Raw genomic sequence first — 118,664 nt, forward strand, 5'->3', positions numbered from 1 at the left:
GACGAACCGTTCGTGCGATCGTCCTTTTACGGCGGGTTTCTCACGCCAACGTGATTGTCGGTACACTCGAGCCACCGAAACAAGGACACTCGCACAAACACACACACACCAAAGGCGCCGAGTGCTGGTTCAAGTGCCCAAAAACCCGTTCACAGAAAACACCACCGGTAGCATGCGATCCTTCACGTCCTTTCGCTTAAGGTTGGGTAACGGATTGAGGATTTCATCAACCCCTTAGGTTACAAGGAGCGTACTCGCATCAGGCAACCACTTACCGATCGGGATCCTACTTTGAGGTTGCGGCCCGTTTTTCCTTCCCTTTCATTTGGCTCGTTTCTCCCTTCGCGAAAACGCTCTCGAAGCAGTGAAATCCCAAACGCCCGGTTCTCTAATTTTCTCCCCGAAGAAGCCGAACTTGACCTAAGCACCTTTTTCTAAGCCGCAAGAATGCCCATGCCGGCAGCCAGCCGGCTGGATATTATTGCCGGGTTTTGCGTCGTCCCAGGGTCCCGTTTTGTTCACTGTTCTCTGCTTATGCCTTGTTTTCCACCCCGTTTCTAAAAAAAGGGGTAATCCAATAATAAAACACGTCCGTTGTTTTTTGGATAGTTTTCTCCGTGCGCCCGTTCTCATTGCGGCCCTTCTCAAGACGAACGTTCCGGGCGTTGTGTCTTGTTTTTGTAAGTGTTCCTGGTCCGTTATAGCGGCCTGCCTATTTTGCATGCCGCGAAGGAGTGAACGAGGGAGTTTTTTTTTTGTTAAACTCCCTCCCTCAAACGAGACGTCCCTAGATGAAAAGCCCACCTACATACAACACACACTAAGCGCTAAGAACATCCAAAATGGAGTGGAAACGATGGCGAACAATGGCACACACACCCAAATCTCCCGCCCAGCGGGAAAGATAAATTACCTTTTTGTCGAATCTCTCAAAACCCCCAAAATGCCGGCCGCGTTGCGTCTTCGTTTTCGAGCGGCAAAAACTCGCTAATGGTCGGTGATCGCGATTCGATCGCACGATTAGCGATGCGCGCCCTCAGCTTCCGCGATCCTCCGTAGAATCCGTACGATTGTGTGTGTATGTGTTGTGTGTTTGTCTGCACGCCACCCCGCTGGTGGGGCACGTGTTTACGATTAGAAATATTTCACACGCCCGCTGGCGACCACTTCGCGGTAAACATTTGCTTCCCGCTGCCGGGGTTTGCTAGCAAAGAAGGGCTACAACGATTCGCCTAATCAACGCCTTTAACACGCGGCCACACATACACACAAACACTCTGGGTTGGGTTGGGATTCTGCGTCGCAATAAAAATCGGTTGAAGCACCGGTTCGCGCCACTTCAGCCACTTCTGACACTCGAAAGAAGAACCAGGCTTCCGTGGGTCGTGTTTGTGTTTCTGCAGGACAGAAGATCGTTTGGGATTTGCCACGAACAATCTTTTCCAAAGCCCGGCTCAAGGCTTCACTTGGCGATTCTTCTTCACACGACTGGGCTGATGGTTTGACATTGAACTGAACGAACCCTTCTCAGGGCTTCACTTCTGCACGGATCGCTTCGCGAAGGACAGCACGCTAAAAAGGATCACCGTTTGCACTCGCTGCTCGTCCTCGAACTGCCCGAAGGATGGTGGAAATGCTTCACGCGAGCTTTCACACACATGCATTGGAAGGAATTTTTTGGGAAAAGTGATGCTCGGGGACACTCGCTTGATTGGTTGGTTCACGATCTGCTGGCGCTTGGTTTAACCGCTTTTTTCCGATGGAATCGTCACGCACACGCTAACGCCGTTACCTACGCAACCGTGGATCTCTGGAAAACTGTTGGGTGCATGGCGTGTTAGAGTTGTTCAGACCGTGTTTCAGCTGCAGAAGCCGTACAACTCTCGCTCTCTGTGTCTCTCTGCGGTTCTCTTTGCTTATGCTCTCGAGCGGGCTATGCTGGAGGAGTATGATTGCAGGGTTCGTCGTCGGAAAATGTACGATATGAAGTGATCGGAAAAGATGTTTGCTGTTGTTTGAGTAATTTACATCGAGAAAATAGCAAAATTCATCGAAAAATAAAACATTATCATTATAAAAATCAAGATGTACAAAATCTTGATCATCAAATACGATCTTCTAACTTATATAATCACTAATTTCCATTATATATCACGATCAAACGATCAATAATCGCTGATTTTTACAACATTTCATACGCATTTTACTAAAAATATCACAAAATCTACGAAATACTTGCCTGAATTTTTTGTATTTGATCCTCTCTCAAATAAGCTACGAACCCTGCACTCGCTCCGTGTCTCTCTTCAACACTTCAAGCTCACTCGACGATCACTCTCTTCTCATGCCCGTTTTATTTTTTCGCCTCTCTTCCATTCCATTTCGCGCCCGTCACGTTGCGACGTTTTTCAGCTTTTCTCGGGGGAATTTTCTAGCGAAGGGCGCATTTTTTTCCCTGTCTGTTTTCATCGTGGGCTCGTCAAGTGGTTAAGAGCTGGCCTTCTTTGCCCTTCCCGAAACACGGCATCTGAACTGATAACTCCAGCCCGTTCCAAAACGGGTCGCAGCAACCCGAAGCCGGCTCGTTCCGCATGGCATGCTGTGGCGCGAGTAACGACATCACAACGAAGCCACAGCTCATGGGAATGCATCCCATGACCAGCACGTGGAAGCCTTAGCAAATTGCGTAATTTCCACGAGTGCCCCCAAAAAAGCTGTAGCAGGGGGTGGTTCGAAACATTTCCCTGCCAAGGTTACTCGCTCCAGCTCGGTACTTCCGCAAGCTCAGCGCGTTCGTTTTACGCTTGCGAGTTAGGCAAACTTTCAGCTGCACAAAACAACCCGCAAAGTGGCGCAAAAAAAAAACCACAAACACAGGCCCGGTTTTTCCCGGCGACTTGCGAATCTCCCAGGAGAGCTCATTTGTGGCGTTTGCCAGCTGGAAACGCATCATCACCCGCCGCACGTTGGTAAGCAAACCCTTCGAAAGGCTCCAGAGCTCTGGAATGCCACAAAGCAAGAGACAACCGCCTCGAACGGCTCTGGAGGCTTTCCGTTGGACCTGGTAGGGCAGCGGGAACGTCAGACCAAAGGCCCTTTTTCAGGGAGCGATCGACCTACCGTAGATGGGGTTGCGCCCGATGCCAACTTGACCGGGATGCATTTTCTGCACCACACGAATGTCAAGCGGCCCCCTGGTGGATAAGACGGCCAAGTAGGTGAGTGTGAGTGTTGTCGTTTTTTTTCTCTCTCTCTCTCTCTCTTCTGTTTGATTTTCTTATTCGTTTTTCGCTCCGTTTTTCCTTACACAGTGGCAAAAAAAACGAGGAACCAACCAAAACCCCCGGTGATGGCTCTTGGCGATCGCATGGTCGAGATATTCCATTGAGCAAACTCATCGTACGCGATTCGCCGCCAGATCGTTCTTTAGCCCGCTGCTCAGCTTCTTCGAGACATTGTGGCTTTGCGCTCGCTTTTGGTGGAAATGCTGCGACTTAGAAGATTTCTTGGCCGCGCATTCAGCCTCCGGGATGGCTGTCAGACGTGCGATCTCTTTCGCTCACTCGCCTTCGACTTCGCTGTTCGCCTGCTCTGGCTTTCCCACGAAGCGAGATGATTCCGTGACGTACGAACCGTCCTCGGTGGAACCCCTGCCACGCATTCCTGACCTTCTTCCTGGGATCCTTTTGTTGCCCTAATGCCGTGTCCTGTCGTGCGCTCGAGACGCTTTCCTGTCTCTCGTCCCAGCCAGGATCCTTGCGTCCCAGTGGCGGCGCACCTTACCCACTTACCGTGCGAGCTTTCTCTTTCTTTAGGTCTGTTTGGGTTGTTTCTTTTTCGCCCGCCGCAATTCGTGTGCGCTTTTGCACCGACGGGAAGGATTTCGTTCGGTTTTCTTCCCCGTGCGGCCACCACTGCTTGGAAGGAGGCTGACCGTCTTCGTTCCCCGGGGGTTTCTGCTGTTTTCGCACCCATACACCGTTCCCAAGAACAGGTCCCTGGCAGGATGATGCTGGGATGTGCTGGAAATGGAATCCTTCAAATTCCCGGCAGGCACCCTTGCTGTACGCTGGGAAGCAACACACAACCGGATAGAGCCCGTAAATCTCGATCCTTTAGCAATTGAGACACAAACTAATTAAAGTTCGTTCGGAACAACACCGCCATTGCTCTTCGGTGGTAGGCATTAGCTGGAGTTGGTTGAGCTGAAGGGATATTGCCTGTGAAGAAACGCATGAGAGAATACGTAATCCTCGCAAACATTTGACAATGGTTATGTAATCGTTGTTGTTTGACGATGTGAAACATAAATGAATGGCAGATCCTTCGATTTTGTGCGATTATTCTTCTCTCTTTAAAAGCCATACCATCACAAGAGTTTTCTTTAACATCATAGATCATGAACAAAAAGGTATTACGCTTTGTTTAATAAGGATGCATGTTTCATATGAGATAATGACTGAAGTACTCATACAAAACTCAATTTTATTTGCTCCAGAATCCATGTAGGAAATATGGTGATATTATCAGTTTGCGATGCACACAAAATATTATTTAAAAACCATGCTTTGCCTCAACACAATCATTTATTCCAATTTGAATGCATTCCATTGCATCACATTGCTTTTGTTGGTGAAACTGGGTGGAAAATTCATCATCCAATAAAAGCGGTTTCTTGATGCTTTAAAATGCAATGTGCCCATTATTCAGCGGTTGGTTTGTGTTTTCAAAACATCTTAAGAGACACTTTTCAAACAGCTCGCTTGATGGCGGTACCGGCTTTTCACTGGCTTTCATAAAATTCCAACATCTAAATCACTCATCATTCGCCAGCGATCGAACCCTCATTCGGCCTCCCGCCAAGCACGGGCCCTTCAAACAGGCGACCCATTGGCATCCACCAAATTAGGCGAGCGTTACCAGCAAACCGACATCCCGCGCAATTTACAGCACGCAGCTGGCCCCAACCATTCCTAGATGGAAAAGCCATCTAGGAAGGTGATCTACTGAGGCCGACTTTTCCCCCACAAACACGACCACATTTGCTGGCCACGTAACGAGCTGCTATCGCGATCCGGCGTCTCGGGGACGCTTTGCGCTGAGTAATTTATTTTCCGTCACCAAAAATTTCCCTCCCAAAGCGGTGGCCCACCCCTCGCTAGGGCCATGTTTACAAACATAATAAATCCGATTGCAAGGGGCTGCACGGGCTGCCGTTTGTGGGAAATTTGTTCCCATTTTCCGCAGCAACGCCACAGATTTGTGTCGTTGTCAAGGGGAAGTTTAGTTGCCAACCGCTCCAAGTAAGCGCTGGCCATTTGCGATCCAGAGCAGGCTTTGGTTTATTGATTTTTCTCCGGCGTAAACAAGCCACCCGCTTGCCGCAACGCCAGTTACTAGCAACTCATCAACCTTCTGGTCCGTTAGCAATGCAAGTTTGCTTGCAGTCTGGCGAAATCATTGCACGAGAAAGCCAGAAGAGAAAAAGAGAGTGTGAGAGAGAGCGAGAGAGCGCAAGAGTGATGCTGCGAGCAAGAGGAAAGAAACAATTTACATCGCACTGATTCCATCGCCCACGGATCGACCTCCGACGACGATCACGCAACCGATCATGCGCGAAATCCCTTTTCTGGCCCCGGAATGTTCTGCTCCCATAACTTACGCGCCGTCGCTTCTTCGGCCCGGTCGCCCTGGTCGGTCGGGCGGTTTCCGGGCGGTTTTTTTTTGCTCGATTTTCCGACCTCCCCGGGCATGGGCGGCTGAATAAAGCACGCCAAACCGAAACAAAGAGCATTATGTTCGCCAACCCTGCGGCAAATAAATTCCGCGTTCGGTTCTCGTCTCCTGGTGCTTCTTGGGGGTATTTTGTTTCTTACTGTTGCTGAATTTGAGCTTTTGAAGAGGAAAAAAAAACAAATAGCCCAACACAAGCGAAACAATCAAGCCACTCTCACAGCGGTTTTGCTCCACCGAAACCCGGCGGCATCCCGTGCTCCAGCTCTTTCTCGCTTTTTCCACCATTTTTCGAGCGCGCCTCTTTGCAAAATCCCCCCATGAAACCATCGCGGGAGTTGCCGTCCCGAGCGTGGCTGGTTGGGGCAAGAAAACGTATGATCTTGGCCTTGGCTCGGTAGCTCATTGTTCTATTCGCGCAACCAACATAACTCTTGCGCGAGGACACAAACCCCGGGTCAGGGTGCCCCACGACAACCGTTTGCTGAAAAGTGAATTTATTAGAAACCCTAATCCGCCTCAAGGCAGCCGTTGGTCAACATGGTCGCTTCTGCCACGGGTGCTTCAGCTTGTAAAGTCCTTTTTTGGGGGAAGACGATACGCGGCGGCCGTGGTAAAACGTTGGTGGATTGATTCCCGCGTGCTTCGTTGTGAGATCATTTTTCAACCCATCGTACCATTCCGACAGAAGCAGCTCCAGCTAGAAAGCGGTTTCCTGCCTCATGAAACACATTTGTGACACCACGATGGATATCTCCACCATCGAGGCGCAAGCCACGGACATATGTCCGTGTTGTTCACGAGACGGACACCACACTACGATGGCTTCCTTTCCGTTGGACACCCACCCATATAGGGGATGCTCATAGACGATGTGTGACAGACAAGATACCGATCTGAATGCGATAGAGAAACATATGGTGCGAATTGCGCCACACTGCCGCTGCTTAGTGCTACTCACCGCTAGGGGGCGCTCTACAATCGGTTTCCATCGCTAGCTGCTAACGGAACGCCTCATAGGTGGATCGAAACGGCACAACTCTTGGATGCCTCCAGTCAAATGCAACTAGAGCACAAACGCAAACGGGTCTCCAAATGGACCACCTCCACGGGCGGACAGATGCGCTTTATCTGGCTGCCGGTTGTAAGCTGGTCCGCGAGTAAGCGTACTCCACTTTTCCCCGTGCCAGATCACGCCAGATTATGCTGACCAGTGCCGGTTTGGTTCGCTCGGGTGCTTTGATATGTTTATGACGTTGATAATCGACTCACTTGCCACCGCACCTTTTCGGCTGGCGGTTGACCTCTCGTAGGCTCGAACACACCCGGGAGTATGGGAGCAAACTGCTCGTGCTTCATAATAAGTGATTTATCTGAGGCCAGATTTGTACGTTCGCTTCCTCCGTGAGCCGGATGGAGTTGTTTCTTGTGATGTAAAACGTTGGCTTCAACCCACGGAGGACACGGGGACAATCACGTGGGAGACTAAGACTTATAAGACACTGCGGTGCTTGATTGGCCTCCTCATTGTTGCGCCCACTATTACACCCTTTATTGTCCCCACACACGCTCGTACACACACACACACACACCGGTTCGATGTCACTCGACAATCCGATCGCTCATTTCCTCAGTCGGCGGAGAAATCGATACCAACGAGCCCGGTTGTGATTGATTTCGCTTTCGCTTCCAGCGCTTCAGTTAGGGTACGATTTCCATCCGATCAACGGAAAAATCGCACCCCCGCAAAGGCAAAACACCCACGGTTCGCGATCGTATGATCGCGAAGTGTGGTTTCCATCAGTTCGCTGTTTACATCGTTCCAGCCAGAGAGAGAGAGAGAGAGAGAGAGAGAGAGAGAAAGAGAACGGATTTACATCCGCCATTCGAGCTGTTGCTGATACTTGAGCACCTTTTGCAGCTCCAGAACGCTGGTTTTTCCTCACAACACGAGTAAGGGTGGCAAATTTCGGCTGATTTCGCTTTCTGGTTCATTGCTACGAATGAAATGTGAGCGGATTCCCGTGTGCTTCGGTTACCGCGATCAGCAAAAATCGATCCCCTGATCGGTTGCTGGATCACTAGCGTGTTCAAGCGGAAGGTTTTCCTACTGAAAATGTCAGTTTAAAGTCCTCCCATCCTAGCAAACAGACCTGGTTTAATCGCTAGAAACACTCCGGCTGGCTAGCACGCTCCGGTATTTCGCTACCACGGCACGTCGACTCGCCTCGCTGGAATGCATATAAATAATTTATAAGGACAATCCCACGGGATCGAGCGAGGAGCGTGCTCGCGAATCACCAGCATCCAAACAGCACCGGGTGGATCCTAACCCGACCGAGGTCGTCGTCATCGTGAGACCTTGGATTCGTTACTCCCGCATCCGACCACCGAGATCGAGAAACCATCCACAGTGCCGTTTGAGCGATGCCGAGTGGTTTTGAACTGACTGACAACGGACTGCAGCAGATGAGACATCAAGTAAACATCCTAACCCCGGAGCGCGTCGAGTGCAACCACAACCGTGAGCCTGTTGATCGTGCACTCTCGAACCGGCACGACTTCCGTCAAGTGCCCATCCGGCAGACATCTGACATCTGACTTCTGCTTTGTGTCTCGATTGCGCGCGAGTGCGTAATCTGAAACCGGTACCGGATTTTCCGACCCCAGGGCCGGATGTCCCGACGGGTGTTGTTGGGGCGTGCCTTTAGCTCACGGCACGAATTCTTCTGACTTTCATGCGGAAGTCCAGGCGGACGGAACTCTCGCGACCGACATTCGCGCTTTTGTTTGCGGACGGAAGCTTTGCTTTTTTTTTTTCGTTTGGGCATTTTACGTGTTGTTTGGTGAAATTTCGCTCCCTCGTTGGCCTCGTAGGTGAGTCATTTCCGACCCGACCGGGAATGTGTCGCTTTGCCACCGGAATAATGCGTGGCATTATTTTCTTCGCTCATATTTACCTACCAGTCGCGGAATGGCGTTTCACTTCCCGTTCGCGGACGGTATCGCACGGCGCATCGGCGTTTGGCGTGAGGGGTTTTTGTTTTTTCTTTCGTACTCGAATGTTTGCACAAAAACCCCGTAAAAGGAAGCTGCGTGGGAGCCAGCTGGTCTACCGGTTCCAGCCGGATGATGGATGACGATTTAATCGGTCGTTCCAAATCTCGCGCGGCAGCAAATCGCCCGCAGCTGAATCAATTTTTGGGTTTTGTGTGCGCGCGCGCCACACGTTTTCAGTGGTAGAGAAGCACAAGAAAATTGTGCCGAATGATCCCGAAAGTAGCAGACGAGGAAAGAGCTCCTTTTTTAGGGGGAGGGAAAGTGCCGTATGCCAGCCACTGTATTTGTGTTATATCCTGTAAATTGGGCGTAAGTTACATATGGCATGGACCCTATAAAAATGTCATAATTTTCCCAAATGATGTTTCATACAGTATCTTAGATTTTTGTGTTTCATTTAGCAAAACATCAGCAAAAAGTTAGTATTCTTTAACCAATATAACACATGGTAGAAAACAATAACCTAACGGTGGTATAATAAACATGTAAATCGTAAATGATAAAATTAGACGACAACAAACTCATTGACAGTGATCGTTGGATTGATTAGATATTTTATTAATTAGAGAAATTACTTGCTTTGATCAAGTGCTCTTATTACCTTATAAATCATGCACGTCCACGTCTTTGCATATACTTTTAACCCTTCATAATACATCCGTCTTAAATTTAAAACAACCTTTTTCACTTCATTTTCTGCTTACCTTCCAAACTCCGTACACAATCCGCTTGTTTGCTCCCGCGGCTCGCACAACAAATTAACTACAAACTGCTGACCACTCGGTCGAGCATTTCATGCGCAATTTCATCGATTAATGGCCGGGCCGGCTCGGGCCCAACCGTGCTCGAACACCGTAGAAAAGCCGGCACGTCCGTCATGGTCAGTCACAAATCTCTCCCCGTTGAAGAAACCGACCCAAAGGTTCTTCGATCGGCTATGTACCAAAGAACAACAACCACTCGAGTGTCACTTCAGGGCCTTTGTCTTTCTCTGGCTCTCGTCGTCGGATTCTTACGCCACAAAATGGAACCACTCCCTAGCCAGAAGTAGCTCCAAATTCGTACCGCTCTACGGCCAATATGGAACTCCACGAGGCAGCGAGGCTCGATTTTGTTGGCGACAAACCACCCTCGATGGTCGCAAAGGACGGTCCTCGAAGAGTCGCGGTCGCGGTATGATTTATGAAACGTGACACCTCGAATGTGACTCACGGCCAGAGGACACGCTCGGTGACGGACGGTTTCGTTGACACCGATCGATGGGGTGGAAATTGGAGGGAAAAAGTAGACCGCTCGCTAGCAAGCGCCACCAGCGTGCCGACGATCATTCGATCCCTTTGACCCTTTCGCTGACACGGCGGCGGTGGCGGTTGTAATTCGATAACCAAGCGGCCACACGCTCGACAGTAGCCGGTTGGGATGTTTTTCCGTTCAATAATGAACCGGTTAATGTCGGCTTGGAGAAGGGATTTTCCCGTAGGAATAGGCAAAGGGACCGAGAAAAGTGATCTAATAATCTAGCGAGAACGCGGATTACGTTCCGTTTTTTGGGGTGAGAATTCCCATGTAGTTGGAATTCGTTTTTTTTTTTCTATTTCCGCCCAACGATCGTAAGCCCAAAATGGTGTCCAGAAAACTGATTCCAATTCGGCTGGCCACAAAACCATTACTCATTCGAATTGACGGTATAAAACCAACAAATTTGTCGTGCCCAAAGACCTTGAAACGGACGCAACGATATTAAATGCTCTTTTAACACCACCGCTATTAATTAACACCTCGGCGAATGGGCAAACGAATAATCGTTCCAGCTCAATAGCAACGCTGACGCTGATCTCGCCCCATCTCGGTAATAAACCCAAAACCGAAGACCCTTTTCTTCGGTTTACTCCGCGGCAATTCATCGTCAAACGACGGGCTGACCGTTTGAATGCCATTTTCATTTCCGTCCCCCTGGTGAAGGTTTTTCTTTTCTTCGAGCCCTCTCTCTCTCTCTTCCTGCGAATGCATTCCCTCGCTTTTGAATGTACGTTTTCACCATGGGCGCGATCCATTGTGGCCACGATCCTTCCGGTGGTGGCGCATTTTGGTACCTCCACCCGGAAAGGCATCCACAAGGGCGGAAGAAAGCGTTAAAGATGAAATTGACCTCCCCCGGGGCGTGCTCGAAAAAACGTTTTGCGCCAATTGGCTGACAGTTAGCAGTGGCTGGGGCGCATGAAAAATGGAGCCCTCGCGCAAGCTTTTCCGTCACTCGAAAAAAAAATAACAGTCTAGAGTATTGTTCGTTACCGGTTGTTCGGTTTTTCTATTTTGCTTCTTCTTCTTTCAACCATTTAAATAAATCCACGCACGCACCATAACAAGCGAACCGGGCTGAAGATGGCTGAAGGAAGTAAGGTATTAGGGCACAAAACGCACAAAGGCGCCGAATGGCCAAAAGAAAACGCACCTGAACGCTTGCTGTAAAAGGGGCATGATGCAATTGTAATGGAACCTCGGAACTCACAAACAGTTGGGCGATGAATGGGAAATTGGGAAACCTGGCACCGTGTCACTAACAATCGTAATTGAATTCGAAACGAAAACGTGGTATTTTCGGTCGATCCAAGCGTGCTTCGAAAAGGCGTTACTTCGTGCGAACCGTGGCTTAGAGAAAACCTTGAGCGAACAGCCGACAAATGTCGTGCGGTAGAGACTAATCTTATCATCCCTAAATGGAACCGCGGCTCTACTAAACGCGACGAATCCGTCCCAAATGTCGGTGCACGGGCTGGGTTCTAAGTTTGCTTTCGTAAGCCCACGTGAGACCGCTTGGTCCCGGCCTGTTCACTCTCCAAATCCATCAGCATGGTACCAGGTGGGAGGCTCCAGCTTGAAATCACGGTTCTCGAACTCGCGCAACACCGCCACGGAAAGACGCTCCACGTACATTCGCCATTTGCGCATTATGGAAATCGTTTCCAAACCGCCCCAGCATTCGCTGGCAACGAACTCCGTGCGGTCGACCTCTCCGGCGGCCCTACCGCTCAACGTTTCCGACGACAAAAGGTAATTGTTTCTGCACGTTCCTCGGTTCGCGGATGGGTTCTTGTGCCGCTGCCAGCGCTCTGCCATTTACTCTGCCAATAGAACGCGACCGCCGACGGATGAAAACCAGCGATGGATGAGCTGGCATGGGCTAGATTTATTCTGCTCCATCGACCGTTCACCGGTCTGGCCTGGCGGGGGCACGAAAATGCGATCGCGCTGGGGTTCATCAACATCGATTTTCTCGCCCGTGGCTCGGGCTGCGCGGGTTGGCGTGCCATTGCAAATTCCACGATCGCGAACGCGTGTGTCCTTTTGGGTGGCGTGGATTGGCGCGGAGTACGCGCGAAGGGCGTGAAAACGGTGCAGCGATCACACGACGGCGAGGTGTGAGTTATGGCCGATCTATGCTAATTGCTGCGCGTGTGCTACGTGGTGTGGCAACGCGATGCGAACACGTGCGTAGGATCCGGTCGGATCCGGGGTGATTTTTTGGAAATCATAACAACCGACGGAATCAACGTGTAGACGAGTTCGCCAGGTTCGTGGGAGGAAGTGGAATTCGCCAACATGTGTGACGGGTGTTTTATGATGATGAATCGGAGTGAAATACACGCGTAGGACAAAGTGGTATAAAACTCGGGACGCTTTCGCAACTGCTTTTGATGTACGCCTGAATGTATGCAATGTGCATGCCTTTTCACGTGGTTCGTTTGATACTGATAGGCATAAAATGTTAAATCGTCTCGGTGGATACGAATATTGGCAGTAAATAAATGATAAATTTAGTATCAACATATATCTCATTGCACATAGCATAATGAATATTTTCACAATCAGAAAAAAAGCTTTAGCGCAGCAAAGCTTTGTTAAATACTTTCCAAAAACTCTCACTTGTAATTTAAGAGTGACAAATTAGTCATATATTAAAACCCATTGAGCTTCTGTTATTTCTTCCATTCTTTCATCAAAAATGTAAAGTAAAGGGGTTTTGTCTTTTATCATCTCATATATGTTCAAATCATATAAATGCACGATTGATTGTTGCTATTATGCCGAACGAGTGTATAATTTATATTAAACGATTTATAGCACTTTTTGGGACACAATCATTACGCCAAAATGTATGCAATGCACAAAACAGTTCATTAGCGATCAACCAAGTACAAAAAATACATACTACTCACGAAATCATTGAGTACAGCAACTATTTGATTGCTTTCAATTACTATAGTTAAATTTTATATTTTATTTTCTTTCTGATACTTGGCATGAATGCCTTACTTCATTGATTGTTCATGCCGACCATTCTTAGGGAAGCTCCAAAGCTATCCATCGCATTCTGACGGTATCACCTTTGCTCACCTTTGCCATCATTTTGGGGTGGTTTTTTTTATTTCTAGCATACCATTTTAAGAAAGATTCGAATCAAGTAGTAACTCCTGTGAGGAAATTAGTGAATCGCTTTGTATGACATAGAATGCCGCCACTACGGTCTAACATCCGCATAACGTATATGCCGGTTCGTCGCTTACCCTTGCACTCAAGTCTTAAGATTTTTCACGCCACCTCAGCCACCATCCGGATTCATTTCATGGTAAAAAGTAATTGAAATCATTTCATTTTCATTTGCATATTTTATTTGATCATTTCATTTAACGCTAGGTTTGGGAACATTATTTTAGTCGCACATTAGTATGTACAGAGCAAAGAGTTTGCTTGCTGTTTGCTATAGAATTTCTTTGTTCGTAACACTTCACATACGTCAGCCCCCGGGGAAGGGGGCTAGACCTAGCCATCTCTTTCCTCTCCTGCTGCTCCTTCTTCTACTCCACCGATCGCTCAACCCCTAAAATGTTCTTTACGTACGTGTATTCATTATGTACCCACCACATCGTCGAACAACGCACTGAACGGAATATATGCCAAAATTGAAGTGAGAAACTGGATGGAGAGTGAAATTTTACTTCTGCCCTTCGCAATACACTAGCTTTGCTTGACAAACACGACCTCACTCCTACTAGAGTCGGCCGCACATCTTTCCGCACATCTGCCTGTCTGTCGTACTATGTTTAGTCTACATGCGCTTAAGGAATAATTTTATCGTGACTCTTTTGGTATTTAGATCGCCTATCGCTAGTGTCTTCCTGCCGCCGTTCGCTTGAGCTCGCACGCTTCGGTGCAAACCTTACATTTCCATGCATCTCTATGAGCAGACCACGCCGGTCCGGCACCGATTCAGTGCGCCGTGAAATCATCATCCCTACGACCATTCCATAAGCCTACTTCTTTCCAGGTCCTGTTCGCTTACGTTCGATTTCACACCATCTTCCCCCAAGGCAGAGACTAATTGGCAACGATCACTGACTTTTTTTAAGGTTGAAGTTTCGATTCAACTCCAGGGATACGACCCACACACTCGCTCCTTCACCAGATGAGTCCTTCTAGACGGGCCGCGAGGGAGCCTTCCGATTTGGTGGTGGCGGCGGTGGAGCTCTCATACGGGACGATGCGGACGAGGAAAGTGTCGTCGAAGAGGATCCTCCCGAATCATTTGTTCCACCACCGGGCGTTAGGTTGCCACCTCCGGCCGCTCCCGCGATACTGCTTGCCGACGACTGCAGCTGATGGTGAGCTGAAAGCAGAAGATGCTGGTGCTGCTGGAGGAAAGCATGCTGCTGTTGCTGTTGTTGCTGCTGGAGATGGTTGATGCGATTGCTGTTGTTAGTAGTGGACGAATCGTCCTCGTCGAGATCGTCATCCGAGGACACGGAGTTGGCGTCCGAGTTGGACGGGGATGGTGAGGGCGGTGAAAGCGTTTCCTGCTCCTGCAGCATCGTGCGGAACTCTTGGATGGATTCATTCAGGGCCCACAGCTGCGACAGCAACGACAGATCCAGTTGCCGGAGACCGTACTAAAATGAGAGGAGAAAAAAAAACACAGAAAACCATTAGTCGCTGGTCGCACCACAAATAGCAGGTGAACGATGATTCGAAGGTTCGTACGTGTGCGGGATCTTCTTATATGGATGCATTATTGCAGAAGTAAATTGCTACCCACGAATCAATGCCAAATCGATTTCGCCACTTCCAAATCGACCAAAAAAAAAAGGTCAAGCGAGGCTCCCAATTCTAAACTACCTAGTATTATCGCGTCTCGCTCTTCCAAAGCGACGCTGATTTTGGACTAATTTCACAGAAAATAAAACCCCTCACTCATCACCGCGTGCGTGCGGCCCTTAGTGTCTTAGTGTTGAGCTCCCGGTGTTCATTTGCGCACAAATGGGCGAAGCTTTTCATTCTTTCAGCGCCTCGGCCACGATATTTGAGGTCAGCCAATCCATTCATGGCTGGCATCTTTCGCCCGGGCCTGGATTAAATGCCCAATTGGGGCGTTTGGCGAAATTGCCGGCTTCGATGGTCGACCATTCCAAGCCTAAATATAACCGACCATTACCGGGCTATTACAGAAAAGGCGCCGCTGCTGCCGTGGTGTGAGTTGCTCACTGCGTACCAGAAGCACGATCGTACGATTTTATTATTTTTTACATTTCGTTTTGCACCCCCACGATCGTTGCTCAATCGTTGTACGATCGGGAAAAGGCTTCTGACACCTGCGCACCTGCACCTGCTGCAGAGAGCGTGGTTGCGCACGGACAGCAACCGCACTTGACAGCTACCGGCAGGCATAAATGTGATATCGCGATTCAAACTCCCTTCTCGGCGCTCGATCGTTCAATCCGCGGTTGCAAACCAACCAGTGCCCTCGGGTTTCCCGCCTCCATTTTCGTTCATCGAATGACGATCATCCCCCGATCTACTCCACTCTATTTCAATTGCGAGAGTGAATTTGATACGGGATTGCAATATTTCTCCGGCTGCGTATTATAATTACAGAACGCATGCAACGCGGAGGGCCACGAGCCTAGTGTTTTACGCCACCGGTGAAAGCCATATATTTCGGGCTACATGACGGTAACACCGATCGGCACTACCGCGCGTAACGGCGAGCTGAAAACGAAGAAGTTGAGAACGTTAAGCAAACCCATTTGCAACACAAATTACTGATCCCGTTTCAAAACCGACGTGCAGTAAATCAATCCCGCTGCTGATATTGATTTATGACATTTTTTGCTAAAATTGTTCCTACAAAATACACCATTTGCAATTCGTTGATAGGGCTTTGACACAATTAGATCACTACCGGATGCATCCAAGCCGCGGCGCAGTTTCAAACGGGTTCCTGAATCAAGCCACTTTTCTCCTAATCGATCTAAGGTTGAAATGATTTCATACGAATATGACACTTCCCTTCATCACTCGTTTACATAATCTTCCTGATAGGATGCCTGTTTATACACCGAAGGAAATACCACACGATTAGCAGCAAATGATCACGACACTCGACGGCTGCGATCAAGTTTGTTGAGACGCGTCGAACAGCAGCAACATAGCAGCTCGCAATAAAAATCAAGACTTTCGATTATCCCCAGGATGTGTTCGGTAATTCTACCGCCACCTTCACCACAACGTGGAGCTAATTTGTAAACAGTTACATTCTTCTAACGACGAGTGCATGTACCTTTCAATGATGGTCTTCTAGCTGCAGATAACGCTCACATGTGCTACTCTTCCTTTCGCCAACCAGCGCTCCTTCGAGTGGCGGCGAAGATAACTGTTTTAAAAACATTCCCGGCCAGCCCTTAATTGGACCTGCGCCAAACCGATCGGACGGCATTCTTTTAGCCCCGGGAGCGCCGATAATGGAGTGCCGGGAGAGAGCATAATTATGCAACCGTGGCGCAGCTCCCCCAAGGCCACGCAGCCACAAGCAAACGGCGCATCATTTGCACACTTTCGTTGCGATGTGCGATCGCGAGCGCGCGCACCCATCCACAGGACTCCCGTTTAGCATAATCGATCGCGATCGACATTCGCGTTTCCCGGGAAGCGCGGAAAATAAAGCGTTCGTTGACCTTGCACGCCGTTAAGGCATTGCGGTTCAGATTGCGCGAGCACGTACACGCAACAAATCAAGCACGGCCGGCGTGCTAACGGTATCGGTGGAACTCGCGGTTGCGCACCAGAACCACGAGATCGCATTAAGGGCTCGGCTCGGTGGGCCATTAAAACGGAATCGTCGCGACGGGAATGGCAATGGGCAATGGGCAATGGTGTGTGCTTTTGTCCTTTCGTTTTCCACGATCGGGGGGGGGGGGGGGGAAAAATGAACGATCTTATGGATGGAAAGCCCCCAAAGCCGCCCAGAACGAACGCGATCGTACGGTGATCTTGCGTAAGCTTCAAAATTAAACCCCGACGGCGTTTTCTCACACGCCTCGTCTTTCCACGCAACGAAAGTGTGGAATGTGTTTCCCGCGGGAGGAAAATGAAGCCGCGATTTTCCGACCAAGCTGATCTCATTGCTGTTTCGCGCTTCGAGGCGATCATCATTTGCCCGGGCGATCGGTTATTTTGGCCACATGACGGCCTGCTTACGTCGGCCGGTTCACTCTCGATTACGGTAATGTTTGCACCAACCAGCATCTTCCCCACGAGCCTGGCAAATTAATTTCATGGCCACGAAAAGAAAACACACACACACACACACACACATGGCACACGCTACACTTAATTTGTGTTGATGCCTTTTCGATGCCCCGTTCGCTTCGTCGTCCATTGCAGACGTGAATAAATAGCACCGCTACAACAGAGAGAAGAAACAAATAAAAAAAAGCACAATGCCGCCTAAAGAGAGCTTTTAGGCTTATTTGCTGGTGTCTTTGAAACGGAGCGGAGTGGATTGTCGGGGGCACTTAGAGAAATTTTAAAAATATCACCCGGTAAATATTACGATAGCCTCAAAAGCGCCGGATAACGATCAAGCTTTGCATCACGCTGTTTCTCGGCTCAGCGCCGCTGAAAAATTGCCAAACATGAGGTACTGGAAGGCGCTCGAGCAACCCAAGAGAGCTAACGGCTTCAAGGTCAATGCCGCGCAAATGAATCATTAATTTCGGTGTTTCGCAGCGGGACAAACCGCACGGGTGAATTGGAAACAAGCCGAGATGCCTCAACGAGATGGACTTCCTTTGCCATGCTCTCGAGGGTACTTCCGTTTTACGCACACGGTGACCTTCGGCAAAGAATGCACTTCCCTCCTTTTTCGATCGTACACCGTCGGTGAACACTTTTCACACCTGCCGGCAGCCGCTGGTTAATGTTGGTTGGGAAATTCAGCAGCATGAAAACCGATGGAAAAGTGCACGGTTGGGAGGCAGACAATAAATAATAAAGAGCCCGATGGCGCAACATGGCGGCTTCCAAGCGCGAAGGCTCGATTATTAGTGAGTAATTGTATCGTTTACTCGACGTGCCGATGGTACACCATCGTTTCCGTGACGTTGTGATTTTCCCCACATTTTGGGGTGCTTTTACGAGTGTAACCTCGAGCCAAAGAAAAGCACAACGCCGGCGGAAGCATTCGTGCGATGCCCTTTCGGATTTAACAAATCCAAAACAATATTTAAAAACTCCGCATTATTGAATGGTAATTTTGGATTCTTTTGAGCTACAAAAGAAGCGCTGTCTGTTACAATATTCATACGAAACGCCTTCCCTTGCGAAACGGATGGGACTGTATGGGAAAGATTCTGTTCAGCCGCACGCTTGCGACAATCAAGGAGTCAAGGAAACTTCTCGGTCAATCTGGGACGCAGACGAATGAAGTGGATCGTGTCTTTCGTAAAACGACAACAAAAAAGCAATTACTTACCCAACGCCATGGCCTCTCGTGGGAGTTTAGAGCTTGGAGCTGCCAGAACGATGGCAAAAAATAGGAAAATAATAATAAAGAGCGATCTTCGACAGCACTTTACGCAGAAACGCGAAAAAAAAATATCAAAAGCCCACGCCACTTTCAGATCGCCGAGAAGGACGCATCCACAGATCGAGGACATCGGCGGACCGGATCGTTAAGGTTGAGGTTATTATTATTTACCATTTAGCGCACTGGTGGTGGCTACCGAGATCTCGAGCCACAGAGCCGTGAACACTATTGGTCCTGAGTTCTTCGACCACTCTGGCTCGTAAAAAAAAATCGAACCGCAGAACCATCGCGCATCGCCACCCTCAACCAAAAAGGGGGTGTTCGCGTTAAATGGCGATTTGATCGGCAATTATACAGCGTTTTAGAGGGTTGTGGAAAGAGAGCGAGAGCACACAAAAAAAACGCACACTCTGCGACCTCCTCCGCAAAGAGACGTATTGTGCAGTCAACCACCGGATGGATGGACGACTCGACGTGAAGTGACCTAAGCCAACTCAAACGTTTACCAGAATTCAACGCATTTTTTTGTCATTATTAATTTCCATACCATTTTCTAACGGAGAGCGATCGTTACCGCCAAGGCAGAGGGTGTACGATTAGCGTAATAATAACGTTTGTCCGATCGGAAAGTGGCCAACCCCGAAAAAGAGCAGAAAAACAAAAAGGTCAATCCTTCCGTTCTGTTCACCTTTCAAAAGGCCCCTCGCCGCGTGGGCTGAAAAGCCATCTTCATTTTCCCGCGTTCAGGAAAGAACGACGAATGCCACGAAACAAAACGAATACGTCGCGAACTTTACGCAATACCGTGACTCATCGAAATAGCTGGCGGAAGAGTGCGAGAATAGCGACCCAGCGACGACGAAAAGCGGCATTTGATGAGAAATTTGCATCTGGTTTTCCCCCACCCAAAAATAGCACACCCATCCATCGGCTTTTCGTCGGTGGGTGCCACCAAAAGGGCTTGCTAAAAAGGGAAAATCGGTCTCGCCCCAGAATGCAACGAGAAAGTTCAACGTTCTGCATTTTGCGGCCACACCAGACGTATTCGTTCACGCTGATTCCGCCCCCGGGTGGGAAACAAGGGTGAACCCTGGTGGGTGGATGGGTGGTTTTTGTCACTATTTTCGGCAAAACGTTGAAGAGTTTGGTTCCGGCGCCGAATCGACGACGGCCCAATTTGCATTCACCTTCTGCCGCTTTAGCTGGTGAAAACGCTGCCCCGGGCTCGTACGTTCGAGCAAACTCGACCAAATAGGAAAAAGGTGTCACTTCGGGGACATTACCAGATTTACTAACCACAACTCGACGGCTTATGGCGGATGACAACGCGACATGGGCGCCACAACACTCTCTTGTGCTAGTTCAGGTCGCTTGAATCGGCGAAAAATGGCCAGGACCGGGTGACAGTTTTCGAGGCAGACCACCGGCGTGTTTTCGTAACAGATTTACACCGTTTGGCAAGCGAAAAATTTGGGCACCGAGACAAAGAATCAACAACCAGAAAAAAAAACCAAACCTCCAAACCAAGTCAATGGGGGAGAAAAATAATGAAACATCAAACATCGTCGTCACACGGTTTGCACCCCCAAACGAAGGTCCATTTGGTAATCGACGGTGGCTTCCATTTCGGAAAGCGGGCCTCTCCTAATTTGCCACCATTCACCGGTCAACCGATGAAATCCTTCATCGGTGATCGGTGATTAGCATCTCGACCAATTCGGGCTCAACCAACCCAAGGCAGGCTGCTCTCGAGCGATCGCGGACACCCGGGTGCCGAAACATTTGGACTCATTTCGGTCGGAGAGATTAATGCCTTAAATTAATTACGAGTCCCGCTCAAATCGATACACAACGGCCACGCTTACGTGTGATTAGAAATTTCAGCACCTCCACGTGCCGGCGTCGGGAAGAGTAATGGATATTTTGAGAATTTTCCTACGAGCAATTCTTCACGATTTCCGGGAGGTCGGTTTCTAAGCGCACGCGATCGTGTGCCAGTTTTATGACGTGATAAAAATTGCCCGTAAAATAAACGTCACTCGAAATCACGATCGTTCGTCGCCGTTCGAAAGCACAACATACGCGAGTAGAAAAAGGAACGCGCCCTGAAATCTCCTACTGAAGCATTGCCACCCCCGAAAACAACTCTCACTCGCACGCGCGCGCGCGCACACACCCACATTTGTGGATAAAAATAAACGATCGTTGTCCCGATCACAGACCGCGGTTCTTATGACTACGATTGGCTGGAAAAAGGGCGACCTGGCCGAACGATGCAGTGGAAAATCATAACACACGCGCGGATCTCGGGAACCGTGTCGAACAAATGTCGCCCGTAAGCTGGCGCCAAGCTAGACCAGACGAGCCGCGACTGACGCGGCAAGGAATTTTAGAATGGCGTTTGCCTTGCCGCACCTCTTTCTAATCGCGTAGGGCGGCGTGACTCGCGAGTGCAAAACGCTAGAAAATGGCGTATCGTATGAACACGTCGCGAAGCATGCGGACCCCAGGCTCAGGGCGAGTGCATTTATTTCTCTACCAACGCAAGGCGAGCAGACCGGTTGTGAAGCCAAACGGAACGGTAATTATAATGTTCCTCTTGAGCGTTGGGTTCTCTGGGGTTTGCGGACATGAAAAAAGGGCTAAGGCTCAGAAGGCAACCGACATGGGGCGAGGTTTAGTGAATTGAAAGTGACATCCGCAGGCAGGGGAAAAAAGGGAAAGTTCTAAATTGCCTTTCAAATGGGGCTAATTAGCCGGATTTGTGTGAAAACAAATCACAACAATTAGGTAATGATTTGCATGACTAGGTTGGATAAAATGGAACAATATACGTCATGAATAAGGTCATTCGAAGTGTAATAAAAATAGGTGAACAAATATAAACCAGTGCTCCAATCATCGGATTCCCCCAAGAGATCAAAAAATTAATTAGAAACAATTAAATGAATAACGAAAACACGCCACAAGCTGTTAGAATCACTTGCTAAACCTCGCCGACAATGGCGATAGGAAATTCCCCAAATATGACGCACCTCAACGGACAGCTCGTTCGAGCACGTTCGAGCTAATAGGAACGGAAAAACCCCCATCAATGGTTCGGCGGACCCGGATTCTTGTCACCATTCCAAATCACCCTTGAACTGAAATACTCAAGCGCATATCCGCTTCCCTTCAGGCGAAAGGGCCAGCACCCAAATGAATCGCCACCAGCAGCAACACCAGCGCCATTGACACCATTATTAATTTCTCCGAGCACGTACAGTGCAGCCGCATCTCATTGCAATGCCATGGCGATCGGACCCACGGAGAAGCCACCTCAAACACATAGCACATCCAAGCAAGTGCGCACTTTGCATCCGAATCAGACCCGCGAATAGCCGCTTCGAGCCACGGCCACAAATTGCCTACCGCTCGACGACGTCTCGATGGATCATTTGAAGCGCGGACGAATGAATGTCGAGCATGATTAGCATACATTTGAATGGATAATTTCCCATTCCCGGTTTGACCCCCTGCGGGCGGTGGTTCAATAGCGTGCTAATACCGTATCACGCGGCCAGTGCACATCAACTCGCGAGGTAGAACACGACAGGAAAGTTGTACTGAAAGGGTTCAACGTACCAGAAGGGGACACCGTTATGCGCGACTCCAGGGACCATCATACACTGTCAATTAGCGGCACTAAACGAACGCATCATCAATCAGACGTTGGAGACCTTTCGTTTCTTTTCAGACACCTCGATCACTACTTCTGTAGACGGGTTGATCCTCACGCAGCAGCATCGGCATGGCTGTATGTGGGGGGACTCGTTTACCGGCTGGCCTGTATTGATTCTGTTGACCACCCGTCGTCGCCTTTGGCATTAGAAAACTCACGCAAGAGATCAACGTTTAGGGGCAGCGGGAATAAGACATCGTCACGTGCTTCCCTTCAATCCAGAGCTACGGATGTGTGACCCCTTTTAACCGATCACTTTCTCTTCACGCTGATCGACGCGCAGTAGCCCTCGCAGCAGCTGATTGAAACATAATCCATACGGATCCTCGGCGAGACATATGGAAGCCATAAAGCAACTCCTCCTACGAGGTACCACGAGGAAGGTTTCTTTTACCGGCCCCAATCCGAAGCAAACTCCCTAAAATATGATCGTTTTCTCGGATAACTCCCACACAAAAACCCATCCGTTGAATGATTCAATTAAACAAAATTTAATTTCATTTTCGTTCTGGAAAACGCCCTCACTTCCCGGCGTTCCACACACTGGCTTTGTTTTGGGAAAACTGATCGCACACGAGCTGCTAAACTTTAGTGTGGGGATTATTCGTCGGCGTTAATTAACATGATGAACCGCACGACACTGAGGGACCGGTTCTCTGATTCCATCGCACCCCCACGCGCAGAACAAAGCGTAACATATCGGAAGAATGCCGAACCGAGCCCTTGAAGGTCCTCAGGCGCTCGGCTAATTGGCGACGGAATGCCCATCAAGCCTATTATGGTAAGGCTTCCTTCTCGCGTAGCCGACGCGTATGTCGCCGCTGATTATCGTGGGATTAAAACAAACGTCTAGACCGCGTATCAGTTCATCCGGGAAGATTGCGTGCCAACAGCTGCTACCGCCGGCGAGTCGCGCGTTCTGTCGTTTTACCGTCGGTTAATATATTTAATAGGAGCCGATTGCACGAAGCGCTCGAGCGATCTCATAAGCGGATGTGCTCCTACGGCTCAACGTCAGGAATTATGGCCCACCCCGAGAGCGATCATGTTCTTAACGCCCTCATCATATTCTCGAGGAGCAACAACGTGGACCGAGAGCTGGTGGGTCCTGTCTCGTTTGTCATCACAACCGACTGTGTCCACAGAACCTATCATCAATATGCTGTTCTCAGGAAAACTGCAACAGGCACTCGAACCGGAGCTAAAGTAATGGAAATTTGATTGGAGCTCGAGCAATCGGTATGTTGAGCAGCAAAGCAGCTGCTATCGGTGGACGTTAATGATGTACTATTAAACTGTGATTATTTTTAGTCCTCCCACAGATGAATGGCCTGTCGCCGGCGATGGCTTGGTTACTTCTTGTTAATGCCCAGGGGACAAATATCGGACGGAGGAAAAAATCTTGCCAAAACGATTCCGACAGTAATAACAATACGGAGATGGCTCGTTAGGCTATACTTAGCCTAACGGAAACCCGCTTTTATCTCCGCACTCATAATTGTTCCGATTATGATGCATGATTGAAGGGGGAGAAAAACACAAAAGCCGTCAATTTTTAAACCCTCACAACGGACATTTCCCACGCGCCTTTCGAGATCATGAACCCGCGCGATCGATCAACCATAAATCATTTTGTCGTCATTGGGGAGGAAAAAAACGCGATGCACCCGGAAACCCGCACGTTCCGCAAGTTCCAATAAATGCAAGCTCTCGCAAACAGCAATAAAACAGTTCATTGAGCTATTCCGAATTAACGGCTCCTCCTCGTCAACACACACACGTGTGCGTGGGGAGTATCAATCGCCCGCGGGCACTACACGTTTAAAGCTCGCTTTTTTTCCACATTACTAGCTTTTAGTGCAACGGCAGCCGGCCACCCTAACTAGTCCAAGACGAAGCGACGAAGCAAAACAACAACAGAAATGTGAGCCAAAACAATCGACCGCTCGGGGAAGGGCTTCGGTGCGTTACCGGGGCCGTACGCACTCCAACGAGTGGTGCGCATCACCTCTCCACCGAACAATGGCCACCACACCCCAGTGCCGGTAACCGAAACAAAAGGGAAAATGGCAGACACAAGCAGCACAATTTCTAAAGCATTACGCAACCTTATGCTCGAGGTCGATATGTGGCTGTTGCTTCTTTCAAACTCGTCGATATCACAACCGAGCCCTACCACGATGGTGCTCCCTCTTTTTTTTTCCTCATAATTTTCTTGCCGCTGTTCGGACGGGGGTTGGTTTGCGTGCTAAGCCTCGCGGAACGATGGTCGGGTGTCTTCACCCGTGCTCAAGCGCCACACATGCGCTAATGCGCGGTGCGAATGCGCGGCTTTACGATGGGTGACGGTTTTTGCGATCATAACACTTCATAAATTTTCCCCCCACTTGGCCATTGGCAACTGCTTTAATCGATTTATTTATAGGGATTTTTTTATGTTTATTTGAGCATGGGGTCACACGTGCCGATGGAGCATTATGTGAAATGCTAACATCCCTTCTTGAGGCATGATACTGATCTTCTACATTACAATGGAAGAAATTAACAAATTAGCTCATATCCGAGGGTTAGTGAATAAAATAACCCAACAAAAAGCCAAATCAAATAAAATTTCAACCTAATAAGCCGAATTGTTTGCCTCACAAAATCGGATGAATTCAAATAATCGAACGAACTTCACGTGAAAGCGATACGCGGGCATTCAAACTCCTATTTACCCAAGATCCGCCATTGAACCAGCAACCTCGAGGAACTTCGTTCTTCACCTCATACTGTATCTAACCGGCATCCAGCAAACAAGCGAAAAGGGTCACGAGCAAACAAACGAAAAAAAAAATCCCATCCAATGGCTAACGAAATAAGCGTTTTACCTTACTTCATATTGAATCTGTTCGACCCTGCTCTCTTCCACATTCAAAACCACGTCACCCGAGAGCACCGAGTGCAGCTCCGTGCGTTCGAACGGTTGGTGAATGTTTAATTAACGTAACGGTACACTCGCGGGTCGATTTTTTTCCCACCGATAGTGCCCGCGAGGATGCAAAGCCACCGAGAAGACACACAAGACCCGGACCACAACCGGAGCGAAATGAAACGGAACGAAGCGGAAACTAAATTAAACGCACCCCGGCTCCGCACGATGGACATCGTTTGTTTGCATAACAACGCTAAGCAAGCTGAAATTGAACCACGTTCGAACGGACGGGATCAGCCGGGATCGGGTTGAAGAAAAAGAACCAAAACTTCACCCTAATGCGCGTTCAAGCGTGGCGACCTTCGTGACGATTCGGTATGCTTTGTAACGCCCGTTCAGCTTAACTTCGCACAGGGTGGCCCTTTTTGATAGCTCTCGACTATCGCTTCCAGTGTCCTAAAAAACACACCAACCCAGACCCACGTTAGATAGGGTCGTCCTTACGATAAAACGTATCACTCATTGGTACCTTTTCGTACCGAAGCTTTCGTTTCTCATCGGCGCCATTTTAGCGGCCACACACGGCGCAGCCACGGACTCGGCGAAACGATTATAAATGCCCAAACTCATTAGCCTATTACAATTATCCCATAAGCGGTCCATAGACCCACGCTACACTCGCACGCCAAGCGGGTTATTTAAGCTGTAAAGTTTGTCCGCGGACCGTCCACAATCACTTCATCATCTTCGCACGCATACGAACCGGTGTCGGAACATCAGGCATTGGGTCAGCAGGTAATTTTCAACCGAAAAATTGGCCCACACACCAATCGAGACGCGGGCAGAAACAAAAACCCTCTAAATCCTTCGTTGAACGAATGCGCCATTATGACAAAAATAATGTAGCACCACGAAGAAGAAAAAAACCAACATAACCACATTCGTCTTTAATTTTCGCCCCACCGGTGGGAGGTCAAAATGCGTTGTTTTACTTCCCTCCACTCGATCGATAGCTCGATCGTTAGGGTTACATTCCGGTGCATAATTGTTCGCTCTGGGCTCTGGGGATACTAGAGAGTAAACGATCATCGATTAGGTAACCGTGCGTGCGAGCCTGATCGGTAATTGAGGTTCATATTTTGTTTAAACCATTTCAACCACTCGTACCGTTGTTTTTTTTTTGTTTTACATCCACCATATCGGGAGCAATCGACTGAACAACTGGCTTAGACCGGCTGCTCCGGTTGCGCATTATGATCACTTGAACGATTGCGAATCATATCGACGCCACAGGATGTAGTCTCCGCCACCACACGAGGCTTCGCTTGCCTGTTGGTTAGGTTAGGCCGAGGGTGCGCAACGTTATATCACTTTCGCCTTTCGGTGACCACGGAGCGCCATAAGAGACCAGCAGCCCTTCGAGCACCGAGCATGGTTTCTCGCGTTACATTACACCGGCACGATTACCCGCCCGGAGGCCGTGCCTAGCAGGGTGTAACATTTCCGCAAATCAACGCCTTTTTTGGGGGGCAAAGTTGCCTGCATCGGAGTTGCCTGCAGCTGCTTGAGATCGCTTCGGATGGATCACGAAACATTTCCAAAACCGTAACGGCTCGCACGGGTTCGGTGGCATCGTACGGGAACGGCTTATCGACACGTGAAATGAGCTGCGTTTTAACACGAATCTACCCTTCTTTGTTCGTTCGCTTATCCGTTGTTGAGTGCTCACGCCAGCACACTCGAGCTCGGCTCGTAACTCGTCACAGAGACACCGGCTAGTATCTTGAGTGTGCCGATTTCCTGCATCGGATTAAACACCTCTTCGGTTGGCCGACGTCATCCAGCTGGATCAACGTGCATTTCAATTGGTTTGACACACTTTTCCATCCCCCGACGCATATCCGATTACGTGCCGTTTTCCATCCGGTCAACTCAAATCACCTCCGGCTGCTTTAGATGTGTGCCGTCTCGTGTTGAGGCTCACGGTGCGGTTTTGCATCATGCATCCCTTAGAAGCGGTGAGTTTCCTTCACAATGCAGCTTTTCGATCACCTCTGGGTGGTGTCAATCATCGATATCTCGTGTAAAGCAACGTGGGGACTGGTTGGCTGGCTGCCAACAACTAACAACGCACATTTTGAGCAGCCATTTCTGCTCCAAGTGCTACACGCGGCTTAGTAGAGTGTATCATTTTTTCATTCGCAAATGCAACGCAATTCCACCAGTCGAGCCTCACCACAAACACTGCGGTTGGCAGAGAGTCCCATATATAATTATGAAAAATAAATAAACCGATACGCGAGCGACACCCTCCGATGCGGAATCCGCGTCGATTGAGGGCTCGCTAGAGAAAAGTGGGCAAAATAAAAACTAACTCGCGCTACTCCCGCCGCTACTCCACTTTCCCAGCACGTGTGCCCTCGGGTGATCCACCAATGGATGTGCAATAAAATGGCTACAGGACGTCGGAAAAGGCGGTACTCGGCACTAGTGAGCGATAAATCAGGCTCGACTACCAGGCTGGCTAGCTGTGGAGACACAACATCGCTCCGCCTCGACGAAAAGAAAAAACAACCACAGCTTCAACGATCGGTCACTTCCCTGATTTCGCAGAAGGAAAAGCCAACCCCGGCGCTTGATCGTACGCAGCGGAAACTGGTGCTGCCGGAAAATGCACTCACACACTCACGCCACGCCAAAGGCGGCAAAAACAATTAACCATGATTAATTGAGACAATTTGATTGCTATTTAGAGACCGACGAAACACGCAGGGAACGAGTTGGAACGGTGCGATCATACCGATTTATGGGACTCTCCCCTTCTCGGTTGGATTTCCCGGACCTTTGAGGGGGTGGGTTCCTCCCCGGTGGCTTTCGCTTGTCCACTGCTCCGGATCGTGGCGATAGGCGGGCGATCTATTTATATATCTCAGCGATCGATAAATTACGACCGCTTTAAGGACGGCTCCGGGTTTTGGCGTAGGCTCTCCAGGAAGAGCTTATGCAAAGCTGTCCCCCAAGCCGTTCGAAACTAGATTGCGATCATGCAGAAACCCCCCTGCGCCTTAGGGATCGCTAGAAGGCCTGCTACCGAATGCCGACACGATCAAACCCATGATCAGGTAGTACGCACAATCTGTCACTGTAAACGTAAATTTAATTAGAGATCGTAATATGACAACCACTGTGTGGCAGGCGGTTTGGGGACTTTTCATAACCGTCTTGCCCGCGGGTTGCTGCCATAGGGCGGAATCGTGCGAGGCCACAGAGCCAAAACCCACGGTAGCAGGGGCTCACTCTCATCGGAGTGCGCTAGATAAGCTCATTTGAAAGTTAACTCTCTCGACCGACGCGAACATGGACGGAGGCGACAGAAGCTACCGGAATTAGCGGCTGACGGAAACCGTGGGGTTATCAGATAAAGGAGTTTTAATTGAAGCTGACACTTGTCTGCACCTGTCCGGCATGGTCAGTACGTGGAGAGATCTCGGTCGGGTAAACGGACGAAGGAAAGTTCACTTTCGCGATCAGTGAAATGCAAAAAAAGTATGCCCCTATAGCAGTAGACCTAACACGTCCGATTTAGAGATAAAGCAAATTGTACTCTAAATTCAGAATAAAATTCAGAGCAGAGGAAGAAAATTCGATTTAAACCCTGAAAGGTTGCAAAACCTAGCAACATATACAAGAAAATTTATGTGTGCTTTTTTCGATATGAGAAAAATAGATAACTAAAATAATCGTTAACTTTTGAGCCTAAGCTTAGTACAAACACGATCTCAAATAGAATGCGATCTCGCCTTTATATTCCCGTTCAACACCAACAACCGATACAGTGGAATTAAAGTGATGCGAAATTGCAGCCCCAATTATGCGCGTCGTTTTCCCTATGATTTTATCACACCATTCTGCGCAATGCGCTCCGCAACCCATCCCGACTTATGCAAATTCCACCCAACGGGGTTTCTCCGCAGCTTGAAATTTTCACTCTCAGTGCAACGGAAAGGAAAACCGCAGCGAGAGCACAACATGAAAACCGGTGACAAACCGCCCGGTGTTTGTCGCGTCGAAGTCAATAAACTAATTAGCGTAATGGGGGCTCCGGAGCGGTAATCAGCTGGCTGCGTACGCAAATTCCGTCGATAAACCGGGTGTAGGCTGGTTTTTTACTTCTCCCCATAACGGCTGCTCATAAACACGCACGTTCCAGTGAATTAAGCAAACAGACAGCAAAGAAACGCATCGAACGAAACCCCGTAAACTGGACCCCATCATGACGACGTCGACGACGATGACGACGATGATGATGATGATGCTGATAATAATGTCCGCAATTAGTTTCCCGTACATCGTGCGATTAGCAACATTTCCAGTCTGCGCAGGAGATCACCTTACAACCGAGACTTGACCATAACACGCTTTTAGAGATATTAAACATAACCACCGGAGCACCGCTTCACTTGACCAGAGGGTCCGTATAGGGCACACTTGTCGTCGACACACCGAAGACACCTGTTTTCCACGGGAGAAAATGTGCGCGCAGGGAGGCAGAATCTTAATTACGCCCACGTTTAGGGTCACGACTCCAAACAATGCAGATCATAGTCAGTGATGAATGCGAGAAGCAGTGCATTTGAGACGCCAAAGCATTATGCGCACGCATACACAATGCAGGGTGAAGGAAAGGTGGCCGCCTATCTGACAAATAACCCTCATTTCCCTCTCCGTAAGTGAGGGAGTGGAAAAAGAAAGAGATGCTACCGCCGAAGAAAAGCGAAGGTAACGCAATACCTACGATTGCGCAACTCGAGGCATGGCAGAGACTAGCGGGTGAATAGCGAAAAAAAAAAGCCACAACAAGTTCAGACTGGCTGACCTCTTCAGCATGGTGTGGTACGCACTGAGACATAAGCCAAAGTTCGTGGAATTCGTCTTACAAAATCCGCACGCAAAACTCTCATGCACATCTCTGAGAGCTGCACCGGCAGCAACAACAACCGTACGGGAGACGGTGATGCATCAAAAGCATCAGCACACCGGTGACGGTTACGACTCTCTAATGAAGCAATAAAAGCCACACGCATTAGTGTTCTCGGCACATGCCCATTGTTGTGCTAGTGATGTGTGAGTGGGTTGAGTGTATGTGATGCAGTTGTCGCATTTACGCTCGGCACCCGTGATGCACTCCGAATCCGGGAAAAGGTTGATGCACGCATCGTTGCCATCATCAACCCACAGTGGTGCCGATCTTTCGTCAATAACAGAATATACGATCGTACTCTCAACAGTCAGTCAACTGTCATACGATCGATCGAAACCTCGACATGCGACCTCCTGGTTTCGCAACATCGTCTACCAATCGACGATGGCATCACTGACCGAAAGGTCAACCGACAGTACACAGCCAGGGCATGAGACGATGCGAGAAGGAAACATTTTGCATTATCCACCTGCCGTACCAAATCGGCAAAACCTGATCCGACGATGAGAGTGCATTTCGCTGCGCAGTTGCAACGCGGTGCCTCTCAATCAACGCGGTGCATCGATTGGAGGACCATCCGCGACAATTCGCAGCTCGTGCACAAACGCATTGAAATGCATCATGCCCCGGGATAAGTGTGCAAGTGTGCGGTATCGTGTTTACACAATTCTAGGTCGAACGATGTCCATCCAGTAGCTGCCGGTTGTGTGGTGCCAGGATGACATCATTCGCAAGCAGATTTATTATAATCACACACGAACAACACACTAGCATAGCCCATATCCAACGCTACGGGATACACACGTAAAGCCACCGATTTCTCAGCAACGAACAATCATGGGCCACCGGCATGGATTTGCGAAATCTAATGGCTCAATTTTTAATAGTGCACCACCCGGAAAGGTCACCAAGGTAATCAATTAACATTTCGTTGTTGTAAACGATCCTATCGCCACCGGGAAACGGAACGCAACGTCTCACACGGTTTGCTGATCCTGTGTGGCAGCTTAACTGCTAGCTATCTCTCCGCCCCGGCAGGCTCATCCATCATTCGGTATAATTTTCCGCTACATTTGCCAAATCCGAACCGGCGTCTCCACGTCGTCAGTGTCCTCCATTAATCTTACCATCCCGACGCGCAGCATCATGGTGAAGATGTGATCCGAGAGGCGGAACCACGGACCACGCGTGTTGCACATGCGCAATGCTCCAGAAAACCCGTCACCCAGCGAGTTGCTAGAGCGGATCACGATTGCTCTGACGGAGAAGATGCCGTCGTCACTGACGTGTTTGTTAGTTCGAAAGTTTCACGTTCGAATCACGCTTTTTTTTCTGGGTCATCTTGAAGGGATTCGTCTCCGGTGCACAGTCAAACTGACCCAAATCCTGGGCGCACGGAGTCATTTTTCATCGGCGTCCACCCGTCAACCCTCCTATTGCTGGTTATTTACAACCATTTGACTGACACAGCCACCTAAGCCACCGTTGGCTTCTCATGCAGTACACATCTCATTTAAGGGTTTTTAATGCAAACTGAAAACGAAAGCTACCCGAGCCTTCACCGCGGGACGATTAGGCCCACAGTCTGGCGCTGACCCGTGGGTGCGAAGCTGAAATCAATCAGCGTTTCACCCGCCGCAGCAAACACACACACACACAGGGCTAGTGTGGCCGGTGGCCTCTGCGTTTTTCAACCGAAATTGCGTACACCACCGGTTGAAACCGAACGCGGCGCAATTAACAGTTTTCCATCAATTACGACGGACTGAGCGCGCACACCGTCGTAACCGGGGGGCGCGTGTGTTACACCCTCCAACGCGATGGGGTAAGTTAATTACCGACGGCTTCTCCGGTGTAAGACGGATTTCCCTACCGACCGGGGGTGCTCCGTTTTCCCGCGCTCCGGGATGCTAATTGATACCGGCCGACTGATGGGCCAGCGATGACATAAAACAGCGGGTTGGTGCAACCGTGCCACGGTTCCAACTGTAGCCCAGGTCGTTAAGGGCGCACCAGATTTGCCGAGCGATATTGTCACCGCTTTTCACCTGCGTGTGGTGTCTCTCACAACGACTCCAGGCGACAGGTAGGAGATGCATAAAGCTCGACTCCCAACGCTAGCTATTACATCATCGGCGGGAGAAGAGGAAAAACTCGAGTAAGGCTTAGATTTAGAAACTCCATCTCCATGCTAACAAAATATAATTCAGCTCCATTTGTCCCCCATACTCCCTTGAGCGCAAACAAACAATCATCGTCCAATCGATCGACAAACGCTGACGCGATAATTCATCGCAACTCAGCAGCTCACAACCCAACTGGAAGAAAGAAACACGTTAGCAATTTGCATACGATGCATCAAGCCATCAGGTCATGAAGCAACAACCCTGAATCTGTGGCTTTTTCCCCCGGTTTCTGCGCGATCCCAAACACCCTTTTACTTTCCACCCAAGGGGACCGATTTCTTCCACCTGCCCATTGGAAAGCCACCGCACAACGTCAAGCGCAACAATGATCAGCGCAACATGCAGCAAAAGCATGCAGTTCCTTTCCCTTGAACTTTCTTACCGCAAAGCTGCCGGGCGAACCCCACCGGCGCAAGGGCTTTTAAGTTTTTCCCTGGGCGTCGCATCTGCATTTAAATAAAAACATCCGCCAAACATCAAGCGCTCGCGCGCGCGCCACTTGTTCGTGATGTTTCTAATCCGGTTGGGTTTATTATTTTGCACGCGCCAAACAATCGTGCGCCGTGTGCGCTGACATCATATCATTGTGCTGCAGGAGGCCACCCTCGGTTCGGTTGTGTCGGTTGTTTCATATCTCGCTCCTTCGATTCTATATCGCTTTTGTTTTTTCGCTATGCTTTCGCGGGCAGCCGGTGAAAGTGTGCAAGAGTATTTGCCGCCTTATCCTCGAGTGGGGTGGCCCCCATCGAAGGAGGTTGGGGTGGTGATGTACTCAACACCGCCACGGACAGATAGGGCGCGAGTAACGATGGCGTTTGGTTCGTTAGCGACAACAATCGAATCGTTTGCTGCGATGCATTTATACCGCGATACCGATCGTACGCCATAGCAGCAACCGTCAGCGATATTGCTGGCAATCGATTGAACATGGTAGAATTAAGACTCATAAACTAGTTTCGTGTTCGCAAACAAACGGCTTTCCGGTGGCGCAGGATGCCGTCTGGTGAGTTAATATTACAACATGGTTCGCTGGTTCGACATTATGAGTTGCTGCTGCTGCTGCTGGTTTGTAGCGTGGATCATAGGATAATGATTTTATTGTTTACCGAGCTTATCGCGATCGTGTATGCACTATCGCGTAGCAAACGCGGAAGAAAGACAATCGCCATTAGCCCGTTTGCTGCATTTCCGCGAGGAGGCGCTACTTTTTTTGCACTATTTCCATAATCGCATTCGGTGGTCGCAAGATCGGGACGTCGATAGTAAACCGAGGACAAACATTGGTGGCGCCAACCGAATGCGTTACTCGAATCAATTATGCAATCGGGGGATCTAGCTTCTGCTGGCATTGCTCGTTGAAAGCCACAGATGTATGTTTACAATCTCCCCTTGTGGCTACAGAATTATGCGTGAATGTTAAACTCGTGCAGGTAGGCTAGGGTTAGGTCGTCACAAAGACCATTATCTCGTCACAGAGTTCTAGCATCATCCTTGATTGCCTCATAATAAATCCTTCGATCACGTAACCGCATCGTCGAAATATCCCGACAAAAACAAACGTTCACCGGTACTTACCTGTAATTAAAAAAAAGAGAAAGAGAAAGAAATGAAACAAAATTACTTGATTATCCCACCAGGATGTACGAGATCTCGTAACAAAGTTGTGCGGATTTATTGGACCCGAATTCGACAACCGCCGTGTGACGACTGCAGAACCGATGGAAAGGGAAGGATAAAACCCGCCAGTGGGGACAATATTACCCTGCTGCACTGTCAGGAAGCATACTGGTCGATATTTTGATATCTTATCCACACACCAGACCAGAAGCGCGTGAGACTCTCCTTTCGAAAGTGCGCAAACGTGCGGTAGTGTCCACTTTCCCAAAAACAAAAAATCAATTTCACCCAAGTCGCGCAGAAACACCCACGTGGCGAAAGGCGACCCAACACGGCGGTGGTGATCTTAAGGCCCACATACGCACATCTGCAACTGCGTGACGCCCGCGTGCAAAATGTGGCGACATGATGAGACGCACCACATCGGCGAAAACAGCTGCAACCGGGTGGTCAAACCTTCGATAAAGAGCACCCAGACCCAGAGCTGGGGGTGCAATAAAATGCTCCCCAGTGGTGGTGGTTGTTGGTGAAGGTTTTGCACGGCTTTACAACAAACTTCGTTACCTTGTGCCCACGGCAGGACTGGGAGAACATATTATCGACAAGGAGCGCTTGGAGTCCGGTCCTTGTACGCTTAATCTCGTCCACACTCTGCTGGCGCTGGTGACCAACTTTTGCGCTGCTTGGTTAAACTAACCTGCGCCATTTCCGAGCGGTTGTGGTCCGAGATTTGTCTTCTCGTGACTACTGCACTCCGAGGGCGTAAACGAAAGCGACGCGCAAAATCGGCGGAATAACCGGACGCGTGACGGTACGTGCATGGCGTGCGGGAATAAAGCAAACTTAAACCACCAACCAACCACCAAGCGAGTTGGTTTGAGTGCACTCCTCGTGATTGGTTTTATGTGCGAGCGATTGAATGCGGGCTAACTATTTACGCTCCACGACCATTAATTGTGTGCAATTTTCGGCACGTTATAGCTGCCTTGCATGTGCGAATGAAGCACTAGAAATCGATGCAAGCGGTGGAAAAACTAATAACACATAAGAAAAATGAATATAACATTGAATTCGCAAAATGCTTAAGATGTATTGACAATGTATGGATTCATCTTTATATTCGAAAAAAAAAACGATGATTAATATTTGAATAACGAATCTGCCTGACAACTGTAATGATGCACTTCAAATATAATAAATGCGTCTTTTCAATTGCACTTGTTTCACGTTAAAACACATCTTAAAAACATTCTAGAATTTATTGCAGAATTCAAGGCCAATAACTAACCACTCCCGGACGTGCATAACATGCAGTAAATCTTGTTCATATTCCCTGCTCCCTCCTTGTTGCATTTAAAACTCCAAGTTATTGCAACGTAAACCCTCCCAACAGGAATACGCGTCTCATTTTAATAAACCCATAAAATTCAAGGATAAACGGTACAACACCATCTGTGGAATTATTTACATTTGGCGGAAGAAAAATATAACGCTGCATTCGGCATGGAGGAAGTTTTCTCGTCGTTTTTAAATTAAACCATCGATCGCCACGCGAGTGACGCTTCGCATTCCTTTCGCAAATCCTTTATCATGCACCAACAACACCAAGGAGCGTCGGTTGCCTTCAATTTGATCGTAAAAATGCACGATTCACGACGTTGGAGCCTTTGCTTGGGTGCATACATTGTTGCCAATCCCGTAGGGAGAGATCGACGGGCAGCTAATTTACGATACGCTCCTCCAAAAAGCGCCTCTCGAGCATCAATCTCACCATCGGCCCAGCAACACACGACTGACATCCGGTAGCAAAAACGGCATATGCATATTCATCCATCAACTCTCTCCCACCAATGGGGGACCTGTCCAATTCACGGGCGGCGTGCGCTAAAGTGACTAAAGTGCAAACCGACGGCGAATGTCACGTACCTCTGACAGGAGCTCGTACGCGTGCTTCACGAGGACATTTTTCTGTGCCCGTGCCAGTAGCAAGTGAAATATTTCATCTTTTGTAGCACCCAAGCAACAGGCCGCTCTGGCGTCAAGTGTGTGTCAACGCCACACACAAAAGGCCCTTTCAAAAGCGACCCGTGACTGATGTGTCGTCTGTCCCCTGCGGGTCACCATCGAGGTTCCTTGGCGTGGTGCGGATCATTGCGCGTAATTGTCTGATCATGCTCAGTGTTGAAGAAATTATTTAAAAGACCCACATTCACTCGGTCCGATCGACGAATGACGGATACTATTCGTTGACCTGCCTGTGGCAGGTTGCCTTATTCCCTTATTTTTAGCGATTTTTATCCAACTACCAGCTCGTTCCCGACCCGCCTCCGGTGGTGTCAAGGTCGACCACAAACGCCCAGCAAAATGTGCATAAAGCAAAGCTTTTCTATCGGCGTAGGTTTAGTTTCCTCTTCCTTGTTGCAGCGCTTGAGAGCGCTCTTGGGAACACAACATACGCTTCTAAACCGCTCGGTTGGGGAATGTTCAACAACCTGCGATCCCTGCGCAACGCCGCAGGGCCATCAATTTCTGGTCAAACCTGTTTTCAGCTGCACCCCTGTTCAGCTTGGCCCTTCCACCGCACGCAATAGGTTCTCGGAGGGACACACTGGAGGGTTCTCCATCATACACCTTCACTCCCGGAGCGCGTGTTTCAGTCGACGGCTCGTGGACTTTACGACGAGGGTCGGCCAAAGGTTGCTTTTTGTATCTTTTTTTTTTCCTTCAATTTTTAGCGAGCAGCATACCGCGATCGTGAAGCTTTCAGTCAGTCCAGTCGGTCAACCAAGAGCGACCCACCGGTGGATTTTACACTTTTATGACCGCAAAATGGAACGTGTTTCGCGCACACGGCCGGTTCCGTGAACGCGCGCAAAACTGCGTGTGGTGCATATGAAAATGCAACCTAACTTCTCGATCGCAGTACGCCTTACCAGCGCGTTTTCTGTGGCTACCAGCGGAGGGTAAGATCATCGATCAACACGCCTGTGGCTATTCGCAACTCGAACCAAACACCACAGATATCGGATACCGGTCGGTGGGTTAAGTGCAAACAAGGCGCAATACGGGATGATGAAGGCGATTGCCGAGTATCTCTCGCTGGCTTTGATTAAGCGAACCCCATAAGGAAAGGCTTGCAACATGATTCGTTCGCTAGAAATGGCGTCCAACGAGCCTGAGAGTGCGTGCCAAATTCTCATTGAAATACACGCCCGACCGGCACCGTGTGCGTATGGCTTGAAAGATCCGAATGCGCATAAATAAATGGCTCACCATTAGGCTGCGTTGCTTGCGTTTGCTGCGAAAAAGGATAGCCGGTGGTGTTGTGTTTTGCTCGCCTGGACATAATGCCACAAATTTATTCGTATAATTCACCCCCGGTTTATCGCTTGATCTGAAGAGGCCCATCAGAGGAAGAAAAAAAGAATTCGAATGATGGGTCACAACCGCGAAACCAACCCACTACTTCCTGTGACAGACAATAGCGGTGGGAACGGTGACCCAGACCGCCTAATGTATCCTTACTTTGTGTGCAAATCTACACCACCCAGCCACCAGGCGATAGTTTTCGGGCCGGCCCAGTCATAATAGAGTTCCTGCTTCCCTGTATTTATTTTACAATCTAAATACTATCAGATGTCAGAGGCTCATAACACACTCTCAAGCCGGCAAGATTTATGCGTCTACACATCTCGAACCATGTTCGGGTCGCTCTTCACAAAGAAGAATAGAAACTCAAACCAAACGATTATTCCCCGCTTCTGCTAGTCAATCTGCCCTCTCCCAGCAAACGGCCACAAAACCTTGGACACCGATATTAAGATTGATGTCAGTGACACACACAAAAAAAGCAACTCCTCCACGTCACGGTTCACGTGGCTAGACGTATCACAACCCATTCGTTCGCCTAGCTTTTTTATTTTCCTCATTCCAGTTTTATGGGACGTCCGGCTTCCCGGCACAAGGCACGGATAGGCCACGATTCCGTTCTAATCCGTCTCACAACGGCCACGGGGAAGAAGCACACGCCCAACAGCGTGTTTGCGGGCTTTCGTACCATACAATTCGCGCCCGGATCGTTCGCTTCTAGCTGCTGGTGGTCCGGTTCAAGGTTGCCCTCTGCTAGGGAGGCGTATGAGCCGAACCCTTTGTTTCCCACAATTAACCCACCCCCCAGGGCGCGATGTGGTGGGTTGGGTTTTCTCGGGCATTTATTTCATTCTGCCAACGGCGCGAAGTGAGAAGCACGTAAATGATCTCGCGCTTTCTGGGCTTCCTGGCGTGAGTCTACTGGGGCAGACAAACGGCAACCGGCAGCTGCATCAAGGTCGTTGCTGTCCAATTATGGATGTCAGCACTGCGGAAATGCATCGCTTTTGCGCATTGCAACCCGTTTAGCAAAGATGTCCCCTTGGATAGGCCTTCCGAGCGCGATCTTTTCACCGATCAAACGTTAAACTCCCCGGCAGGGAAAAGTGAAAAACTTGCCCCTTTCCAAAACCGTCTCCAGGAAAAACAGGGTGCCCACGGAAATGCTGCACGCGAATGGAAGGAAACCAGCAAAATGCCTGCACGCACACATCCACCCCAAAGACCACAGCACGGATCCAGTTCCGATGAGCAACCGGATGCCTTCGTACCCCGGATGGGCTTCTCTTTCATGGTGCTGGATGGTTGAAGAGAAGACGATGCAAAAAAAACAGCCCACAATCCCGCTTCCGTCGGTGAATGTAGAAACCGAACCGAAACCGTCTTGCTGCCTCGCTAAATATGGAGCAATCGGACTTGCACTAACCTCAATTTCGCGTGGTTTCCTGCAACCACTTCGATCTCGTCCCCAAGACCCTCGTGTAACGAGTGATCCGACGTACAACAGACTGCTTGTTAGACGGCTTACGCCTTCTCCGTGTCTAGCGTGCCGTGATCGGACATCAGCCTAGCTAACGATACCAGGACCGATGAAATTCGTGGGCCAGAGATTTCGACGCCGACCACGCCGGAACGGTGGTGCGGGAGCGAGAAATTGTGCAATTAGATATTTTGCCGGTACAAAATTAGACCAGACCTCCGACCTACTCGCGATCTAGCCCTGCTAATGATCTTGACAGGACGGACGGCGAAACTCCTGCGATCGTACGGAATCGTGCAATGGCAGCGATTCTATCCTCACGGTCCGTAGGTAGAGCTACGCGAGGACCAAGAGCCTATTGCGCAAGGTGCGCTTGCCTTACAAGCTCACAATCAACGGCTCAACCCCGACGACGGTTCAATCGACCGAACGTCGCCCTCTCGATCTGATGGTTGATCACGCTGATTTGCATATTCCATCGGCAGCAAATCCAGGTGGTTACTTTTTTCACCCAACTTTTCTTTGTTTCGCCCCGGCCTTTTTTGTTGCTAATCCTGCCCTGGCACAAGGGAAAAAGGTTAGCCAATCCAACGAGTGAAAAGAAACCAAAGTTGGAGCTACCTCATTTTACTTGCGTCCATGCGCAACACAACCCGATTGGTTCCGAGTTCACCCAAAAAAAAAAGGCTCTTCGCACCAGATATACGTTTTTCATCATGCTTCCGAGTTAGTTAATTAGTGCCAAAATGCTATTCTACGGTTCGTGAATAAGTAGCGCCGCACATTTCCATTGAAATGTGAAAATAATCTCTCCCCTAAACGCTGTACGGCTCGTTAAGACCGTTGCATCACCGTCTATCACAGTTACAGTTTGCTTTTAAGTTATGTTTCCATATTAATCCTCCTCTACAGCCTCATTAGCTATCTCTCTCCTTCTCTCTCTCCCTCACTCGAGCGGAGGTGGTGGCATTCATATGCATTGAAAATCGACCGCTAGCGCCCAATACTTCACGCTCGATATAGTGCGCGATCAAAGACGCACCACACGAATGCTAAATTTATCTAAATCTTGGCCTAATAATGACCGCCCCGTGGGGAGGCGCCGTGATATTTTCGGCGCATCACAGCAATGCGATAATTTGCGTTATTTAACCGACGCCTCACGGCAGGACGGCTTGATTTATGACTTCATCCGTCAGTGGAGGATACCTTTCGCGAGCGGAAAAACAGCACCACCGGTGGTGTTTAAAATAGTTAACAACTAGCCAGAGTTCGGTAACGGTGCCGATTAATGCCACCGGTGACGACGATGACGCGACAACTTCCCGTGTGACCACGTACGCCCTAATTCGATTTCCACCGTCACCGTGCTCGGCCATTTGCGAGGTAGCTAAATTCATTACGAACCGCGCGACGCCATTATCAACCTAAGCCCTACATGACATATGACACTCGCGACACGGTCCACTGACCTGGCCAACTGACCGCGCATGGGCCCGGATGTGGCCCATTTAACCTTAACAACCCGTGAGAACAGCCCCCCCGGGGGTTGTGGGCTTGGCGGCCATTTTAATTCCTTTCGTTCCACCCCAACTTATAGGGATTCTTCGACACGGGTCGCGTTATAAGTACAATTTACGTGAGGCCACGGATACTTTTTTTCTTCATTCAACACGTCATCCGCGAAGGCGCGCGCGCACACACTTTCACTGCTCAAGACGTTTTTCCGGTGTTCCCTGTGGTGTCGGTCCACCACCCACGACCACCGCCTTCCGGAACTGGATCAAGTTCATTCAATTAGCAGCGAAGGTGCACAAAGACACGGGTCGCGGCCATCGAACCCGGACAGCTTTTGCAGGACGTGGTCTGCACACTGTTGGCATGTGCGGGCAGGATGATGACCATCATTTGTTTGCTAATGCCGATCACGTTCTGGAGCGTTTCACGAAACTTTGGCTTCGCCATTTCACCACCAACGCCACCCAGTCGAAAAACGGACGTCAGTACTTTCCATCTGCGAAACTGCTGCTGCTACTGCTGCTGCTAGTGGAACGTGATGCACATACGCTAAATTTTCGCCTCGAACATTTACTGCCACAATTACCCGCATCAACGATCAACAGACCCTGCATCAACGGCCATTTGCAGCTGGATCTCACGAGATCATCAAACTGACCTTTCGCTTCGTCCCAGATGCTAATGACATCTCCTCCAACGGGAAGGATGGTCTTTTTGACCCCAGAAGTGTTTCGTTAAAATCATGCACATGTTCACGGGGGAGCAATAAAATCCAATTGCACCACGATCCGCTGGCGAACTTCCCTGATACAACCCTTCGACAAATGATCACCTAAATGAACGAATCATCAACGCTCGAATCACATACCCGATTGCATGCAGACAAAGGCCAATCTCATCTACACACTGCCCGGTCAAGAAATGGTGAAAATGCAAGCATCGAAAGAGATACGAATGCTTGCTGAAAATCGACCAGGATGCACTTGTTGGCCATTTAGCGTGCGCTGTTATTTCTTCCCCAAGCACAAGCGTGGACTTGTTAGCCCCGGTACGTAGTTAGGCAGCAGCTAGTTAGCATTTGCGTACTTCCCATTCCGATCGGTTTTGTGCCTCGTTGTGGTGCCACGAAGCATTGCGGAACTCGTGGTGCAAAGTGCACGCCACGAGTTGCCGACCTCGCATTCGCACCAGGCAAAACACCCCAAACGACGATGCTGCTGCATTCGGTGGCCGGAAAATTGATGTGGGAGCCAGCAGCCGTTCGGTGGGACGGTGATTTCCTTCCGAAGCCTCCCATTCCCTTTTGCCGTGGTTAGCATACTTGCGCACATACCAGAGAAGAGGTGGCTGCTTTGCTAAATTTTACACACAAAAGTCAAAGGTTCCAGCTCCCTCTTTGGGGGAGGGGTTTTCTGTGCGCCAAATCGCGGAAGGCAAAGATGTGTGTTCCGCTTCGTTTTTCGCCGCGAAATTGCGAAAAAAAACCCTTCGCTTCACTACAGAACGGCTCCATCGTGCAGCCCACCGGCTGGTAGAGTTGGTTTACCGGTGTTGTGGCGGAATGCACTTGATGGCCTCCATTTTTTTCCCACCTGTCAGGCTTTCCCTCCGGTCACGTTAGCGAAACACCAACGGAAGGGAAACCGCGGTCTGGGAAATCTGCCGCCCGGTGGTTCCTAGCGATCTCGTTCGATGTGCGCAATGGCTGCGGATCATGCTATCAGCTTCCAGCTCAGCCACACACACACACACTAATCCATCTAGACACCTCTTTCCACTTCACTTCGGTCCCGGTTTACGCCATGATGGATAAGCAGTGCATCAGGCCAACACCTCAGGGCGTCGAGCGCGATTGCTGATTGCTGCACCACGCGAATAGGTAATTAAATAGGACGCTGCGATGTGCTGGCGTTTGGATCAAGTAGAGCCCTGGTTGCTCCTAATTAAACCAGATAGCAGCAGTTTAAAACTTCGCACCCAAATAACTAGCATGGGCATGGGTTTACATTTCGTGTGGCTGTTAGCGGGCACCGGATGTGGAGAGCGCTACCAGCGAAAAAGAAATTTGCTCTACCGGTCGCTGTCAAATTGAGCCACTTTCTTGTTGCAAAAAGCTCCCGGAAGTTCGGCCACACCTCGTTGAGATGCATGTACTGTGCGTGCGTACGCGGCGTAGTTTGAAGGTGAAACCGATTCAAAGCAACCGCGTCTTCTACGCGAACCGTGACCGAACGATGACCAAGACCGCCCGGTAGCGTTTAGTCACCGTGGAAAGCGGCCGCGGCTAAGCAAAACGAAGGAAAACTCCGTCACCATCTTGATTGCGAAAGGCTGCAGCAAAGCCCGGGCAAATCTGATGTCGATCGTAGGCGCACGTCGAGTGGAGACTTCATCATGTATTCTTCACGCCAGTGGGTTAAGTGAGCAGCAGACATCACATGGGTGCAGCTTGATGCCGGTAAAGGGGCTCTAGCTGTACGTGCTGGTAAAACAAAACCACAAAACTCCCAAAAATTGGTTGCCCATCAGCAAATCACCGGCCGGCATCGAGGGGCGGACCCGGCATTAAAACAAACCTGCCCCAGACAATGAATGTTTTGCTTCGCTTTGTTCGAATGTTTTCACTCACTCGCCCGACGGCGGCAGATATGAATAATGATCATGATGATAATTGAGCAAGTTGAAGGCAAGACTGGGTTGTTATTCGCTCAAACGATTGATGTTACTTCAGCCGTTCAATAGCTTGGGATCTGGGAGGCACTAATGCTTAACCAAATAAACGCTTCAGTGGGAGAGAAGTTTATTTATATTTGGAGTTCCATTTTTAGCGACGAGTTGCATCAAGCACGTTCAAGATGTTTTGCATCATCTTAGTACGTCGAGATGGTTGAAACGTGAAGCGATGAAATGATCGAACGAGTTTCTGCAATTTTCGTAGGAGTTTCTGCATACATACGATGCATACAATTTCATGTCAATAATAGATAGAAAAAAAAGATACGAGTATTATTTTTTTTCTATACGACAATCCAACGTTATCAGCCCATAAACCTTGCGATACATCGAGCGCAACTCCTTCATGTAAGGGCAACAGTTTCGCCAAGGACTTTTACTCCGTTACTGGGTTGCCCGGTTTCCGGATGTAGTTTATTTGTAACGGACTGATTGATAGACTGATGAGATGCTTTAGCGAACGGTACACCGTCGTCAGCTCGTTTCATTTTCCCCTCGATGGCCAAGAGCAAATAGACCCATTTCACTATGATCAGTGATCTGCTCGTGCTTTCTTTGTCTGCTACCAACAATGTGCATCGCCTAGCGTGAGTGACGATGTGTGGATGCATATATGAGAATAACAGCGAGAAAGAGACCGAAGAGAGAGAAGCGCGATTCTGCAGAATCACGTCCTGCGGATCTCTTAAGAACTCCACGAAATCTCAAACCCCGTTACTTTTCCGGACAAACAATAGCTTCGGGAAACCTTCACCAAATCGTGACTCGCAGTTAATTTAAATATAGAGGTGTAAAAAGTAACACCTATTTTACCGTAAGAACCTCACCCACAACCAGGCGAGGCTCATTAGCACATCGCCATAAAGCCATTTGCTATGGAACCGCAGGAACCGCCAGGTCCGCACGACTAACTCGCGGTTCATGCTCGATTTACGGAGATTGGTTCGTGTCAAATTCCAATCAATTCTGTTAAGGAACCATGATTAGAAGAAGGTACCACAAGATTGGCCTCGAGTACACGTCCATCGTTGGGATTCTGCTAAGGTTCTTTCGGAATTACAGACCACGGATGTTGGTCGCGGTCTGGTTTCGGACAGGTTAATAATTTTCCAACCAGTAACTGCCAGTATCTGCCTCGACACTAAGCAGAGATGCCAACGAACAAACGAACGATCTCCCTCATTTTGTAGGTTCGTGCGCGAAGAGTACAACCACGCCCAAGGAAGCAGTACCCTATCTTTCACGCTCGATGCATACGTAATAAAAATAAGGGCCCTTCTTCTGCTCAAGGCCATCAGTCGACCAACAGCAAGCACATCAGCATATGCAGCAGCCGAATCCGCTTCGGATGATGGCGATTTTGTGGTTCCACTGCGTGACTGCTCCGTTTCCGTCGCGGCTCGGTAGCCACCTGCACCTTCTTTTTGAACCGCACGATTCCCTTCAGGCAGCCTGAAGGCTTCGAACACTTTGAAGAAAAAAAATATGTGGTTGGACCTTCCACCTTCCAGTAAACACACAAGCCCCATGTTGGGCTCGAATTTAGCGTTGAAGTCTTCCAGCGATACAACCACACCCATCGTTGAACCTCGATCGCCATCGCCAAAAACGATGAGTCACGAGCAGTACTCCTGGAATCTCGAGCCCTCCGTTACACGAATGCAACAAATCGCAATCTGCGTTCAGACATGCTCGATTGATCGCTTCCGAGAAAGGTGTACGATCGCGATGCTCTTGGGCACGTAGCTTGAAGCGAACACAGAGCGCGAACTGCGTGAGTCACGCCGAAACGAGCATCAATCTCTACGCGAGGCTTCATTCGAGGATTGTGTGCTTGTGGGCTTCAAGTTCTGGAATGTGCAAAATCAGCATCAACAGGTTTGGCGTGAAGGTCTAAGAAGGTTCATAATTTCAGGGACAAATAAGAAAAACAAGATGACATACTTCATCTCTGTTCACTTTGCAAACTTCTTCACGCACACAAATACCCAGCGCAAATAGAAGGACGCCGCAGAGAACAGCATGACTCACTGCGAAAGTGACTCACGTGCGAGTGGGGAAGCTGTGCGATATTCATCTTGCGACGGAGTTGCGAACGGTTTCTCAAGGGTTTCCGCTTCGATAGCCTTCGAGCAGGTTACAGAGTCACGGAAAAGCAACGAAAAAAATCGATCCACGATGCTTACACAACTTCTCCCGTGGAGACCCGTCCTCGGTGTGGGCAAACAATACAAATTGAGCCATTCCGCTTCAACCCGGGCTCTTCAATTAACCGGAGTGTACACACTCCAATCAGGGAAAATATCGTGCTACGCCTTCTAAATGACCGTCTAAGAACCACTGCACGCATGAGAACACAGAAAACTTTACAGGCTGTTTTTTGTTTCCGTTGCGAGTGTGCGGAGAAGAAAAAAAACACGTAATTGAGGTATAAAACTTGCAGCGCGCGATGCAACCTAAATAGGGTTGTTGGTAAATAAAACACGCTCTGTTCTCCTCTACATCTTCTTCTTCACTGGCTTGCTTTACCGCACGATTTCATTCTACGCTTTTCAATAGAAACATTACATTTTATGGCACATGCATCATAAATCAATGGAACTTTCTCATCGCGCTCGTGATCGTTTCTAGACAAAAGAAATTGAAAACGATGCAACCCATCTCCCTCGCACAGGACGGGGGCATTGACACTGAGACCGAGAACGAGAACAAACCCGATTCTTACGCCCTCTTTCAGACCTTCGGAAAGCCCCAACATTCGGATCCACGTGACCACAAACGTTCTGAGCGTTTTTCCCCTCGGTTCCGGTGGGTGACTTCCTGCCGATTTTTTGTTCTCTCTCTGCCTTATTTAATGATAATTTTATGAAAATACAATTCAACGAACTAAACGCGCACCGAAGAGGGCGGAAAAGCTAAAAGCCATCGTAATGTACAGCAACATTCTGTGGAGTTGTTCACACCGAGACCGAAGCTGGTGGTTCGAGAATCGAGAAAGAGAACCCCTCTTGCAGACCATCTAACGATCGCGAGATGGAAACGGCTCCCGTAGGGCGAGCTGGAATGGAAAAAAAACTGTTACACTTCAGTGCCGTACGGTGGAGGAATTTTCTCCACGCCCAGGGAAAACCCCAGCCTGCTTCGTTTCGGTGGTCGAAAATGAACACACACAAAAAATGGAAAAAGAGCAATCCGCCCCAACGACTCTTTCTTCGTGTGGCGTTGCGCCTCGATGCACCTGCTAATAGCGCTAGCCCCCACACAGAATGATGCCTTTGCTGGGACGGATTCCGATTCCGTGCCGAATGCACCACACGCTTGCCAACTGAGCTGAACGAGAACCCACTCCCGGATGGGTGGGCCGATTGTTTTTTATGCTCGCTTTATGCTTTCGAACCGCCAACGTTCCCAAGAAGTCATGATCGAACCATACCGCCTCGTGAGTTGCGTGGTCTCATGCGATCGCTTCTCGACCGCCGTCGACGAATCGCAACGTGCGTGGAAAATCAATGCTCGAAGCAAAATTGGCAATAATAATCGATAATAGGTCGGTCCGACTGGGCGATTCGCGTGAGCTTTCCACGGGTCGCCGCGCGAATTTTCCCTCACGAGACCATTTAGTCTGCCAACGACACAGCGTGCTAATAATAATGAGAGCAATCGAGTCAAATCAAGAAAAAGCTGTAATAAACGTTAATAGAAGATCGGTGGACTTGAAAAAAGAAAAGAGAAAAAGAAAGGCTTTGCGAGTAAACGTAACACCTCAAGCGGTGATAAATATTTAATCGATTAAATTCAATAACGTAAACACAACCGCAAGGCTACGAGCTCATCAAAAGCGTCGTGGTCAATACAGTTTTGTTACATCTTATGTAATAGAGCGCAATAAGGCTTTTCGATTGTTTATGTTACTATTTTCATCTAAATCGTGTCAATAGAAGCGCGAGATAACCACACAATTGAACACTTTTCAAAAAGCAGCACGATAAAAACAAACAGAATTACAATGCAAAAACGAATCAGTTAACGCACGTTAGTGTTTTCATTACATAAAAAGACACAAACTATAATAAACACACAATTCCCCTGCAATCATGTCGAATGGAATCAACCTCCGAACGACCGGCAAAAGCATTAAAATCAATGTTGGCGATGCGCATTTTCCCTCATGCATGCTCGATCCGAACAGAATGCGACCGGAAGCTGAACCGATGGTCAAGTTTATTTATTTTTCCCTCCTCGGACTTACAACTCTCGCTCTCCGCATATTGGCGTCGCCCAAAGGTCTGGCAGCACGGAGTCGACATCGATGCCAACGCACAATCCAACCCAGCTGCTGCCAGCTGACCCTTTTCCATTATTTCCAAGTACACCGCGAGAAGGGATGAGAAGCGCCAGTGGTACGTAGTTAAAACAAAATTGGGTCAAAAATGTTCAACCGTACTGAGTTGAGCCAACGTCATCTGGTAAAAGATTGCCTCTGGCGCACCTCTACAGCACGGAATTGGAATAAGCACAAGGCGAAGGAAGAAACCGCGATCGAGTAGCGATCGGAAATTAAAACTCATTTCCGGACCAAGCGCCAATACGATCTACGTACGCGTATGCATTTTCCCAAATTGTCGAACAATTAACGACGGATTTTCCTGGCGAATGTTACGTGACGAAAAATTAAGCCAACGTTCGTTTGTCTTAAGATATAAAACCGCATATCGAATAATCTGATTTAGCTTGCACTTCACTCTGCAACTACGTCGCTTTAATGCCACATGGTCGTAAAATAGAAAACATCTACTTTCTTCCGTCCACAGGCACCGGATGCATTGCAACTCTTGCAGCAAACGAGTACGTGCAATCAGTGTTTTATGTTGAGAAAAACACCGGATATCATAACATCGAAGCATGTGTTCTACAGCCAGCATCAACTCTGAGCTGACTATCCGCTTTAGACGACAGCGATGGTTGCACTTCTTCAGCGAAAGGAAGCGAAAGTCATTAAGACACTGACACACACTGGCTAGCTGGAATTTATTTTCCACTGTCAGCATTACCACGCACAAGCACGATGAGAAATAATTCTTTGATGAAATTCGTCCACCGTTAGTGCTACAGGGCGGAGGATTTCTCTTCACTCTTTTACTGCTAAAATATCCCACCGCTCGCTTTATCGACGACGCCGACAAATCAATTTCTCCACAACCGAAATGGACGATTTGATGAGGGAAAAAAATACAACACACAACTACCGCTGATGCCGTATATAAATCGACGTTAAATCAATTCGCGCCGAAAGGCTTCACGTGCCGAATCAATACGGACGCCCACCTGGGCATCCATCCCGGCGAGGCGGCTTGTGTCAACCTTGTGCGAGCTAAATTTTGTCTTCCGAAAAGAAACAAAAAGTGAAAATTAATCGTGTATCGAAAGAGTGCCGGATTCGGTACATCGAACTGTTATTAATGTGCATCATTTTCCTCCGGTGGTTGGCGCATTTTTGTTTCTCTCTCATCGTACCGGATCGGTAATGCAAGAAGATGCAGCGTCAAGCAAACTTTCCCATTCGAAAGCATTACAAAAGCAAGCTGCCGGCATTTTGTCGGTCTGACGATCGCCTATCGACTAAATTCCAGCTGTTGCTGAATTGACACTTTTTGCCACAAAAGAAATACCGATGGAATGGGAATGCCATTGGGCAAATGTAGAGGACGAACACTCTGAAACAGGATCGATTGTTCGTATTTAATCTACCTCATCTATTGCCACATGTTGAAAGAATTGACTTTGGTTGGTTTAGTTCCAATAAAAAACCAATCAGAACCTGATAATACATTTTGGCATCAAAAGGAATTTAAAATCAACGCCAATTTAGCGGCCATTGTTTTTTGGATAATTTTGCTTAACCCAACCTAATTCGTCGCGAAGTATATAAAACATCTCCAACGGCAATCGCAAAAAAAAATATCATACTATGCCTTGCCTGTGTGTCTTCAAGGACGACCTTTAAAAATCATCTAACCGAACCTCGATCAGACATCTCATTGTTTTTTGCTGTTGAGCCAGATTCGTAAATTACTCCAACATGACGCATGCTCTTTTCCTGCCAGAAGATTTTAATTCACCGATCGACCGACCACCGAGGCCTCGAAAAATGTAAAAACTTTGATCGAAAATTGGACCTTCCCCAAAACGCCACGACGACAACGCACTACCATTCGCCGTTCGATTTATGTTCGAGCAATGGCGATTTTCCACAACCCCATCAATTCCATGTCCTTTCCACTACCCCCGCCTCCTCCCCCAACCCGCCCCAGCAACCCTTACGCCAGGGGGATGATAAAAATAGGCCAAACGCGCGTGAACCTTACCATTTCTCGTCGCAGGATCGCCAGCTGAGTGTCCAGGGTCGTCGTCGTCGATTGCGGACCAGAACCGGGTGGCTGAGGGGATGCTTTCCTTCCACCGCTACTACCCCCCGAGAGGGTGCTGCCGACGGGCGAGTGTCCCCGCTGTTGACTTTCGAGCGACGCGATGTTGTCGCCATGCAGCAACCCCGATCCGACCGGGATGAACGGATTCGTGTGGTGGTGGTTGAGGGCGGCCGCGATGGGCGACTGGGAGGACGGCGGTAGGCTGGACGGGTGCGAGGACAACCCAACGGCCGTCCCGTGGAAGGACTGCGGTTGCACCTGATGGTGATGAGAGGCCGGATGTGGCGAATGTTGCTGTTGCTGCTGGTGATGGTGGTGATGGGGTGGAGGATAATGCGGATTATGCTGCGATTGGTGTTGATGGTGTGGGTGCTGATGGTGTGACTGGAACGGTGTGCCGGCGAGATCGAAGCCACTCAGGCTCTTCGGCAACGGGGGCAATCCAGGGAGCGACATAATAATGCTGCAACGAAAAAGAAAAAAAGTTAAATGTTAGTGTATACATCGATTGGAGTCTAAATGGCCGTTCTTAAATAAATAACAATAACAATAACATCGATTGGGGTGGGTACAATTTATAACAGTTTTGAAAGAAAAGTTGCTCTCATTAGAGCGTAACACGGAAATACATCAACTTAACTCTATGGGTGACTCAGAGTGGCCTAAAACAAATTATTATCTCCCAAAAAGCAAGCCTCTCATTACATCAATCGCTTTGGCGACCCACAAAGTATTCTACAAAAATGGCTATTCAAATAGATAGCCTCAAACGAAGGCAGGAGTATAATTAATGTACCCATCTCATCATGGGCGGACAATTATGAAACTCCACTCAGTGCAGTGATGGCAAACATTCGCACACAGCTTCTCAGAATTCATCCGCTCAAAACCCCGTTTCATCGCCATTCCGGGTGATCTAATTTCCTTCACCCGGCATTTAATTTACCTCTTTTTAACTCCTAAAACTCGCCGTGGGCACATTTCCCAGGCGCTAGAGGCCTTCAACGAACCGAACATCCAACATCGAGGTCGCGTACCGTCCCCCGACCAATATGCCAAAAATTACCAGCCTTCAGCTATAATCGACCCCGAACGAAATGTGTCAATTTCGACTTCCGGCAGCACCCGGGAGGGTGGAACCGTCCGGCGTGCTCCACTTTCAAAACCGCCAACCCAGCAATCGAAATTCTCATCCACAATCGAGCGCGGATAATGCAACCACCATGGATGACCGGTGATCAGTGGCTACAGGAGGGAAAAAAAGAGCCCGTTTAGCTGAACGGAGCCCGCGAAGATGCCGCTCCATCGAACATCGGTCCCGGCGCTGTCATTTCCCGGATTCCACACAAACGCCGTCGATTTCCCGAGCCTCCAAAAAATTCCGAACAAACAAAAGACCTCACCACCAATTACGCGGTGGTTCGCGACCTAGAAAGTACTCACCGGTGGCATTGTGGAAGCGAATCGTCGACGTAACGCGTACGAGACGCGAACAAACCGCTTCCAGGTCGCGATCCGGCGCAAAAGGGATGACACACACCCTGGGTGAATCCGGCGCAACCACCGCGTAATCGACCGCCCCCTAGAAAAGAATGGGAACGCCACCACACGGATGAGTTCGACCCACTGAGATGGCGCTTGAAATGCCACCCTTTCGTGGTCGAAGAAAAGAAAGCCTCTCATTTCCGGGGGCGTACCTAAGGCCGGGAGCTTTCGCCTTGCAATCTACCGCAGATGGTGCCACCGATGATGATGATGATGATGATGATGGTGGCGATGATGGCCAAGTCTCATCTCTTTGGCGGTTTGCCTTTCTCTTCGGTGTGGCCACTTTGACGGCCCATTTCTGTTCTGGTCGTGTTATTACATCACTCCCACCCTTGTGAGGAGTGAGCTTTGCTCCGTTTTCGACCCTTGAACGTCAGGATGATGCCATCGCACCTTCAAGCACCTCCTCAAGCAACCGCCAAGCCCCTTCGCTCTCAAGGTGTTGAAATGGTCGAATTCGCGCGCACACGCACGCACTAATCCCGCCAACGATTTACAGCTTCCTGAGGCTACTGGGTCGCTGGTCGGGACGAATGCGCTCCTGCTCCAAATTTGAGTCCACCAAAAAGGCAACCCGTCGACCAGCCACAGTTCGTTCCGAAACAATCAATTAGCTTCAAACTCCGGGAGCGTCCAGAGTGGGGGACTCGCGCGATCGTGCTTCGATACAGATCGAACTCGCGAAGAAAATTAAAAGAAAAACAAAAACGTGGTAAGCGCGACTAACCCACGTGCACACAAACCACAAAAAACAACCGAACCAACCAACCCGCGCATTCCCGCACGCTTGGAACCCTAAACCGTGAAGCCTGAAAGCGTGCCTTCGATTAGCCGCGGCACCGACACAAATGGCGCTCCAGTCCAGTGCCCTCGGGCGGGTGACTTTGGGCACGTTACATGGATGGTGTGTCTTTGTCCTTATCCCGCCCATCGGGGATATATCGCGCAAAAAAAAAGTCCCTCCAACCGATGGCGACGATTACGCTGTTGACACTGGACAAATTGTCTTATGCAAACGAGCCAACCATCGCCAACTCTGGCAAATGATCGCCAATCCGCTCGTCGGTGAGCGCTAATGGGACCGATATTAGCACGTTATGATCCAATCCGTCGTTGCATGGGAGCCACGTCCTGGGAGGATACGTGCGTGCAGCATACGCGAGCATGATGCAAGTGCAACGTTAAAAACCCCCCACCGATCGATCGTTCGTTAAACGGTCCAATTTCTCATCCTCCATCGAACCAAGTGCCCCAGGTTGGTGCGAGCTTGCTTTAAGCTTACCACACGGCAGCAGTTTACTGTGGCAATGCGCGCACACAACCCAGCTCCAGACTAGACTAATCGAAACGCACCAATTTCCGGGTCATTATCGCTAATCGGTCTCTGGTGGTGCAGATCAGGGCGCAAACCCTATCCCCCAGAGACGCACGCAACCCAGACCAGACGCCTGTCTGATATGGGGTGCATTTGGGAAATTTATTATTTTCACTTCTACCAACCACCCTGTGTTGGTGTGCCGAACATCACAGGGACCGCAAAGACAGCAGAGAGAGAGAGAGAAAAAAACGCATCCCCAAAGCTGGTGGATGCGTTTTGCAGCTGCACAAAAACGATGCACAGCCAAATTCGAGCCGTTCGTTTCGTGAAGAAGTTGTGTACTTGCTGAACGGCTGCGAATGGTGCGAAGCGGGCGTTATGCAAACGACTATTAGCGAAATAGATCGGGGCGAAAGAGAGAGAGAGTGAAAAGGGTCGTAGTCACGCGAGCGAGCTTGGGCTGAGCCATGCTCGAGCAGAAGGAGCATTATGCAAACGATAACGTTTGTGCTGATCACTTGACGGGGCTAATTTGACTAGCTGAGACGTGGTTACGATCGAATAGCTAGCTCATCGATAGGCCTACTGTGTGTGCGAAAGGTCTGTGGTTGTTTAGGGAATTTATAGTGAAGCAAATGTAGTAGCTTCTTATAACCTATTATTTCTGAAAATCGTACAATATCTGCAAGAGATACAAAAACATTTAAAACAACTCAGATTCAAGATCTCCGTTGAAGCAGGGTAATTTGGCTCGATATATTCAGGAGATTGGACGGAATAAACAATAAATGTCAAAAAATCTACTCTTCAAAATATACAAACATAGCTAACCAACTCTAGAAATTATGCCTCCGATTCTTAACTAATTAACAGTAATGTACTAAATTGGCTGACTCATTCTACGCCCCGCTCTAAAAGCAGCCCATTAAAGCACACATCCAACAGTCCTTGCGATCACTATCCCTCCACCAACACGTCACACACAAAAATTAACGGACTCTCCGGGCATGAAGAAGATGATCACATTTCCATACGCCTTCCGGTCCTGCGAGTGTACCAGCCCGAAGAATGCGCTAACGGTTCGACAAAAACCGGTGGTCTTAATGTCTGATCTAATCTGTGCCGGTGCGAAATATCTTAATCAGCTCCAGCTCGATCGCATCCAAGACGAGCTCTCGTGGAACGAAGGACCGTTTTCACTGCCCGCACGGCAGCTGCACGGTCGTAGCCTCTTCTAATGCATTGCTAATGAGAACCACCTCTAGGGAAAACGATTCGCGAATCCGGATCACGGCCCCCCACATGAGCCTGTCTCAGAACGTGTCGCATTTGGCCCCTTTTCGGCCGTGGGACGGAAGTCCGGACGAGTGTCAAGCGCTCGAGTTCGATCACACGGACCTACTGGCTTCGTGCACGGAAAGGTGTCAAATTTTGGAACGGAGAGAAGAAGAGACAAAAAACTGCCTCGACACTAAATACACACAAAATCGGAAAACTTGTTCAACCCGATCTAGGTCAAAGATGTCGACCGGATCGCGCTCGAATGTGTGCCGTTTCCTGTGCCGGAACATCGTCCGAACGGGACGAGTTTGCGTAAATTAACACTGCCAGAAAAAAAAATCTCGCTCATCTTCAGAACCGGACTCCATCGTCGAACCCACGACGATCAGAAGCGAAGGGTCCAATACACCGGATGTGACGTCCGGTGTGGTTTCGCCAGTCGCACGTTGGGTGTGTCGATCTTCTCGGACCGAAATTGGATCATCATCAGCATCAGACAGCAACCAAAACCACGACCAAAAACCCTACAACTCCACGGCACGGCACACGTACGCTTGGTAAACGTTTGGGCGTTTTTTTTGCGGAATGTTAATCTACGGCCTCCGCCAAGACACCGGGCACCGTGGAAACCAACGGCCCGCGGAATGATGCCAACAAACATTACAACATCGTCTCGTCTACGCTCCGCGGAACCTCAGCAGCCTTAGCGCGGTAAGGCACCGGTGCACGCACAGACAAACGCACAAAATTCATCTTGCCAGATGGCCGCCGAACGATGATTGCCCATAAATCACCACCAGCTACATCAGGCTAGATTGCGGCGTGAAGTGAATAAAAATTGTACCGCATCCGTTCGTCGTTTTGGTCCACTTTTTTGGGGGCAGCCTCACAACCGCACGGTATTTAATGACGCAAAATTAAGCCATTGCCAGGGTTCCTTCGGTACGGAAGGAGTCACCTTACTGGTGAGGGAACCTTAACCACTGGTATAACATTCGAAAGACGAGTGTGAATGCCCAGAGCGCTCCATTTCTCGTGTGCGCAAGATACCAATTGCACAGAAACTAATTCCTAGCGCACACAATGGCAACCGTTCCGTGTCACACATTCAAAGCACAATTGCTACCTTCACGGACTACGTCGACAACCCAAGTGACACAGCGCATTTTCCAAACATGGGACGACGAGAGCTCGTTAGTGGTGAACCACCGAGCTTTACTGGAAACTCCTAACGACAAGAACCCTGGGGGCTTCGACTCGCTATGTGAGCCATAGTTTGAACAAGTGCGCACAATCGACGCCATGGCACCGCGGATTTGCATCGCACAGGAACGAACTATCGCGACTGTGTGCATTATGCAACCACCCCAGTAGGGGTGGGGATGCCAACATTCGCATAACCACCCCCCCGAGCTGAGAACTGGGTTGAATGACAGGAGGTCGCGCGCGCATCCGGGAGACAACGACAATAATGAAGCCAACGGACTAACCAAACCATCGTGACTTTCTTTTGCATTTTCCGCAGTCCCCAGGAGGTCTTGAGCACCGTAGAAACAACCGCAACAAGGGGGTTTTTGGATCGCGGATCTAACGGGTACGGGTAACTCGGAACACAATGCACATCCCTCGACGATGCGCATCGTCATCAGTGTGTGATGATCATTACCGGTGTGCTATTTCCTGCAGTACAACGGTCAGATGCATCACGACACAGGGTGGATTGACTCCAACCACAAGCTTCCAGTTTCCATGTTGGGTATGTATCATCCCCGTTCTATGCTTTGCCACCCCCTAAGCCTCGACACAACAAGGGCTCGATCAATTTGCCAGGCCTTCCGTTCGCGCGGTTCAATGTCACCTTCGCAGATTGTTTGCGCGCGCGCGCGCGAAAAGCGACACAAACGATCGATCTCTCGGGCAAACCTTCTGCTCATAGGGCAGCACACACAAATTGGCCAGCAAACCCATTCACCCATTGTTTGGTGGCATGCGCCAATCCACACAAACACACACACATGTGTGCCACCTGGAACCTCGATGCTGCGAGCTGGTTGAAGCCAAATTAATGGCAACGGAAATAGCCAACATGCAACGTGTCGTTTCTCTCGCTCCGTCGGTTTATGCCGCGGTCTCTCTTACGCATATCCGATGCATTTCTATCCACGCAACCCCCGGCTCGTGCCATTCAAAAACCCATTCATGCCGGTCCATTCCAATCCGGAGGTCAGCAAAGTGATCGAGCCGCTTTTCCGTGCAACTCCAAATGCGTGGTGTATGCACACAGACCAAGCGAAACATGTACGTATGCTCCATCCGAAAAAAAAATCATACATTCACTGAGCTCCACTTGCGGTAGCTTGCGCATATTCGTTCTGAGCCGCACAAGGTTGTAATTTATGGCCCTCAAAAAAAAAGGTGACCACGAGCCTGTTCTGCGGGATGGTCGGTGTGGCGGGACCTCCGGACTTGAAAAAGGGAAAACTACGAGATGGTTTACGTAAATGCCAATCTGGGGGTTTTTGGAGAACCAGAATTTATTTTTTCGCGACTGCTACTCGATGAACTTTTCATTCAACCTTCGAGTAGAGCTCGTTAAAAATAAATTAATTGAATATAAGAACATTTAAATGAATTCGTTTAGGTACAAATGGAAGAACAAAGGCATGGAAAATTTCTAAAATTCATCCAGATAACACTTTACCAATACAAGACCAGATGGGGTAGAACGATCGATTACAGCACGAAATTAATACTTTAAAGGCACTCATACACTATCTACGACCTAACATCAAATCTCACCAAGTGTCAACTTCCCATTATCACCACACCATATCTAACGTGACATGTAAACACTCTATTCTCGCAGGTTCTAAGTGCAAAATTGTTGGCCACTGTCGCGTGTCCTCGTCAACACAATGTGTGTATAACACCGTTTCAAAGATAGCAAACTCCACATTTCAAGAAAACCCGATAAGCCCGAGAGATAGCTGCGTATCGTCACTGACACGAACGACCTCTTCCAGACTGTAGATCCATCTTTCCCACTGATAGGGCGTTCCTTACCCCAAGACCCACTGGAAACCCTGACTCACCGGTCTTCTACGTCCTCCTTCACGCTATCCCACGAATCGCCGACTCCTGACGACGCATCGTCCAGCTTCTCCTCATCCTCCAGGCCCGAATCTTCCAGGCTGATCTGACAACTGGACAGCACCACCTGCTTGCCGTTATCGCCCACTTCGATCCAATCGGCAGTCCGTATCTTCGCCAACCGTCCTGTCGTCCCGTTTGGGGACGTCTCCGTCTCACTGCCAGACGATCGCCTCTCCGAAGGACATCGTTGGCGCCGGTTCACCTTCGCCAGATCGACAACAACGGCCTCCTCCTGGCTAGCAACCTGCCCGCCTTCATTCACGGCCTTCTCCGGCCCTTCGTCATGCTGCTGCTCCTGACGCTGCTTCTGACGCATCGCGGTCAGTTCCGAGATGAGCAACTCGTGGAAGGCGAACTTCTTCTCGCTCAGCTTCGAGTCCAGCGTCGCTGGATCGAGAGTTGCGATCTGTCGTGTCTTCGCGAGGCTCGTTGTGGTAGTTGACGGTGGAACTACTGCTGCCACAGGTGGGATCGCACCTGGTCGTCGATGATCACTCGAAGGAAGGACATGTTCACCTCCTTCCGGCTCAGGCCGACGGTACGGTGGTGGAGTTGATATTGGCAATCGAATCGAGCTAGATCTCAACACCGGACTGGTGCCAGTAGCTAGCAAATTCGACTTACTACCACTTCGAACCACCGTGCTAGTCTGATTCGAACCGATGATGATTTCCGTGAAGTGATTTCCCATAGCCGGAGTAACATCTTCGAGATTCCGCAGGTTATTTTCCCGCTCAAGCGTGCTACCGGCAGATCCCGATGACCCAGCACTGTCACCACGTTCGGTTCCACTGTCACAGTCGCTCGTTAGGACCTTTCGGTTGTCTGAGGCATCTTCCAGAGAAAGACCCGCTAGCAGACTAATAGTACTGCCGGCAGTAGTACCTCCTTTCCCGGAGTTGTTGATGATGATCACGTCAGTAGCGTCCTGCGGTGCATCAGACGCGTTAATGTCCACAGCACGCAGTCGTCTCCTGGCCACCGGTGTTGGACCTACTGCAGTCGATTCCGAGACTCCTTTCGATCCTTTTTGATCCACCGGTGGCTTCTGCAGAGTGGCAACCGGCGATGTAGACACCGAGCTCGATTCAGACGTACTCGGACTAGTCGTGTTGATCTCCACAATGCTGCAGGTAGACCTGTACATCACCCCAGTCGAGCGTTCCAACGCCTTTGGGCTTTGGGAAGGACTCTCGTGGTAGATGGCGTTACGTTTGGAATCCGTCGGTGTAAAGGTGGACAAATTGGACCGATTCCTTGGTGTTGGTGGATCGAAATCAGGCGATTTATACACCACCGTTCGACCAGGATGAGGTGGCTTCAATGTGCCCATTCCACCGGCACTACGCGGCCCATTTGGAGAGGGCGAATTTTCACGCTGCTTCGCCAGAGCCGTAGCCACGGCAGCAGCACTTGGCCGTGGTGGAACCGGCGGACCCGGCTTTTTACTGATCCCCAACATGCTCCCGCTCACACACGGATTCGTTCTACTCTTCACGGGCGAAACCCTCTTCGATAGCACTGTTTTTTTGTTTCTCACTAGAAAAACTACACGTATTTACACGTTTTAGCACACGTCACACAATTCAGCCTGATCAGGAACCCGACGTGACGATCACATGATTCACTCCGGCTCGCAGCTCTGAACATCGGGAGGAGAGTCACTCTGAATAATTCACTGTGGAAAAAATAAACCCCCCACCCGACGAGGGTGAAATAAGCAATAGCAACAACAACAAACAACAAGCTCGTTAGCATTCACAACTAGTCGGGCCAGCATTATCTATTGCGTCGGTGGCGGCGCTGGCGCACTAAAATCACAAACACAACGCACCGAAACGACCTCCAATGAGGCAAACGCGCGCCCCTACACACTCGCACATAATAATTTCCACAGGTCGGTGTGTTTTTAGATTGCTGACTAAGCGGGCAGCACTATTTCCCCCCACGTCCCAAGCAGGCACGTTCGTGGTTTCAACGCAAACCTCAGAACCCGCGGAAAGGTGCACTATCAATATCAAATGCCGCCCCAACCGTTGCATCGTTGCAATTAAACGTGACACTTCACACCAACCGCTCCCACTTACGGGCGGTTGTTACGAACCTTTCGAGCCAAGAACACACAATAAAAAAAACATCCCCCAGCACTCAAGTTCGACTGTTCGACTTGGGCAGCGCGAGGGCATTCGTTGCGGGAAAATGGCCAAACAGCATCCCGGGGTGCGCTTGACATACATACACACAGACACACAGGCACACGCGTCCATCGCAAAATGCACTCGAGCCCTCGGCCTACTTTCACGAACCCCAAAGAGGGCGCCGTTCGACCCTTCGAAGTGGCCCCCGAGAAATCCTGCCCGGGAAAGCAGTCACCGACAGAAAAACAAAAAAAAACAAGACAGAAGCAAAAGTGACACAAAAACACTCCACGACACCTGCCGGAACGATAAAAGTGCCTCAATGGGGTTCGCGGAGATCACTTTCGTATGTGTTACACCTGTCAGGAGCAAGGGCTGAACTGCAGCTATAGAACGCAAAAAGATTCCCCATCATAGCGAGTCCCTTTGGCGAAGGGTGAAAAAAAACCACACAAAGCAAGCGGCGTGTAACACGTGAATTTGCTCCCTATGTTTCCCAAGGAAACGGCGCAGAGGGAAACGTGCGTGAGCTGATCTGGAACATAGCAGGCTTAGAGAAAAAATAACCCTCTACCAGCAAATGGTGTGGCAATATTTCAACCGTTGGTCAACTGTTGCTTCAAGTTGATCGTGTTGGTGCAACTTTTTTTTTGTTAAACTATAAAAAAAACGTTACTGACACTTCTTGTACACTTTTTTACACGATTTATGCGTTTTACACGGCGCGCGATATTTTTTTTTCTTCTACCACGATCACGACAAAATGCACATGACTGAGCCAGAGGGAGAGCCCTTGGCTAAAATCAGCAATTGGCGCCTCGGCAACACTTCAAACTGTCGATGTTCGCTCACAAAACCGGCGACTGTGCTCTCTCTCACTGTGGCGAGAACTGGTCTGGCCGTAGGACAGCGCGTGACCGTACGCGAACGAAACCGAACGAGAATTGAACCGCTGAGGGACGCATCAAAACGCACAGTGGCTAATGCACCGCACTATGGGACATGGTGCCAGGTTTGGGCATTTTTGTCCCATCAATCGCACTTCTACTAAAAGATCAAAGATCTTGTCAGTAATTTTAGCACTCACTGCGATAACATAACGATAATCAGTATATTTGACTGATCAGTATGTAAGATAATGGTGGATCGCCTATCATTATAACATGTGTGTATTTAAAATGCGGTACTTTAGACGTGTCGATTAATCGATAGAAGAAAAAAACTTGTTTTACAAATAGCGATCATTTAAAAAGTTATCTTGCAATGTTATGATTGTTCAAAATTTTATTTTAAATACTGTGGAATTAAACATGATAAAAAAAATCCAATTCATCTTAAACTGACTTCATTTCTTGCAACATGAAGTGAACATAACATTCAATTCAATAATTCCTTAAAAATACCCATGTGATCGCACCCCACAGTGATCTGGTTGCGTGTTTGTGTCCGCATACTCGTTTGTGAGGATCACTTACTCACACCAGCCACGCTTCGGTATTTTCCAGCCAAGCGATCGCGTTACCACCACGAACGCATTTCCATCATCACGCCGCATGATCATGATCGTCATCATCGATTTATCTTAGCGCTGTCGTTCTCGCGCACAGTAGGGAGGAGAGTTGTACAGTAGAAAAGACGCTCGGACGTGCAATACTCGACCGTTAAGTTTGTCATTTTAATGCTGGCTAACAAAACACATGAACCTATGATGTTTCAACGTGCTGTAATACATTTACATCTGGTTTATGGGAGAACAAAATAATAACAAACATGAACAATGTAAAACACTTGTATTGTTTTTTAAAGGAAACAATCCTAATTTCACTCAACATCCCAAGGATAGCAATGGCAGCGTGTCCTTTCGAGTTGTGCTCTTGGAATACATAAGCCAAAATTATAAACAATGTGCCTTTTCGAATGTCAACAAATTTCCCAAAGCATTGCATGAAAACACAGAGGGTGTACAGTAAATCGAGCCGGAAATTTAGGGTCAAAGCGCACAAATTACATCCAAACATCGTCAAGAGCAGCTGCATCTGTACTTATGCACATGCTCGGTCACATAATGATGCGTTTAGCTTATGGGCACGAGATCATTATTCTACAACCATTCCCGCTTGGTTCTACACCCTTTTCAACCGCCATTTGGTATTCTATTATCGCAAAATCTCATCAACTGACAAATCGGACGCATAATTTTATTCCCTGCCATTATTTCTTGCATTACACCAGAAAATATGTATAGGTTTTTGAAAACTCGTGCAAAAGATTGAGGGAAATATATCAAGAAGATTATCTAGCCCCACGAATAATGTACGCAAATTGAATCGCCCACAATGACATTGAACAACTCCCCTAAGGCCTCGTGTTCCAGGTCACAGCATAAAACTTAATAGCACAAATAGTTCCGATCGCACGAGACATGAGTCCCATTTTCGCCTGTCGCCATCATAATACCCACGCACCGAGAAGACCTCCGACGATGCGTAATTTTCCGGACACGCACACGTACGGAAGATGAAGATTAGGCGCAAAAGGAATACATCTCCCTGGTGCAACAGCAGAACCAGCAGCAGGGGTGCCATCTGTTACCCGGTCTCGATCATTGCACCGTTTTTGCATCGATAAAGCCGCTTTCGCCCCTTAATTGATCCGCCGGAACAGTAGCCCGGGACACGTGTTACCGGGAAGGATATTACGTGAACGTGAAACAAATTGCATCGGCGGTATCGTATGTCAGCAAGCGCCGCACCGATCGATTCGAACGGAAACCGTTAAGTACTGCCTCACATTCGGAGGGTAATCCTTCGCAGCAAGGTTATTTTCTGGCGCGCCCGCCTAATCGATTGCCTGGCGAAAGAAAAGAAAAAAAAGGACGCCGCTTCGGGAAGCTCGTGTGGTACACATGTTGGTGCGCCTGGTGAACCGGCCACGTAATATACCACGCAGTAATTTATTACCCAGTCGCAGAACCTCCCCGGGTTCCGACGGGGACGGCAAGTCGGGTTTTCCCGCTGCGCGATATGCGGATAATTTTCCCGCGTTCAGATCAACCGCCGGCTAACGTACTAGCAGCGACGCACTTTTCCGTTCACTATCGTTACACGCTGGGGAAGGATATGACGCTGCCGCATCCAAGAGGAGATGGTAATTTATCTCACCATCGTCCGCCAGGCGACCGACCGTTGCTCATAGCGTCCACGTGAAGGGAAATATAGTTCGACCACAAGGCAGGGCACCGGAATGGCTCCGGTTCCTTCCTGCAGCACGCTACGAGCGATGCGGCCATCGTGTCTCATGCGGGAGTCCGTACCCGGATCCTGGGATCGATAATAAATTGGCTGTCAGAAGTTGCCGGGCGTTTTAGATAAACCAGGAAAAAATTAAACTAGTCTAAAAGAAAAACGCCGAACGTATGGTGCAAGTCGCCGCCGACGTTAGGCAGACTTTGCTAAAATGGGCTGGAGTGGGAGCATTCGTACTGGCCGGGAGTTGTGGAGCTAGGAATGGAGGGTGATACCGTACGTAACTGATCCTGTGATTGACCCCGTCCGGGTGGGGCTCGTATGGTTTCTTCGAATGAAACCATAGCCTCAAGGTACAACTCCTTTGACGTCGCAACGAGGAATTTGTCGCGTAAAGAGAGACAAACATTAGCCGTTGGTCAAACAATGTAATGTTTTTACTGTAATTTATGTAAATTTACACTCATCCATTCTTTAACTTTATCTTCTTATCTTCAACATCGATTCTTTAGATTTATCTTCTTAGCTAGAAGTCACTTCTTTTTATAATTTTTGAAAATTAATATGCTTTATTCTCAAATCGTGCAGCTACAACACGTCCAAGAAACAATACTTTCTATAACAATCAATACATTATATATAAAGCTGTATCTAAATTGCGTTAAAATGTCATTATCCATTTTGTTGCATTTACGAGGTAAAGTTCTACTCTTGATCTTTAAAGTTTCTCAAAGCATAACTGTACAACAATGCAAATTTGATTGCTTTCAAAATTCACAATCGTAAAAATTGTTTAAGTATCTATAAAACTACAAAAGATTGTTATAACGCGCTTGCAAAAAAAAATCAAAATATCAATCCAATAAGTAATGCGCATCAATGCTACGAAAGATTCATCATCATTTAAACACCTCCGTGACAACAGAAGAGCTAGCCCAGAAGTTCCACATCATTAGAACAAAGTCTTTAAACCACAATCGTCTTTTGTCACAATTTGTACAATTTTTTTTTTTTCGCTTCTGCCCGCGATAAATATCGCTTCATTTTTACGACCATCATTATGCCCCACCCACACGGGCACATCCGCCGACAAATCGCAATAACTTGGCTCCCTTTCATCTCACCACCAAACCACAGTGTGTTTGTGGTTTGATTAATGCATTGTCTCACCACACCTGCACCCACCCACCCAACGGCTCCCGGTCCATCCGTGAGGCCACCCAACGCCCCCAACCCGCTTACAGCGAAGGGCGCTTTCCATTTCGCACGAAAAAAAAAGCTACCCCGGGACTGCCTTTCCGCCGGGCGCCAGAAACTACGCACTCTCGCGCAGAGCGTTGTTAGGGCGCGCGTAATTGAATTACTTGTCGATAAATCGTTCCTGCGGGCGGATAATTTGTCATAGCGGCGGCAACCGGAACGCGAACACACGCCAACCACGCACACTCGCACGCAGGGCCGACCATGCCTTTCCCTTTTTTTCTTCTTTTTTTTGTGCACCTTACCTATGTCCTTTCTCGGTGCTACACCACCAAACACGCCCGTCGGCAAATCTCATTACCACCCACACCCAGGGGTTGCCATTTCATTTACTTTTCTACCTTGTCGCCAGACGAGGAAGGAAAAGAAATACACGACCGTCAGCAGCCTGGCTTCCATTTGCCGGCGGTTAACGCTCTAAAAATACGATACTCATAATTCCATTAACGATAATATTTTCTCCTCTTCGGCGCCGGTCGATGTCGATTTTTCACCCCGCCTTCGGCTAGAATCTTCGAACCGGCACCGGCTAGAAAAACGTCGGAATGGCATAACGATAACGAGGAGAGATTATGTTTAATTCCTTCTCGGCGTGGTCGACGCTTATTAATACCCAACACCGCCGTTTATCTGTGGCGTGTTATTTTATGATGATATATCGCAAATAGATGACAAAATTTACACACGCCTGCACCCACGCAGAAACTAAAATCTGATACCCCGATCAATCTTACACCCCTTATTTTGGCTCGCGGTGCCCTATTCGTGTGGCAAACGTCCCATCCTCCTTGTGTTTAACGGTTGTAAATTAGCGCAAACGCGCCCAAACGAAGCGAGGCGATATTTAGGCCACACCACATCGTTAACCCGCGGCTGGAAGCGCCTTTTCCGCGGCCATAGCTCGCCTGTGCTCGCCTGCAGCCAATTTTGGCCCACGTGCGTGATGATGACGAACGGGTGCATAATGAAGAAACAAAGCCCGGTGCCGCGAACCGTTTGCCGGTGTTTATTGCCACCCCGCTGAATGGGTGAAATTATGCAAATGTGCGACACCGATCGCCATTAGGTTGGTGTCGAATAATAATAATAATAACAATAAATCCTCCAACTGGGCACGCGCCACACGCCGAGTCTCACACATGGGGAGAAAGGTGATGGGCTTTGGATCGTGATCGGTGAGGATGTGTGAATAAAGGTAGCCGAAAGAAAAAATTGGAACACACTTCCGAGTGGACCGAAAAACGTGATCCTTGGAGGGGATGAAAAGTCGATACCTACGTCACGCGAATGACAAATTAAAAGTGGCCCTTTTTTTCTTGTGGCCTCTTGGCACAAGGGCCCAGCCTGATTTACGCACATTTCCGCGCTGAATTCACTCGGTCTCGAGCATTTGCACTCCAACGCACGGTACGAACTTCATTCGGACATCATCTGTCCACCATCCCGGGCGGTTTGCGAGCGTCGATCAAAGGGCAAACCACCCTCGAGTAGTGTTGCTATAAAAAGCGGCTGATGAAACACAAAATATGAGAGTCCCGGTCCAGATAAAGGAGCTAACTGGCATTCTTCATTTCTATCACCACCCAACGGCACACGTTTGGGAGTTTTTGCTTTCATCGAACCGACGATAAATAATGCATCTCCCCCTACAGCGCTCAGCGGAAGAAACTCGACGTTCATCGACGCGCAATCATGTTGCTCCCACAGCCGGCCGGGTTGTAATTCGGCAATGTTTACACTGTTTGCTGTGAGTAAACATATATGCGCATTGTTTTTGTGAGTTTTTCTCTCCCACCCACAGACGTTTGCTATCCGATGCCCGTCAATAGCCAGTAGCGGTACAAGTGCTTGTTGCAATCATTGCTAGAAAAAAGACCCGGTTCGTAGTGATGAAATGCATCCACACCTGCAATGGCCGCAAAGAAGTGCAGTAAAAGTGCAGCAAACCACAAAAACCGAGTGAGCTTTACTTCTTCCAGCACCCAGGTGGATGCTTTTGCAACCGGTAATAGAAGCATACCGTGAGGGGAAGTGTGCCGTTGCCCTAACACTGACCGTTAAACAACGTTGATCGAGCGGGCACGGAAGCGGTCACACACGAAGGAAGGAAGGAAGTGCCGATTTTATAGTGCACACCGCGCTTGATGCGATTTACTGGCCGCGATTGAGTAATTTATTTATTTTACCGCATTCCAGCACGGGGTGGTGGCGTTTGTTTCGCCGGTGACACTGCTTGTCCATAATTAATAGCACATCTCGCATGACCACACGAAAACCCGCTCATGAACAAGCGAATCCGGTGGCAATGTAAAAGGAGCTGTTTTCTGTAATACCACGTTGTCACGAAGGGCCCTTCTGGAGGAGGGTTTACATGAGCTTGGAAAATGAAACGAGAAGGGTTATCTGCTAGAGACAGGCCCTTATTGCAGGTGTGAAGTTCAGTTTGTGAGGTGGTAGTATTTTACAGCTTCTCTATCGTTTTCTCTGTCTTTCCGGCAGATGCATTGGGATGCATCACCCGATGCACCGAACGGTGCACTCGTTCAGGCGCATTCTTTGTTATTTTTGAAACAAAGAACCGCAGATAACGGACTACCCTTCTGGGCCTAGTTTCGCGCACAAACACACCTCTACAACGTGATTGTGCCAGTTTCGTGAAATTTATTCAAATTCCTTTCGTAGGACGTGGAAACTGATAGCAAACTGTAGTTGGAACTAATTTGAGGAGAGATTTAACTTACAAAGGTGTTCAAGCAAACTTTAACGATTTTTGCTTACATTTTAAAAGTAATGTTAGGTCACATACTAAAGATGTTCTAGAAAATTGATCGAAGTAGCCATCGTAGCCATTCAACGAAGTAAATGTTTATAGAATCGATTCAGTCAAATGGAAAACATAATTTTAAAATAAAATGTATACGAATTAAATAATTAATGAACATTAGCTTACCTTAAACGAAATCGGTCACGGCAAGAGCTCGTCAAAACATCCAGAGTATTCCAAGCAAGAGTCTTCTTCCAGGGAAGAATTTGTTACTGACTCCCCCGCAAGTAGACTAATAGCACTTATTGCTTTTATTTCTTTTTCATGCAAACACTGTCACTTCCGGAGACACATTGGCACACCGTAAACCGACAAACGCCACTGGTACACCACACTGCTTACACTCTATATGGCCAAACGAACAACCGAACAACCTTTAATTCTAACGCGTAACACTATCTTCGATGGCTCTTATATTACTACTGTCCGGGTGCAAGTTGCAGTTTAGCCTTCCTCTTATCATACTACCTAGTCCGTGAAGTCATCGTACCGAAAATGTCGCAATGGCCAAAGATTCTGCTATCGTAACTATCTACCTAGAAGGGAAGAGCTGCTCCGAGTACCGGTTCACTGTCGGAAAAGCGCGCACTACTTGTCATTAAATTTCCACGCCTGCCGGCACATCGGGCACTGCTGGTTGGCCTGCGAATTGAGCCACTTCACGATGCAGTGCATGTGGAAGCAGTGCGAACAGGCACCCCACACGAGCGGACAATCGTCACCGGGCAGCGCGCAATCTGGACAACAGCCCTCGAATGCCATACGACAGATACCGCAGTTGTCATCGTTGGCCAGCCATTTCCAGACAGCGACACCCATCCAGCCTGAAAAGGGACAAACAGGAACACCTTTATTACATTGCACTTGCAGCACGAACGGACCGCGTTGACAGCAACCCACGGTAGGGAGTTTTTCTCGCAACGTGCACTGCAACACCGCGGTGGACTGCGGGGAAGCGTGACGCAAGGACGGTGGCAATTAAACTCTTTTTCGGCAGAAAATCAATAATCATAAACCTGACCCCCTTTTCCTGCACGGTCTCCTCTTCCGGATCGATTGCGGCAGGGTCCACTCTCGACTAGCTTCGGCAAACCCAGCAGACTCTCTTCAGCTCCTGCCAGTCTCACGCAAGTACTCAACCAAACAAAATTTTCCGATTGACATTTTCCTCGCCGCACACAAGCAAACGCTTAGTTTTCCATGCTTCCACCGGGATGCGCAAGGAACATCCCGCTTGTTTCCTTGACATCAACCCAAGCCCATGTCCCATCGGCGCTTCTAGCGAGAACATAACACAAACACTGCTCATACTTACTTTTCACCGTTACTTTCATTCTAAAGGCATCTGCAAACGAGGGCACAGGACATCGGGAAGTGTATCTCACAAAGAACGTCGGAAAAACTTGCGAAAATCCCAAAACAGATCCAATTTTCCGTATGTTTATGTCTCTTATTGTTTGCTGGCTGCGTACCTACGTTTGACAGCTCCCAACGAGCGCACGCACACACATTCGCTCGAATGCACAGCTGTCAAAAAACTGCATTCATCAGCACGCAGCCTCTCCGCCTCATATTGTGCTTTTCCATATGGACGTCCATGGTGCATAAGAGTGTCGAATGCTGCAGTATAAACAGCGCCATCCATCTATAATTGATTGAATGTCAGAGGAGTCCCTATAAAAAGTAAACAGAGAACAGCAGTGCTAAGATAAATAAAATATAAATTGTTTTGGAAAAAGAACCCAACTACGATTACTTGTTTAATGTAAGGAGCTGCGACGTGCGTTACAGTGCAAAAATTTTCAAGGTTAACAAACAATAAGCGACCTTGTAAGTTGAATTCCCCAGCCTTACCAAGGTATAACCTCGTAGCAAAATAACAATAAGAAGAAAATCTGACTCATTCAACACGCAAAAAGGCAAACCAATAATATTAGGAGCAAAATTTAAGTCTATGTTCCTTTTATCTTTTGTTCCTTATTCTAGCCGTACAAAGCGGTGTGTGGGCTGGCTTGCCTTCAACATTTCTAGTGTATTAGCTCCCTTTCAACATGGGAAACGCTGGAAGTAACGTCCCGCGAGAGCGCCATAAATCCGGATCAAACGATCCTATTCCGGGATCGCCGATGAAGGACGATCAGGCATTCGTGTTCGACAGAAAACCGCTGCCTGGCGCGTATCGATTTGCCACCGAGGAGGAGGTTGATCCGTACGCGTACTCGAAGTCAGTCCCGGAACCAGAGTTTACACATGAACCACGGCAGCGTTCAAGCACCGTGTCCGAGGGTACAACCCCATCTGAATTGTCTGCGGGAGCAGGAACTGCTGGAGGGCAGCAAGACGAGGAACCCAAATCCTCAACGCTGCCGACCGTTTTCAAGTGGGACGGCGGCGGCAAGCAGGTGTTCATTAGTGGAACATTCTCCCAGTGGAAGGCGGTGCCCATGGTCAAATCACATGCCGACTTCGTCACTATCATCGACATCCCGGAAGGAGACCATCAGTACAAGTTTCTCGTCGACGGCGAGTGGAAGCACGATCCGAAGCTGGTGCGTGTAGGACGGCCTTCCATCTGGTTTGGATTTTAATGTGCCGTTTTCGTTACAGAAAAACGTAGAGAACGATTCGGGCTTCACGAACAATCTCATAAATGTGCGTCAGTCAGATTTTGAAGTATTCCAAGCGCTGGCCAAGGACAGCGAAGATACGGGCAAGGACGAAGCTAAGGAATGGGGTCAAGATATTCCAACGGCCAGACCGTGGGGAAAGGATTCGGGCCCTCCAGTGTTGCCACCACAGCTGCTGCAGGTTATTCTTAACAAGGACACTCCATTATCGGTAAGACGGAAGATTGAATGGTAACGAATTATTTTAATAATGATTGATTTCCTATTGATCATAGTGCGAACCAACCCTGCTCCCCGAGCCAAACCACGTTATGCTGAACCACCTGTACGCCCTTTCCATCAAGGACGGTGTCATGGTGTTGAGTGCCACGCATCGCTACCGAAAGAAATACGTTACCACTCTTCTCTACAAGCCGATCCAGAGTGACGAGGGATATCATTTTACACGCGCCGGCGCCAAAGTGCCTGGACCAGTCTCCTAAAGGCATCGTTACTAGATAGGGGAATAAGCAACCACAACAAACCAAAGCGGACAAGCTTTTTTCGGTGTATCGATACAATGAGTAACCAATTTTATATATCCTCCCGTACTATCCCACGGCACCTTGCGTTGTTAGTTCCCCTGAGTTCGCGACTCCTTTAAGGGAATGGGCGAAAAAAAAAATCAGGATAATGGTTGAGGCATTCGTAAAATTTCTGCAGAGTATATGAGGTCGCAACTGGACATATTTTATTTTTCACCATTTGTTGATTATATTACGTAGTTTGTAGATACTAGATTCAAGATTGATTCGAGAACTAAAATTATCAAGGAGAGATCGACGGTCGCGGTTCATGGTGAAGTGGAGTCGAAATTGTTGACTTAGAATGCCAGGTGATTTATGCAAAGGACTCCCTCGAAGCCATTGTCGATAGTTTTATTTGTTTCTTGGAAAACGACGGCTTGCGAATGAATTCTCGTGTAAATACGTGATGTATTGGTAAACCGCCAGCTGCTGCGGATAGAAACGGAAAATAAAGGTTTTTTCGCTATTTCCTAAAGCACATATTAATTTTGTACGAGACTCAATCTATAACCTACGCCAATCGGTCATAATTATTCTTATCTTTCTTGAAAGGCACACGACATTTGCTTGGAAATAGCCCTATTCCGGTCGCTGATCCGGAAAGAATTTATTTTTCATTAAACCTTCGAACAAATTTTCAATTATAATTTCACTTTCGCGTTTATCAGCATCCCTACTTCCGCACGGTTTGTTTTCTTCGTCCTGTTGTTTGCTCTCATTTTCCAAATTTATTCGAAGCGGATCGCTCATCAGCAAACGCATATCCAACAATCCGAGGGTGGTAGCTATACCAATAAAAATTAAAGAAAAATGGTAAATCCGACCATGGTCCAAGGTCTAAAAAAGCTCTATACTTACAGTGTACATGTTGGAAGCGAAAGTCTTTTTCATACATCTTCAACCAATCGTACGATATCCTGAGTCGATATCGCACCTCGTGGCTGCAGAAAAGCAGCAACTTTTTGCGGTATGCCGTCTGGAAGAGGTCGTACATTAGCAGCAATCCATTCTGAGCAATCCCGTGCACTCTGGCAATATCTGGAAATGGTACATAAACTCATTTCTATTTCTTAATGTCCTTTTACATACCTCCTACATACCCTGCTCCTCCCAGACTGTTTGTTGATTCCAGCACAATAACACCCGATGAAACAATTTTATGAATGCCGACACCATCCGAATGTGGCAAAGATCGCAACCAGTCGGATCGTCTTTATAAAGAAATAGCTTCACCCAGTTGGACGGCCGAAACAGCGAATTTCGCAGGAAATTGATCGTATATTCCGCATTTGCCAGCAGAGGCTTTAACTGCCACCGTTCGTACGTTACGTGTTGCCTAACGGAGCTCTCCAGCAGAGCGGCGAACATTTGCAATGTGCACGTTTCTTTTGAAAAGCTGATCGATTTCATTCTGTACAATCTCTTAGAATCGCTTTGACCCGTTGGAAGATGACCGTAACATAACAGATTAAGCAATTCAAGCACGCTACCATCCTGAGCATAAGCAGATAGTTGGCACAAAAACTGGGATAGTTCCACCAGCGAGGAAGGTGCGTCGGTTTGACACACAACGATTGAGCGAAACAGTTCCATTAGTTGGGAACCATTTTCGCCGAATGTTTTTAATAGTCTACCGCGAAAGATTATCCCGTTCAACAGGGTGGCCGCAGCCGTAATCACACCGTGAAGCTCATACGGGACGCTCTGAAAGCAAAGAAAAAACATAGAATAAGAAAAAATAATTTAATCGATTCGCGACGTTCCTACACTTACTGTTATACTGATGCATTTAAAGCTGTTTGCCAGTTGTAAAATTTGACCGCTCTTCAACAAGTGATTGGTCACCAAATCAGCCGAACACCTACAAAATATCGCGACTAACGCTAGGAACCGACGCATCACTATTGCCTGTTCGCCAACAAACAGTTTATCGGGTTGAAAAATGTTCATGGCACAAGAGTGGTCTATTCGGCTCGTAGAACACCCTTCAGCGGTACGTTCTACTAACTGTCCCGCGCTACATTGGCTGGCAGCGTGTTCTTTTTGTTGCCCAAGTCGTTGGCAATACTGAATGACCTCGTTCAAACCTTTCTCGGTTGCTAGGACAACTTTCGGGAGCATTTCCGCGGACAGTCTCATCGGAGAATTGCTACCGCTAGTCATCACATTGCTAACCATTTGCGAAAGGTAAGTTTGAAGCGAAATGAGATGCTCTGATATCAGCGACTCCGTTCGAGAGAGCTTGGAAAACTTCCGTGACTTTCGTCCGTCATGAACTGCACCATCGGGAGATATTGAAAAGGCTTGCGGGTCAATTTCGAACCTATCGATATCATCCATCCGATCATCAAAGGATAACTTTGACAATGCATCGGAAAGGATGAACGATGGAGCATTGTTCGCCTTTTTATCCGGAGCCTCTAACTCGACTGGCGCAGATTTTGCATCAACGCTTTTACTTTGCTGCTCAGCCACACGTATCGAGCTATTCAGACGCTTGGTTTTCAGATTCATTACTTCCATATCTTTAAAGTCCAGCTCGGCCTTTTGTGCCATGATAATTTTCTCAAGATCTTTTATCTTTTCCAGCCACTCCTTGCTGATCGTTTCCTTCTCGCTTATCTTCTCCAACCGCAACTGATCGTTGGTGCCTTTTACCATTTTGAGTTCGTATCGCAGCATCGACACCTCACCATCTTTCACCTGCAGCTTGTCGAAAGCTTCGCGGTAATCCTTCTGCAGGTTTTCCACCTTTTTATCCAAATCCTGCACGTGTTTGGTGAGAAACTTTACCTGGATATCTTTTGCGCGGTCTTGCTTGATTGATGCGGAGTCTTTTGCTTCCTGCTCCGTTTTTGCTGAGCTACTGGGAGTAGCTTTTGGTAGAGAAAGTTTAAATGATTGCGAAGGCACGGTTGCTGTTTTGGGTTTAAAAGCCAATCCGCTTGTCGAGGGCGTTTCTTCCCGCTTGATTGCATGTGATGTAGCGATGTCTGTCGTATAAGGCTTAAACACAGGAGCAGGTGCCTTAAATTCCACCGTTGCTTTGGGAGGATCGATTCTACTTCGGTTCGGTGGAATCTGTTCAATCAGCTCATACTGCTTCAAGTTGAAGTCTTCATTGAACTCTTGAATGAAAAGCTCGTCGATCTTGTTTCCCTTGGCCGGGTAGTTATACTCGTCATCCTTCTGCGACATGGGCACATCCAGCAACTCGGCAAACAGCTTGTCCTGGGGTTTGGTCATGTTATGCGAAGAGTGTGCTTCCAACAGCATCTGTGTACTCGATGAGACACTACGGCTGAACTTGCCGAACGTAATATCGGCCTCGACGGCCTGCGTTGCCCGCAAAATGATTTCGTCGTCATCATCATCCCAGAGATTCAACGCTTCGTTCTCCACAGCGACCTTCGCAGACGCTGTAAATTGAGAAAGCGGACGTTTCTTTTAGTTACAACCAGTTTGGACGAACTTTGTGCACACGTACCGTTAGAAGTTCTGCTGTTAGAAGTAGATGTGCTAGGTTGCGGCTTGTACTGTTGACTTGGAATGATCTCTAAATCTAGCTTCGGTTTCTTGGCAGCGAATGGTTCCTTTAGTTGGAAATATCCCGATCTTTTCGACATTTTTACAACGCGTTTGCAAACTGTCTGTATGCTGGGTTACTTCACACATCTGTGACTGTTCTTTACAAAGCACTTCAAAATAGTATGCTTGAGCTGAATTTTCGAGATTACACCGATCACCGAGTAGCAGTATATTACAACGTATGTTATAATCAAATAGTCGATGTAGTCTCTACACAAAATTTATCTCTCTAATGTGTTTGAACATATACAACAACTTAGGAGCATTAAGGAATTCAAAAGACAACAGTAAAACGAATAACAATATGTTGCACACGATCTGGAAACAGAGTTCACTGGATTTATCATCAGCAACATGAGTGTTATATTTTTTACACACCTTATCACACTTATTTCCGCTGGACGAGTATTCTTTTAGAATGTTTTGCTAACAAAGTTTTAGTTTAAAATTAAAAGAACATTACAAAAACAACCGACCAAAACAGTTGAACACGCACAATTTGTGACATCATGAACGTCAAACGTCCACGATACGCTGTTTGTTTATTGCATTTATATACGATACCCGCACTATATATTCATAAATCAGCCTTATTTATCGGTTTCCTGGTTAATGACATCATTACAGGTTGTTATAAAACTGCTTACACGACTAAATAAACACTTATTTATAATTTATTGACAATAATACTGCAACAGCTAATCCGTACGAGTACAAAATTGCCGGCTAAAACATCACAATAGCATGACAACAAACCCACGAACGATTTGACAAGCGTCTGACTCAAATAAACAATCTATAGTGCGAGTTTTCGTTAAGTTTTGATTTGAAATTCTAAAAATTATTGCACTTTGCATTTACAACGGATTTGAAAATATTACAAAAAAATATGTTTCATTTTGTATAAAAGTTAAATATTATTATTGTATAGTAGTATAGTATAGTAGTTTCTAGATACTACGAATGATCGCATTTCTCGATCGCGATATTCATATTTTACATTATAACAACATGAGTAACAAACTTACATTGTAACAGAAACAAAGATTGTACATGAAGTGCATCATTGAAGTCAATAATAGTCATTATGATACGAAAACTATAGATACATTATAACAAATACAACATAGAAACCAATTCATGAGTAGTTATAAAACGTTTATTGTACTGCAACATATTTTATTGGTTGGTTTTATTTTGTTAAAGAAACCTTCTACAAGGTATGCGCTAGCATCGAAAACGAAATGTAACATAAGGAAATATTTCCATTAAAAACAAACGCAAGCCACTACAATGGGCTTATGTGCATTTTGTAAGCAATAAAACTTAACTGGATAGCACACGTTTAGCCTTCAATCTCGTGAAGCACCATCAAAGCGATCGCACTGTATGGTACGATTATTTGCGGTTTATGCTGACCACATTTTTCATACCTTCCTTTTTTGTGCTCATCTGCTGGCATCCTGCGGGTGATTCAAACATAAATAAACATCGCTCTTAGCTGCCTAAAGAAAAGCCGCTCTTCTCTACACCACAGTGCAGCATCACTCTGCCACATCTCATGGAACACGTGCTTCGGAGTTGAGCCGGCGAGGGTGCAAGCTGCAGCCACCGTGCAGACACATGTTTTTAATTATTCATATCGTCGAAAATTGCTTCTTCACAAATTTAGAACCGTCGATCCCCTGTCAGCTGGTGCGTAACGTACTCCCGCACGCTGTCTTGCCCTCTCTCGTCCCTTTCGCTCAATCCACTCATAACAGCGGGATCAGCGCGTATGTCTGCCGCATGGAAACGGTGTAAAGCGGTTCCAAAGAACATTTCCGACATTTCGCGGTTACCTTCGCACCACGATATAGGCCTGCACTTTGATGCCACGATTCTCGATTGCTCGGAGGACTCCACTACCGTACGCGCTACGATCTAGCGACTTTTCATGTAAATTAAAATTCATTTGCCCTGACACCACATTTCACCGGACCGAGACCCCGCACGAGCAACATCAATTGATGTGTGGCACTCGGTTTCATAACCTAGCTGTATCATTTTCGACACCAACAGCGCGATCCCGAGAGGACAATCCAGGAGAAGTGCGTTAGCTCGATTGCGTTGCGTCCTCGCAGCATGATCGTGTGAAGACAGCCGATTAATACACTTGGTATTAATTGAGGTTTACACGCAGTTATGTTTATTAATTTTAATTGCCCCCAGTATGGCACAGGATCGTGCGTGTCGCGTCTGAGTGCGTTGAGGCAGCCGAGGCTAGACGGTTCACCGTCGTACATGAGGGTTGCCTCGAACTAGGAATCAATGTTCCGTTAGGAATCAACAGCCCAAAAATTCTACAACCCCCGAATTCTCAGCCCAAGCTCCGGGCTCATAAAAAACCGATTGGCAACACGCGGACTCCAATCAGCCTTGCAGACTGAAGATGGTTACAATTGAAACAATTAATTGGTATTTCGGAATGGTCCCAAACAAGCGTCCGTGTTATCACACCACCTCGAATGTCCAAAACAGGCGGTTGTTATAGGTTATGTAAAGGCGGGACCATTTCGTAACGCCTCACAGCCATCGGAAACCCCCTAACGGTGGAACCCGGCGCCATTGCTGCACTTTGTTCTAAATCTGGAGAAAAAAAAGGTACCACCGCCGGTTCTTCGGTGAGTCAAAAGCAAAGCGCTATTGATAAATCGTACCCCGCGACCATTCCTGCGGGCCGGAAAAAGCAGTTTCCCTGCGATGCTCTCGTGTGCGACCCATTAAACTTCGGTACACGCTGCAACGTTCGCGTACGCGCCCTCGTGGGCATGATCGCGCGAGGAAGATCCCACAATCTCGCTGGCAAACTGCTGGCGTACGTCGAACCGAAACCGTACCCATCCAGCACGTATCAGTCTCGTTCGGAAGCTTGGTCGGTGCGGACGTTTGGTACTTGGACCCGGTGATCCCACCAGGACCACCGATCGTGGAAGAATCGGTGGAGAAGTCATCAGTGAGGATGCTCGAGCAGTCATTGGCCGGTTGGGAAGATCAAGTGACGCGTGTGTGATAGATTATGAATGGAAGCGTTCCGGGCCTGCTGATAGTGCTCTACCGTGGGTGATAGGACATTCGGACGCGTCCGGATTCTGGTGTATTTGTGTGGTTTTGTGCGCGCGTGTGTGCCTGTGAGCAAGAAAGCCCTACAGCCCAGAACAGTCGGCTCAGAGGGTGGTCGAGTGATAAGCGCAAGGTTGACGGTTTAACGAGATCGAAAGTGATTTAGAACAACGCCAATCCGCGATAGTAGAAAGCGAGTGGTTGTGTCCGCAGCTAGGACGCCTTGTCGTGACGGATCTTGGCTGGCTTTGAATTCGTAGCAGATTTTTTTCTTTGAAATTAACATTTGTCTCCACGTATGTCTTAAGTTTAGTGACGATTGTGCAGAAGGCAAAGTAAAACGATGTCGTACAAACGGCAACTACTGCTCGCGGTTGGTGTGATGTTGCCGCTTCTTGCTCAGGCGGTGGATCCTCCCGATCTCTACAGTTACACGCACGAGGCGGGCGAAGTACTGCCACGGGGTGACGAAGAGTTCCAGTACATGAGCCTGGGTCTGCCAGCGTTCTTCTACAACGAGCAATACGACGGTGTTTACGTAAGTGTACCCATCTTCCGGCTTCTTGCGCGGTACCGTGAGGATGATAGTTGCGAACGTTTGCTGACACAAGGAATCAGCATGACTGGCTGCAGGGTTATCAACATGGCTTCTTGAGTGCGGGAACTCGAGCACACAAGATCGTTTGGTTCGACCACGGCCGGAATCGCCTGTGGCAGTTGAAATTTTTCGTTTTTACGGAAAAACAATCATTCTTCATCCTCGAGTCAATACGTCTTGTACGTATTGAGGGTTTAAGCGATACCTTCGAACACTCGATCACTTCCACATGCTTCACTCTCACACGGTGACTAAATAGTCTGCCCTTGAGAACAATTCCAGCGGTCTCCGCGAAAGCGGGCGCATATTATTTTGCACCGAGAAAAGTGGGATTTAATCATGGTACGAGCTAGCGCGTACTAATAACAAAGATGTGCTTTCTCTTATCAGCTTACGCCGGCAGATGTACCGCATTAGCAATTGCCTGCCAGAAGTAACGAGTTAGCGTTACATAAATTGCTGAAGCGTTCGACGCTTCCTTTCGGTGGATCTAGGGGTGGACGATGGCACTAGACCTCCGACGGCTGTCTGCCATCGGAGAAGATGATGATAACGAGTGTCCGATGATTTAGCAGCCAAGCAGTTATTACATGAATAGAGCTCGTTGTTTCGATCGAATGGCTGGACTTTAGGAGTTCTGATCACTGAGTGGGCCCTTCCAAATGGTTGAAATTTGCTTCCGTTCTCGTTTTCACAGATCAACACCAACGGCATACTATCCTTCGGTGGAGAGCTGGTAGGTTTTCTGAACCTACCGTTCCCTCTTGGGAACCCTTCGATCGCAGCATTCTACGCGAACGTGGACACCACGCTGCCCAATGATACCGCCACGATCGTGTACTTCAAGACGCGTGATCCGGGGCTACTCCACCGTACGACGATGCTGGTGCACGAGAGCTTCAGTAATCACGTCGACTTCGAGGCGAAGCAGGTGTTCGTGGCCACCTGGGAACACGTGGGCCACTACAACATGAAGAACGACGTGCAGAACTCCTTCCAGGTGGCCATCATCCAGGGTGAAGCGGACACGTTCGTGCAGTTCCTGTACCCGGAGGGTGGCATCAACTGGATCCAGGGTGATACCGGTGACAGTGGACTACCGGATGTGCGTGCTCAGGCCGGTTTTACCGGTGAGGATGACCGCACGTTCGCGCTACCCGGTTCGGGAACCGACAATGTAGGCAGGCTTTAGTTTGGTTGTTGAGAAGCATGGCTGCTTTGGGTGTTTAACGCGAGATCGTGCGAATTGTGCTTGCAGGTGCGTCACCTGACCATGTCGTCGAACATCAACCAACCGGGTATTTGGCTGTACCGAGTCGGACCACTTGCTCCGGATGCGAATGTCGAGCTTCCGGATCTGCAGCTGGAGCAGGAACCAACGGAACCGATCAGCTGCGCAGATGGAGGCCGCTTCAAGTGCCATTCGGCTGCATCCTGTCACACCAACAGAAGGGGCTTTTGCTGTCAGTGTAAACCGGGGTACTACGGCAACGGATTCAGGTAAGGTTTGATGGGGTTTTCTAGGGTCAGGCATACAGTGGCAAAAAGTCACAGCACTCACAGCATGAATCCTTTCGCGCACGTGTAGCTGTGTCAAGAACGATGTCCCTCTGCGTGTTGCGGGAAAAGTGCTTGGAAACGTGAATGGCGAAATCGTCGATACGCAGCTGCAGTCATACATCGTGATGGCGGATGGAAGAACATACACCGCCATCAGCCCGCTCGAGGAGCAGATGGGTTCAAACCTACAGTTGGCTCAGATCCTCGGTGGAACCATCGCGTGGTTGTTCGCGAAACCGCTGGGAGCGACGGTCAACGGTTACCAGCTGACTGGTGGCAAGTTTAACCACTCCAGCACGCTGCAGTTCGAAACGGGTGAGATGTTCCTCATCACCCAACGCTACAGCGGGTTGAACGTGTGGGATCAGCTCGCGCTTGACGTGGAACTGTCCGGTCAACTGCCACCGGTTCCGGCATTGGAGAAACTATACCTCGACGACTACAGCGTGTCGTTCCGTCGATCTGCCCGAGGCCGACTACAAGCTGTCAGTTCGCACAGCTTCCGGGTGGATTCGCAGGCACGCAACATCTCGTTCACACTGTACCAGGACCTTTCCTTCGAGAGCTGCCTTGGGAATGAGGACTCAAGCGACGCCAAGGACGAGTCGCTGTTGAAGATCACGCGCGTCAACTTGGGCTACGAACCACGCGAACGCGCCGTCCGCATGGGAATGCTCAGCAAGATGGTGTTGGGTGATCAGTTTAACCCGTGCGACGAGTCCAACTGCGGTGATAACACCATCTGCGTACCCAAACCGGACGATACCTTTGATGTACGTACAACCATTTTCCACCTGCCACCGTTGATGGGCTTTTGGTGAGGCGTGACATTATGGCTAATACATTGTTGGGTTTTGCTTCTCCAACAGTGCAACTGCAAGAACGGGTTCACGTACGTTCCGTACGGTGCGAGCAGGCGTATCAATTGCGTGGACATCGACGAGTGTTCGGGTGTGAATATCTGTGACGAAAATGCGCAGTGCTTCAACGAGCCTGGTGGCTACAGTTGCCGCTGTAACCCGGGCTTCGAGGGTAACGGATACCAGTGTGATAAGTACACCGGACACAGCCAACCGACCTCGTCATCGTACACCGTCTCGACGCCGGCTAGCTATGGTAGCTACAACGAGGTGGATAGTGACCCGGATCAGCAGGAACCGGACCAGTGCGAGGTATGACAGAAGGCTTTCAGTTACTCGAGGTGTCTGCTTGTTAACGATCGTATCTAATCGACACTTTACGTTCTACTCCAAACCCGTTTAGCGTTGCGCGGAATTCGCCGATTGCGTGCAGGGCCAATGCCAGTGCCGAACGGGATATGAAGGTGATGGAACGTCGTACTGTCAGGCGCTGTGTGATGCTGAAAGTGTCTGGAACGGAGAAACCTGCGTAAAGGAGTCGTACGTCGAGGAAGGTGAGTATCAGTTTCGTACCTGAAACCCTCTAAACGTTATGCTGCGAACACAACTTATTACAGAGGAGATCACACCGTTCTGTACGAACTACGGGTGCACGTGTCCGACCGGATACACGCTGATCGAGTACGCGTACAACCAGATCTGCCGCCGGGTGGCGCTTGACCCAGAGGACACCGCCACAGACAACATGGCTTCCTGCGACGTGGAGAACAACTGCAGCCCACACGCGAACTGCGAGTGGCGCGATAATGTGTACCGTTACGAGTGCATCTGCAATCCCGGGTACGACGGTAACGGTTACACGTGCGTGGAGAAGGAGGTGTCGTGTTTGGACGATGAAGAGATCTGCGACATCCACGCGTCCTGCAACTACATCCTGAACCTGAAGATGTCGATCTGCGTGTGCAATAAGGGCTACGAGGGTGATGGACGTACGTGCCAGCTGGCACCGGAATGCTCGGTTGATGACGATTGTGGCATGAACTCGGAATGTCAGGATGGGTTGTGCATCTGTCAGGCAGGATTCGAGCGTGATCTGTCAGACTTTTGCGTACGCGCAGGGTCCTGCGGTGGAGCGTACTGTGCCGAAAACGCCGTGTGTGTAATAGATCCGACGCAGAAAATCCCGTACTGCCACTGTCCGCCGGGTTTCGTCGGTGATGGAGTATCGCAGTGCCGTTCGATTCCACCACCGTGCAACGTGCGCAATAACTGCGGTTTGCATGCGTCCTGCGCACCAAGTCACAGGTGAGCTGAATCGTACACCAAACGCCCAAACACATGATCTGTCGGGATCTAACCGATCAATATGTTCCAATTTTGTTTTCCTCTGCAGGGATTCGTCAACGTTCGAGTGCATGTGCAATGCGGGCTTTTTCGGTGATGGGTTCGTGTGTACACCGGAACGGAACTGTGCCAACATTCCGAGTCTGTGTGATCCGAACGCTTACTGCGAACATGGCACTAACGGCTACCAGTGCATCTGTAAGGATGGCTATCTTGGAAACGGAACCGTCTGTAATACGGCACATCGGCTGGATGATGGCTTCCTCCTCATCAGCCAGGGTGTGGCCAATATTCACGTACCACTCAACGGTGGTCTAGGTTATCCAGTCACGATGGCGTTCATGTCGATCGGACTCGATCGAGACTGTGCCGAGGGACGTATCTACTGGAGCGATATCGCGGCCCAGCAGATCGTGAGCGCTAAGTACGATGGCACGGATCAGAAGCCGTTTATCACGAAGGACATTGTGTCGCCCGAGGGTGTAGCAGTGGATTGGATTTCTCGCCGGCTTTATTGGACGGATTCAGCGAAGGACACGATCGAGGTGGCGAGTCTCGAGAATCCGGAACAACGCTCGGTGCTCGTTTCGAAGTACCTGGTCAATCCACGCGGTATCGCGGTTGATCCGCATCAGAGCAAGCTGTACTGGTCGGATTGGAACCGTGACGGACCCAAGATCGAATGGTCTAATTTGGACGGTACGGAGCGTCAGCTGCTGGTGGATAGCCCAAGAGTTTCGCTACCAAACAGCATCCAGGTGTCGATGGCCAGTGGTGAGCTGTGTTACGCTGATGCAGGCACGAAGAAGGTGGAGTGCATCGACACCTACAGCAGGCAGATCCGTACGATCGCCAGCAATCTCACGTATCCCTTCGGATTGGCCGTTACCGACGATCTGTTCTACTGGACGGACTGGGTATCGTAAGTATGGGGTTGCGACTCTGCGCTGGAAACACATTCAGTGTTAGCTCTTTTTTGTTTTTTTTTCCTCCACAGGAAGAAGATCGAGAGCATTGACGTGTACGGTGTGCGCCAGAAGTCCATCAACTCGCCGGTGTTCGGCAACCACAAGATGTACGGCATGACCGCCGTCACGGACAAGTGCCCACTATTCCACAGTCCGTGCGTGATCAATAATGGCGAGTGTCCGGAGGACAAGATCTGTCTCATCAACCCGCGGGCCCCGTCCGGCAGAAGCTGCAAGTGCACTCGGAACTGCAACGACGTTATATTAGATTACTGAGCCTGATCGGCCCCGGGGTGTTTGCAGGTGTTTCGCAGTTTGTCGAGCTGCTTCATGAACCACTCGCAAGCAAACTACTGCCAGCAGAGTTTTCTGTTTTGAAACCAGCACTTTTGTCTTGACATAGGTTAGCAGCAACAATGCTTTGCGTTTTGGCCATTTGTATGCAAATGAATCCCAATAAACTGCATAATACGTAGGACAGTACATTTGTCTATTCCTTTGTATTTGATTTGTATTCCTTGGTTACTTGGTATATTTGTCTATTCCTTGGTACTTTGAATGTAAGCTCAACGCGTAGGAAAATTGCCATTGTTTAATTTCGTCACGAAATAAACGCCTCTGCCTCAATTCGCAATGAATTCCATTGAAGATTTTATGAATTATATAAATAAATTGATCTGTACACAATTATTGACTGCAATTTTCATCTACGAACTATAAGCATGTATTTGTCTAGCACATGATCAATTTTATGAAATCGATTACTCCTAGAGCTATGCAATTTTATGAATTCACAATCCAATATTTTAAAACTACCATGTTTCAATTTAATGAGGCATTTGTTAGCAAGCCATGATCTTTCAGATCAGTTTCTTATTTGTCATGGATTTATAATTTATTTCGATAAGGTAGACTATCTACATATAAAAATTAGTTCATATAAAAGAGCGTTGGACAGCCCTGCCACGGCGCACGGCAATCAACTTGTCTCTGTCGGGCTTGTAATTCCCTTTCTCCTTCAAAACCACACAAGCAGTTCATTTTTTCGAAAATAATATGTTCGTAGCGATTTTGTTGTGCAACAATGAAAATTTTCCCCTTTCAGTACCCTTTTTGCTACATATATATGAAGAATGAACATTATTCAATAAATAGTGCATACAAAATTGCAAATAACTAAAACAAATACAAAATTGCTAAAAAATCTATTATATTTCATAGAATTATAGAAAGTATTTCATATTGCTGCACAATTTCCACTTCTTCACTGTGGATTATACCATGAAATTTTCCACAGGAATATTACTAAAGCAATCGTTACCATTTTGCATTGTTCTATTGAGCTCTTTTGTTTCTAACATATGACATATAACGAGCAAATGTCATATAACATATGTTTTAAAAGTTAATTTTTATGAAAACAAACCTTGAATTTTTGACATTTTAATTTAGTTTTAGCAACTGATTTTGCCACAACCACTTAACAACGACTTGCAGTTGAAAAGAGCTAATTGTGTATAATTGTATTTCTATACTTCTGACGAATAATTTCATATGCTTCGTGATGTAGGAAGCACGCAGTTTACATGAGTCATGTGCGTAATATTTTTTGTATGACCTACAGAAAGGCTCTCCACAATAAAAAAATAAATCAATCAAGTTTATTGAAAGAAGCGTTGTTCTCCATTATAACTTTTAAACAATTGTATTGTAGCTTTTATTTTGTAGAATTGTAAACTTATATTTTAATATGTAGAATTTCCCTCAAGCTGCGCCGTTGATCCTTTACGCTTGAGCCCTTGCCCAAACGTGGCGGAATGCACAACCGCAAGGCTAGGCTCTCCATAATATGAAAGAGATAAATAAATAAATCATCTCAATCATTTGTTCCGAATGGATGTTATTGTTCTCAATCCAAAGTTTTACGGTGTGCATGGTTATTTTTTATTTGCTATAATTGTAAATCTATAATTTAACATGAGTAATTTCTCCCAATGTCTTTGATCCTTTGCGTTTGAGTCTTTTTCCAAACGTTTAATAATGTAGAATCGCTTGTTAAGGCTCACCACAATGAAAAATAAACAAACCACTCAAACCAATCATTTTAAGAATCGAATGTTATCAAACATAGCATATACGATTTGCATGGTAGTTTTTATTTCCTAGAATTGTAAAATTAGAACTGAATCCTTTGCGCTTGAATCCTTGCCAAACGTCAAAAGTGCAAGATAAGGTCAATTGAAACATTGCTATTTGAATGTCCTAGCTCTAAAGCATCTGCTGGCACATTCAATAACATTCAACATAAATGAGCTAATTGTAATAACATAAAGTAGGTGGTGTAGATAAGCTAGTAGTTTAATTTAATAACTACAATTCCACTTACGATGTGAATCGTCATTCATGAATGCTCATAAAAATGGTCTGCTCGAAAAACGAAATTTCTTAACGGTTTAAAATGGGCAGAGCTCCTGAATTCAAAAGTACATGACGTTTCAATAACTGATCGTTTCTTTAACGAAACATTTGACATTCGTCACCTGAAAGTAATCGTCGTAATGTATGTATGCGGGATTGTTTTGGTTGCCTGTGCCGTTTACGATAATACCCGTAATTAAAGGCCTAAATTGTATATTTCTGCCTGTTTGTGCTGTTATTCGATGCAGTGGCGCTTCATGTCGTACCAGCATCATAAATGCCGTAAAAATATAACGTTCGATCTGGTTGTTGATGTTCGTGATGAGTTTGAAGGATACCTTCTGTTCGTTCGAATCCTAATGGTTCGTTAGGGTTTCCAACGGCCGTAACTTGTGTATGTCAGCAAATGAAGTGAAAAGTAATCTTCAAGTGCAAGTAAAACGAGCATTTTCTATCTCTAAGAAGGTAATTCCGGTCACGGCGTTTCCTGGCTCAGTTGAAAGTAGCGTCCGAATGTCCGAATTAGCGTTGGTATGGCAACGATTGGCTGCTGTCAAATGTCGTTCTCGCCATCCTCTTCTTGCCGTCCCGTTCTCACCGTATGTACGCGCACCTTCCGGCTTGTTGGCGCGCACTAGAATTCATTTCAATTGTTGCTTTGATCTAAGAACGTCGTTGGGAATTCTCTCTGTTCTACCACGGCCAGCACACCATCAAGGACTCCGTGGTTAAGAGCTCCTGCAAGGATAGTAGCAAACGCGAACCAGTGCGCGCTTTTTCTAATTGGCAAGCACCGTACACGGTGGCACAGTGAAAAGCGTTGCAGGATAATAGCTAACGATAATTTCACCCGCGACTAATTGGTTCCGTAATAGTGGAGAAAGTGACGGTTACGGGTTTTTTGGGCACGTGAAGCCCGATTTTGTCGGCTCGACCAGTGGCGGAACGGCAACCTTCCAAAAGAGTGTGCAAACGAAAAGTGAAAAATCCACTTCCAGGCGATCCGTGCTGGATTCCGTTTTCCATTGTTTCCATTTCGGTCGTACGTCCTAGAAGTGTCTGCCGAGCAGACGGCATTCGTGGTAGTTTCGTATGAAAAGAGCCCGTTGGTTAGCCGGAGTGTAAGAATGTGAATCGATTTGTACGGCAGTCGAAAGAAGCGCTCGAAATTGATTCTCAACGTTACGGACGCAGATATCCTGCAGCCAGAAAGCTTACGCCGGTCACGGAAAATCGTATCCGTCCGTATCGACACCGAAAAGCAACCCGCGGTCCGCGGCTGACGGTGTGCATTTTCAGTTTGTCACTGTGACAAGCAATATAAGCAGCAGAGTATTGAAGTTGAAAAGTGCGCGAAAACTAAGCTTTTGATGACATTTAAAAAAAGCAAAAAAAAAGCGAAGAATCACAAGACAAGACGGGTAATGTTCAGTCAGCAGTGCCTACTGGCCATCGTAGCACTGGTACACTTGCCTAACCGGCTAATCTGACTGTGCATTGAGCGTTGCGTGCAAGTTCCATCTGTGTGGTGTTCATGCACCGGTGTGCTCATCGCTGCAGTCGCTGGTAGTGTAACGCATCGGAAAACCATACGGCCGAATGTTGCAAGTGCAACACCGCGGTGATTAAATACGTCATCGATCTTAAAACCTGCGCACACACCATCGTGCAATTTTCCGCGGGGGGTCTGTTCTGCCCAGAATGGATAACAGCAATGGGTAAGTGTGTGTGTGTGTGTGTGTGCTTTTTTTTCTCAATCATTCTATCAGAACCATCCGGAAGAGGATGTCGTGGCGTATTAGGATCGTCTAATGACCGTGTACTGTGGACCGTGTGGTGTTAAATTGATGTACTTTCGATGGTCACTCACACAATTCTTGTCGCATCTTAGCAGAGGAGCAATCGCGATAAGTGTTGATGACATTGTAATGGATTGTTATGTGTTCGATTGCATTTTTGCTTCTCCAGCCTGGCGCCTAGGTGCGTCCTATTGCCCTGGCATGTGCACGAATGTAACCGTGGGCGGATTTTCGATCCTCGACCACCAGCCGTGGGCGACGTGTGACTGTTGGCTAATATAATGATTGAGCTTTTTCTTCCCCATTTCTTTTAGCGATGTTTTACACTCTCTCTCTCTGCTTCCTACCGCATTGCTCTTTCTCTTCATTTTCTACCCCCTACTGCCGGTGCCCTACTCGACTAACTAGCGCGGTCGCTATCGGAGCGGATCTTGATGTACCCGTAGTTGTGTTCTGAGCCATTTAAATAACGTACTACGCTCGAACGCCCTGGCATTTAAACCTCCTGCGTCGCCGCTCTCGCACTCCCCAGAGCGCCAACATTGCAACTCACCCGCCTTCACCATGTTTCTGATACAACCACACTTTTTGAGCGGCAGGCGTTTTCTTTTTATTTTCTCTCTCTCTCTCCTTTCGAGTTTCTGAGAGCGCGGTGTCGTTGGTCGCGGTTTTAAATTGCCTTTGGCTCAGTTGGCCAAAGTCTTGCTATTGAGCGGCGCATTCGTTAGTGCTGTTGGCACGGTTGTGAATTTTATTCGTATTTGGCTGCAACAGCAAAAACACCACAAATATGCCTTTAAAAAGCCTATTAAAGGGGTTTTTATGCTGCTACGGTTGATCAATTTTTTTTTGTCACGCAAGGTTTTCTTCCTTCATTTCTGCACACTGCACCAATTGCAAAGCTTTTTCTATTACATAATATGCATGGCTTAAATTGATAGCTGCAAGGCCCTTTAAATCAGCCTTTTTGCCATGATATCGGCGACAAACGTGGTTTGTTTCTGTGCAACCACTAGATTAGATAGCACTTTTGCGAACACTGGAACCGCTCAGAGCACACGGAAGTGTGAAAATTCCTGGAGATACACGAGAGCGACGAGAAGCGCATGTTGATGCAACTACATTTTATTTGAGCCTATTTACAACCGGCTCGATCCAAACCCCCATCGCGGGTGCATCGTCATTTAGCTCCCGTGCATGATTTATTTACAATTTTTATTTTTTAAATTTATTTATAATATTGGGTCACTTTAAATTTGCTCATCGTTACCCCAATCCCCAATAAATCACTGGGCGCAGTGAAAAGTGCCACGAAAACGGGTGGTAGAAAAAATCGCTCCCCACACCCGGTTCTAACGTCATCGCAGTAACCATAAATGCGAAAGGGAAAGAACAAAAAAAAACGCCTGTAGGACACCGCCGCAGTGGTGTGTGCGGGTCACAAAACCGACACGCTGACACGGTACGGTCAACTTCGACGAGATCAACGCCCAAAATCTGGCGGGCAAAAATTCATCGCCGTTAACTCACACGCGCGCGCGCTCGCTACGATACGATGAATCTCTCCTCCAAGCGGAAAATGGAGCGAAATTAAGGAGAAGCAGACAAACGTAGAACTTTTGCTGAGCAACTGCCACCTCCCCAGCCAGCAGCACCAGCACCAACAGCAGCAGCAGCAGCAGCGAGCAAAAGTGCGGGTTTTGCACACGTCAAACCATCTGAGCGCGCGCGCACGCGCAACTTCCGCGCGATGGCAGCAGATAGGGAACCGGAGAGCGCGCGCGCTCATTTGGCTCTTGTCAAAATGCACCGAACGTCAAATATGTGGCAAGAGAGGCGTGGTGGAGAGGTGCAGATGTTCTGCTGAACCTAGGTGAACGATCGTTTAAGCTGCGAGATTTTTGTTGGAGCCCGCCGGAAAACAGGGAGTCCCGCGCGCTGAGCGGGCAGAAATATTTTTCCCGCGCACGGTCGCGCTGGAAAACAGGTTTTTGCTAAACGATGCGCGGCAAACGGTCTCCGCTCGACTGGGTCGCTTGACTCATGGGTCTAGCCTTTGGCTTTGGGGCCGCTGTGTTTTTGCCGATGACATGTCGTGATGGAGGCGCATGGTGCGTTTCATTGAAACATTTCAATGGTCACGAGAGGCGTATATGTTTTGTGAAATTTTGTTTTGTAAAACACGCGTTGCACAATATGCAACAACGTTTTTACGTGATATATTAATGTTCTATTTTTTCTATGATTTAGTATGATTCTATGATATTATGATTTATTTTATTTTGGTTTTGTTTTTTTACTTCCACAGATCTGCAAACACAGGCACAGGCAAAGCATCAGCATCACAAGTAGAACCAAACCCAGATCCTGAGCGTCAAAACCGAAAACGGAAGAATGTATCAGCAGAGTGTTCTGGAGTACGTAGTTTTGTTTTTTTTTTTCTTCTTTTTTCAACTAAACCTAACTGAATCTGATGCCAAACCGCGTTGTTGAAACATATGCCTACCCGACTGGAAATTTTGGTCCATTTTCTTCTTGCGTGTGCTTTGCACAATTTTGTAACGGTCGAAATTTAAAAGCCTTGGTGGGTTATTTTTCACCATTTTCTTCACTTCGCCTTGTTCTTGTTCTCTCCGTGCGAACATAGCCCAAAAGCGAAGGACAGGCACAAAAAGGTCCTTGGGAATAAGGATCCTGCACGCACGGCAGGCTCTGCAACGTGAAAAACCGTACGGTTATTTAATACCAGTTTTGTGCATTTGCCTTCCGCCAAAACCGTTTCCGACCAGTATTACGTTGACCCAAGATATTACCCCTGACTTCGGTGCGTAAGATTTGAAATGGTTTTAAAGGGAGAAAAGAAGAAAGGACGGCATTGCCGGGGGACGCCTTGTTTGCTGAGAATGCATGTTTTAAATCCCTAACTCGTGGAAGGTACGAAAGAAATCCGTCCCCTCGAGAAGTGTAGAGTCCTTGCGTGTGCGTGTGTATGTATTCTCTCACGCAGTCGGTTACATGTGGCAGGGAGGATCGATGGAAAGGAAGCAGTGCAAGAAGCCTGATACATAGGGAATGACAGAAAAGAGCCGACCATCAGAAGGATCATTTCAATGCAATGAAAAATCATGATTGATGCTTATCTACATTTTTCCTGGAATCGATCGCAAGAACTGGGTTGCATTATATACTATTTTTATGTTGGCGCTTCGATCCTAGGCCGCAATTATCGATCGAGGGATTGATCGAGTGCCGCCGTGAAAGGGATCGATCGAGTGTGAAATTGTTTGATTGTCTGCTATTAGTTTTATAGCTCCATGCAGGATGAAATGCGCGGAATAATATAAAAATTTATTTCAAACACACCTTAATGTCGTAGTGTTGAAAAGAGGCCTTTAAACCAGTTCTCATTACACCGTGGTATGTGATACTTGTCTATGTATATTTGTTAGTTGAAAGGAGTTCACCCTAGCCCCTGGAATCAGTTCCCAGATAAAGTGTATTAATGGTTCCCTACTTATTGATTTCTTATCAGCTGCAATGATTGCGACACTGGCATTGTGAAAGGGGGTTAATATTTTATGAAAATTTCTCAGCTGCTTGTTAGGGAGAGCCACATTTTGTGAGCAATGAAATGTCCTCCTATGCTGAAATGTTGCAAAGGGTCGCGACCACATGGTATTTCTAAATACACTCTCAACAAAATATTTACACACTGCTCCAGGTGCATTGCACGTAAATTGGGCAATCGAGGGTTTGAATTGGCATCAAAGTTGTTTGCTCAGCGATTTTTGCAGCTAGGATACACCGACAGGATAGGTCATGGGAACGAGCGATGTAGCCGTCGCACCCGCACGAAATGGCCAGCCTAATGGATGGGGTCAAATTTGTTGGAAAAGGGAATGAAAGTTAAAACAATTATCCCTCCCTTAACCGATTACCATTTCACTCGGGCAACAGAAATCATGTTCTTTTCGTGAGTCCAATAAGTTTAAATTGAGCCTTTTTCCCGCTTAACGATGGATGATGGAATGTACCAGCATCTGTAGGGTTTGTCCGCCAATGAGCTCGTGGTTGCAGTGCTTTCATTCATTAAATTCTCTCTAATTTTAAAAAGCAAACCGTGGCATTGCAAGTTAGATCTGCAAGAAGTACCCTGCTTTCGTGCAGATTTTCCAAGGTCTAAATGTTTGAGTTCTCGTTACTGCCATAGCAGCTTCTGCAGATGGTGGTCTTCGTCTTTACATCCTTCCGTTAAGAACCAACAAGTAAAGAAGGTCCAACCAATGCTTGTTTGTACCAGACATTGTAGGCCTTGCATTCCGACAGCAGGAATATGGTCAGCATCCGTAAACGACAAATTCTGGACGTACGTCTGACCGCTACACTGGCGGAAGAAACTAGTTTTCCCTGGGCTCGCGAGGTTGAAATTCTTGCCATGTTTGCCATGATCTTCTTGACTATGCGACTTGTCGGCACGCCTGTTTCACTTCACCATCATCCAGCCAGCGTTTGTGCCTTCCCGATCGGTCGGTCGGTCTATATCTCGTCCGTTGTTTGCCATTCCCATCAACATCCGCCGTGAGTGGTGTTTCGTCCCGCTTCTCGTACTAATTTCGAGGGAGCACATCGTCGAAAAAAAAAGGTGCCGGTACGCAAGAAACCTTACTTCACAAGTCGTGATTATCATCTTCATGTTGGTGGTTGTACGCCCCGTTTGTCGTATCTTTTCCCGCGCCCGTAGCAACACACTCTCAGGCGGGATGGGTATGGTGATGCGCGGAGCTTGTGCAACTTGCGGCCGGAACTGTGAGATAGCGGGCATATATGGCCGAAAGAAAAGTACAACAACGAAGGCCACAGCGCGAAGGAAAGCTGACCACCACGTCGGTACGGTATTTGGCGCGCGCGGGAAAATCAGCTGTCAGTAGTGATCGGGCGCCAACTGCGATCGCGAGAGAGCGCTAGAGAGAGAGAGAAAGCGGGAGAACGAGCGCCAAAAGCTGGGCGCGCCAAGTGCGCGATCTGACGGGACTGGCTGGCGAAAACGCCCCAGTCAGCGGGAGCCAAAGGCACGAGCGCGCGCGCGCACTATTCCCGGCTGTTTTGGCGCCAAGCTTGCTCTGACAGAATGTCCCAGTGTGGGTAATAATGAGGGACATTCCGCTGAATAAATTTTCGGTGCCGATGCGTGTTTATCGCAGCATGTTCACGTGCACCATTTTGCGTGATTTTTTTTTCCAACTTTCCTAATCACAACCTTCGCTGACAAGCATTTGCATTGATTTGTTCAAGCAATAAAACAGCTGACCAGCTAAAACTAGCTGGTAATATGGAAAAATGATAACATCATTGTTTTATGACATGTTGTTGAAGAAAATTTGGAATTTACTTCGTACGACTTGCAGTGCTTTTTGTAAATGTCTAAAATTGATGTGGGTACATTTGGTGCGTTTTAATATCATTGGCCAGGCGGATACTGGGTCCTATTATTTATTTCATCAACTATCAACGCTCGGATGGTCACTCTACGTGCGTGCGCAGTCAGGATGCTAGGGGAGACATGCGCCTAGCAATCTCGAATGTCATGCACTCTTTCCAGTTGATGGCGCCTGCAGGGATCCTGTTCACCGGAGTGGAGTTCCCGGTTCTCGACCTTCTTGGTCGTGCCACCGTGAAGCCAAGCGGAGACACGTTCCAGCGGTACCATACCCAAACATGCATCCGCCGCGATGCATTAAAAGCGAATTTTGTTTTTATTTGCCAGTGGATCCCGTCGAAAAGCGGGCCAGGGTCGGTCTGTGGACGCTTCCGGCGAACTGAAGGTGACTCGTACTTTCCGGTCATTCGCTGGCGCTTTAAAGTCACACAAGCCACCGCTGAATCATGTTTCGGGGCCCTGTTTTCCCTCCCCATAAACCGTGTATTGGGTGACGGTCGTGCTTGCTTTACCGTGTGCTCATTATTCTCCTTCCTTCATTAATTTGTTATGTAAAGGGGTCGTTGAATTTTGGCTCGCGCTGTTTGCTCAAGGGTTCTGGTTTTAATTCTCCTGCAGCAGACTGTTTTCTTAGTTTTACTGGTGTTCCTGGTGGTGTTACATTTTTGTTTCGCAAGGCTGACGCGTGTACGATCGCGCGCGCGCGCGCGATCACACACTAGAAGTGATAAAAGAGCGAAGGAAAAAAAAATATCCTGTTTTATGAAATGTCTTCTTCGTGTGGGGCTCCAAAATGATCTCGGGGAGAGGGATATCAAATGAGCTGGGGAAGAAGAAAACAAGAAATTTATCCGCGTGTGATCGGATTCGCGCCAGAACCGCTCTCGCGGTCTTTGCTTTGCTCTCCGTCTTCCAAATCAATGTACCGCGGGTTCCCGCGTATCGTTGGCCATTATTCGCTATGCTCCACACACGCTAATCGCCTCTCGAAAGATGAATGAACGATGATAACGCAAGGAGTACCATTTGCAAATGAACAGGCGAAGGGAAAACTCTCCTTCTCGCAACCCGAAAGGAAGTAGGTACGATTATTCCCGATCATCCACTGGGAATGTTTCTATCCATGGCGGATAAACGCGCGCGGGCTTTGATTGAGTTTCTCTTTGCCATCTTCCATCCATCGAGCGATAGGGTAAAGGTGTTAACCCGTGTCGGAATTTTTCTTACGATCACCACCGCTCAGCAACGTATCGCTCTTATGCTGATCTCTTCCTTGGCATCGGGCAGAGCTGCGATCAACGCGTTCGCGCTCAAAGAAAGGCGCCAAAAGTGGGTTGAATGGAACATCGCTGAAAAGCGCAATTTTGCGCCAAAAATGTGGCATCGATTGATGTGAAGTTTTTTTTTTCTCACTGGCATAGCGATCTGGGTGACATTTGGCCCAACGAATTTTATGATCTGCGAGAAGTCTCAGAGAGTGTGATAGTTGCAATTTATTTAACTTTGCCTTTTTGTGGCATTCTTCACAATCCATGGAATGCTATGGTTCACAATCCAGCTTGTTTAATCTTTATTTTTATATATATAAAATGGGTTGTAGAGCTAACGAGCTGTTCTGTGCTGCTATTTTCCATTTCCATTGCGGCTGCGAGCAGTATTGTTTATTTTCTGTTTTATCACAACTGAAATATGAATTCTCCGGGCAATTTGTGCACAGCAAACATCCTGGCCCTTATGCGCCTTTCGTCAAAGCGACAGGCAACGAGTCCGGTCTGCTTCTCTGTGGGATAAGAAACCCCGCAAGGCCTGCAAGAGGAACTACAGCGGCACCAAGGCATATAAGCCAAAGAATTACTTCGGTCTCAGACGTCCCTTTTTTCTCGAGCATGTTTGGCATTTTCGATCCCTTTTTTTTCCTTTCCCTTTGCAACTTTATTCAATCCAGTAGGCCTGGGTTGACCGCCACAGCCAAGTTTGGCCCGTGTCATCTCGAATGCATTTGGAGAAAGGACGAAAATGCACGCATAGTGGCAGAAGACGTCGAAAGGGAGAGAGAAGAAAAAAAAAGCAACAACCGAAAGGCACGTGTGTGAGTGTTTGTGTGCGTGTGTATGTACAAATGCACCACCAACAGTGCGTCCATTTGCTCCACGTCCGAAGGGATGAAACGAAGCGCATCGAATGTGATGGGCAAAGGTCCTGGAGGACAGCAGCGGCGCAAGCTGCGTGCGAAGGGTGCCCACCGGAAACATTAGCTCTCCAAGTAAGCGTAGCGAGGAGGGCAAGAAAAGGAATACGGTTGTGTTATGCAAGGTTTGTAGCAACCCTCGCGATCTAACGAGGAGAACCCGGAGCCTTATTCCTGCGTATGTGTGTGGCGATCATAGTTCTCTGGTGGTGCGCGCGTGCAGCCGGAAAAAAGCAGTAAGGGAATGCTTGAAGCCGACCTATTCGCGCCAAAAAGGCTCCGCGTGGCATATGTGCGCGCCAACACAGGCCTGGGCATCGATGCGTGTAACGGCCAAATGAGTGAGTGCGTGTGCGTGTGTGTGTGTAGATGTGTATCGGAATGGGTAAGGGGGCTTGCGAGATGGCGATATGCATTTATGTACGGCAACCCCTTGGAAGCATATTTTAATCGTCCTTGGGAATTGCCCTTATGTACTGTAACAACAACAGCTGATACTTGCTGATGTTGGAGGCATGCGCCTTACTTGCGCTTGTGTATAGTTTATGCTAATCAAATGATGGATAAAAACTCGAAAAGGATAAGCAAACGGAAGTATAAGAAACAGTGGCACGAATTTGTGTATTGTGAACTTGTTTTTTACAACAACTGTCTTTCGATCGATACTACATCTTTACATCTCTCTGAAGGAATCTTCATTATACTTTTTATTTTGCTTGTACTTGTGTTGCTCACTTTGCCGTAATTTCCCTCGTTCCATTGAATGCTCGTTAAAGGACAACGTCAAAGACGGTTCCCGACTGCGAACATCTGCCACGAAGTTGAATTAGAATCCCTTTAAATTGTAAATGAAGCATTGCCATAAGGCAACGACGGGAGAAGCACATCTTGGCGCCGCGTGTGAAGAATTCGCGTCCCACCTTAACTGCGGCCGGTTAAAGAAGCAGAAAACGGTTACAAACGGCCTGAGAATGCCGTTATTAACGATGCATTATTATCCTTTGCGATCGCTTTATCCTTTTGGTCGTCGTCCTTTTTAAGGAGACCGTACCCGATGGAATGGGAATGTTTAAAGAGCATCCTTCCCATTTCTCCTTTACGTTTTGTTCGATTGACGGGAATCAAAAAGATGTGAGCCATCGATTGTTTATTGCTTTCACTCGGTTTGGTTTTTTTATTGGTGTGGTTGAGTGCGTGATGGAGTTTGCACTTCGTTCCAGGAAGGTCTATTTATCATTTCGAAATGAGTGAAACGATCTCACCCAGCCCCAGAGTTGTTTGCTTATTTGCTCTCTATTTTTCTTTTCCCCTGTGTAGGAAGTGGAAACTGGCGTTCCAACAGCCAAGCGGCGCGATGTGCGACGGCGACGGAAACCGCCATCGACCGTCGTTCCAACGTCAGCTTCATCTAACCTGCCATCTTCATCCGCTATCCTGGGGACGTCCGTGGAATTGCCGCCGGGAGCCGCACCCGCGCCTGGCCTGTCCATGCCGAGCATTTCGAGCTCGGAAAAAAGCTCCTTGGGCAGCAGCAACAGCAAAACCGACGTTTGCGGTTTCACCTCCGACACGCAGGGCTCCTCCGAGTGCTTCACGGAAGTGATCGAGTTCGACTACAACCTCGACAGCCCTGTCATGATCAACTCGAACGTGTTAAGTCCACCCTCGGATGCTACCCTTGGAGATGTCAAAGAAAACCGCGAATTTCTGGGGAAGAGGAATTTGTTGAGGCATCGGGAGGATGGCACCAAAAAAGTAAATTCCTGCTATCTGACCCCTTCGTACAAACAGCAAAATTGCCCGCTTCCAGAGTTTTCGTGGGTCAAGCGTCAGGAGATGTGGAGCATGATGTGCCGAAAGGACGATCTTGCTTGGCTTGACCGGGAACCAAGCATGTTCGACAACCATCCAGGTAGGTAACGCAAGAAGCGAGAGCGGTGTGATCTTCTGGGATTCAGAAAATCTCCGTAGGTTGTGTTAAAGATCCCAAACAAAAAAAAAGGACTCATTATATTGCAAGTGTCGGAAACTACCTGTCCTACCTTCCCACGCGATCCTTTAATTCACTAATGCATGGGTAAATACCTGCCTAGAAAAGCATTGACGTGCACTCCTCCTTCGGTCATAAATCATTGACACACACTTTTTTTTTTTGCTTTCTCTACGTGGCAGGTCTGCAACCCCGAATGCGCTCGATTCTGCTCGACTGGCTGAACGAGGTGTGCGAAGTGTACAAACTGCACCGAGAGACGTTCTACCTTGCGATGGACTACGTCGATCGGTATCTGAGCCGTAGGAAGGAGATGAAAAAGACGCACCTCCAGCTTCTCGGTATCACTGCGCTGTTCATCGCGGCGAAGGTAAGTTGTTGTGAATGGCATGATATGGAACATGTGACGACACTAGTGTGACTGTTTCCATACTAACTTGCCCACTTGTTCACAGGTGGAAGAGATATATCCTCCCAAAATAGGAGAATTCGCATACGTCACCGACGGTGCATGCACCGCAGAGGATATCTTGCAAGAAGAGCTGCTAGTGCTTTGCGACCTCGATTGGAATGTCAACCCGGTAACGGCTATCGGGTGGCTGGGGTTGTACATGCAGACAAACGTTAGCCACCGAGACATGAACATGAGTCAGGTGCGACACTCACGGACAGAAAGTGTCGGCAACTCACCGTACTCCAATCAGAAAGACAAGCGGTTGAAGGTTAGCGATGAAAATGCGACAAGTCCGCAGCAGGCGTTGGGAAAGAAGCCCGCCGCTTCTAAGATTAATGATGCGTTCATGTATCCGCAATTCTCCGGCATGGAGTACGCACACACGGCCCAGCTGATCGACCTCTGTTCGCTGGACATGGGAATGACGAATTTTAAGTATTCTGTGATTGCGGCTGCCGCCGTCAGCCATACGTTCGATCGGTGAGTGTTGAAAGCAATTTATTTATCGCTTTAGTGATCGATTATTGTATTGTTACCGTTTTCCCCTTATAAATGCTTACCTTTGCTAAGGATTAGGCGTACGTATAATTCCCAAACCATCTAAATTGATTTTATTTCAATATTCATATGGACACATCTCTCTCATATTTATTAATGGTTTACGTCATTTCGAATTTCACAGAAAAACCGCGACGCGTGTATCGGGGCTGAACTGGGAAGATATTGCGCCCTGCGCCAAGTGGATGGAACCGTTCTTCCAAGTGATCTGCGAAGTGAACGCTACCTACCCGCTAACATTCCTGGAATCGAATGAATCCCTCAAGTTCAGCAACGGATTGAACCACGTCTGTCCTAACCTAGTCGCTGATAACTCCCACATCATCCAGACGCACACCACCTCGCTGGAAATGCTCGTAAGTGAAATTTCATCCGAACTCCGGTTCGCTTTTCTAAATATGATTGTTGCCTATTTTACGTTTGCATTCTCTCCCTTCCCCATATATCTTAATCTGTTGCTTTGTGGCGACAACAGGATTTGGTAAGCATAAAAATAGAAGAGATGGAATCGTCGATGCGTATGGGGCTACTGGAAGCTTCGCCAGCACCAGGCGGCATCGAGCCAGAGGGTGGCATGTTAACGCCACCAGCATCAAACCGAAAATCGTTGGAAGCAGTAGGAGGTGTTATCACTACCGTTTCATCATTAGCCTCAGAATCAATCACTGCAGAGCTTTCCTAGATGTCAATAATGAACACCCTACCGTAGTATGGGGTAGTAGTTAAGATTGCATTGCTAAAGCTACTAGGGTTTTCTTTCACGTTTCACTCATGTAATGCACTGAACACACTCATAATATAAAATAATTAACAATTATAGGCTTGTTAGGAGTTTTTTTGTTTGTTATCGAGACAATGAGCGCGATATATTTTTCCATGTTTCAAGAATTGTAGTTTGAGTTATTGACAATGATAGTTACAGCATCGACCCTCAACACGAGCAGTGCTTGCGTTACAAACAAGGCAACAATTTCAAATGTACATGCTAAAACACGATAAATATTCGCCATCTTCATGGCATTGCTAATTACTAATATTATCCTTGCAGGAACAGTATCCTTTCCAATTTTTAACATACCAATTCTGTCCCAATAAAACTCTAATATTCTCAAAGGCAATTCATAGCATGTCATTCTTAAACAATCGAGTTGCACTCACTGCTGGATTGAAACAGAAACACAAACACAATACATATTCCACAATGCAATGTATTCCTTTCGAGTGTTGGACATCCTGGACAACCAAACCCGTACATGATATAAAACATTTACTTCAACAGGAGCTGCTGAAAGGTTAGATATAGTTTTACCTTCTGCAAATGTAGAACGCGTATCAATTTGTCTCGAAAACGTAAATGAATGAACATTATCTGCTCTAAGTAAACATAGGTTCAATATATAACAAAAATGTGATAATTAGCTGTACCTTCTTCATCACTATCATCCAATATCAACGCATTACCATGTTTGGAATTTTCCGCCGTGAAATAATGCATGCATCGCTCAATGCAAACTGGCTACCACAAGTTTACTGTCAATCATATAGAATGTAACATTTGTTGTTTCGAAAATTAATCACACACAGATGCTAGCAATGCATACCTGTAGCAAATGCTCCAGCAATAGAGATAAATGATAAATCACTAATTTTAAGGAGCGTTGCCTTGCTCGATTTCAAAAAATGACTGAGAAATCATTTCGCAGTTTTAGAAGTTAAAAAAATTGAAAACGTTCAAGTAATTCTTTTTTTTAACGATAATCTATAAATCCCCTCTTTTTAAATTTAGCCTTCCTTTACATCATATTACATGCAACTTTACATTATGATTTTTCTATTGTTTTACTACCACTGATTTCTAAGTGTATTGATGGGATTAAATGTCCATGAATAAGCGCTTGTAGAAATCAAGGACGAAAGTAGCATTTGTATAGTACGTTTATGCAATATTGAATAATTTAAATGTATTTAACAACAGATCACATAGAATACCGGGGATAACAGAAGCTGTGGGAATCATAGCTGGGGTTTCGTTCGAGCGAGACCGATCTGTTTTCTACGTTGTTAGATGTGACTTATAAATCCTAATGAGCATTTATAGAAAATTAAGAAAAACTGACTTTCAATATTAGCATAATTTAGTATCATTGTGATATATACGTAGCCAGAATTTGTTTGCTGAAAATGTTAATACCCTTATACTGAACGTAAATGCTATTTATCGTTTTTTGATCCAATTTGAATAGTATTTAACGTACTTCCTGTTTTATCGGATGCGACCGGGGATGAAGAACTGCAGCCATGGGCCGAGCTACCTGGAAAACTATTGGTGACCAGGCCATGTCATTACGACTTGCTCAATTGTGAGCGGGCCAGTAAAGAAGAAGAAGTACTTCCTGTTTTCGGCATTTCGATATTATTTGACCGCAAACAACATTGTCGAATGAGTTATTTCGTGGATCGTGGCAACAATACGCTTAATAGTAAATCCGAACATGAAAATATGCCACTTTCTACGTCTTGATTTCAGGAAATGTTCGGCAATGTATGGTGTATAAATATAATGTGGTGTGGTATGCGCTTTATGGTATCTTTAAATTGTGCGTGTGCAAATGTGGGCAGTAGTGCATATTCAATCTCTTAGGACGAATTAAGCACAAGCATCGATTCTATATATTGATCGTTTTTCGATAATCGAAAGATATACAACATAATATAGTATATGTTATGAACTGATGTAGTAATCGTTATGTGAAAGTTAAATAAAGATGAAAAATTTAAGCCGAACGTACGTAGTTAAAGTTTGGAATTACCTTTCCTTAACTTATTGCTATTGTAGGGTTGAGAACCAATCAGTTCTATGGAGAAAAATGCTATAAAGATTTCATAAGATGCTAGAATTCTTTCACTACAGAACGGGAGAAACGTTGGCAGCATTAAATTGTTCGGGGAAAACCAAACCATGTATCAGTTGTAAGCAACTTTGAATGCAAGTAGTGAAAGTAGTCAAGCTTTAGAAGCTTTGAAACAGCTGCTTTTGTGTGCCGTTCCTGCAAATCTAAGAATTTTAAATTTGTTACTTTCAAATTTTTGAAACTAGGCGTTTTCAAATTATAGAAAAAAGAAAATATAAATAAGTTAAATTACTTATCTGACGCGACTATCTATGGCTAGACTATCGTCTAGCGGTTATGGTCTGTTGCAGGAAGAACCTCAAACGCCCGCGGGCTTTTAGGCGAGGACTACAAATGGCCGAAGTTTGACCGAGTCGTCCTGCATGATTCGAATCACATTTAGAAACATTATATTTCAAAAATCAATTGCATTTGGGTACATGTATGTTCATGGGCCGCAGTTTGAGAGCTCCTGATTGTCAAATGATTTTGGATGTGTTTCAATACATCATGGTACAATAAAACAAGTCCTGTTTTCTCATTATGAGTTAAAAATAAAATTTATTTTGTGTCTTTTTTTCTTTCCATCCTAACCCTACCTACAAAACCTACACAAGATGCTAAAAAAAGGATTTCTCACGTGTAAGAAAACTACACGAAGCTCGCGCTCTCGATGCTATCTACTTTGTGTCAATCACGTAATACTTAAATGGTAAGCTTGAAGCGAAATGAGGCTATATATACACATACATCCGCAATGATACGAGTAACCACATTTTAAACTTATCTTCCTGTTTCATATATAAGAAAGCGACATAGACAAAGCCACAAACGAAACGGTTGTGGTATTCATTAAAAATAATAAACAGGAAATCATAAAACAAAACAGTGTAGAATGTTAAGTAAAGCACATTACAGACAAATAGAACTAATCTTAATAAGGTTGTAAATAGAGGGAAATTAAACGGATGCGAACACGCAGGGTTGACACTGCGCGGCAAGCACACGTGCGCATCCCAATGCTGTTCGCAAACCGGCTTCCCGAAATACGGTAATATTTGCACAGTTTGGCCCAAATTCAAGTACTGATAAATGCTACTACAACAATCTGCCAGGGATCAGGGTCGATCAGGGAGATGGAAAAAACGAGCATAAGAAAGCAGCGATAACGTTGTCACGTAATGCAACGCTTGCACAAGAAACTAACCTAAACGACACTAAATACGTACAGCTAACACTTAGCATTAACACGCACAGGACAGGCACTACACATAAACGATGAATGCAAGGACACTTGTCACGGTGGTGAAACTAACACACAAATTGGACGGATACACTGACACGATAACACGATGCATCACTATTTACAGATGAAAACACGCAGAACGGTAAAACTTAGAACATACTCCGTAAAGTAAGCTTAAATTATTCTAACCACTGATCTACGGATTCACTCCGGGCATGAACAACTAGTTTTTTGTACGTCCTTGACCAATGGTTTAGATGCTAAAAAAAACACGTTATTACTGCTTCTGCAGGGTACTACTACCTGCCCGTACCGAAGTAGGCTGGGTAGACCCATTGCAGTGGCGAACACAAGCTAAGGCTACTAAAAAGGACTACACACTATTTTTGTTTCTAAGGCACTTTGTGCCGGTCGGTTCGTTTGACGCTGGGAGGATGGGACAATCTATTGTAGATTTAATGTTCCCTGCCATGCTCGAAACTTAACGCCTAGTTGATTCTCGCTAGCTTACGGCTACTAGTACGATTGCCGAACGTTGTTTATATGGGCTCGTTGCCTATTCGTTGCCAACATAGGTAGCCGCCAATGGTACATTTTTTTTTGTTCAATAAAAGCTCACCAACGTTGGCCGGCTTTGCTTTGCTACTTGCTATCATGTGATGGACTTTGTGGTACGATATTAACTTCCTTTGCAATGCACACGTGCGTGTGTTGCTTCGGGACGTATTGTTAAAACGGAAACTAAAGAAGTAAAATTAAACAAACAAAAAAATTACTAAACCTAAAGCGCTTACTACACCGCCGTTTGAGGGATGCCCTCGATGAGGTTCGTCCGGCTAGCGTTGTTGCTTTTCGTTCCGCCACGACTCGACGGAACCGGTGTAGGTTGCTGAGACCGACCCAGCACACTACCGGCCGTGATGGACGTTTCGCTCATCGGTGAAGTAGCACCACCAAGATCACGTTGCGATCGTGCCAGCTCTGACCCGTTCGTTGCCAGCAAGTTCTTCGAATCCGATCGAGGAAACTTTCCGTTACGCTCTTGCACTTCTTGACCCGCGTACTTGATGTTACGATCGAAGTTAGATTCCTTCGAGGGTGGCGGTGAAATCGAAGTCGCTTCCTTCATCGAGATGGCACTGCGTAATGAGCTCTGGCTTCCGGTAAGCCCACTCTTGCCCGTCACCTGCGTCATACCGAGACTGCTAGGAGACCGGACCGAGCTCGCATCAGGTGGCATCTTGCTGTACTTGGATGGTGAATCGCGATACTCGTAGATGTTGCCCGGTTGGCCACGCAGTGGTTGCGCCTGCAGGATGTTGTTTTCCATCACCGTGTCACGTTCGGATTCGGGATTGTCCATGCCAAAGACGGCTTCGTCGTACAACCGATCGGACTCTCTGGAAAAGGTGCGAAAAGAGCAACGGTTAATTTTCAAGCGGGTAGTTGCGCCCTTATGGCATTCAAAAAAAAAACACGTACCTTTTCGCGTTTCGCCACATAATGCAGCACACGACTACGAGCACCATTAGGATGAGACAAGCGGCCGCTAAACTCCAGAACGCTATCTGCAGTGGTTCCTTCGGTTCCCACCAGAACTCCGTCGTTGGTGGGTAGGTCGGAATTAGCACTCCGACAACCGTTGGTAGATACTGCAAGAACACAGAAATGATCATCAAACATCGTTCCAATTAAATGTCAAACGTCCATGGAGCAATGCTCAATCATACCTCCATCCAGAATGCGCTCTCCGTCTGGCGGTAGTTCATCCGGATCGTAGAATTGTACGTCGTGTTCAAATTCAGGTACTTTAGCTCACCGTTGCGCGCTTTCTCAAAGTACAGGCCAAGAACCTGCGTCGGTGTTGGGTTGCCGTAGCGCGCGAAATCCGAGTACGTCTTCATGAAGAAGTGACTCATATTGCGATCATTGTCCGTCCACATGAGTCGATCGAAGCGTTCACGTCGCGGGAAAAACTCCACGTCCATAAATGGCGCACCTGCGAGCAGATAGTGCTCGATGTCGTGAGGAACCTTGTTCCATTCAGCCAGCTTAAGACCCTCGATGGTGGTGTTCATTACGTAGCTGTACACGGGCACATTCTGTTCTACCAACAGCTTGATCAGCTTGTCCGTCGGCGCTCGATAGAGGAAATCCGAAAGCAGCTAGAAAGATGGAAATGCATCGAAAATGTCAACGTGCCACGTGCCATGCGTCAGTTTCTACGTGAATGCTTACATTTATGTACTGCTCCCGGATGAAGGTGGTGTTCTTCGGATCCGGCCAGTAGGTGTACATGTACTTGATCGCCTCGTACGTCCCGTTCAGGTTAAGCGTGTAGTTGTACCGAAGGACGAGCTCACGCACCTTCTGGTCGAAAAATCGCTCATCGATCTCAAAGTACGGTGCGAGCGATTTATTGCTCGTGATCACGAATGCCGCCTCCTGGAGTGTCACGCCGCTCATATAATGCAGCCCGCGGTTGAAATGACGCCGACGGATCAGAGTTTCCGGCGTTTCACTGAGAAAATGCCAATCGCGCTCGTTCCACCCTTCATACCAGCTATCACCCGGGAAAGTGAAATTGTTCTCCAACACCGGACCCCACGGGAACAGACCCACATGAGGTGGAAACTCGGCATTTCCCAGCTCGTACGAACTGCGACCGATTCGCATGCAATTCACCATCTTCCAGGACGTCTCGATCGAGCAACCGACGTTCTGTGCGAACACCCTGCTCGTGTTTTGCGCACGCCACTTATCCACGATCAGCGCCCAATCGGCCAAAGCGGAACCCGACTGTCCAATAACGCGCGTCACAATGTCCTTGGTTTGAGGAGCCACCATCAGCAGACCAGCGGAAGCACCACCTGCACCCGGTCCAAACAGCGTGATCGAGTTACGATCACCATTGAACGACTCGATGTTTTCATACACCCACCGTACGGCCATGATCTGATCGAGGATACCATAATTACCGGGCGAGTTTTCATCACCCGTCGAGAGGAATCCGAGCGCCCCAAGCCGGTAGTTAAAGGTGACGACGACGACATCGTAGAACGCCGCCAACGTGTGCCCCGGGAAGTTGTTCGATGCACCACGCACAAACTCACCACCATGAATGTACACCATCACGGGGTAACGTTGAGCCACGCCCGCTTGCGTCTGAAAGTGCATGGAAAAACGTCTCAAGAATAATCTCGTTCGATCGCTTCAAAACCCCTCATCGATGGGGAGGGTGGACTTACATTGGGTGAGAAGATGTTGAGATACAGACAGTCCTCATCCATATCACGGATGCCCTTGGTGGCACCGGTGTACTGTACCGGTTGTGGACACGCTGGACCATAATCGACGGCTTGAACAAGCTGCCATCCGCGATGTTGTCGGGGTGGTTTAAAACGACCTTCGTGGGTGGGTGGAAGTGCGTATGGGATGCCTAAAAACGTCGAACATTTACCCATGATGCGATCGACGTTGCTGTGCCACGGCCGGTAGAGGTTCTTCGGGTCCGGGTTGTCGTACAGGTACACCATGAAACCCTGCACCTGGCCGTAGTTTGTCGTCACGAATACGTCACGATCGAGCTGCATCGAATCACGGCGTAGTTTACCCTGCAGATCTTCACGCCAGCCTCCGAGCACACCCGGGAATGGTGTTTGAGCAAGGGTTGGATTCGCCTGTTGGTGGTAGGAAGAACATGAGTACAAATTAACATGCTGCGAAAAGGGGGTTGTAATGACTTTTTGATGAGCTTCATGATGGATTAATGCGTCAAAAACGCACTGGGAATGTTACCACAAGTACTCTTTAACAAGATCATCATCGTTTGATCGAAAAAAAAGGGTGTGTGCTAACGGATGAGAAACAAAACGCCCAAGCACGTGGTTTCGCTTTCGAAATGCGCATAATCGTTAGCAGATACAGAACGCCGACGACGCCGGAGACGCTCAACAAGATCGGCCGTGTGCTGATAATTACCGTCATTACCAGCCGCCAGTTCCACCACAACGAGGCTCATTTATAAAGCGGGAACAAGGCCACTGCGGTGCTGATGTTTCTAAGGCGGCAACTGTCGGTGCGCTCGAAAGCGAAAACCTTCAAACCGTTGCAGTTCTTGCCGCGCGGATAATGCGTTATGCACCGCAAGCTGTAGCGCGAGGGTGCATACATCCGTTTCCTTCGTCTCACAGGGCGCGTGAATGCTTTCCCTTTCATACGGCTGGGGTGGGTTATGCTTGGCACATTTTTTTTACGCACTGCACAAATCAAAAGCGCTACCGCAACATTGCACTGATCGGTAGCCATCCCAATGTGGGTCAGCATGCGTTAGGTTGGTGTTGAATTACCTAAGCGTTGTGCGAAACGGTGCTTCTTCGAGCTTAATGAAAGTGAAACCGCGTCCGCGATGGTATGATAAGCCGTGGTTTCATTTCACGCGTGAAACCACATATGGATGCCATTAAAGTGCGGGTGTTTGGATTGGGCAATTTTCATCTCCCAGCCAATGGCATTTGGATCGGTTTAAAGGCTTGAGATTGGGTTGGAGGTATTATCGTTTGAAATCGTTGGAAACAATCTTACCGGGTCGTACTTGAAGCGATCGTCACCGAGCCCGGTGTTGGTTGGGTATTGGCCTGGGAGGCTTTGACCCGGATACTGTTGCCCGTAACCATTTGGCTGGTAGTACCCGTACCGGCGGTTATTGTAGGTGTATGTTCTGCAAGGGAAGAAAAGGATCTCAATCACTTGTTTGGTTCAAAAATTTTCTTCGAATGCACTACATTTTTAAGGGCAAACGTCAAGAGCACTAACACGACACTGAACATTTATAGTTCGTATTTAAAAAATTTAAAAGACATTCTTAATAATCGAAACATTTTCTACACTATAATCTTTTTACAGTTCACAGATTACAGTACCACAGATCTACTGACTCAGAACACGGTGATATTTAGCACCTTTGACTCATTTGAGCTACACGAGGTTTCGTTCCCGGTTCTGCACATTTCTCATCGTACGGTTGAGTGATTTTCCACATATTCTTCCTGATGCTGTACGTGACTATGCGCCGTGTCTCGCTCCCATTCGTTTCACTATTACGTTCACAAACTTCAACCCCACTGCCACTTACCGGTAGTCTGGATCACCCGGATTGGGAATCTTGTAGTTAAAATCACCCTCCCGCGAGTACCACCGTGGATCGCGTGTCGTATAGAACTGTCCAGCTCCCGGCAGGATGGCACACGCAAAAAGCACTATCGCACCACCGACCAGCAAACAACCGGCCGGAGGTGCATTCCGTGAGAACTGCGTCATGCTGGATGACGGGAACCGTGTGGCACACCGAGGACGGCGACGTTGCACATCGGACTCATCGACGGTGCCCTCGAGCTGGCCCTTTTTTGTACTCCCTCGTACGTGTGTCTCACTCGCGCGGTCTCGCTTGTCGCTCTCACCCTCGTTTGGGGGCTCCTTTGCAATAGGCAGGATGTTGATGACACTGGCTAGACACGTGACGTCGTCTCGACGGTTCGGAAGCTTCAATCAGACGGATCAATAAACCAGTACGTCGAGCGTGGAGTCTCGTTCAACGGGCAAACGGATTCGGTTCTCAGCTCACTGTTGTCTCACACGTGAAAAACGGTCACAAAGGCACTGTAGCGAAGAAACGATAGCAACGGATGAGTAATGTTCGCCTACTGATTTGTGAGCTGGTGTTCGAGTCGACGATCATATGTTGTCGCCCTCGTGGGGCCCGTAATTGGGGTTTTATGGATAGTTAGGGGTTGGGTAAAGCAGGTTAGCATGAAATGAAATTAGAGCCGTCGCTGAGTCAACCCTACCCGGGCCCTGATCGTCGCGTCGGTGATGACGATTTATAAATTAGGTCATGACATCGTGTCGCGATCGCAAGCGGTTGGTTGGGAAAGTGACCGAGAAATTGGGAGAACGGAAGGGTAGCTTCCTCGAAGATGGTAGCTTTAATTTAATTGATCCCACCCATTGACCGAGGTTAATAGGCCGACGAGCGAAGGGTGCATCTGGTGGATCAGGACTGGTTTGTTGCGTTGGTTTTGGTTGCGTTTGTTTCGCGCTTCAAGTTGAATTAGCAATTGTCAAAGCCACTTGGGGGCAGCTAATTAACTTCGTTAAATTACTGGTCGCTGTGAGACTTGAATGAAAAACAAAACAAAACACACACACACACCACCATAATTAAGACAAACGATCGGGCAAGGAAGACCTTTCCCTCAGCAGATCGCATGAAAATGGCAATGGCAATCCAACGTGAAGGGAGCGCGGTTCCGAAATTAAGGTTTTTCTCAGCATTACTTTTCCATCAAGCACGAACCAATCGTGGGTTTGAATCGGTTTGGCATGGCACTTTCCCAGCGGTTCGTTTTACACGGCTTTTGCAAGGCATTGGTAAATCTTTTCCGCATTAGCTAATTTGCTCCAGCTGAATTGTGTTCGAATTGATATAAATCGTTTCCCTCGTTCCCACCACGAGACCAGTTTGACTTTCAAAAGGAACTAGACTTCAACTAGGCCGCAGTGGCATAGACAGCTGTTGGTACTCAATGGAGGGGCCGAAACACTGACCAACCTGTTGACCCTGGGCGTGAGGCAGAACCGTAGTATTATTAATCAAATAATCCATATCAGTTGCCGAAAATGCGTTTATCAAATCCACATTCTGACCGATTCGCGCCCGGAGAAAAAAAAAGGGTCAAGTGTACACCTCAAGTGAGTCAACCTGAACGTACGCTAAGTTTCGTAAATCGATATCACGTTGATAAGACAAGTTTCTCGGTGATAAGGGTGCGAGCACATGCGCTCCATAACCTTCATCGTTTGAAGCTTGGTAGTTTCTTTACGCGCTGGAAACCGCTTCGTTGTCCAACTGTGGATGGCTCTATGACGCCACGTTGGCTATTATTGATCGCCACCAGCATATATATGTACGGCCACAGCGTACAGAGTGTATGTTTTGCCTTTTCGATGGCATATTTTCATCACAGCCACAAATCGGTGTCAGTTTCCATCGATAAACATCGTTCGAATGGGAGCACGGGAAAAAAACCGCACGTGAGGGCGCTGTTTTGGGAAAGATGTTTCGGAAACCGGCAAATGTTTATTGCGGAAACGTTGGACGCTGGGACGCTTTTGTGTTTGTTTGTTTCGCTAAAACTTTCAAAGCCCACCATGCCGACGAACAGCGCGTGTGGTTTCCGCTTTTCCGCACGGTGGATGCATGTTATTATACAAATGAAGGGCCGACTGCATTGCCGGCTTTTGCTGTTGAAAGTCGAGGTTGCATATGACGGAAATGAACTAGTAAATGGAAAAATGTGAAGAAATGATCATGTTGCAAAATGACACGATCGAATTCAAGCTATTACACATTTATAATTAACAAAATCTTTAGACTCTATCCTATATCTTAAGGCCCTATTTTTCGACGACATTTATATAGGCCAACCTATCATTTATAAGTAAGTGTTCCTTTTATGCAGTTACTAGGTAAAATTTCACGTCTAAACATAAACGTTACACATCGACGTTTAACCATAAAGCATAGGCCTTCTCTTATCCTACACCACGTGTTACAGAGAGAAACATCGAATAAGTTACACACCGTGTGGTTTGATGAGCCACACCCACCCGTAAGCCATATGGCAACGTTTCCATTCTACCGTCTGCGTTGCGAAGTAATATGCTTCGTTCATTAGCCTGAAAGCTTTCTATTGCTCTTTCTAATTTCCACTAAAGAACTCCGTCAGAACCTAAAAGGGTCTGGTTGATATTGCACTATAATCTTTGTACATTTTGCCGACGGAAGCTTACACTATTAGGCGTAGGACAACTATCGTCATTAGGTACGAAATGCATAGCCATGGATGTGCAAATTGGTTGTACAAATATATGAAAAATAAATAAATTATGAAAAAAAAACACTAAAATGCATTCCTTTCGTTTCTGTTTTGAGAATCAAACATCAATAAAAAATTATTATAATTTACACGAAGTGGAACCATTAAACAATCATATTGTTTAAAATAAATTTGACTAATTTCAATAATTATGCACCTTAGTAAAATTAAAAAACCTAAAAAAATCGCTTGACGACCTCTGCAACGGACCCGAAAACACATCAAGAACCGTACGGTAATGATATTTTTCTTTTTCCTTACACATATTATACCGCACATGCACTTGGCGTTTGCCGTACCGGGCGTAAGTAAACTCTGGAAACCGTAAATAAGGGCTCCGGCTTTGAGGAGGGAAAAAAGGAAACCTGCACTTAGCAGGGAAAGGTGCGAGAAAGAATTGAACCGAAAAAAAAGAGCCAAAAGCCAATGCGAGGGTGAATGCACAGCGAGAAAAAAAAACATAGATGAACAATAGCAAACGGTGGTGGAAAACGCAGCAGAACCGGATAGAAAATAAAACAGTCCGGTTAGCTTACGAAAGGGACAGATGAGCGAGAGAGAGAAAAAGCGCAACGCAATACGCAACACGGCGTATGGAAGCCGGTTGAATTGTTCCAAAATTAATGTTTATCTTCCCCGGACGATCCGGCTTTAACGGACAGAAACGGGTGTCGGTGTACCTGGCGTTGGCGTTTCCAGTGCGATCACACATACACGAAAGCGGTCCCGATCTCTCGAGAAGGAGACTGATCGCGCTGGGCGAAACATGATCGAAACACGGGAAACAACAGCACCTACATAAGGCGATCGCGCGGGTCGAAGCCCCGCAAGAAGAGCCACCGAAAGAGAGCAAGAAGTCGGCAGGTTTTCCTTTCTACCGTTTGGTTTTAGGCTTCGGTTTCGGGCATGGTTCGATGCGTTCCATTCTCCCTCTGCCATAGGGGGTGTGTTCTGTCTCGCGATCACGCACGCTCCTCATTGTTCACTTCGAGTGTGTGTGAAAGCTTTCCTTTTCGGGAGGAAACTGACTTCTTGACCGCAAGACGCCTCCAGAGCCTCCAGAGATAGTTGGCGGGCTTACAAACACACACACACACACACACACGCCAGCGTATAGCAGATCCCAAAAGGGGGGAGATCGCAAAGATGGTTAGGTACGATGGGGCCTGACTCAAGCATGCCCTATTGTACACCGGCGATGGTGAACGAGCGAACGCGCGCGCGCGCGCGAACCGCCACGTTAAAAGTCCCAAGCTGGTCAAACAGGTTTCCACCGATCGAAGTATGCGTGTGAGCTACGGGCGATCGTACGAAAAAGACAGCAGACATGTTTGCCTCCTGACGCTCAGGGCGACGACGCCATCAACCACATTCCCTTGTGCGGGGATTTAGCTAAACTTCAACGCAAGTATAAGCGAGGAAAGTCGAGCAAAATGCGATGCGCCTCGTCCGGGCATGGCGTTACGCAACTTGGTTGTCACTTTTCCCTCGAGCGATTGTACGGTGCGTTGCCATGGCGAATGGCTCGGCCTGCTTGGACGAGATTTGGATTTTCCATCCAGATTAGCGTTCATCGCATCGGAACCATGGCGCACTCTTTGGAACCGTTCCGTTCATCTCGTGTCCACGATGGTGCTGGGAAAAAAGGGCCAACGAAACGCGCCCCGAACAATGAACTTTTGAGCGCTGATTGTGTGCAATGGCGTTTACGAGCTTTTGTCGTTTTTCGCGCAATCGAGCGATTTCCCAGCGCTGTGGGGAAAAGCGCAGCACAAACAAGCCCGATGCACCATGTGTGTTGGTAGTAGGGCATCCCCTCACCAACCAAACGACACACACCACGATCAATCGAGCAGCGCATGATTCACCTGAACCTGCGCGCGACTCACGCAATATGGCGATTTTTTTTCTGCTTCACCTGAACGAGTGTTCGCCCGCGAACTATTTATCTCATCTCACCCGCTTAGGGGAGGGTTGTTATCTCACGCGTTATCACTTTCGGTTGGTGTGTTCTCGCGCAACTGAAATAGGTGCGGCGCAGCGTGGCACAGTTGTCGCAACATACACACACAAACGCTCAGGGAGGATGGAGAAAAAACAACGCACTTGAACGCACTTCACATGGACGGTTATGAACTTAACAACGTGGAAGGGCGCTGGATGATGGAACTGGGATGTTGGGGTTTTTACTTTTCTTCACTAACCCCAAAAAAAGACAAACCTTGTTTCGTTCTCTCTCTCTCTCTTTTACACACACTTTCTCGCGATGCACTCGATTCAACGCAGGTGAGTTTGATGCGATGCGTTGGTTTTATCACTTTGCACCTTGGCAGTAGTTGGCGCACAACAAAAAAACCGAGCCAACCCAGGACAGGAGGGTGGTACAACCCCACGGCCTCCGACTCACTCACGGTTCCGCCCGCCACATCCAGCGTAGATGAGACGCGAAGACGAGAAAAACCACCTCCGCACTCGCTCGGGGTTACTTTGGAAATGCGTGCAAGCGAGCGTTTTCGCCTTTGTTCCGTTCGCCAACACCCAGTTTTGCTCGGAATGCTGTCTCGCTCTTCTGTTACATCCACTGTCTCGCTTGTGCCATCTCTTTCGCTCTCTCGCTCTCGTTTAGTCTCGTGTGATCTCTTTCTTTCCCACTTGAGATACGCGCACCCCAGGACTTGTGGGCTCCAAAGCTTCATTGTGCAACTTCACCGTTTGATGGAGCTCCCTGGTGTTTTACTAAGCGTCGTAAGACAAAAGAAATTGATGGTATTACCTTTAATATTTTAAAAAAATATTGATTTTGAAAAGTGTTGCAGTTTATCTATTCTATTTGTATTTTTATGCTACAAGCACTTACAGCCATGACAACCATGTTTTGCCCATAACAGAAATCGCAAGCTTTCAACAGCTAATAGACCTTAGCCTCATGTTTTGCCATTATTTCTCTCTCTTTCTATCACTGTGCAGGCTCGGTTTGGCTACTGACAAATGTAGGTTTGGGTGTACATGCGAGTTTTTTTGTTTACTAACTGAGTGCATCGTTGCACATTTTTGCGTGCTACTTTGAAAAAAAAAAACGGATTTGAATGGAAAAAACGGAAATTATACAGCAAGGAAGCAACTTCCAAATTTGAATACGTAGTTTCATTGATCAATATTTATTTCACGTGTCATGCCTCAGCATTTAAAACATTCATTTTCAAACAAAACGATCATCTTGTTCAATAATGTTAAATTATTTTACTATATTCAAATTTTTATGTGCATTTTTTTCAGAAAATTCTTTAGGACTGTATTCGTATCTTTTCTATTTTGTCATAGTTCCAACACATTTTTTTCGGTATCATTTATGCTAATTAAATATTAATATCACGAAAAAAAATGACTATGAACATAACACTCAATATCGTTCAAATCGAAAGTCAAAACGTACAGATAGAAAGATGAGTGAGATGTAGGGTAAAGCTTCTCGTTTTGTTTGTGGAGTGTTTGACTAAGCAGTTTTGCTAATTGTGAAAAGAATGAATAAAAATTAGTACACCTTTGTATGTTACCGTAGAGAAGTAGATATTGATGTAGGTCACGATTTTTCGGTCCATTAAAGGAAGAATTTAATTGTTATCTTGTTCGGTTATCTACGTGTTAATCGTTCGACTTGCGACGCATTTTTGAGGACCTGGAACACAAAGGGTGGTGCAATCGGATCTTATTAAACGCATCAACGCAAGCACCGAAACCGTGTTGACCCTCATCAGCACCGGGTGACCGACGCACGGCATTGCTCGGGAGTCTGATTAAACTCAATTAAGCGCGGATCTTGTAATCTTCTGTTTTCTGTCGTCGTAATATCTGTCGTCTTCGCGCTTCCGTGCGGCAGAGGCAATTAATTTTCATCAATCAAGTCAGAGGGATGTTTCGTTCCGCCGATTTTGAATCGTTTGGCTGTAATGAAGCGCTCAATTATGCACCATCGTGTCTTTTCTTACCCAGTCAAATAAATGTTCAAGTTAGGGTCTCGGAAAACAGTTCAAGGTTCATGTGATACGTGAACGGTCGGTTATGCTTGGTGAATAAATTTCAGTAAATCGCGCTGGACACTACCGTTCACGATGTTCGTTGAATACAAAAGCTAGAGAAGATGATGATGATGATGATGACGATTTGCTTCTAGGAGAGTGTACAGACTACAATTGCAGTGCAGTATGTAATGACTACAGTAATTTGTAACATTACAGCAGTTGATTTATACACAAGGCCTTTTCAAACGAGTCCAGGCTACAACGGTGAAATATTTCAATTGAATGAAATATTTCACACTCAATTTCATCGTTCATTCAGGAATTGTCGACTTCATCGTTACATTAAATGCACATTTTATGCTTAGTTTGGAGAGAACAACTATTTCAAATGACTGTTCCAACATAGAATCTAAGACTAAAAGATCATGAGACTTAAATTGGATTCGTATGAGAAAAATCATAGTGAATATTCTCGCGATTCCGCTTTATACCTCTTACATAAAAAAATTCACGAACCTGAACAAGCTTTCCTTTCGCATCGTCAAAACCAGCGACAGATTTAATTACTGAAGTAGTGCTAGTGTTACTCGACTTGGAACCCATATCTTTCGCCCCTTATTTCCCCACCCACCAAGGCAAGCGGAACCAGCGTATCCATTTTCCTCGATCGTCCCCAAACATCCCTTCCGGTGGCGCACCTCCTTGTCACCTTGTCGAATTTGAAGAACGACACGGCGAATCCATCACGCATCCCGTGTCGAAGCTCGGAACCGCACCCTATTTAATTACGCCGAGGCTCTTTCTAGCTGCGTGCGTTGCCCGTGTGTATGCGTGCCGTTCCCTCACGTGAGGCAAGCCGTTCCACCGCGCCTCGAGCATCCTTAGAAGGGGTGCCGAAGCCGGCCTCTCGAGGTGGGCGCCCTGTTGCCGGGCAATGGTCAGGATTTTCGGGCGCTCGCTCTTTTTCGGCCAAAAGGGGACGAAAAACTCACCTCGAGAAGGGTGCCGGCCTGCAACAGGGAGTCTGGTGACGTTAAACTGACCGGCACTACGGGCCGGACAGTCACAGAATCCAGTTATGTGCGCGTTTTGTCCTTCCTCATCTTTTCATGGTGGCCAGCGCTACTGCTGCTGCTGCTGCTGCTGCTGCTTTTCATCTTCCGCCCTGCCGGTGGAAAGATGCGAAGATGCGATTCCGGGCGCTGGACGCGAAGAAAGAGTTGTCGCTTTCGGTGAGAAAGTTCACCAGAATCTCCGGCCGGGAAATGGGGGAAAATGAAATGAAACGATGTGAGCCACACACACACATACACACTGAAAAAAAGAAACCAGTCGCCGGATTCTGGCTTGTTATTAATTTTTCGGTGGACCGGCCACTCGTGCCCGCGTGGTCCAGCCGAGATTTGGGGAGTTTTGCTGTGGGATTTTTTTGTTGTTCTTATTTCGGGGGATGGAACCAGTTCCGTTTTAAGCGTTATCTTCGGTGCTGGTTTGCGTCCAGCGCCACCGTGAGATACGGTGCGCGTCCTGTCCTGTGAGACGTGTCCTGGAGATGGCTTTTTCTCCATTCGCCCGATGCTGGTGAACTTTGGCCGGGCGATGTTTGATTGCTCTCGGAAGCGCATCATCTGCCCGCTGCGGGCCTGCTGGGGGAGAGTTTTTTTTCTCTCGTTCAGTGTGTTTATGACGTTTTCAGATTGATCCTGTTTCTGGCCAAAATTTTTTCGAAAGCTGGGAATGAATCACCGCCTCGTTGGTCGGACACAGGGCGCAGGATGCTTGGCCGTGGACGGTTAACGGGCCAACAATCATTTACATACTCGCCCGGACGTTTGGACGTAACGGCGTTTCCGGTGAGTTTGGTCCAAGGCCGTCCAACGGTCGGAATGTGAGATTTAGTTTTTTTGAGTGCCAGTTCGTGGGTTTTGGCCACAGTCCAGCTGTGAAGGGCTTTAAATTTGGCATCGCTGGGAATAGTCTTGATAACGGTGAATTCCATTTGGATGCTGCTACGATGGCCCATATTCGGAGCATTATGGCGAATCTAAGCATGCTTAGGTTATTTTTCATTGTTGTTGCTTAGATACATGCAATGTTTTAAATTTTAATTGGTGTTATATCACTTTTTATTTTATTTTTGATAAAAAGAGTGTTATTTTAGCATACAACAGATATGCTTCTGCAGCGGAACTGAACTCGGGTTACTGTTTAGTATTGTGTGAAATAATTTCAGTCAAATAATTCTCATTATCAATAATTATCAATAATTCTCATTATCAATCGATTTCATGTAACCAGGAAACATATATAATGGTAAAATAAAAGCGATAAAACTAAAAATGATGTGAATATAATATTGAACTGGTATTGTTGTACAGGAACAATAATTTCAGCCGGTTAATGAGACACAAAAACAAACGAAAAGGCAGATTTGTATTCTTATTTGAACCATTGTTCACTGGTGAACAGGAGTCAGACAAAAAACAATTAATTGTTGATTGTTACTGTTTCTTTTTAATTCGTAAATTGATTGGAATATTCAAAAACTTGAATAAAAAGGTTTTCTAAAGAAAAACGAAGGTTAAACAATAAAAAACCATAGAAAAGTTTTACAAATTTGTTCATTTGATTTTGGAAGCATCATAATATTTTGTTTAAATTGATGAAATATCAACAGAGTTTTTTGAAGTCTCTAAGGTAGTAATTGTTGTGATATAGAAGTAATTGTTGTAGATTGTAGAAAAAAGGAACTTACAAACATTTGATCAAATATACGAGTAAAAAACGTCCCAAAAACCGAGCCCATCTTCTTACTTTATCCTGTATAAAATTATTACTAGATTATACCGATAATTTACGAACGGCTTCGTAATAAGAGGCCATTATGGTTTCGCGTAATGAGTTAAGGAGTTCAGGAAGGATCAAATTTTCCAGTGAGTTTCCATCCTGGCTCATCCTTGTCCTTATCACGACGGATTCGGATGCCTACAAAATGAAGTTAAACCGAACCCTTTAAAAAGTCTGACCACAGGAAGGACCATTACTGATCATAGATATGATACGCAGTTTCTAAGAGTTGAAAATTATTAAGATATGCAGTTTATACGAACAATAATCAACGAGCTTTGAAAAATATAACCTCTATGTTTCAAATAGTGATAATAAATAATCATAATATTTTCCAGACTGTAATACCCTTCAACCTTAGTATATATGTTATCGGTTATCGATGTTCTTCCTGTCCCCGTGTCCAACATATGTCTTAATTTTCTTTGTTAAACCACCACGGAAAATGGTGAATTATTCTATTTCCCACCTATTTCGAGACAGATCTCTCCAACCTTGACTCGGCAGGCAGAAACGCCGACAGAAACCCGTTTTAGCGCTCCGAGACTGTCGCCAGCTCCTATCGAACGGTCATCGATACACATCCTGCCAGCAGACCGTGAAATCTGAACCGACCGAACTCGCTTCGGTTAATAATCCACCGCTTGCAACGTTTTCCCGCAAAAGGAGACATGCTTCGGATGCGGTTCGGAAGCGATTTAAAATTTAAACATCTCTCCGTGGCGCTGCTCCTCGGAACCACGGAGGAATCGAACGCGGGCAGGAAAACCCGTTCGGACGGAAAATAACAACATCCCGCCGGTGATGCTGGGATGCTGACCACCCGGACCGTTGTGGCGTTATTCCGGCTTCCTTTGGAGGTCATGACACCGGTACGTGTCCTAGTCACTGCATCCGGTTCCTTGGTGATCACTGTGACGATTCCGCTCCTTCGGTCATCATCCGGTTCGAGTCGGGCGGATTCAGGAGAAGGATTCCAGCTTCCAGCGCACTTTCGGCAGCACCCGAGATCGGCAGGAACCGGTTCTGCTCCTTTTCCGACGTGGCTGTATTTCGGCAAACGGGAAGAAATTTAAAAAATGCACCGACCCGGGGAGGGAACCACCAGGATGCTGGCCCGATTTTCGTCACCAACCAGTTGGACCAGTTTGTTCGACGCCGAACCGGACCCGTTGATGGCGTCTTGGTTCGGGAGCCCGCCAAAAATCAGATCGTTCCGGCTCAGTGGAGAAAGCTCCAAAGGAAAGTGCTCCCAAAAGGCACAACTAATGCATGTGGCCTTGCCAATCCAGCCGACATTTTGTCGGCGTAAGGACGTCCCACTTTCGGGGTGAAAGCGGACTCTGGCGGGACCTTCCACAAGACGCAACGGACCTGGGCAGGTAGCCGTGATGTGTTTATACGCGAAATAAAAGCCTCCTCACGTAAGGTCCTGGCAAGGTTTGGCCATCCCTCCCGGTTGTAGTGAGGCGTGTTTTTTGCTCTCTTTCCTTCGAACCTTCGAAATCGTCCTTTTGGAAAACTCGTAAACGTTTCCATCCAAGCAACCCGAGACAGCGTCAATCGGCAGCAAGAGCGAGGCGCATAATTTGGCATTTTTTGAGAGCAGGAAAACCCAGCAAAGAGTCCTTGTTTTGTGAGCGTGTGAGAGCGAGAAAGAGCACGTGAGAGTGAGAGCGAGAGAGATGGGTTTCGTTTGCATGTGTTGGGTGCATGGCCACGTGCTCGCAGCGTTGCGCAACTAGTAGTTTTTTGCGATTTTCTACCAAACACAGGCAACCACGAGAATACAATCGCACTGCGTAATGACGCGGCAGGACTTACTTTTACACACAAAGCCAGACCACTCACGTTGCAATCTCGCGTGGGGGGCTGGCGGTGTTTGGCGAGTGAGAGTGTGTTGCCCGTGGAAATGGGGACGGTGGAAATGGAATTGGGTGGGCAGTTTTAGGCCACCGGAGTTCATTTTGAGTTCGTTAGCTCGCATTTCTGTTTTTGTTCATCAACCGCGAACGCATTGATGAAGGATTTCTAATTTTCTTATCAAAAGTGAAACATTTGTACGAGTGATTTATGAACTTTTGCGTTTATATTTCATACCGTGACTTACATGTTCTAGTCGATAATCAACGCGTGAGCGCCTTTATCAACTATTATACTTTGAAATTCTTGGAATGTTTATTCTGTGAATTGTACTACACGAATGGTCTGCCAATCTTCAGGAATGTGTATCTTCCATTTATCTTTCATATAAAATGTACATAACATATAAATTGTGCAAAATAAGATTTAATTCGAAACCGAATTTTTCTAAATTTTTCTGATAATTTCGGTGTTTACTTACCTTCTACCACTAATACTAGACAAAAGAATGTTCAATATAGTTGCTTCGATTAGCTTTTCAGATTTATGTTTCACTTGTTGAACTTTAGATTTTCCTTGACATTTTACAGATTTTTCACGAACGGTGAAGGAAGAAATTTTTTAACATTTATTAACAGTTTAATGAGCATATCATCCTGATGTATGTTAGCCAGGGTAACTAGCAAATTTGTCAAGTAAATGTATTTATAATTGTTAGATTTGTTTTGACTGATCATCAATTTATTTCCTAAAATTTTGAATTTTTAATCTGCTCTCAAGGCCTTGCAAGGACAGCGTCGAATGTTCAAAAATCCATTGTAAGCTAACGAACTCCGAAATCCGTCTTGGGAGGGGTAAGTCACGACACATTTCGCCCTGGGGCCTCGCGTATGCAGGCTGCACAGACACACGCACACACGCATACACTCTTTCCCAGGGTTTTAGTTCGTTCGCACACCTTCCCAGTCTTTGGTGCGTCTTTGGTGTACCTTAGCTCGTCCGTTTTCCCGAGCTCCGTCCAATCAGCGAGCGGGCAGGGATTTTTTTGGAAAGCGCGAAAAGACGCCCGGCCAAAACCGAATGTCCTTGCAGCGCCTTCCCAAAAACCGGACCCTTCGAGTCCTTTGCGATCCCGTTACCCGTTGATGCTTGACTGTTCCGCTTGCTCTCCCGTTCCGTCGTTCGTTGCTGACACTGCAAAGGAGGACACTGCGTTGCTCGTTTTCCCGCTACGGATATCCTTGTGAGACGTTCGAAGATCCTGTCAGGACGGACCGCGGAAGTTCAAGCACCGATCGAGTCGATCGGTTGGTCACAGTTTCCATTCTGGTGCCGTTGACTACGCAGCGAAGGCTCTTCGAGTGGCAACACATCCTTTAAATTTGACCGTTTTGTTGCTGTTTTTCGTTTTTGACTTTCTTTATTTTCACCAGACACT

At 47.5% G+C, this 118,664-nt stretch overlaps 7 protein-coding genes across 9 annotated transcripts; 3 read left to right on the forward strand and 4 right to left on the reverse strand.

Moving 5' to 3' along the window:
- Positions 1–13,460: 13,460 nt before the first annotated feature.
- Positions 13,461–58,361, reverse strand: LOC128725983 (uncharacterized). Its single transcript, XM_053819758.1, has 3 exons — positions 56,839–58,361; positions 49,537–50,062; positions 13,461–14,738 (listed from the first exon to the last, which is right to left on the reverse strand). The coding sequence occupies exons 1-3, from the start codon at positions 58,359–58,361 to the stop codon at positions 14,268–14,270; spliced, it is 2,520 nt and encodes an 839-aa protein (XP_053675733.1). The 3' UTR covers positions 13,461–14,267.
- Positions 58,362–66,954: 8,593 nt separating this feature from the next.
- LOC128726000 (anaphase-promoting complex subunit 11) lies at positions 66,955–67,700 on the reverse strand. Its single transcript, XM_053819779.1, has 2 exons — positions 67,682–67,700; positions 66,955–67,190 (listed from the first exon to the last, which is right to left on the reverse strand). Exons 1-2 carry the CDS (start codon positions 67,698–67,700, stop codon positions 66,955–66,957), a joined length of 255 nt encoding a protein of 84 aa, XP_053675754.1.
- A 717-nt stretch (positions 67,701–68,417) lies between these two features.
- Positions 68,418–70,031, forward strand: LOC128725997 (5'-AMP-activated protein kinase subunit beta-2). 3 transcript variants are annotated; one of them, XM_053819774.1, is made up of 4 exons: positions 68,418–68,652; positions 68,698–68,915; positions 68,974–69,204; positions 69,269–70,031. In XM_053819774.1, the coding sequence occupies exons 1-4, from the start codon at positions 68,418–68,420 to the stop codon at positions 69,473–69,475; spliced, it is 891 nt and encodes a 296-aa protein (XP_053675749.1). In that variant the 3' UTR covers positions 69,476–70,031. The 3 variants fall into 3 exon arrangements, with proteins under 3 accessions (XP_053675749.1, XP_053675750.1, XP_053675748.1); XM_053819775.1 differs by having other exon boundaries at positions 68,707–68,915; XM_053819773.1 differs by having other exon boundaries at positions 68,418–68,915.
- Positions 69,584–73,185, reverse strand: LOC128724003 (uncharacterized). The gene is made up of 6 exons (XM_053817768.1): positions 73,062–73,185; positions 71,333–72,978; positions 70,660–71,263; positions 70,418–70,597; positions 70,237–70,344; positions 69,584–69,630 (listed from the first exon to the last, which is right to left on the reverse strand). The coding sequence occupies exons 1-6, from the start codon at positions 73,183–73,185 to the stop codon at positions 69,584–69,586; spliced, it is 2,709 nt and encodes a 902-aa protein (XP_053673743.1).
- Positions 73,186–76,592: 3,407 nt separating this feature from the next.
- On the forward strand, positions 76,593–82,052 carry LOC128725982 (nidogen). The gene is made up of 9 exons (XM_053819757.1): positions 76,593–76,787; positions 77,545–78,024; positions 78,106–78,347; positions 78,436–79,180; positions 79,277–79,579; positions 79,671–79,821; positions 79,885–80,572; positions 80,661–81,533; positions 81,609–82,052. Exons 1-9 carry the CDS (start codon positions 76,593–76,595, stop codon positions 81,853–81,855), a joined length of 3,924 nt encoding a protein of 1,307 aa, XP_053675732.1. The 3' UTR covers positions 81,856–82,052.
- Positions 82,053–85,698: 3,646 nt separating this feature from the next.
- On the forward strand, positions 85,699–97,105 carry LOC128724004 (G1/S-specific cyclin-E). Its single transcript, XM_053817770.1, has 7 exons — positions 85,699–85,715; positions 88,105–88,213; positions 94,739–95,333; positions 95,594–95,781; positions 95,867–96,345; positions 96,548–96,779; positions 96,899–97,105. The coding sequence occupies exons 1-7, from the start codon at positions 85,699–85,701 to the stop codon at positions 97,103–97,105; spliced, it is 1,827 nt and encodes a 608-aa protein (XP_053673745.1).
- A 4,248-nt stretch (positions 97,106–101,353) lies between these two features.
- On the reverse strand, positions 101,354–105,879 carry LOC128724005 (liver carboxylesterase 1). The gene is made up of 7 exons (XM_053817771.1): positions 105,695–105,879; positions 105,145–105,280; positions 103,809–104,240; positions 102,799–103,725; positions 102,291–102,725; positions 102,043–102,212; positions 101,354–101,960 (listed from the first exon to the last, which is right to left on the reverse strand). Exons 1-7 carry the CDS (start codon positions 105,877–105,879, stop codon positions 101,354–101,356), a joined length of 2,892 nt encoding a protein of 963 aa, XP_053673746.1.
- Between the last annotated feature and the right edge of the window lie 12,785 nt (positions 105,880–118,664).

This window comes from Anopheles nili, chromosome 3 (genome assembly GCF_943737925.1).
Source record: "Anopheles nili chromosome 3, idAnoNiliSN_F5_01, whole genome shotgun sequence".
NCBI classification, from domain to species: domain Eukaryota; kingdom Metazoa; phylum Arthropoda; class Insecta; order Diptera; family Culicidae; genus Anopheles; species Anopheles nili.

Coding starts and splice junctions, on each gene's coding strand:
- LOC128725983 (XM_053819758.1), bottom strand. CDS start 58,361: ATGTTGGGGATCAGTAAAAAGCCGGGTCCGCCGGTTCCACCACGGCCA. Junction 50,063..56,838: donor AAGGAGGACGTAGAAGACCG/GTGAGTCAGGGT, acceptor TTTTCGTTGCAG/CATTATTATGTCGCTCCCTG. Junction 14,739..49,536: donor CGATCCTGCGACGAGAAATG/GTAAGGTTCACG, acceptor CTCTCATTTTAG/TACGGTCTCCGGCAACTGGA.
- LOC128725997 (XM_053819773.1), top strand. CDS start 68,418: ATGGGAAACGCTGGAAGTAACGTCCCGCGAGAGCGCCATAAATCCGGA. Junction 68,916..68,973: donor GGAAGCACGATCCGAAGCTG/GTGCGTGTAGGA, acceptor TTTTCGTTACAG/AAAAACGTAGAGAACGATTC. Junction 69,205..69,268: donor ACAAGGACACTCCATTATCG/GTAAGACGGAAG, acceptor TATTGATCATAG/TGCGAACCAACCCTGCTCCC.
- LOC128724003 (XM_053817768.1), bottom strand. CDS start 73,185: ATGTCGAAAAGATCGGGATATTTCCAACTAAAGGAACCATTCGCTGCC. Junction 72,979..73,061: donor TAGCACATCTACTTCTAACA/GCAGAACTTCTA, acceptor CTCAATTTACAG/CGTCTGCGAAGGTCGCTGTG. Junction 70,345..70,417: donor TCGCTTCCAACATGTACACT/GTAAGTATAGAG, acceptor TTATTGGTATAG/CTACCACCCTCGGATTGTTG.
- LOC128725982 (XM_053819757.1), top strand. CDS start 76,593: ATGTCGTACAAACGGCAACTACTGCTCGCGGTTGGTGTGATGTTGCCG. Junction 76,788..77,544: donor AGCAATACGACGGTGTTTAC/GTAAGTGTACCC, acceptor TCGTTTTCACAG/ATCAACACCAACGGCATACT. Junction 79,822..79,884: donor GGAGTCGTACGTCGAGGAAG/GTGAGTATCAGT, acceptor AACTTATTACAG/AGGAGATCACACCGTTCTGT.
- LOC128724004 (XM_053817770.1), top strand. Junction 88,214..94,738: donor TATCAGCAGAGTGTTCTGGA/GTACGTAGTTTT, acceptor TCCCCTGTGTAG/GAAGTGGAAACTGGCGTTCC. Junction 96,780..96,898: donor CCACCTCGCTGGAAATGCTC/GTAAGTGAAATT, acceptor TGGCGACAACAG/GATTTGGTAAGCATAAAAAT.
- LOC128724005 (XM_053817771.1), bottom strand. CDS start 105,879: ATGACGCAGTTCTCACGGAATGCACCTCCGGCCGGTTGTTTGCTGGTC. Junction 105,281..105,694: donor CCGGGTGATCCAGACTACCG/GTAAGTGGCAGT, acceptor CTTCCCTTGCAG/AACATACACCTACAATAACC. Junction 103,726..103,808: donor TCAACATCTTCTCACCCAAT/GTAAGTCCACCC, acceptor ATGCACTTTCAG/ACGCAAGCGGGCGTGGCTCA.